Source organism: Pezoporus flaviventris, unplaced genomic scaffold, assembly GCF_033815535.1.
Source record: "Pezoporus flaviventris isolate CSIRO_AGI_PZ_B2104156 unplaced genomic scaffold, CSIRO_AGI_Pfla_v1 ptg000073l, whole genome shotgun sequence".
Classification (NCBI taxonomy): Eukaryota; Metazoa; Chordata; class Aves; order Psittaciformes; family Psittacidae; genus Pezoporus; species Pezoporus flaviventris.
The window spans coordinates 253,071-397,249 of NW_026892621.1; the positions used below are offsets into that span (position 1 = coordinate 253,071).

Sequence of the window (144,179 nt, forward strand, 5' to 3'; positions counted from 1 at the left end):
TGGCCGCTTCATATGCCTTTATAACTTTAGGCTCTTCAGCCTGAATCTCAGCTTTTAACTGGAATGTCTTACTTCCTCAAGCCTTGGCATAACTCCTGCCACAAGGAATTTGGACTTTTACACATAACTCTGTATCTATAGTTTCAAGATAAGATCACGTGAAACCACATATAATGAACTGTATGTAGTTTCTGTTGGCTACAGAACTCCCCAATAGCTTTTTAACCTTTCTTTTGCTATCATCATCTCTCTTTTGTCCTTGTTCTATTAACTGTTGTTATTTAATCACCTGTAGCTCAGTTTTAGTATTATTGTTTTCCTTATTTCCAGCACCTCAGAACTCCAATCGGTGTAATCCAGTGCATGATAGAGCCACACTGGCTGTGATTTCTTTGAAGATCCCAAGGTAAAATGAGAAAGCCAAATACATCTTATAATTGATTTAACCCATTCCCTTCCTCGGCAAAAGCAAGGTACCTTTTGGGAGCAAAAGCAAGGAAGTTGAACAGGGTGATGGTGGGCTGGGACACTGCAGAACCCATCAGTGGCTCTGCACTTTCAGTTCATGTATTTCATCATGCTCTGATGGGCTCTCTGTGGAAACATTAGCATGGACTTTGAGGAAGAAAAAGGTATTCCATTACTCTTTTTTTGTGAAAAAGCTATAAAGTTTCACAAAGAAATGCTATGATCAAAAAAGCAGTCGCTTCAAGGAAAGATCTTCTTTGACTGGTATCTCATTATAAGGACCAGGATTAAACTGGTTCCCCACGACCTTCTTCCCAAAGTTTTTTGAAGCTATCAGGAGGTGTTTGCTTGCTCTTGACAGTGATGTTAAACTAATGGGGCTGTCCTTCTCATTTCCTTCTCTGAAAGAAGAAAGCCAGACCTGCAAGTCCATTCTAATTCCTTAAAAACCAGCGACTCGGACGTGGCTCTCTGGCTCACAGCTTCCTACTGAAACCAAACCAAACCCACTTCACACAATGAGGATGAAATGTCAGACTCTCCTCAGGAGTTGAGTTCTCTCTGACTCTGCACAGGCCTGGGTGCCACAGCGCCATTTCACACAGCCATCCTCTTCCTTGGGTGCCCTGAGGGAGACCCTGTCGGGGGCCAGCGCTGCCTCCTGTGCCAGCTGTGGCCAGGTTTTATTCACTTAGCGCTGGACAGGGAGGGCCGCGGGTGCCACAGCCAGGAGACCGTCGCCCCTCCGCAGAGCCGCCGCTGAAAGAACAGGAATTAACGGGCGAGGCCGCGGCCACACACAGGTACCGGCCGCCCGCCATGATTGATCGGTCGAGCCACGCCCCCGGCATCGCCATTTTAACCGGTTCCCACCGCCCACCTGGCCTCCTCCTCGCCCTACGCCGAGCCCCGGGCCCGCCCGCTCCGCAGGTGAGACCCGGCCGGGGGGGTCTCTTCGGGCTGCGCAGCCCTGGTCTGCGCTGTGTCCGCGGGAGAGCTCCGGTGGCGGAGGGGCGGGGAGCCGGTCCGGCTCTGGGTGCCGGTGCCGTGGCGCTCGGAAACGGGTCTGTGGGGACGCCAGGGCTTGAATCGTGGGTTTTGTGTCAAAACGTTTTGCGGTCGGCGTTTTATGGAAGAGAAGACCTGGGGTTTTGTTATTGTCTTCTTAATTCTGCGAGTTGTGTGTACGGGCTGGTGTCGCGTTAAAAGGCAAGACAGTTTGGCAGAAAATAACCCCCTCGCGTTCCAGCTGGTTTTCAAACGTTAGCGGGGCTGGGTGCCGCTAGGCTTAGATTCTGAGTGATACCCGATTTACCGCTCTCAGTCCGGTCACGTTCGATATACTGAACAATCACGATTCTGGGTGCACTAATAGTGGACTGCACCTTCAGTCTCATCGTGCTCATGAACCAACACGGCCACACTGAAGGATTTGGTCGCGTTCAATGAGAAAACTCTTACAATTAGCTACTTAAACAGTGCCGTTTGTTAAAGCAACAGATACAGGTTCTTATGGATTGCTAGTGATAAATACACTGTGCAAAAGCATGTGCAAATAATAAGTTAGACAAACGCACAACAAAGTTCTGAATAACACAGCCTGGCTTTAAAATATAAAAGTAAAAGGTGGAAAGTAATCTCTGTTACATAGAGATTCCTGATTTTCCTGGGGAGCCACTTAGTACAGTGCAAGTCTTACTCAAAGGTGTCCCGTGGGGGGGGGGGAAGGGAAGCTCTACCCCGTTGACCTGTTCCAGGAGTCAAGGGTGATCTCTGATTGAATTTTCCTTGACTGGTCCACAGTAGTGTCTTCCACAATATTCCCTCTTTGTTGGTCCATTTTATACTATTTTTCACCTTCAGGGTGGAGCTTGAGTGACTGTAGGCATACATACCTTTATTATTATTGGTGTAAAGCTCTCTTGCTTTGCTTTTAAAGGTATATACCACAAAGAATTCAAAGAGCATGCTCAAAGAGGGGTGATCTCACTTTGGAGGCAAGTAGGATTAGAGATAAGAGGTGTGTTTTTGTATTGTAGTGTATTAAAATCACTGTAATGAAGCAAAGTTTGCACAAAGGACAGCAGTTTGTCAGAAGATGACAGGCTGTAGGCTCAGGGTAACAATTATGCAGCTTATCAGTTTCTAGTACCCTCTAGTTCCCATCTCTGCTGGTGTTAGGACGGAGTGTGGCCGCAGAATCTTCGCTCTGCTCCATTCTCTGTCCGTGTTGCCATGGGAACCACTGTGGAGTGCACATTCCTGGCATACCAGGTGTAGCTGCACCTTCCCCTTAAAGTCTCTTTTTCCTTTATGTGTGAACAGTGCTACATTTTAAATATGTTTGATTTCTAATTATTCTAAAGCTGGCTGTGCTGCTTGTCACATAGGAACGCCAGTAACATCAGTATAACTTATTAATGGTCTTTCTGCCCATTTGTTATGTTAACTTGTATTTTGAGAAAATATATAGTGGTGTTACAGACCCAGCTTTAAATATTCCATATGTAGAATTCATTTGTCTGGAAGATACTAAAACCCTTCATGAGTGATAAAGTGCTTTCTCTGGTGTGTCCCGGCCTACCATAAATCAGCACTGGCTTTGGGCCCATCATGGTGAGTTACATGTATTAACAGTCCTGGATCTAAGCGTATGTTCCCTGCCAAAAAAAAAGGTGTGTTTGTGTCATTTTCAGTGCAAATCAGTAGGAGGTGCAAATTCACTTTATGTTGCTTCACACTTTTGACTTTGGAATAGAAAATCTTAAATAAACACAGCTTCTTCAACACTGGGATGTTGACGATAAAAATGTATTCATATACTTATGTAAGGTATCTCTTGCCTTAAAATGGACTATGATTGTGAAGGTTTGTAGGACTGTATGAATCTGTCCATCCCTCCCTCCCTCCCTTGGGGTTAGAGTAGTGCTTAGTGTTAGATAATTTAAAGATGCATGAAGGTCTGTCTCTACTATTTGTGAAGTGGTCTTTTGCTTGTAACTATTTGAATCCTGGGCCTACATAAACACAAAATATTTAAATACTTGAATGAAACATTCTAGTTTAAAGCAACAAAATACACATAAGAAGTCATAGAGTGGAGATTTTTTTGCAGGGTCTTATGTATTTTGTGTGAATGGAAAGATCAGAGGGCTCTTTGGACTGGTGCCACTTTATTTTTGCTGCAGAAAACATTGTGAAACTAATGATTAGAGTTATCGAACCAATAAAGACCTTACAAGATAAATCCTGACAGGAATCTCTTTTTCCAAAGATAAATAGTTTTGTTGTCACTTAGCTTTAGAACCTACGTTTTTGGTTTGTCATTGACTGGCGCTTAAAGCTTGTATTTCCAGTTGGAGGATGTACTAAAGTACGTGGTTCAATAAGAAAATAAATTTGATCTGTGATTGAAAAATGAGTGAACTGCTACTTCATGGCATTCTATAAATATGTCATGTCTATTTATTTGACAAATATGCAAAATATTGAGGGCTTGGATTTCAAGATGCTGTTGACTTTTCTAAAATAGTCCCACTGGATTTTAAGCACGGTTGATTTTTAGAATTTCTGGAGGAGGAAAGATGAAAAATACTGCAACTATCAATTTTTGAGGCTGTTCTCTTTTGGTTTTAATTACAGGTTACTATAAAGACAGTAATACTTCATACATAATGAAAGCACTTCTTAATATTATCTTAGTACTTATATGACAAATGTCATTCACTTAATGCTTTTAGCAGCTACCAATCTTAAAAACAAAGGTAATTTGTAGTCTTCATTTGTAGTAACTTAATGGAAATTACAAAGTTACAAGTAAACAATATATAAGCAAATATGTATTGCAGTGTCACTTGCAATACTTCTTGTCTTTATGAAGGACAAACTGACAAAGTTTACAGTAATCAGCCTAGTATGAATGAATTGTCCCAACACAGTTTACAAACCTTGGGTCTAGCTTCCCTTTCACTAAAATGAGCCAGCTTGTTATGAACTAAAACGTTACAAGGGTCATCAGTTTCCTGAGTCTGTATAAAATATGTTTTGCAAATTAGTAAATAAATTAGCTTCCTGTATGTCAGTTTAAAAACCAACTACGTTGGTGACAAATATCAAGCCATTTTGTAAGAATGAACTTTAGCTGACAATTTGAGGACTCCTTGTGATGGTGTGAGGTTCATGGTCCTTCATTTGCACAGTTTTATATTTTTCTTCTATCATATACTTTCTAGATCTTACTTCTTCATACATATTCAACCTTTTCTGTGATCTGTTATGGAAATTGTAATTATTTGATCATCTTTACTGTCTTAAACATCATTCAAATGAGAACTTATCAGTTCAGACACCTGCTTCTTCCACTTAAAAAGAATTAACTAGTAGCAGAAGTTTTTTTGTGATGAAGGTGTGTGTCTTCACATTTATGTTCTTTATGCGCTCAGAGCCAACTGAGAACTATCTCCATACAATACAGTGGAGATACGTTAGTGATGTGAAGCCAGAGCTAACAAGCACTGCTGAGAGTCAAAGTGTATTAGCATAGTGTTGAACCCAAGTTAATATATCAAGGTGACTTCCACTCATGCACTGTATGCAGAGCTGTTTGCATCTTCCTTCAGAACCCTGTGTGATTTGCCATTGGTGGACTGGCTCCTATCAAAGCCAGGTATGCCTTATGAGAACACATTGAAGAAAAAGTATTACATGCTATGTCTTATGTGTTATTCTGACTACAGCAGTGTCTACGAATACTGTAGCTGTCCAGCTTGCTAAGTAGCTTTGCCTTTCAATCCTGAAGGATGGTATGGTAATGAAGTGACTTATACATGCTACACATTAAATATGTCAAAATATGTAGTATGATTACAGTCTCTGGAGACTCCTGACCAGAATATTAGTGCTAGTCTATGAAAGAGATGAGTTGCTCTTTTCAGTCTGGGAACTTTATGCTTTTAATGCAGTCACTCTTCCATCAGGATCCCTACATTTATTTAGCTTTAATATTTTTCCCTGAGATGTAATAAAGCATAACATAACTGCAGAATAGGTGAGGGTTGTATGAAATGCATGCTGTTTGGCAAGTCTGGAACTGATTTTTAAAGCAAAAGTGAAAGGGCTTTGCTCCAAGTAAAAGCAGCGTCTTCCTTTCTACCTCCTTCACTTAAAATTAATACATAAAACCTGGGGGATTGTGAAATCATTAGTTATAGAAGTACATCACTGACAGTTACAGCAATACTCATTGTAAGTATATGCTGTTGGAGGGTCTGTCTTCTGCCTCTCTTGCACTGCTGGTCCTTCACATTTAGTTCTGCCCAAGTGAATCAAAGCAGTAGGTCACTCTGAGATTAGCTCCATGGTGCCACTACTTCTAAGACATGAATCATGTAATTTTTCAGTAGTTGTGGCTTGTTTAAAGGCTGTAGATAATAGCAAAGATAAGGCTGCAGACAAAAAAATGAACAAACGGTGCTTTCCAGAATGATTGCTCTGTATGTAAAATGAATATACATATAAATAATGCATGCATTAGAAGTACATTCTTTAAAAGGCATTTCTAAACCATCTAGTTCATAATTTAGAATAGTTCAATATAGCTGTTGATGTAGTCATTCTTAAAAAAACAATTATGCTAATTGAACAAGTGGGAGATTTGTATGGAAACTTGTCTAAAATACAGAATCATGCAACCCGTGTTCGATGTGCAGCAGCAGCATGAAAGTAATAAGATCAACATACTAATTACATTTTCTGATAGGTCTGTTACAAATGCCATGGTTCCTAAATTTCCCTTTCCTTATAATCTAAAAGTTTAAACTGAACTGGTGTTTCAGGAAACAGCCCGGGGTAAATTTCTGATATCTGATTGGGTTTCCATTTTTATTTTATTTACAGGCAACTTTAAGACACTGCTGTCTGAGAAGCTTGAAATTGTTTTTTTTTTTGCCTGTGAAAACTGGAAAATGTTCAAAAATCAGTACCAGGTAAAATAAACAGGTTTTTATTACCCTTTTTCATTTAATCTCTGTGAGAACTCAGTTAAAGTTGGCTTAGTTGGGGGAAGTGGGGTGGGCAAAAAGTCCAGAAACAAAAATGTTTTGGAATTTTTCATTATTCAGTGTTTTTTCTAGCAATGTTATAAAATAGGAGGTAGCTGCTGATGCTGTCAGAGCTAGCATGGACACTAACTTGCTGTTACCCATGGCTTCTTGTCTGTCTGTACTCTCACTGGCCAGGCAAGGCGAACCATCTGCTCCCAAGCGGTCATGGGAGCAAGTCCAGCACTTCAGGTATAGTCAGAAAATGGGGGTTGGTTTATTCTTTTGGTCCAGCACAGGGTTGTAACAACACTCATTGCTTCATTTAATTCACAGATCTTATTGTCCTTTTTACTTTTCCTGGCCTTCCTTTTCACCATGCTTTGCTTCCCTTTCTCTACACCAGTGCCCTCCGAAGAGAGCAGCCCATGTGTAACTGCTCTTTCCCCCACTGGTCCCCGATGTTCTACTCCTATACCTGAAATTGGTATTTCCGGTGCTGTTACCTGGCTATCTGAGCTTTATATAGTATTTTTGGGTTCCATTGCCTTGGTGGTGTCAGCTTTGCAGGATTGTGCTCCCCAAAAGATGCTCCATACTCCCCTCTAGTTGATTGTGGAGTTTGACAGTTACTTGCTTAACTCCTCCTTGGCCACCCATTAGGTCCAGCCATCCTCCATGGCAATAAGGAACTTTTTCTCATGCCATGTCTGGTAGTTTTTTATGTCCTGTTCAGTAAGTTTAACCTCAACTGAGGGCCTACTCAAGGGCTGAGTATTAACAAAAGGTATTTGTAAATATGTTAGAAAAAGCCACTTATTTTTATTGATTCTAAAATTAAAAAACTTTTTATGAGTGCAGTTTCTGGAATGCCATTTTGAATCTCCTTAGAATTTGGTCTGGTCACTAGGGTTAGCCATGTGAGTGGAAGATGCCAGGTGTCGGTGAGCAGAGGAAAATGCCTGATTCATACATGGTGCAGAGTTGATGTTCTATGAAGGCATTTATTTTGCTGGCAAGACTGCTCACCCCTCTTGTTCATTCTGACTTGTGGGCGATTGTTTGGGCAGCTGAGCAGAAACAGTCAGGGAGTGCAGACAACTAAGAATGGGAAGAGAGCAGCAGAGCTGCAATGATTGATTAAGTCAAGCATGCTGCTGACAAAATGCTTAGCCAACTGTAGGCTGAGTACATCAGATGTCACCAAAAATGTGACATCAAATGGGAAAAAATATTGAAGCAAATAATTCCCTATGGAGACGTGATAAAGCTTATGTCCCCCAAGAGCCTGGGGTTAGGCTCTTTGATGTCTAATAGCACACATGCTCTGTGTAAGGAGTTGTCACCTGGCAGGGGCATTCATAATTTTTTTCCACTATTAATGATCTGATGTCTTGTGAAGACTGCAGCGAGTACAGCCCTATTTATGGTAATACTGGTAGGGTCAGATCTACCTTGCGGCCACTTAAGTTGGCCCAGTAAAGATGGTAAATTTTTGTGAGTTTCCCAGACTGGTCAAATCAGGCTGGAAACTGGTAACTGGTAGAGAAGTTACTGGGAAGTGTCTTTAACATACATGTGTAGACAGATTGTATAAAGCTTATTTCCATAGGAAATCAGACAAAACATTCAATCTGCAATAGCTTATTTTTTAGCAGTAAGTTTTAAAACTCCCCTCATTTGATGAATGGTAGAAATTAACCATATGCAAATATAAATTACTAATCTCAAAATATGAAAAATTACTGTAATTTTGCTTTTTGGAGAATGACATTCTAAAATAAAATGTAAAAACATTGCATGGTATTCCTTCAATTTTATGTTCCGCTCCTCCATTAAAGCCAAATATTGACTATTTTAATTGCTACATTGCAGTAGTCAAGAAGCTGTTATTAATGTTCTGCTGTCTGACTGATCAGTAATACTGTCTGTGGTAACAGCCTATATGGAGGGATTGTTGCTATGTACTCATCTTGACTATTGATGATTCAGTGCTGAACGTGTAGTTGGATGGTGTATCCTTAAACCATTTCATCATCATTTCCTAGGGTGGCCCATTTGTTGAAATATTCAGTGCTCAAGGCAAGAACCCAGAAGCAATATGGAAGATTTCTGGCAATTCATCAGCTATATGGAAAGTAAGTGTTTTTTTTTTAAAGAAACTTATGAAATGAGTATAAAACAAAAAAAGTGAATGAAAATTAATTTCGTATTTTAAATATTTAGGAAGTAATTTTGCTATTCTGCTACCTAATGGGTTGAGTTGGGCCCATTGGATCACGAGTCCTGTTTGTCAGCATTATTTGTTCATAAAACATGCAAGTAAAGGACATAATCCATAAAAATAGATTACCATGATATTTGAACTCCTGTCATACTTGCAGTGCCATCTGCCATTTGAGATGAAAAAATTCAGATTTGCATGATAGTGGTGTGGTTGATTGTGAGGAGAAGAATTCTATCATGATGCTTCTGTTTGGTTATTGTTTCTTTCTGTAGGAATATGATAAAGAAGTAAAAGGCTTTGTTTTTGTACTTGAAGGAAACAGTCAAGTCAACAAAATGCAGCTACCAAAGGAAACTAGACAAACATGTAAGTATCAAAGAATTTAATGTCTGTGATGTTGTTCTGATTATTAAATCAGTCTTGTATTGTAATATAAAACTTGCTCTATTCACAGTATCACAGTATCACAGTATCACAGTATGTTAGAGATTGGAAGGGACCTCGAAAGATCATCTAGTCCAATCCCCCTGCCGGAGCAGGAACACCTAGATAATGTTACACAGGAATGCGTCCAGGCGGGTTTTGAATGTCTCCAGGGAAGGAGACTCCACAACCTCCCTGGGCAGCCTGTTCCAGTGTTCCGTCACCCTCACTGAGAAGAAGTTTCTTCTCAAGTTTAAGTGGAACCTCTTGTGTTCCAGTTTGTACCCAAGGTATTCTCCCTTACTTAGGGCATAATTCAGTATTAGCAAAGTGTTTTTTCATTAACTTTTTAGATAGTCAGATACAAAGAAGTAAAAGATACAGAAATTAAAGTAATGGCTGTAGGGAAGATCCTTGTTGATACATGCTGTTCTGGTGCTGCTGGGTTCAGTTCTTGTCATGGTTTAAGCCCAGCCAGCAACTCAGAACCATGCAGCCACTCACTCCCCCTCTTCCTTCCCCTGCTCCCGAAGGGATGAGGAGAATAGGAAGAATGTAACTCCCAAGGGTTGAGATAAGAACAGTTCAGTAACTAAGGTATGACACAAAACCACTGCTGCTACCACCAATAATAAGGGAAATAACAAGGGAAGAGAACACCACCGCTCACCACCTTCCAACCGATACCCAGCCTGACCCAAGCAGCAATCTAACCCGGGTTACTACCCCCAGTTTATATGACATGCTGTGGTATGGAATACCTATTTGGCTAGTTTGGGTCAGGTGTCCTGTCTCTGCTTCCACCTGGCTTCCCCTCCTGCCTGGCAGAGCATGAGGCTCAATACGTCCTTGGTCAGAGTAAACATTACTGAGCAACAACCAAAAACATTGGTGTTGTCAGCCTTGTTCCCAGGCTGAAAGTCAAAACCACAGCACTGCATCAGCTATTAGGAAGGAGAAAAATGACTGCTACTGCTGAGCCCAGGACAGTATCCACTCCTTATTCCATACCATTCATGTCTTTCTCAGATTCCACATTTTTCAATACATACTCTTTGTCTCATATATATATACACACACACACATGCACACACACACAAAGAGATATCATTCCTTAGTGCATGGACCAATCCCTACAAAGCTACTGAGTTCTTCTAGTCCACGATGTTGGGCTCCACCTCTTGTAACAGTCTTTCAGAGCAGGAGAGACGGTGTGTAGTGTTGGATTGGTGCCCACTGATGACACTGCGTAACTCGTCTGGTCCCTGCTGAGCTCATCTGGTTTCATCATTCCTTGTTGGGATGATGGTTGGAGGGAAGTCAGGGCCAGTCACTGGTGATCTGAAGACATCTTAGTTGGTGGTCTATGAAAGTGTTATGTAGCAGGCAACAGCATGTAATTGAGTTCATTGGCTGTTTTCCCCTAAAATCACATCCCCTTGAGGTATGCATCGGACTTCCCCATCTTCCAGCATTACCCACCAAGTATATCCAGGTCCCTGAGCAAAAGCTATCCCACAAGTAGGTTTGCCTTTACCTGAAACAGGAATAACCCAGACTGTCTTCCCCAGCAAATTCTTTATGTGTACCACAGGAACTTTCTTCCCTTCTACAGTATGTAAAAATTCTGACTGGGCTGGGCCAGCCCTGCTGGCAGATCCTCTGGTGTTGACCAACCAGGTGGCTTTTGGTAAATGTGTATCCCAGTGTTTGAAAGTCCCACCACCCATTGCTCTCAGTGTAGTTTTTAACAGCCCATTGTACTGTTTGATTTTCTCGGAGGCTGGTGCATGGTAGGGGATGTGATGAACCCACTCAATGCCATGCTCTTTGGCCCAAGTGTCTGTAAGGTTATTCCGGAAATGAGTCCCATTGTCTGACTCAATTCTCTCTGGGGTGCCGTGTCGCCACAAAATCTGTTTCTCAAGGCCCAGGATAGTGTTCTGGGCAGTGGCGTGGGGCACAGTGTATGTTTCCAGCCACCCGGTGGTTGCTTCCACCGTGGTAAGCACATGGAGCTTACCTTGGCGGGTTAGTGGGAGCGTGATATAGTCAATCTGCCAGGCCTCCCCATATTTATACTTCAACCATCATCCACCATACCAAAGAGGCTTTAACCCCTTGGCTTGTTTAATTGCAGCACATGTTTCACACTCATGAATAACCTGGGCAATAGTGTCCATTGTGAAGTCCACCCCTCTATCACAAGCCAATTTGTATGTTGCATCTCTGCCCTGATGGCCTGAAGTGTCATGGGCCCAGCAGGCCAAAAATAACTTGCCTTTATGTTGCCAATCTAAGTCCATCTGAGCCACTTCAGTCTTAGCAGCTTTATCCACTTGTTAGTTGTTCTGGTGTTCCTCTGTGGCCCGACTCTTGGGTACATGGGCATCTACATGACGTACCTTCACCACCAGGTTCTGCACCCTGGCAGCAATATCTTGCCACAGTGCAGCAACCCAGATGAGTTTGCCTCTGCGTTGCCAGTTGCTCTGCTTCCGTTGCTGCAACCACCCCCACAGGGCATTTGCCACCATCCATAAGTCAGTGTAGAGAGAAAGTACTGGCCACTTTTCTTGTTCAGCAATGTCCAAGACCTGCTGGATGGCTTTCACCTCAGCAAACTGACTCAATTCACCCTCTCCTTCATAGGTTGACCACCCAAGGAAGAAAAAAAAAAAAAGTGTAATTGCTAACCATTTCTGTTATATACCCCCCAAAGTATTGAGGTGATGACCACACTGGGAATGCAAGCAAGATCAGTTTCACTATCAATGAGTCTATTGTATTGCAAGTCATTACCATAAAGTACCGCAAAATAAGAAGCTTAGCCCAGGCCCCCCAGCCAATAAACACTAAGACAGCAAATACCAGCTGTAAGTAAGGTACGATATACTGAAACTCTGAGATCAAGAGCAGCAACTTTGAGAGCCAATAATACAGCATTGTGATGAGTGACTATTAATCCAAAACAATGAATGCTTATCACAGACACGACTAGGCACACTCTGGTCAGATCTGTTATCTCAACCCTTTGTGACTCACGCTGAGTGCCAAAAAGAACTATTGTGGTTTAAGCCCAGCTGGTAACTCAGAACCATGCAGCCACTTGCTCAGTTGTTTGTTGTTGTTTAAGAACATATATGTTGTCACAAACATGGGCACAAGTTTGATATGACTATAATATAATTTTAATAGGAAAGTATTACTTAACTTTATAATGCATATGGGAAGTTTGGTGCTCTTGGAACACAAGAATTGTAAGTAAAAATAAAAAAGTTGCATTTTGTTTTCATGAGAATTCCAGCAAAGCCACAGATGGGACTTGTAAAACAACACTTGTGTTGCAGTTTGAATTGGTTTTCTTCAGGTTTTTGTCATGTTCATATGTTGCGTGAACCTTGGGAAGTAGCGTTGCAGGAGCATAGCTGTAGGGTACAGAATTGAAATGCTTGATGGTGAAATGGGCATCTGCACACACACAGCACATGGATTGATTTTTTTTTGTTTTTTTTTTTCCCCCCGTATTTCTAGTGGGACTGATCCAGAGATTTCTGACACTTCAGATTTTTGTGCCACTGGGACGAGACTTCTCCATTGAGTTACTGTAAGGTTCATAAAATGTCCTTGAATACTTAGTGCCTGTTTGTAGCTGTTAATTGTGGTAGCAGACTTTGCGTTAAAGCACAGGGACTTATCAAGTGAATAAGGAATTCAGCTAATGAGATTTGTTATTTCTTGGATGTTTTCAATACTGACATTCCTTTGAAGACAGAACAAACTGAAAATCATGAATGGGAACTTGGGTTATTGTCAGTCTTGGACAGCATTCTGTCCCCCTAGTGGCACCAGTTGTTAGTAACCAGCACAACTCAGTTTTGTAACCAGCAGAACTGAGATCTGAGTTAACAAAAGAAACACTAGGCCACTGGAAATCCTGTGGTGTTCATTATGATGTGAATAATCTGTTAAGTCAGGATGGTGTGCTATTTTATGTTGCTGGGTAGTTCTGTTATCTTCTGTGCCTTTGTGCAAGTAGAGTTATCTTGGAATGTTTTGTTACTTTAACAAATATGCTAGTGTGAATTGACTCAATTATAAAAATTCCTCATTGGATTTGTAACAATTCATGCAGGGTTTTAAGTCTCAGTGGTTTGTGAGTTAGTGGGCATTTATAACCTACGTCATGTTGGTAAAATCATACATTCCTGTGTGTCATGCTTAATTTTTGACATGAATTTAGAATCCGAACATTGATAAAATCTTTGAAGAATAAATTATTTACCACATATCGTCACCAGAGATACCCATTCTTTCAATACTGGTTAGGAGAGTCTGGCTCAGTCTTTACTCCCTCCCATCAGGGGTGTCCTGGGTTCAGCAGTAGCAGTCATTTTTCTCCTCCTTGGTAGCTGGTGTAGTGCAGTGTTTTGACTTTCAGCTCAGGAACAGAGCTGATAGCGATGTTTTGGTTTGGCCAAGGACTTTGTGAGCCTCATGCTCTGCCAGGGAGGAGGGGAAGCCGGGAGGAAGCAGAGACTGGACACCTGACCCAAACTAACCAAAGAGGTATTCCATACCACAGCACGTCATGCCCAGGATGTAACTGGGAGTTAGCTGGAAGGGCTGGGAGACTGCAGGGTTGGAGGAGGTATCGGTCGGTGCTTGGTCGGGCTGAGGGGGGCGAGTGATCGGTCGGCTGGTGCTGAGGTGTTGTATTCTCTTCCCTTGTTATTTCCTTTATCATTATTATCATTGGTGGTAGCAGTAGTGATTTGTGTTATACCTTAGTTACTAAACTGTTCTTATCTCAACCCGTGGGAGTTGCATTCTTTTCGATTCTCCTCTCCGTCCCTCCGGGAGCAGGGGGAGGGCAAGAAAGGGGGGGAAGCGAGCAAACGAGTTACCTGACTGGGTTTAAACCACAACAAGGGGTTTATACGCATTAGTGAAATCCCCTTGAACCTCCTCAAGGCTAAACTGAACCTCCCTGTTCAGCTCCCTGAACCTCTCCTAAGTCAGATGTTCTAGTCTCTTAATCTTCATTATCCTGCACTGGACTTGCACCAGTATGCCTATGTCTCTTCTGTCTTGGAGCTGAGTACTGGACCCAGTGCTCCTCCTGTGGTCTTATCAGAGCTGAGTAGCGAGGAAGGGTTGCTGCTCTGGGTTTGCTGGCAATGCTTTCCCATGTGCAACACAGGGTGCTCTTGACCTTCTATGCTGGAGATGTGCTTTGCTGACTCAACTTGTTCTCCACCAGTGACCAGGACCCTGAAGTCATTTTGTACAAAGCTGCTTTCCAGGCAATCCACCCTCAGGCTGTTCTGGCACATGGGATTGTTCCTTCCCACATATAGGGTTTAGTCTGTAATTTAAAGGTACTGACTTTGTATTTTAAACCTAATTTAGTTTCGGGATTTTTTTTTCTTTTTGAAATTCATCCTAATTAAGGCAGGTGCTTGTTTTTTTGTTTAATGTATATTTTGCAAGGCAGAAGAATTTTAGAAATCTTGGGAGTAATCAAACACAGTTGGAAGGCATTGTTTTGAAAAACTGGCATTTTCCTAACTCTTTGGAACGACATCTCAGAATTAGCATACCCTGAAACCACAGCTGTAGCTCCTTTTTACTCTGTGAGGAGTGATGGTTTTGATCATACATAGATGCTTAGTGGGTTTATAACACAGAGGTGCTCTTGATTTATTGAATAAACAGGAACTCTGTGGAGTTTCAAGCTCTGGAACATACCTGATAAAGTTTAAGAAGTTTTCTGTGAAAGTTTAGCTAGTTATGTATATACCAATCTGCAGGGGGAAGGGACTTAAAATGTTTATGTTCCTGAAGTAGTTGTTGATAAAAAAATTTATTGCAGGGCTTGTGAACAGTGCTGCAGAATATAGATAGTTGTACTGTATTTCCTTTTTTCCATCGGTTGCTTCTGTAAATACAAGTTTATTACTTTCCAGTTTTTGATAACCAGCACATACTGGATTTTACATGCATAGGTCATTTATTTATAGGCACCATAACAGCTTGAATTTGTGAACTACATGCTATCATAGTCATAGTTTTTGCTTTGCTGACAGAGATATGATAAATTATTCATATTAATCTGAAGACCCTGCATGTTTTCAGATACAGAACAATAAAGTTAATTTTGCAAAACTTAGACCAACTTTTTAAAATCAGAAGTAGGACAGAGCTGCTAATTCTGTCGTACTTCTGACAGTGTTTGAAGATTTTAGATAGCGACTGAAGGTAAACTTTGTTGAACAGATGTAGCTGGAGGAATTATTTGAAATTCTGATGTTTACTAGTATAAGGCTCCTTGAATTCTTTGTGAAGCAGGCGTGAAATACAGAAACATTCTTAAAAGTATTAGGTTATGTTAAATGCCATAACATGCAAAGGCGATTAACATAGATGTTAAAGTAAGCATTTGTTAATAACTCTTTCAGTCAGCGCTTTCATTAGAGTGCTAACAGAGCATGGGTGGTAATTCAGGAAACAGATATCCAAAAAGACATATATCCCACTCTAAGAATTTGTAAACATGACAAATCAGCTGACCATTGCTATTTCTTTGGTTTCCAGTCTTAAACTGGAGATGGTGATGATACTATCTAATGTTTCTGAAGCACATACTACTTACGGAGACAATAGCACTAGAGTTGCTAATTACATTAATATACTAGCATACTAATAATTAAGCATTTGCAGAATATTTTGTCTGGATTTTGACGAGCATACAAGGAGATTTCCATTAATAACAAATTGTGTGGGAGTTGCCCTTTGGTTAATGACATCAATGAAATACCTGCTTTCATGTTTGGTAAACTTCCAGTTTAAGTCATTTATAAAGAGACAGATACTTCCATTTTAAGAACAAGTGAGCCTGATAAATGAAGCATCCCTTTAGCAGTCCAGTGTCATGTTTTCTAAGTTTGTTTTAAGCATTGAATTGAACATTAGCAAATGGTGAACAGAAGCAAAGTGAATAGGTAATCTGAGAAGACGAGTTTGTCTGTACTCTTGGGTAGCTGTCACCATTTTCTTGCAATCTGAGTATAGATACCTTTGTGAGGAGAATAGTCTATCAAAGTTGAAGATATGAAATAAAATTGAAAATTGAATTGGAAGGTAATTTTGCTTTCAAATGGTTTGCAAATGTAGATGTTAAGTGTGAAATGAATGCGGTTAATGACTGTAGCAGGGAGAGTTATGCACCTGCTGATCACAGGAATGTTATTATAAATGAGGTTGATTTTCCTGTTGACTACCTTATTTTTCTCAACATGGTCTCATTACTTTTCTAGCACATCTGACCCTTAGATATAAATACTCAAGCACAGACATAATAAAAATGCTTTAACTTTTATATAGGTTTTTTTTTTAGTACACCTTTGAAAATCAAGACATGTGCTGCAGATGTTTCTTGACTTTGTAGGTTTAGCATAGGTTGTGCTTTTTGATAACAGGAAAAAGTTGAGTTTCACCACAAGTATTCTTGTATCGTTTTACAAGTGAGAGTTCAAATGTTCTAATTTCTGTTGTCTGTATTATTTAAGAAGAGTTTCATCAACCCCTTGGTTTCTTTTCCAAGAAGCAATGTAACTGAAGTCTGAAAGTTACACCAACTCTTCTTCCAGGACGTAAATGATTTTACAGAATTTTAAGACCATCTTTTTCCAATTTTGCCAGTTATTCAGATGTTCCACCTACTTTTTCATGTACTGTATAAATATCTTTATTGTTTTAAATGTAATTATTAACATAAATCTTAAATCTCTTTAGGTTTGATTGTAACTATATATCTAAGGTTTGATGCTTCTTTACAGCACACATACTATCACAAGAACAATCTTATTTTACATTTGCATAACAGAGTCAGATATAAGTGTTTGTATTTTAATCTAAATAGAAGTGCACAGTGCTGCACTGCACTTTGGAATGTAACTGAGCTGTACATTTACTAATGGCCTTTTTATTGCTGAGGTACCTAATATTTTTCAGGAGAGAGAAAAAACTATTAATATAAATAATAAAATACAAACGTACTGAACTAATATTATAAAGTGAATTTAAGTTTTTATTACCAGTTGTTTGGAGATATGCATGACTTCAGTCTAGTCACCTACCTCTCTGTTGTAGCATCATCTAAAGCAACCTTCTACATTGAGAATTACAGAGCTTGAGATTCAGCAGGAATAGTATTTGTGCTTCAGCACTCAGGTTATTGCAACTGTGTGGTTCCTAAGGACAGTTGCTTAGCTCCACACATAGCAAGGAGACTTAGGGATTTCAAGCAACCACTACTTCAGTTCTTTAGAGTTCTTTATTACCTTAATCTCCTATCAAGGTTTAGACAGAGTGGAGATTTCTGATAACTACATCCGTAGATTTTCCATCAAAGGGCATATGAGAAGCAAAGTGATGAATGGAACTAAGTCTTGAAAAGTAGGATTAAGTCCACCATGTAAGACACTTTGAGGTCTTCTGATGAAATAACTTTTCAAGGGCTTGATGTTATTATTCATACATCCATAAATATGTGCAGATGACTCAGAAATCTGCTATGTCAAATGACAGCAGTGGTGAGGATGTAATGTTCTTCCCCTGGCACGCCAGTGAAATTTTTGCCTTCGAAGTGCATGTGACTAGACTAACTGCTAGTCTTGCAAGGTGAAGCAGCTAGTAGACTCCTCCACCGTGTTTTTATTTGCCCACCCATGTTATGAAGATTAATAGGTTAAACATTGGATGGTCTCCAGGGGAGAGGAAAGAATCAAGAAGTTCTGGAAGGCTTAGGGCTTTGTTTGATATGCATAATGATCTTAATGAGTGTGGGGAAACAAGAAGGTGCTGCTGTATCTTTATTACGTGTGCTGGTAGAACTTTTTTGATCTTTACATACTTGCAGTGTATTTTGTACTGCTCTTGGCTGAACTCTCAGATTGCCAGAATAGCTCAAGTATGTAACTTGCTCTGGAGTTAATGCCCTCCTAAACTGACCTAAGGAAACCTAAGAAGATTTTAGGGTGTTTGCAGAGTTTGGGTGGCAACATTTCATTAGCTAAGCTACAAATAGTTGAAAAAGTGTCTTCAGTGATAAAAAAATCTACAGGGCTTTCTCACAATTTCAAAGTAAACCCCAGCATTTAAATATAATGATTATGTCTAAAAACACTAACTAGTGACAGAAAGTTTATTGTAATAATGTGTCATCTTCTCAAAGGGGCTGGTAATTAGAGAGGAGTACCCATCTGTTAGAAATAGTCTTGTTCAAAAATAATAGGTAAATTAATCATTACTTCCCCATACAGATTGCAGCCTCTAAAGTAATGTCTGTTCTCTGGTATAATAAAGTAGAACTGCTGGGGGATATCAAGGTTGTGCTGCTGTTGTGGTTTAACCCCAGTAGGCAGCTAAGCCACGCATAGCAGTGCTCTCACTGTCCGTTCCACTTCTTGTACTCCCAGCCTCCTTGCTGGCAGGGCAGTATAAGAAGCAGAGAAGGCCTCGATGGTGTGTAAGCTCTGCTCAGCAACAATGAAAACATCTCTATGCTACCAACACACTTTTCAATGCAAATCTAAAACACAGGTCTGTATAAGTTACTTTGAAGAAATTTCCCTCTATGCCAGCTGAAATCAGTACATCTGTTCACAAGAGTTGAATGAAACAGGACAGAAAAATGAGCCTCTTTATTGATTTAAAGGAAACCTAATCTTTGTGATCATGGCTGTGGTCTGAATCTGTTAGAAATGTCCTTGGTGGTGTTGTCAGATGACCTGAAGAGTGAGCAATAAACTTCAGGGATATAATTTACATTTGAAGATTGTGTGCTCAGAAAGTAATTCAGACAATGTCTTGTGTCTCTGTCTTTAAGCTGACAAGAGTCTATATGAAATGACGGAGATATTTTTAGGAAAGGAAAGCAAATAATGTTTTTCTAGTTAGTGTGTGACAGTTTGTCCCAAGATAACGCAAGCTTAAGGGGCAGAAACGAGCATGATTATTAAAGGCTACTCGGTTCTCGATTCATACAAATTGATTTCTTTTGTAATCTGAAGGGCTGTGGAAAGCTAGTAAAGGGTGTAGATTGTTGAAATAAAATTAGCATGTAAAGTGGTTTTCTATGTGCAGGAATATAGCCACCAATTTTGAATTGGAGAAAGAAATCTTACTACTCATCTTGTAAAAGCAGTAATTCTCAAATTCTGTATTTGCCATCACTGACACAAAGGTTCTGTGTATGAATAGATGTGTTTATGATAAAAAGATATCTTAGCCAAAGATATTGGATTGAATTGAATTGAATTGAATTGACAAACATCTGTTCCATTCTCTCCTGCTTTTTCTTTTATAGGATAACTGATTTAGGAAGTATTAAAAGAAGATTGTATTTATCAGCAGTCCACAAGGAGTTGTCTATGACCCCTTTTGCATGCAAAAATTCCACTGTTTACAATGAAACGCAGAATAGTAAGTAACTTGGGAATATTTCTTGGACTGGGGTTGAGCACAGGCTTTTCACCAGAAACATTTTATGGAAGTTTATAGATCTGTTGAAATTACTGTTTGGTTTATAATTCAGTTCCTGCTCATTCAAGGCAGATGTGTATGTCCTTTCTGCTGGGTAGTATCAGAACCACTTAATACTGCAACTTTTCTACTCTTCTACATCTGGAGTTCATTCCCATTTTGCAAGATTAATGTTGCTTGTGATGTATTTATTCCTTACTTCCGCTGTCTATTTAGCCTCTGTAATTTCTCTATGTCCCTGATAATTCTTCATTATAGTGCTCCTTTTTGTCTGTACTTTACCATGTAGTGAGCTTTTATTATACTCACTGGAGCTGCAGGTAAACTATAGCTGATGGCTACTTTCCTGTGCTTCAGATTCTTCCAGATTTTGGCACATATAAAGCAATGTGTATGACAAACTAATAAAAACAAGCTCACAGCCATCGTCATCTCCCTGTTCTACTCTTCCACACCCAGCCACAACATAATAGCTGTCAGAATACAAAACCTGATGGTTACCACATAACCTTGTAAAGACTCAAGTCTCAAATACTGATTTAGAAAATAACATGGAGATGAGTATACTTAGAGTTCAAATATTTTACAATGTAAGTGTGCACCAAGAAAACTAGATAGCATCTGGTATACTAAGCAGATCTGGATTTAAGGCTAAGCATGAGAGAATATCTTACAAAAAAACTCTGAAGTTATGACTTCTTTTATAGTAGTTTTGGTGGAGGCAGCTGTGATAATTTGGTTGATTTTTTTTTTTTTTTTCTGGTAGGATTTTTTTTATGAATGAATACATATCAGATCATACCCCTGAAATTCAAGATCCACTACAATTAAATAATTTTTTCTTCCATATTATTTCATTTAGTTGGCCTTGGTGCCAGACTAGCACAGATGTCTCAGGATTAAAGTATGCATTAATGTCCACCACATTAAAGTCAATCAGAATATGAACTTCAGGTTTGTATTTTAATTTAGATAATAACATTAATGAGAGATCCATCTAAATGCTCTGATCAGTTCTAATGACAAAATATTTTAATAACCTTAATGCTTGACCAACCTTGAAGACTAGGTCTTTATTTCTTAGTATGTCTGAATACGTATCTGTCTCTTTTACATGGTTATCTGCCTTTTTATTGTTGCTTTTACTTAAAAGAAGTATGCTGCTTTCAGTGATTAGATAGATAGTGTACACAAGAAGTAGTTTGAAGATATTATGATACACTGATATACATAATATACATTTTCCTGATATTTTTCAGTGTGGAAGGGGTGCAAGCTTTGGAGAGGTCTTTTTTGTTTTATGAATCTCAGAAACAAATCTTCAAAGACTCTCAAACTCTAGCCTCTGGAGTACTTAAGCTGTAGTAACTTTAACTTATGAAGTAATGCTGAGTAACAAATTCTTTTCTGTGGAAAACCCTTAATGAGTATACTTTCTTACAAGTTAGCTGCAAAACATATTGTAGATGTGCTAGTTGGGCTGGCAGTCGCTAGGTTGTATATACTGATTTGTATAAGTAATAGCTGTACGTGCAAATATAGCAATATATTTTCTATTATCAAAATGTGCACTGTTAATTGCAACTTGTGAAAATCTAATACTTAACAGAGATGTTGTTTATAGAGAACTCTACACTAAAACTCTTCTGCAATGATTAGTGTTTGGGTTTTATTAAAGAGTATTGTTTCTCTTCTAGTGGTGCAATATGTGTATTGACTTGGTAGGATTCACCAGTGAAATATTCAGAGGAGCTGCCTTCCAGTCTTTGGATGGAATTAGTATTTCAGCTAGCTGTAAACTGAGAAAGATCTTCACTTTAAAATCCAAGCCTCAAGACGCAGCTGAGAAAGGTGGTGTGTTACAATTACTATGTAGTCTTAATCATAACTGTTCGTATTAAAATCAAAAGCTTCTTAGTCATCAGATTGGCAGTTTGAAAGATTACATGATTTCATGAAAACTGAAGTGGTAGCACAGCATATAGAATCTGCTAGTGTTGGGCTTTAGGCAACTAGTTAAATGTATGTGTACTCCTCTGTTTTAAACGTTGACTTCCTTAGAAGTATTTTGTTAAAGAAATTCTGGCAAGATTTATCAAGTAGGGAGCTTGTTTTAATGAGGGTACATTAAGCTGATAGAAATCTGGTTTTGGCCAAGAGAAGAGTGTCTGAAAGTAAAAAGAAAAACTTAGCAGCATTTGCTGTTTGCTTTCTTAGTTTTGGACATAAGCAGCTGATGAAAGATTGCTTCCTTAAATAATCCAAGGCAAAACTGTAACAAAACAGTATTACAAGAAACAGAACTATGGAACTATCATAAATGCCTCTCTGAGATTTTTTAGTCCCTATATCCTAACATGTCCTTTTGTTCATTGGAACCATAATATTGGTGGTGAACTGAAAAATGAGATATTATATTTGTAATAGAGCAGGATATTGGTCAAAGTTTGACCAGTCTCCAGACTAGCAGCATAATCCTAGATTTCTGTTTTCCAGGGGAGAGTTTCATTCGGCGCTGACAGTTGCAGTAATAGAGGAGGAAATGAAAAAGCACAGCTGGCACTTTCTTGTTTTTAGAGGAGCCCCAGGTATGGCTCAACTTCAATTTCGCTCAAATTTTCATTTTGTGGCTTTGATAGAGTACACCTGAAAAAAGGCTTCTGGCTTCTGAAGGATAGATAGTTAGCAGTATTCTAAGTATAACAAAAAGTATCTTCCACTTGGAACACCTAAATAAAGGAGAGTATGTGATCATTGTGATTTCTCCTCTTTGTTGGTGAGGTTGGAAAAGAAAAATTACTTCAAAAAATGGCTGCAAAGAGAATCTGGTAAATTCTCAGCAGAAATTGCAGTTAGAGACCTCACTGGCTTTCATTTAATTTAATTCTGTTGGTGCATAGTTTTCTCTCTTCCATTCTAAACAGTTTTTGAAATGTGCGTAAATGTTCTAAATGAGTTCCAGAATTGCATAATGTACTTAATGAGTAGGCAGCTTTAATGAACTGTATGCATGGTAAAATAACTGCAGTTTTAATTGCTGGATTATCAATTCTATGATTATTGCACAGCTGGTGAGCATTAGTGTTTTCTGTATGCTTATTTTCTTATCTAGGCAAGTCATAGAATTGTTGGAAAAGACTTTTCAGGTCAAGTCCAGCTGTTAACCCAGCACTGCCAAGTCCACCCCTAAACTATGTCCCTCAGTGCCACAGATACATGTCTTTTAAATACCTGCAGGGGTAGTGAAACCACCGCTTCCCTGGGCAGCCTGTTTCAATGCTTGACAAACCTTTCAGTGACCAGTTTTTTCCTGATATGCTGTCTAAACCTCCCTTGGAACAACTTGAAGCCATTTCCTCTTGTTCTGACACTTCTTACTTGGGAGAAGAGACCAACCCCCACTTCGCTGCAACCTCCTTTCAGGTAGTTGTACAGGGTGAGAAGGTCTCCCCTGGGCCTTCTCTTTTCTAGACTAAACCCACACTGTCATTTAGAAACTTACATACTGTTCCAGGTTTGTAGGATTCCCATGTACGAAGACTGGACACCAAACACAGTGTAGACAATCAAATGCTCCGGTCTATTTATTGAGTTATTAGTGCAAAGCAAATATATATATATATATATATATATGTATATATATATAAATGCAAAGCAGGTTACATACATACCAACCCCTGGTTGCTGAGCAGGAGAAGGAGGTGGAACATGTTGCCTGGTCAGAGTGGTGGTAGGCAGCGAGTCATCAGGGCGTCCCCCAAATCAAGATGCGCATCTGGTCTTTTCACCTGTCCATCCCTGCACCGGTCCTTATATCCCACCTCAGGCTGTAGTGGAAAATTACCAGTTGCAACCTCAGCGCACATGTGGCCAGGATGCGAACAGATGTTTACTGGTATAAGACTCCCTTTTACTAGCAGCAGTGTTAACTCGCCTGTTTTCAAGGTCATGTTCCCACAACCCATGCCAATCAGTACTTTTCTATTTTTGTGTGTTTCATCACGGACCATTATCTGTTGTCACTGACACATGCCACCCTGTGGTCCGTGGTTGGAACACACCAATATTTTTCCATCCATACTACAGTTTTATATAATATACTGTCTATAAGGGCATGGGTTAGCCCTAAAAGACAAGGAGCACAACGTAAAATACATAAAACCCCAATACCTATTACCACTAATAATATAACAGCTTTTCACAGCCAGTCCCATCCCCGTGTCCATCCCTGGAAGGGGTTCCACCTGGTGTTTTCTGCTAGCTGGCTAGTGAGGGTCTTTAACTTTTGTATTTGTGCATGTATTGAACTGGAGTAGTCACTTAAATTCTTGCAAAATAACCCATCAAAGTCTTCACACCCATGCTTACATACTAAAATCAAAGATCAGTTGCTGCTGTATTTTATTTTGCACAATCAAGGCAGTGAGCACTTTGGCTTTGGTTCTTCGCAAATTGGTAACAAATCTCCATATGATATGGAGGAAAAGCAAAGCAAAACAGTGATGTCCAGGCTCCAAAACAAGATTTCACCAATGCATTGGCCAGATACACTGGGAGTCTTGGGAACCTGGAGATAGATGTTGTTACTTCCAAAGACACAGTCCTTGGCTTTCTTTATCCCTTTTTCTGCTTAAGGAATCTTAAATCACGCAAGAGCAGCTTCTTGACATTAGCTTTTGAGAATAGAAGATTCAAATATGATAGTTATTTATTATATTATTATTACTTATAATAGTTAATTATGCTAACGATGAAACCTGCTTTAGATGACCCTGCTTGAGCAGGGGATTTAGACTAGATCATCTCTTGTGCCAACCACTGGCTAGTTGGCCTGCCCATCCCTCCTGGATGGCCCTCTTATAACAGAGGAGGCCATCCCTCACATCAAGTTCTGGCGTGGCATGTATCCCCACTGCTCAACACGTGCTGGGTTGTAGCCAGCAGTGGAGCTAAAGGTTATTCTTGGTGGCAAATGCAGAGGCAACCCAGTCTTGTCCTTGATTATGGTAGGAGGTATTTGGCCAACCTCAGTCCTTGCACCTTGTCAATGAAGGGTTCCACCTGCCTCATCCAGTAACAGGTCGCTACTATGGCAAAACATACACAGATTTACGTTAGCAGCATAACTACCACAGGGTGCACCAGTGTGATGAAGATGCTGGTGGCAGTGGGGGACCAGACAATTTCCCACCAGTGGGGTTCTCCCACCCTCTAAACAGTACCATCGTATTACAATCCTTCTGGCTTCTGCCTTAGCATTTTCTAGCAGCTGCAGTAAATTTGCATACTCTGACATCTCTTTTACAAGTGACAAATCCATATGGTACAAGGAGTAGTTTCTTATTAGCAACTGGCTAGTAAATACAGGTGATTTATACACAAAATCAAAGCCTCTAATCATAGCTACGTTGCAAGCACACATATTCAAGTCATTACTTTTCAGTTGCGCCCAAGTGATGTTTTGCAAATCATCCCTTTTTCTCTTCCTCTGTCTCATTCTGCTCAGGGTCTTCAAGGTCAGCTCCTGCAGCTGAGGCATTGGGTTCTTCAACTTGTCTGTCCAGCTCATGGTATGGCTTGACAGACTTTGCAGGCGGCCACCACGGACCTGTAGGTAGGAGGACACAAACATACCTCTCCCCCAAGTTATCAGTTCCACTGGCCCTTTCCATTTCTGTGGGCCCAAAGGATCACAATACCACAGTCGTCTTTAAGCCATGAGGATTTACACCCATGGCAAATGAGAATTGAGCTGTTGACTGACAGTCAGGGCAAGACCTGACAAAATCTGCTTTGCTTGAGAAGAAAACAGGTTAAACTGTCTCCTTAAAGCAGAAGCATTCTGATGGAAAAAAAAGGAATGTGAAGCAGCTGCAGAAGTAAACTCTGCAGTGTTAACAGTCAGGGAGTCAGCTATGTCATTACCCACACTTAAAGGGCTAGGCAGGTTGGAATGTGACCTAATATGACCAATAAAACAGAATAATTAATGCAGCAGCCAATACAGAAGCCCTACGAACCTCTGCTCTGACATCCTGACACGTCCCAACAAACTCAGCAGTGTCTGTAAATTTTCCTCTGGCTGGGGCTAGCACAGCCCCACAGTCCTCACCAGCACCCTCATATACTAGCCAAAATAAAAGTGTATGAGCAGCCCTGTGGCCATCAATCTGCCTTTTTATAACATTGTCCAGTAGGTCTTTAAAAGAAACATAAGGTTCCTGAGACCACCCAGCTAACACCCATGAAAGTAGTCTCCCCCCTGATCCAAGCGCTCGCCTCCAGGCCTGAACAGCCACACGGCGGCCTGCTGGAACACCAGAGGGTTTAGATCTGAGCTATGAAGCCAAACAGAAACCACATAAATCACAGTGACTGTCTTCAGTCACTATAAATTCCGTTCTATATACAATCACTCCTCAGGCTGTTTCCCAGCCCAACCTTGCACCCATGCACACAAACACTCTCTGGCCTGCTCAAGACTCAGGTGCACTATCAGCAGTTCTTCTTTAATTATCTGCATAGCAGGACACAGGATGGCTAGTGGTTTTTTCTATCTCCTCCTTTCCTACTTTTCCCTTATTGTGAACCGCTTTGTCCAAGCCCAGCCCTAGTAGATCCCCTAATTTGCTTAACTTTTCAAACACCTGTTCAGTGGGGTTTCCTTGTTCTGATAGTAGGATGGGTATAAGATATCCCTTCCATGCTGGTGGACATAGCTCTAAAAGTGTGTTCCATGTTCTGGGAATTAAGGGCTGTTGCATATAAAGCTTGGGCGATCCCACTAAGATGGCTAGTTTCATGCCCTCTGCTTTAAGTAATTGGCAGGCTAGCCACAGAGTGGTCCAACCCCTTGGGTTTCACCATGGACCATTATCTTTTGTTACTGATACACATCTGTCTTAAAAGTGAAAACTGCAACAAAATTTTCAAATTGGTGTAATCTATTAAATAGTTATAACCGTATGAACTGAAACATGTGGAACCTAACAAATAACTTAAGTCGAATTTAATTCTCTTGTGTCATCTGAGTGAAGTTCATGTGTTTGATTCTAGCTATGTGTGGTGCTCCAGTTACGCCATGTGAGCCCACAGATGTTGTTCCTCCAACCTGCCGGCTAAATAAAGATGTGCCGCAAGTTATACAATTGCTGACCCTCACTAAAATTCACAAGTCGAAATAAAATGCAGGACACATCCAGTAAGACTGCAAGAAACAGGTATTCTGTTGTACTAAAATATGGTGTTTCACGAGACAGACTCAAGTTGATGAGGAGATTCGAATTCCCCTTTATTGCAACCAAGCCCTTTTTATCCTCCTGTTTGTTACTTTCCCAACTTGCACATACATACAGTGTTCAATCTTATTGGCCCCTCTCCAGGTAAATAGTCCAATCACAATGCTCTCCCAACCCCCACATGGTCAGCTGAGACTCCAGCTTTTTTTGACCTTCCCTGGCCTTCAGTGCCCCAACTCATCACTGCAGGGCTTGTCAAGCACCAAGGCCTCAGAGCTCATTCCCAAACTTTTTCATGCAAATCTTATTGCCTTCACTCCCCACATTAAAATACTGTGACTATGATCTATACTGTATGTGTACAAATAGTGTGGGGTTTTCTGTGAAACTGTAAGAGTTCCAGTGCCTTACAAACTATGGCAACTCTAGCATAGGTGTACTAACATGAGCAGACACATCTGTCCTATAGTTTGAGATCTGTGGGCAGCCTGAACGCTTCTAATAAGTTCAAAAAATCCCATTTTGAAAAAAATACTGTTGAAAAAAATCCCATCTTTTTCATCATTTCATTGATTAGAATTATAAATATATCAAAAATACCATTTCCTCACTCCCAGGATATTACTTTTTTTGTAGATAAGTTATTCTGTAGATCCATTTGCAACAGTAAATATCCTAAATATGTGCAAGGACTTCTTAAAAAAGTGAGTTATAATGGATTTTAAAATGAGAATATTTTGTATGCGCCATTGATGTGCTTTATGGAGAACTAATAATTTTGCCCCTTTCAAAATACTGAATTGATATTTTCAGCTTAAACTTGAGAAGTGCATAAACAACTCACTGCTAGAGCTTAGAAAAATACACAGGTGAACTCTCTCTTTATAGGCACCCTCTTTCTTCTGTACTTTTGTTACGTTACTATTGGCTTCTGTACAAAACACAAGGCTAAGCCTTTAATTTGGCCCATAGAATAATTGCAATGTCTTACTAAAGTTTTTAATGTACCATCTTTTATGAGTCACAGATTGATCATACAAGGCACTAGAACATCTTTAGAGAAGGAGGTAAGTCTGAAGTAGCTTAGAAGTGGTTCTGAACAAGCAAATTCATTTCGGAATCCACTTCCAATACATCTTAGTTGGTGTAGGCAATGTTAGAAGTGGTGCTGCACGTGAGGAAGACACATTTGTATTCCACTGTGCTCAGTATTTTCTTGGTCTTGAGGATTCTCATCTTCAGTGTTTGAATTCAGTAAATAATAATTTCCACCATTTCTGTTAAAATGCTCTGGAAATACATGTGCAAAGTATTGACCAAAGGAATAACATAAATTACAGGGAACAGTAACTACTGGTGAAGTTTAATACCATAAAAGACCAAAGGAATAACATAAATTACAGGGAACAGTAACTACTGGTGAAGTTTAATACCATAAAAGACAAGACTGTCACAGACAACAATAGTATTTAAGGTGTAGCATCTCATGAAACTCTAAAGAAAAAATAAACTTTGAAAAAGTATTTTTTGAGAACAACCTGGATAATATGAAAAGTTTAAGAAAATGTTTTAAACTCCTTTTCTTCTGCTTTTACCGCAATATGGAAAAAAACAGCAGCATCATAAAGATTTTATCATCCCCACTAAGCTACTGTGCTGATGCTGGTTTAAGTTGTTAACTTTAGGTACTTCATATGTCTGTCTTTATGTACTTCATTAGTAAAGGCATTACAGCAGCTGAAATTAATAGCAGGGGATTTAAATTTTTGCCTAAAGTAAGACCCTTATACGTTTACTTATATAAATTACATTCAGCTTTTTTTAACATGTCCCATTTTTGTAATACTAATGGGGAAATAATATTTTTAGAATATTATTGTCCTGCAAGCAGTAAAGCCAAAGTTCCTTTGTGAATTTTGATTCTAAATTTGCTTTTGAAATAGCAGAAGAAACTCTGGAATTCAGTTTCTCAGTGTCTCTGTTCAAAAATCAATGCTTCTTGTCTGAATTGTCAAAATAGAAGGGACTGTACATCTTAAATGGGTAAAATAGTGTGAATGATAGATCTAAACAGAATAATGAATGTCCATTTAAAAAACAGCTCAGGTTTTATTGTCCAGACTAGAAAGATCTATAGCTTTTAGGTATATGTAGTAAAATAATCAACAATAACATCTTTGGCCTGTATGAGAGGAAATGCCTTCAGTTTAATCTTTATTTCTAATCCAATTTTAAGAACATAGCATGTTCTTCCAGACATGTTTTTCAAATTGCTGAAGTTGGCCTTTTTGAAAATGGAAGCTTTGTTATATTTAAGTAAATTTTAATTGGGAAATGTTCTTTTTATCTACTAAACTTTGTTTCTTTGATAATCAAAAGCCTGAATTATTTTTAGTATCATCAACTTTTAATGACATATTATTTCATTATGCCATCAACACTCTGTTATGGCTAGATGTAGATAATTAATTGCAGTCAGTTAATGTGTTCATAAAGAGAGATTTTCATGCAAATCAGCTTTTATAAGTGGAGGTAACAACATTCCAAGGTAGTCAGCAAATTAAATGAATTGATGTTAAGCCAGTCCTAGTGAAACAGCAGCTGTTAGCTGCAACCAAATGTCACATCAGGAAAAAGGGGAGAAGGTAATGGGAGAAAGTGGCTTCTTTTGTGCTTATTAGTACAGTAAATTATGTTATTTGGTGGCTAATGTATGATACCTTTCTTATGACACTGAAAATAAAGCTGATCTTGAAAGAAGATTAAATAAGTGTATGAGAAATTCTTAGGAGAATCAACAAAAAGTTTTGTTTCTACTCATTGCTTTGTGGAGGTGTCAGATCTCTAAAGTGAGATAGCAATTTAACACTGAAGTTATAGCAAGAAAAAAATCTTCAGACATTATAAATTAATGTGAGGTTACCCTTTTTATCAGCTCTGGAAAGGAGAATTCACTGACAATCTTGGTAGTATTAAAAAATAGGAAACTAGATATTAGATGAAGTTCCACATCACGTGATAAAAGGAATGTGTAATCCTTTCCGTGTTCTTCCTTCTTTTGGAGCATTCACTTGTGTTCCATGTTTACTTCATGTTTGTTGTCCTGAGTGGTTGGAGTTTTCTGTGCTTGAAACTAATTATCAAAATGCACCTGTGTGTTAAACAGTAAAGGAAAAGTGAAAAGTGTAGAAGGTTTTAACAGGAATAGAGTATGTTTGCAATATTAGAGATCAGCCCTGATAACAGAGTAGATTCAGTCATTTCATAAAGCAAGCAACATGTAAATAGTTCTCATCTGAGCTGTGAGTGATATCTTGACAGTCTTGCTTAAGTTTTCCTGTTTTTAAGTTTTCCTGTTATTTATTTATTCTGTTATGTATTAATCAGAGTTGGCTTTTCTTCCTGTCAGAAATGATGGTTTAATTAGTTCTAAAGAAATAATGCAGATAATTTTGTTATAAATAACCCCATTTTAGAGAAAGCTTGTATGTTGAAACATGTCTATAAAATGTGCATTTGCTATTCCTGCATATTTCTAGGGATTGTGCTATAAGGGAGCGTAACTTTTATAGATATTTTGTATTCATAATTATTTCTCTCAGTTGATTTGAAGAAATGAATATTCATTCTCTCTAAGTAGTGCAATTCTTGTAGAACTATTATTTTTCTTAGGTAGCTCAATTAATTGAGGACATCACAATATACGCACAGGTAAAACCCAGGATGTATCATATATTGCATTTGGATCAAAGATCCTTGGGCCACCTCCATCTTCAAACAGAGGAGTTAGTACAAGGGTATCTGGAGAGGTAAGGAGGCTTAAATTACAACAGAACTGCTGACAAGCAGAGTCACACTAAAGGTTTTTTTAAGAGCTGTGGGATTATGTCCAGAGCATTGTGTTTGGTTGTGGACCTCCAGAATAAGAGATACTGTAACATCCAGTGGAGGGCAAGTGAAACTCTTGATCATTTTGCAGACTTCTGCAAGCCTTTTCTTGTAACTGCTGTGGTTTGCCTTTCTTCTATGCCTAGTGTTAAATTTTTACTTCCTTGTGACTGTCATATTCCTGCTGCCCTACAAGATTCGCATTTGGAAGATGTTTGTATCCCAAGATAAATCTGCGTATGCTGTTTCTTCATGCCTCAAGTAAGAAGTAAGGAAAGTACACAATACGCATGTTCACAGGTATTTGGGTTGTATTTCAGACCCTGCAATTCAGACTCGGGATACCTCTGAGAGTGGAAGAGTAGATTTTCAGCTCGACTCATCACAGGGACCATCAGCAGACAAGAACAGTCATAGGAGTTTATCTTTAAAAGATGCATCCAAAACCACGTGGAAGATAACCAGTGGTATGGTGCTCATATTATGTTATTTTATATTAAAGTTGTGTGTGGTGTGGAGGACTGACTCTTATAAATTTCAGAGCACCCAGAAGCAGTTAATAGAAAATATAAATGTATGTGTTGTGGAGGATTGTGGGAATCAAACACCTTGCAAGAGAATTGATTTTAAGCATTGATAAAGATTTGCAGGATTAAGCAGAGTGCCAGGACAGTGGATGAATAAAAAAAGAAAAATTTCATGCTCTCTTGATTAAAGCGAAAGAACTAAAAATAATTTATTCTTTAAATCCCTATTAAATTTAACACTAAAGACTCAAACATCACACGTGTGAGAACTTTTACTTGTCCCAGATAAGAGTTTAGGATATTAATTATGGTGTCTATGTAGTATCAGGGGGATTTGGTTTTGTTTTTAAAGTTCAGTGGTGAAATTACTTTTTTTTTCCCCACAGAAGGCCACATCAGTTTATGGTGTATTTCCCTTTCACACCTATCTGCCAAAAGGTGTGGTTTTTTTTTTGTCATGCAGTGTCAACTTGCTTTGTATATGCCTGGAAAGTACATAATGTGGCAAAAATAATCCTTAATTCTATGAAAAAGTAGTGTTACTTTCTATTGAAAGGTGTAGCCATCATTAACCAAAGAAATTTTCATTCATATTGTGGGTTATTTCCATTTTGTTTAATCATTGGGATGTTTAGAAGGCATTGTGTACAGGGACAATGACAGTAATCCATACTTGCTGTTAGGGGTTTTTTGCTATTTTACTGCATGCGTTTATGAGAATGAAAGCTGTTGTAACCCCATAAACCCCAGGATTGATGTTCTAGTCAGGAAACTCCCAACAACTGATCTTGCCTCATAGTCAACAAGTCACAAACTTTGTTCAGTGGTGATGACTTAGCCAAAAGCATAACTCTGCCACTTAGAATCATAGAACTGACTTGGTTGGAAAAGACCTTTAAGATCATCAAGTCCGACTTCTGATAAAGTGCTAATGCACATACACCTATGACAAGTCAGTGGCATAAAACCACATTCCCCAAGCAAAATCAAGCCTATGTGGTCTCTGGCTCCCCACCTCTACTGGGGTCAAAACAAGTTCTGTCAACAAGAACTGTGAGTAAATATTGATACAAATATCATGGGGATAGTGGAGCTTTCATAAGTGATTACCTTAGAGGTTAGTCACTGCTAACCTCTGATTAAGGTTCTGATTACCTTAGAGGTTAGTCCCTGCTATTCATGATAGTATCTTTTAGATTTATTATAGACCCCAGTTCCGCATGTCTTCTGTAGCAGGTGTGCAGTACCTTTACCAAGGTAAATTGTTTTAAAGCAAGGGATAAAATGAGTGTTGTTTATAGTTTGTCAGTCTTATTTAGGCAATACTGAAGCCCTCATTAGAATGTTTGGCTGTAATTAGAAGCTTTAGCATAAATCTGTGTAGAAGAACTAATTAAATGCTTAGGTGATCATTCTTGCATTTGTCTTGTTTGCTGCAGTATTGTGATTATGTAGTAGTTTGCGTATTTTGCTAAGAAGATACTTCAAATTGTTCATTACAATTAATATGGAAACACTGAGTTAAAAAGAAAATCCAGTATAGTTTGTGGTAGAGAGAAAATAGGATTTGTTTTGTTCCAGAACTCCTCACATCTTTCATTTGGAGGCTATTAACAGAATACTACACTGACTAGAGGCTGTAGAAATTGCTGATCTTCATAGCATAAAATGCCATCTTAAAGCCTTACAGACTTTTCTGTCTTCCCCTGCATAATACTTGCATTTAACTTTCCACTAACACAAGCATGTTTCTTGGAAACATCTCTGGAAGCAAGTGCTCTTTACAGATGTTAGACTGAACAACCTGAATACTCAAGCTAAATGTTATGCAGACACTAAAACTTTTAAAGTACTTCTTTATATTTCTGGAGTGCTTTACATCTGAGTAAAGACATTATTTTTAATCACAATGAGAAGAGATGTGTACAAAGTTTTTGGATGTCTGGGGCAGAACCAGTAGAAGGAGGCAGGAGTTTAGGCGTCTTAACTGCTTCCTGTTCTCTGAACACTTGACAAAAACAGTTACTTAAGATTTTTTCTTTCATATTTTGATACTTCGTTCAAAATTGACTTAAAATCCCAAACCCCAAGTGGTTTGACACCTTTTCTTTTGCTTCAGAATTCATTACAAAATTTTATCTCTAATGACCTCTGCAAATTAAACAGCAACAACTGCATTAGAAGGCATTCTAAAATGAGAATAGAAAGGTGAAGCAGTTGGGGAAGCTGGTTGTTATTAGGTCAGTAGGCCATAATAAATATGAAGCCATTTCTCCCTACTCATTCACTGTCCTTTGTGCATAAAAATTAGCAGGTTCTCATGAAGTGCTTGTGTATAACCATACAGGGCTCTTTGCAGTGGTCTGAACTATTAGTGCGTATTTGAAAACTGCAAATACAGCATGATACATGTCAAACCTAATTTCATGATGGGCGAAAAGGCCTTCTGAATACTAAAGGAGTATATGTTACACATCTTGGTCTTGTTCAAGCCACTGCCATTGAAACCTGGTAAAATGTGTCTAGATTAAGCTGAAAGGGTGGGTGCCAGATTGTTCAGAAGATCACAGAGTGCTAAGATAGGAAAAATATTTTAGCAAAGTAAATTTTGAAGATATTTTTTGTTTTGAAGAATGCAGCAAGGTGAAAATTTTTATATAGTTGTCTTGGGGAAAAAAATAAAAAGAGTTTAAACCACTGTAGATTTAGCATCCAAAACATAATTCCAGTTTGCTGACTAAGCATCTTGAGTGATCAAAGACAGGACAATTCTGCTCTACTATCCTCCTTTGAAAAACTTGTAGCTGTTGATCAGAAGAGAAGGTCATTTGGCTTATACAAATGAAAGTTGGTTCTTAAAAGTTTTGAATGTCTTAAAAGCACTAATGTCTCTGAGGCTCTGGAAAAGTCTAGACCAACACATTTCTAAAATAAATTACATAACTTACATATGTGCCTTTCATGTCTTTATTAATTAAAAGGTGCCATTTCCATATACTTGTGAAATAGACTTTTTTTCTGTACAGTAGACAACGATCTACTAGATTGTTTTTAAGCAGCATGATTATCTAAAATAAAAAGAATTTACTTGAAAAGGCTTGGGGCTTATGCCTATAGATGGTCTTCATCTACACACTGAAGTCTCTTCTGGAACATGTAGGTGTAAGCCATCCATATGTCAAGTCCCCACTTTTTACTGATTCCTAGTACAAACTTGTCCTGGGTTCAGCAGTAGCAGTCATGTTTCTCCTTCGTGGTAGCTGGTGCAGTGCTGTGTTTTGACTTCCAGCCTGGGAACAGTGCTGGTGATACCGATGTTTTCGGTTGTTGCTAAGTGATGTTTACCCTGACCAAGGACGTTGTGAGGCTCACGCTCTGCCGGGGAGGAGGGAAGCCATGAGGAAGCAGAGACGGGGCGCCTGACCCAGGCTAGCCAAAGAGGTATTCCATACCACAGCACGTCATGCCTGGGGTGGGGGGAGCTGGGAGTTACCTGGAAGGACACAGGCTTCCGGGTGGGACTCGTTTCTTGGCCGGTGGTGTCGTATTCTCTTCCCTTGTTATTTTCCCTTATCATTGTTGTCATTGGTGGTAGCGGTGGTGATTTGTGTTGTACATTGTTTGCTGGACTGTTCTTGCCTCAACCCATAGGAATTGCACTCTTTCGATCCTCCTCCCCGTTCCTCCGGGAGCGGGGAAGGGGAGAGCCCCGGTGGGGGGGGGGGGAGGGTCCTCGATTGTTGTCAGCTTGGCACCACTCACTGGGAGTGAGTGAACAAGCTGTCTGGCTGGGTTTAAACCACGACAAAACTGCTGTTTAGAATATTGGAGTTTGGCAGCTTTACTAGCTATCTTTAGTAAACTGGGAAAATCACAGCAACTCAGTGAGAAAACAACTGTTTCTCTTAGCATCTCCCTCATCTTTCTTTTGCCTTCATTTATGGTGGCTGAGACTTCCCCCCCTCCCCAAAGCAGCTCAATCTGCCTGAAGTGATAATTCTCTCTAGCAAAACTAAAAAGAATAGAATTTCATAAAAAACTTACTCTCTTCTGTGGCAGCAAGGATTTTATTAGTAGAGTGCTACTTTATTATTATGGTTTTAGTTTTTTTTTATTGAGGCTTTTTTTTTTTTTTTTAACAATGGTAACTTTGTTCTGTGGAGCCAGAAAGTTTCAAGATCTAGTGAATAATCCACACCACGCTACTTTGAATGAAGATAAGGGAGTATTGCATACTTGAGCAATTCTCCTTTTCTCAGATGCTGTTTGAAATTGGTTTTAATCAATCAAATTGGCATTTTTTTCTATACAATCATTCCAAACAGTAAAATGTAAGTTAACAATAAGAGTATAAAAATGGCCTTTTCATGTTTATTTGGGGCACTCAATCTTTAAATCCATTTCTGTAGGTTATTGTTGGTTTAAAATTGGCATATGATTTCTGCCTGTATTCATGGGAACTTGGTGAAACAGAGATCTTGACTCACTTTTCATATCATACTATTTTTCATCAGAGCTATAGTTTGAAATTAAGATTTAAACCATAGGTTCTGGACATAAAGTGTAGAATTTCAGTAATAAAGAAGCATCAGATTGTAATATCAACTTTCCACCAACTATGCATGATTTCTTTTTTAAATGTCAACCACAAAAAAGTCTGAAGAAAAAGATCAATAGCCAAATTTAATAAAATGATGTTTCCCTAGAATGAAATTCAGTTTAACAGTTTCAAAACAGTTAAATAGTTTCAGATTTGCAAATAGTATGTTTGCACGTCATCTATCAGAGCCTGTGGATTTTTTGAACTGTGATCTGGAAATGTTCTGATTTAACCTTGCCTCACCTGGAAAGCAGCCTGATCTTTTTCATTGCATCCTCCTCACACTTCCAGCTGTATAAATCTGATAAGCAGAATGTTTCTGTATTAGAAAAACTTCTTTTGCTGTACAACCTCCAGAGAAAGTGAGTAATCAGGGTAACGTGCAACTTACATATTTGGCATTAAAATAAGCATTTTACATTTCAGATGAATGGGTATCTCCAGAAAGTCTCACTGAGAGTGTTCAATTGGATAGGAGCGAGCAGTTTGTAGCTGATGAAGATTCAGCCTGCTGTAATGTAACCTTGCCAAAGAATGCCTCAGTTGAACATCACAGCAATGAAACAGGTGATCACCAAGTGAATAATAAAGAGACTTTCACATTTTCATCAAGACCTCGATCAGCTCCTCATGGGAATTCTCCAGATACATCACCAGGATGTGGCATTTTCCATTTGGATTTGAAGCAAGATAGTAACGGAGTACATGGGAAAACCCAGATTGAAAATAATGTTCAAGGAACTGACAGCAGTGAAGAGGTAGGCTACTTTGTACATGTAACTATTGATAAAGTAGTCTTCATTGTAAAACTCCTAAGATGAGATTCTGTCTTCAGGCAATACAGGGGATAAATCATCTTTTCCCTGTATATCTCCAGGTAGATTTGTCTTTGTCAGGGTGCTTTGCCTAACTGGATACAGCTGTGAAAATCATAAAATGGTTTGGGTTGGGAGGGACCATAAAGCTCATCTACCTCCAGCGCCTCACCACAAGCAGGGTTACCTTCCACTAGATCAGGTTGCTCAAAGCCCCCTCCAACCTGACCTTGAACACTGCAATGGATGGGGCAGCCACAACTTCTTGGGGCAACTTGTTCCCTCTGTAACATGTAGACAAAAGAAACCTAAACCTGTCAGCCCTTGTGCCAACAGAGATGTGAGTATTGTGCATGTTTACAACAAAAAAGATTTTAGGAAAACCTGCATCACAGATTTGAGCAAGATGTAAGTCTGTTAGGGTTGAGCAAGAGTGGGGAAAATAAGGCTTTCATGTGCCTTTTAAAACTGCAAGCTGTGACTCTTTTGCCCACCACTATTGTCAAAAGTGAGTTAAGAAATTTCAGCTTTTTAATATCAGTTGATGGTTAGTATTTCTGCTTTATGTCCTGTCTGAGCTGTGTCAGCATCACCAACTTCAGTTCTTTTGCAGTGTGGCAATCATTCAGCAATAAATTTAATGAAAGAAAAGAAATACTTCTTTAGCAAATGTATTATATGTTTATATACATTGATATATATTTATACATCAATATCATCTGATCCTATATAGAAATTCTCCAAGCTGTCAATGCACTCAGTAGTTTTATTGTGTCATTATGGTAATTGCTAAAACAGTTTCTACCTTTATGAACATTCTACTTCATTTTGAATTACAGAATCTGTTCCTTAGCATTCTGCTCTGTTGCATATAGCTGAGAAATAAAATGCAGCCGAGTTTCATAACAGCAAGATGGACTGAACTGCTTTATGTTCTGCATCTCTGAGAACCCAAAATGCTGATGTTAATTATTAGAAACACAAATTTTCTCTTCTTCTGTAGTTGTGGGACGTTTACTATTATCTAGGGCAGTGTAGTATTTATTAACTTAAACCCGTAAGACTTTATCTCAAGCAAAGTTCTAGAATTTCAGAATTAAATCAGTTTTAGTTAAGCTGATAGTTCATGAGCAGTACTATATGGGATACCATTCTAAAAGTGCAGAACTGTTCGGATTTCAAAGGACTTTTTTATTAAATCTGTAGAAAAGTCAGTATTATCTACAAAAATATTTACTTAACTGCAAAATACAAGAGACAAGTTGAATTTCAGGATGAATTTCAAATAAGTAAGCGTTGATTCTCTTTGTTGCATATACTGTGAGCCGTAAGGTACACAGAATGTCTGTGCTAGAACTATATGGTTTGTGTAACTTCAGCCTTTTGGGGAGGGAATGTTTCAGGCTGCAAACTGAAAACAGCATTTATAAATTACCCTTACTGGTTACTAATAAGTAACTGGAATAGTCCAATGCTATTATTCAGTTATCAGAGTCAAATAATCAAGTCAAATTAAGATAAAAATTGCTTCTTCTCCTGGAACCATTCATCATCAAGTGACTTACCTTGTAATTCTAGGCGTGCATGTGCTTTCATCTCGAATTTCTGTCAGGGACTATGTACATGTAAACTTGCCATGGCAGCATTTATGGTTTCTGCCCAACCCAGAGCAAACCCGAGAACTCTTGCTAATAGCAAGGGCTGTGACTGTGGCAGGTGTGACCACATGTCACATAGTGCTATCAAAAATGTGTTCTACGTGTAACTGCCAAGTTCATCAGAGAAGCCTTCAATGAAGAAACTGAGAATTTTTCTGTCCTTCTACAGTTCAAAGAATGAAGAAGTAAGATAATGTGCCCTTACAAAGGCTGATAGATGACTTCACTCTGATACCTCAGGCTTAAAGCTCGGTGTACACAAGGGCTGTATCCCATCTGCTCCTAGTAGGTGGCCCTCTAGAGTCATCAGAATGATCTTAAAATTACAACACAGCAAAAGCAGTCAGTTTTATGTATCCAGAACTGCCATCTGCATCTTTCAAGGAATACATCACATCAATGGAAGTGCTTGTTCCTCAGGAAAATGAGTCTCATCTTCAGTTTACGTATGCTGTGCTACAGTTAATCAAGCAAACTTTATTGATGTTTCTAGCACCATTTCACAATTTAGTATGTAACAAGTTATTCTAGAGCCTAAATAAATATGAATGGTGGAAGAGACATGGAAAGGTTTGAAGGATTTAAGCTTTAGATAAATCAGAGTTGTCCATTTATCTCTAATGTGTGTGGAGAAAAAAATACTGTGTTTTCTTTGGTAATATTCAGTCTTCAATTAACTTAATATGGGTTTCCAGCACAGATTTTAAGATAACTTATGGCAAATAAAAATCCATGGAAAAGAGGGAAATATAGATTGCTGTTTTAAGGCAATTACTAAGTGAGGGACTAAAACTTCCAAAACATTTATCATTTATGACGTTGAGGGATTATTTCCTTGAATGTGCATTTTATTCAGTGGACTCCAGTCTTGGACTCACTGAAATCAGTACCTTGGATATAAATACTTGGATCACTTTCATGAGCAGTAGAACTGCAGCTTGGCTGTGGGAGGCATAATGAAGATGGTATTTCAGCATCTTATTGAATCTTGTAATATATACTGCCTTACATCCAGTGCAGTGGCATATGACAGACGACCAGCATGATGAAATTGAGATGAGGCCTCTGATCCTTTCTTAGAATCATAGAATCATAGAATCATAGAATCGTTAGGGTTGGAAAGGACCTTAAGATCATCTAGTTCCAACCTCCCTGCCATGGGCAGGGACACCTTATGCTACATCGTATCACCCAAGGCCTCTTCCAACCTGGCCTTGAACACTGCCAGGGATGGAGCATTCACAACCTCCCTGGGCAACCCATTCCAGTGCCTCACCACCCTAACAGGAAAGAATTTCCTTCTTATATCCAACCTAACTTCCCCTGTTTAAGTTTTAACCCGTTGCCCCTTGTCCTATCACTACGGTCTCTAATGAAGAGTCCCTCTCCAGCATCCCTATAGGCCCCCTTCAGATACTGGAAGGCTGCTATGAGGTCTCCACGCAGCCTTCCGCAGCCTTCTCTTCTCCAGACTGAACAGCCCCAACTTTCTCAGCCTGTCTTCATACGGGAGGTGCTCCAGTCTCCCGATCATAATCATGGCCCTTCTCTGGACTTGTTCCAACAGTTCCATGTCCTTTTTATGTTGAGGACACCAGAACTGCACACAATGCTCCAGGTGAGGTCTCACAAGAGCAGAGTAGAGGAGCAGGATCACCTCCTTCGACCTGCTGGTCACGCTCCTTTTGATGCAGCCCACGATACGGTTGGCTTTCTGGGCTTCATGTTCATTTTCTCATCGACCAGCATCCCCAAGTCCTTCTCTGCTGGGCTGCTCTGAATCTCTTCTTCTTTGAGAATAAGAATCCTGAGCACATGCTGGATGTGTTTCCCCATTATTTTTCTTTCCATATGTTTGGTCTTGAAGTTTATTGTTGAGATGTGGTGTGAGTGAACATCATACTCTTGATTCATGGCATATTTTGCAGAGACATTGTTTTAAGCATGAATATAAGGTTAATAAATTGATCCCCAAAACTCTTTAATGATACTCAAATGATGCTGAATGTGATATTCCAGTATTGTCACTGGTGAGTGATGTGATCTCAGCATGTTACTCCTTCTACATTTAAGTTGAAAATATGAGATGAAAATATGGAATATTAATAATTCAGTGGAAAGGTTGTAACTGTTGTGGAGTTTCTGCTTTAGGTTTACAGTTGTAATAAATTTTATTGAAATGATGATCGTAGTGTAACACTCAGGTTTGGGAGGTTACCAGCATTCTAAACTTGGGCTGACTCTTTAAAAAGTGTCATCTTGTCTCCCTCTCCTCTTTCTGCTTTTGATTACTCGATGTAAGATGTTTGTACTGTACTCAGTGTAGTTGCCAGGAAGAGCAGCTGGTTTTTAGAATCCTTGCAGACTGAGAATTAAGCAGCAGAGATTAAAGAGCCATTTTCAAATGTTAAGGTTATGTAAAACTGCACTGTGTGATGACGAGAGGGAATCATTCTTGCTTTGTTTCCTAAAATTAGGATGAGAACAGTGAATCCATCCAGAGAACAGAGAACCTTGAGATCAGCCACAGCAGGCCAGGAACATCTGATTCAGCAGTAAAGAGAGCCCGTTAAAGAGGATGTCATGGAGAAATAAATACTGGAAGAACTAGGGACACAGCAAACATGACCTCAAAGAGACTATCTTATCAAAACCACAGAGTTCCACTGTGAGCAAAACAGATTCTGTTAGCTCTCAGAAAAGCTTAAAGCCTACTCTTTCTCTGTCTCCAACCGGAAGTAAATCGGCATTCTTTAAAGAATTTCCAAATGGATCTGAAAAAAATGAAAGCTATGAAAGAGTTTCTGATCAATTAAAAAGATCTGTCAGTAAAAAATCACCAAAGAAGATCTCAAGAGAAAATTCATGTCTGACAACACAGTTTTGTGAGTGATTTTTACTTTGAAATTGAGTTACTAGATTGTATAGAAAGCTATATTAGATAAACTCATTTTCACCAACTGAGAAATAATACGTGTTTCATCCAGATACATTCTGGTTTCATCATAACAGTATTTACTGAGCTCAGTCTATTCAAAGTTGATTTTGTAGTTTTTTGAGGCACACAAAATAGTACTCCAAATAGAAATCACAGAGGTTTACAGATAAAAAGAAGTGTCATTGAGCAGCTCACATTTTGGAAATACGTCAGTTTTGGTGTGAAAGATTACAAAGGAAAATCAACAGACTTTGAATTGATAGATTAATGGGGGACCATAGAAAAAGTGTTAATGTAGATACTTCATAGTCTCTCTGCAACAGCCCTGAAAAATAATAAATTACGTTACTGAGGACCAGCAGTAAGGCTGTGTCATAGGCTAAATTCCCAGGGTACTAAACGAATTGTGGCGTTCATCAGTGTTGTTTTGTTCCTGTTTTCTTCTTCTTTGTGGAGTCTCCTTATGGAAGCGTGCAGTAATTCAAAGAACAAGTACGAAGCTAATTCTTCTCTTTTCAGCTTATAATGAAGTATTTTGAATCAGGAACTGGAGCTTAAGAATCAAGTGTATTCTGTAAATCACAAATGAAATAGTATGTTTATGTTCCATGGTTTTGGATAGAATTCTTTTGGGCTTAGAATTAGTTCAGATTTGTATCTTACAACATGTGACCTCTTCTATAAATGTGTTAGGAGTAGATTAGATTTATTCCTGAGCATCTGAGTGAAACAGGCCACACTTCCTCCTCAGGCTTCAGGAATCTTCTTTTTTCAGACATCAGCTAATACCCTGTGAGACCAAAGATGTATGTAGCTGGCATCTTCTGTCCAGCAGCACTCAGTTGCTGAGGGTTTGGAAAAGAAAAAACAAACAGCAAGGAGAGAGCAAGCACCCAGTGCTACCTCCCCAACATGCCCTGCAGGCTGCCTTCCAGCAGCCCATAGCTAAGCAATTCCTTCAGTGAAAAGCATTGTCTTTGTGGTGAGTAACTGGTGGTGGAATTTTTTTCCATAGATGTGTATAGCTGCTTTTTGTAGCTGTATGGCCTTTGGCTGTGAAAGTGGATTTCAGAGTTTTAACTACTGTGTGTGGGGAAAAAATAATTACCTCCTTTTATTTGTTTTGAATGCACTGGCTCACTCCTGGTGCTTTCTCATTCTTGTCTTTGTTACAAGAAACAATGAATAATCTTTTTTAATTACTGTTCTTACCTGTGCCACTTATTATTTGATGGCTGTGTATCCTATACCCCTGCAACTGTCTCTTCTACAAGTCAAGGAGTTTTAGGGTATTTAGTCCCAGGATTGCTGTTCTTTAAACTTTTTTGTCATTTTACCCAAGGATGTTCAATCTTGCAACTGCATGATCATTGATGTAAGAGTGGGTTTTGGATAGTAATATCTTGAAATGGGTACCACTGCTGGGACCACAAGAATAAATGCCTCATCCCTGGCAGTGTTAAAGGCCAGGCTGGATGGGGCTTGGAGCAACCTGCTGTAGTGGAAGGTGTCCCTGCCTGTGGCAGCGGTTGGAACTGGATAAGCTTTAAGGTCCCTTCCAACTCAAACCATTGTAAGAGTATCTTCTTTGTGGCTCTTTGAAACAGTTACACATGTTCTTGGGAAAATTTAATTAATTTTTATTAAGAATGTTGTCAATTTTAAGATTTATACAATAAGCTGTTTGAATGTGTCTTCTGACCTCATACATATGCCAAGTAGTTTTGCTGGAGCACTTCTGCAGGAAGAAACTAGTATTCTAGGACCTGAATGTTTCAGGAAAAGAAGTGCTGACATATATTAACTACAGTGAGAGAACACTGGAGACTTTTTTTGTTGGCTGTGGGCATGTAATAATTTTATTTCCATTTTGAAACAGTGCTCATTGTTTTAAGAATGATGTATGAAAGGATGGTTTTGTATGAGAGGGTATTGGAGTTTATGGAGAAGTAGACTTTTCTAATCTGCTTATATGGAGGACTGCTAAAGAAAAAAAATGCTTAACCAAGTCTTCCTGGAGTCAATTTGCTAACTACTTAATACACTTTTAAGGACCTGTTTGCTTGCAGTGTTTTATTCATGTTTTAATAGAGTTCTCTATTATTAATTTCAAATATTTTCAATTAAGGAAGAAGTGCAGCCCTCTGGGTAATATTGCAAGCATGCAGATAGCTGGCAATTAAAGTTTTCTGCACATGTAACTACACTCACACAATCCTGAGTAAATTGTTTGAACCTAGAAGAATGCAAATGTCATTATATATAAAAAAAAACTTTCCAAAATGTTTTGTCAATCTAGTGACAGTGTTAAGCATTTAATAAAAATACTTTATCAGAAGGGGAGGATATGCAGAAAGAGAAGATAAGCTTTTAATTACTAAATGAAATATTAATTTTAGGCAAATTTACGAGTATTGCAAAATTAATTCTTACATCAGAAGTTTCTCCTAAATTACAGAGTGAACTTTACTTCAAATTTTATTTTCAAATGTTCTCTTTGAAAATTGCCTGAGACAATACAAGATCTGTGAGGAGGCTGTTCTGTAGTGGGCATCTCAAGCTACAAAATAAGTAGTCCAAACTATTTCTCCTTTCTTACAAAGAGTTTATTGTACGTGATGTTTAGCACAGAAAACTGATAGGACATCTATTCTCCTTTCTGAATGTGGTGTTTCTAGAGTGAGACCGTAACATGTAAAGAAAGCAGGATGGCAACTTGAAATAAGCTTGGGGAGGGAGGAACAAATGTTTTGAATTGTTTTGTAGAACTTCCAAAAATCTATAGAATCATAGAATAGTTAGGGTTGGAAAGGACCTTAGGGTCATTTAGTTCTAACCCCCTTGCCATGGGAGGCATCTTTCTTCATAGCTGTAAAAGAAAAGAGAAGCAGGCTTGGGCAATGTGTTTTTTTAATTGAAATGAGAAGGAGAAAAAATGTTATTTCAATGCTTAGTGATTTTATTTTTCATAGCACTGGCTCATGCTGCCATTTTAATGCTGCATGCCAGTTGCTTCATATATGAGGCAAGAAAGATAAGCTGAAGCTTCTCTTATAATAATCAAATAAATGCAGGGGGCACCTATATAAGAAAATAAATAGGACTTCAGCATCTTCAGTAAGATCAATAAAAGCTATAGCAGCTGTAGATCTGGTAGAATACTAATACAACAAAGCAGTCTTTCCAGTGTAGCATAGCAAGCTTCATATGAGGTGAACAAATAACGAATAGTAACTGAGCTAATAACTTACATTCAGTAAGGGTCTAGGCAAAACATCCTGTATTATTTTAGAATAAAAATGGTAGTAATAATGTATTCAGGAATGAAGCCTGGACCTCAAAAGCCACAGATACAAAAGGGATGGCAGCTGTGCTGACAGCTTCTGTCATCACCTTATACCTTGTACAAAGTGGCAGACTACATATATGGGTGCCAAAAAGTAGCCTCTGAGTTCTTGAGGGTATTTTTCTAGTGAAAGTGAGCACTTTGCATGTGAAATACTAAGCCATGTATGTAAAAATCTAGGACATATGCATGCCTTATTGCACTGGTTCATTAAAATAAGAAGAATCAGTGTCCAGTGTCTTAACATCTTCTGTGGGCCGTATACATCATACCTCTGTGGAGCTGAATCATAGAATCATAGAAACATAGAATCGTTAGGGTTTGAAAGGACCTTAAGATCATCTGGTTCCAACCCCCCTGGCGTGGGCAGGGACACCTTATGCTAAATCATATCACCCAAGGCCTCTTCCAACCTGGCCTTGAACACTGCCAGGGATGGAGCATTCACAACCTCCCTGGGCAACCCATTCCAGTGCCTCACCACCCTAACAGGAAAGAATTTCCTTCTTATATCCAATCTAAACTTCCCCTGTTTAAGTTTTAACCCGTTACCCCTTGTCCTGTCACTACAGTCTTTAATGAAGAGTCCCTCCCCAGCATCCCTATAGGCCCCCTTCAGATATTGGAAGGCTGCTATAAGGTCTCCACGCAGCCTTCTCTTCTCCAGGCTGAACAGCCCCAACTTCCTCAGCCTGTCTTCTACGGGAGGTGCTCCAGTCCCCTGATCATCCTCGTGGCCCTTCTCTGGACTTGTTCCAACAGTTCCATGTCCTTTTTATGTTGAGGACACCAGAACTGCACACAATGCTCCAGGTGAGGTCTCACAAGAGCAGAGTAGAGGGGCAGGATCACCTCCTTCGACCTGCTGGTCACACTCCTTTTAATGCAGCCACGATACGGTTGGCTTTCTGGGCTGCAAGCGCATGCTGCCGGATCATGTTCATTTTCTCACGGACCAGCACTCCCAAGTCCTTCTCCGCAGGGCTGCTTTGAATGTCTTCTTTGCCCAACCTGTAGCTGTGCCTGGGATTGCTCCGACCCAGGTGTAGGACCTTGCACTTGGCATGGTTAAACTTCATGAGGTTGGCATCAGCCCACCTCACAAGCGTGTCATGGTCCCTCTGGATGGCATTCCTTCCCTCCAGGGTATCAACCGAACCACACAGCTTGGTGTCATCGGCAAACTTGCTGAGGGCGCACTCAATCCCACTGTCCATGTCACCGACAAAGATGTGGAACAAGACCGGTCCCAACACCGATCCCTGAGGGACGCCACTCGTTACTGGTCTCCAGCCGGACATTGAGCCATTGACCACAACTCTTTGTGTGCGGCCAGCCAGCCAGTTCTTTATCCACCGAGTGGTCCATCCATCAAATTGATGTCGCTCCAATTTAGAGACAAGGATGTCGTGTGGGACAGTGTCGAACGCTTTGCACAAGTCCAGATAGATGACATCAACTGCTCTACCCTTGTCCATTAATTCTGTAGCCCCACCATAGAAGGCCACCAAATTGGTCAGGCAGGATTTCCCCTTAGTGAAGCCATGCTGGCTGTCCCCAAGCACCTTGTTGTTTTTCATGTGCCTTAGCATGCCATCCAGGAGAATCTGCTCCAAGATTTTGCCAGGCACAGAGGTGAGACTGACTGGTCTGTAATTCCCCGGGTCATCCGTTTTCCCCTTCTTGAAAATGGGGGTTATATTTCCCTTTTTCCAGTCATCGGGAACTTCACCTGACTGCCATGATTTCTCAAATATGATGGCCAGCGGCTTCGCAACTTCATTTGCCAGCTCCTTCAGGACCCGTGGATGGACCTCATCAGGTCCCATGGACTTGTGCACATTCAGATTTTTAAGATGGTCTTGAATCAGTTCCTCTCCTACAGTGGGCGCAAGGTCTTCATTCTCACAGTCCCTGCATCTGCCTTCCAAGACTTGGAATTGAGCCTGTACAATATCTTATTAATCACTCACACATATCCGTGAGTGTTTTGAAAAAAAATGTCCTGTTTGTGTGGTACCGTAATGTTATGGTTTAAACCCAGCCACGCAGCTTGCTCACTCACTCCCCTCTTTCTTGCCCTCCCCCCACTCCCAGAGGGATGGGGAGGAGAATCAAAAGAATGCAACTCACATGGGTTGAGATAAGAACAGTCCAGTAACTAAGGTATAACACAAATCACTATTGCTACCACCAATAATAATAATGATAAAGGAAATCACAAGGGAAGAGAATACAACACCTCAGCACCATCCGACCGATAACTCGCCACCCCAGCCTGACCGAGCACCGACCCGTACCAAGTCCAACCCCACAGTCCACTAGCCCTTCCGGCTAACTCTCAGTTACATCCTCGGCATGACGTGCTGTGGTATGGAATACCTCTTTGGTCAGTTCGGGTCAGGTGTCCTGTCTCTGCTTCCTCCCGGCTTACCCTCCTCCCTGGCAGAGCATGAGGCTCAGAAAGTCCTTGGTCAGTCTAAACATTTGAGCAGCAACTAAAACCATCGGTGTTATCAGCGCTGTTCCCAGGCCAAAAGTCAAAAACATAGCACTGCACCAGCTACTAAGAAGGAGAAAAATGACTGCTACTGCTGAACCCAGGACACATAACCTGAAGGTATTAAATGTTGCTGTACTGTTTATTTTAAAGTTATTTAGTTTAGTTTATACACTAGCAAGTTGCCAAAATAACTTTTAAAATTTAGTGCTGACATGTGTTGCTTTCCAGAGAAATTTTATGCTGTACTGACAAATAACTAAATGTTATGTTGCTGGTGTTTATGGTGCTATGATAACTGTGTGATCGGGTTTATTTCAAGATTTTCATTTGATGCTTAAGCATAGCTGCTGGGTTTTTGAACTTCTGAAATCCTGCTTTTATCTTCTGTTTGTAATTGCAGTAGAACAGCAACTTCACCAAACACCCAGGATCCAGACTGTAGTCCATAACAGTGTTTGTGTTCTTCCTTCTGTAATTACATCTGAATATGTTTGATCTTCATAGCTGAGCAGGAATCTGTTAACTAATCTTTTCTAGTAAACATGTTTTAGTGTTGTAGCTTCTAGAAGATTCCCCACGAGATTCTCCAGTGTATTTCTTTCATTCCCATATTCTGTTCAGTGAGCCTGTCTATATTGTTGACTACTCCATTTTATTTCACAGGAGTATGACTGGGAAAACTACCAGTCAAATGGACTCAGTTCATCTGAACTACAGATGCTGGCTAGCATGAAGAGACAGCAAAGTGAAGAATCAGGGGATACTGGGATCTCCCATGGGCTGAGTGCATCACAGATGAATAACTGCAATGTTAGCCTAAGTACAAGCAGTGAAGATACAGCATCCTGGAACTCTTGTTTCCCACCTGTAAGTCTAACGCCACAGTATTTCCTCTATAGTTTCTGTCAATTCTGAGACTCAAGAATCTTGAATATCAAAATGTGTTTGAGTAGCTTTGAAATTTAAGATACCACTACCAAACGTTTTTAGAATAAGTAAATAAGTAAATAAGTAAAACCTGCAACCAAAACACATGCACTTCCAGCAGGTCCTGTAGTACCACCATGGACAAAGAGCAAATCTAATACATATAATCATAGAATGGTGTGGGTTGGAAGCGACCTTCAAGATCATCTAGTTCCAACCCCCTGTCACGGGCAGGGACACCTTCCACTAGACCAGGTTGCTCAAAGCCCCATCCAACCCAGCCTTGAACACTTTCAGGAATGGGGCATCCACATCTTCTCTGGGCAGCCTGTTCCAGTGTCTCACCACCCTCATTCGGATGAACTTCTTCCTAACACCTAATCTAAATCTTCCCTCTTTTAGTTTAAAGCCATTACCCCTTTTCCTATCACTACATTGGCCTTTTAAAAAGTCAAAGAAACCTCAATTAAATTACTTCTGTAGTCCCACTGAATGCTTACAGGTTAACATTACTTGCTTACTTGTATGTATTTTTTAAATACTAAACCAGATTAAATGATATCACCAGGTTTAAGTAGAAAATCTGCGGAAGAACAAAGAGCAGAAGCCAAATCTTATGACTCTAAAAAACAACCTTTTTAGACATGTTAAAATGATCATGCTGCCCATTCCTATCTTAGATAGTTGTCCTGGTTTTGTCTGAAATATATTAATTTTCTGCATAGCAGCTGGTATGTATTCCTTTCTTGAATCCTGAGTAATCATGTAGGCTGTGCAGCTTGTAAAGTAGTGGCTGGCAACCTGCAAACCTGCAGGTATGTGGTATAGTACCTAAAGATATTTCCAAAATGAGTGAAGCCCAGATATACCAGTCAGCAACTACATTACAGTGTGAGTAATGGAAGATAATTCCTTCTCATGATGATAAAGTCTTATGACTGAAAAGGTAACTGTTGAAAGCACTGAAGGAGAAGAACAGCAGCAAAAAGCTGCAGTAGTTCTGAGCTTTTACTGTCTGATCCTTCTGTATTTCACACCTTGTATCCTTATTTGTCCTGGTACAAGCTGCACTATGTGACAGAGTATTGTTACAAGAAGCAGAATATTTGTTACAGTCCACTGAAGAGTACTGAATGTATGAAATCACAGAACAACATTTCAGCTCCTATATAAAGGTGCTTGCAGGACCTGCTGTAAAACTAGATAACCCCATTCTCCATTTATATCTCAGCAATATAGTTCTTATTCTACTATAGGTGAAACAATAATAAACACTGAATGTGGCTTAAGTAAAGCACACTACACAACTCTCAGAGGACAATCCGATGTTAGAAGAGTAAACACTGCTGTGTTGACCCAATATAAACTGTTGCAGAGTAATTGCTCTAAAGTTTTAGGTGCAAATTACCTTCAGGGATCTGCAGGGACCAAATGGAGGCCTGTATAGCAGCTGTCTTCCATAGTGAATGATCAACACAGCATAGGAACTTTATGGTACACTGGTAAATGAAAGTTTCAAATGAGGTGTATTGCTAAGTAAGTAATTGTACAAATAAGAACTTGCTGTACAGAGTAATGTTTTGCAGGATATTAAGGAAAGATTAGTTGGTTTGAACTATTTGAGATCTGTCAACATTATACATTTAGTTGTAGTTTCATTATTTCCAATATGTTTTCTTAGTACTTACTAATAGACTCCAACATGGTATGAATCTGCAAGACTGGGCCAATGGAACTCAAATAGAGACTAGGACTCTCATCAGGTTTTGGGTGGTTTAATTATAAGGAAATAGATAAGAATATGTAGACATGTCAGGTTTGGTTAATACAAATTAGATTACTAAACCAAAATGGACTTTTAAGATGAAATGTACTGCTGCAGTATTCAGTGAAGCATAATGTGATTGCAAAGACAGTTCTTTGATCTTACTGTCTTGATCATGTTCTGTAGCTTCAGACTAATAGCATCAGTCTAAAAAAGAGCTTAGGTATAATAATTTAGTAATTTAATTTGTAATTTAATATAGCTGTAGTTTTTCATAGTAGTCCTTTGTAGCCATCTCTCTGTAGGTAAATCAAGTGCAAAAGGCAACATATTTGAGAAGTTTTTCAAATTTCATTCAGTTGACTGAAGTGTTGGTATGTCTTATACATGCAGCCTTGTCAGGCTTCTACTCTGTATTTTGCAAGGTGGGCACTGAGGTTTCACAATGTAATGTAGAACCTCCTTTCCAGGAAGAGATCATTTAGAAAGCAAACCTAATCTTTCTCAGATAAGGACTAACCACTTAGTTCCTTGCTACAACAAAGGCTGCTGAAATTCAGCTTCTGCAGTCTTCCCTACCTCGCTTTATGCAAAGGGACTCCCTGTACCAGTGCAGTGTTGGTTAGTCCACAGTACCTGTTGTGATTCACTTCATATTTTCCTTTCTGAGATAGCTGCCATGGCACCAGCTATTCGTAGATGTGGTATAGACACGTGGACATGCTATGGACCTGTGTGCTTAACACTCCTTGTTTTAACTCTGTTCCAGGATTTGGAAAACAGCAGAATATTCACGTGAGGGTGATAATTCATTTTCTAGACCTTTAGTATCTAAGAAGGTTATAAACAGGTTGTTTTTTTTTTAGGGAGGGTGATTATTTAATCACCCCAAGTTGTTCTAACACAGAAGCTTAGAAGAGCAGCTGGGAACATTTTTGGTATGTTGGTGTTAAATTTCAGTATATTTTGTTATGCTTACAACATTTCAGAAGACTTTGAGAATAGTGATGGTGATGCCATGTTCAAATGGATAGCTGAAACATAAATCTTAGAATAGAAAGAGATTAGGTTTTATGTCACTGATCTTTAGTGTAACTGTCACTTGAGTCAAGAGAATTTGCAAATGATCTAGCTTTCCAAATTCAGATGTACAAACTGCAGGAAAGTGTGTATATATAGTATATATCTAGCCATCTTCCAGGTGCACAGGCAAATGAGTTTAGCAGTGCAGTGTATAGAATAGAAATATTCCTGGTATTGTAGTTTGAGAAATTAAGGACAGCTTGAAATTCTTGTCACAATTAAACTTTCATGCTTACATATGTTTCCAGGTTGTGTCTTTCTGATTATTTAAGCCAGTAGTATCTACTGCTTTCTCTTATGTTCTTCAAAGATAAGTAAGGAATATTTTTATTCAAATTTTCATTCATTTTGTACATTTTTGTCTCTTAGTGGAATCTGTGGCAACAGCACCACCAGAAGACAGCTTTTTGTCTATCATCTTGAAATACCTGTGAAGTTCTGAAAGGCAGGGCAGGATATAATCATGTTAGATAGTGACCCTATGTATCAAAGTAATATTTTACATATATAAAGCACATTTTCACTGAGTTTATTTTTTCATCACTTGCCATTGCTACTCTGAGTTCCAGATTTATTGAAAATTCTCATGTTTCTGAGTCTAATGAGTCTAAGAAACCCATCTGAATGTAAAGATCAATCATATTGCTTAGTTGCAGTTAGAACAGATGTCCCTAAACAACTATAAAACAGATACACTGAAACTGGATATTTCATGCTATGAGAACTGAATATAGGCTGCTAGGAGAGCTGAATATAGGCTACCAGGAGAAATATAAGCTGTTTAGCAGCTGGTGTAAACTATGACAGCCAAAAGGAATAAACCAGCTTTCAATATTATACATTACCCAGCAGAGCTGTAAGTTATAAATATGAGAAACTTTTATTTTAAAATGGATTTACTTCAAAGAATAATTGTAAATCCTTGTAAAATGGGGGGAGGAAGGGGGAGAGCACATTTCCAAATCAGTAATATCTCCATGTAGAACTGAGTATTTGTAAAGACTTTGAGTGTGTCTTACCTGAATATTTTCTGAAATCTGAAGGTGTATGAAATTGCATGTTAGCTTTGCAACAATATGCAAGACAGAGGTCTGTATACTGCAGAGTATAATGTGAAGTTTAGACCCACCAATATACACATTAACCAAGAAAATTTGCCAAGCTGATAAAATATTTCTGCTTTGGTGCCTTGTTTTATTCTAGAGATCCAGTAAGACCTTCCTGTGCTGTCAGGGTATTTGCCTATTTAGCTTCTTGGATAGCTGTTTCCATACTTCAGAGACCACTTCAGATGTACAAGAACCATCCTGGAGATCATGTATAAGAGATTTCAGGATATCTTATTACATTTGGTCTCTGATTCTCAGCCAGAAATGCAAAAGAAAAGGAAGGTTCTCATAGATTGCTCATTGAAACATCTTGGAAGCTTGCCGTGGTTTAATGCTGCATTAGCAGACTCCAGCATGCATTCACTACTAAGACCTGTCTTTTGAGTAAGGAGTACTCACAGAAAAGAAAGATTACTTGTTCTTCAAGCAGCTTCCTAAGTATAAATTCAGTCCTGATTTGTGGAAGGTCTTCTGTTTTCCTTTACAATGGTTGAGAAAAGAAAGCCACTTCACATGGCAGTGGTTTGGCAGAACTGAAGTCTGACAGACAAGAGGAGTGATATTTAAACCCAGAATTATTCCAACTGAGAGCTCGGTCTGATGACCCCTGGAGGGGTCTGTTCACATCAAGTCAAGTTGCAAAACTGAGGCAGACTATTCCTTATTATGAAATGAGACTAGAAGTTACTTAGATATTCTGGTTCACAGACTGACTAGTTCACTTTCTGTTTCATTCTCAGTCTTCCGCTAGCCATCATTTGGGAATTGCACTACGCACCACCAGGCAGTGACTCATATTTGGCAGTAATTAGGATGTCATTCATCCTGTACATACATTTTACAACATCCCTCTGCACTTCCTGAAACCGTGAGAAGATACTCATTTTTATATTGATTTCTGTAAAAAAAGGCAATTGCTTTCATAGTGCTTAGTGTTTATTTTTAGCATTTCATGTACTAAGTCGTACAGGTCTTGTTAATGTATGCTTGTATTTTCACTTCTTTTGCACTTGCTTCAGTGATTCAGTTAGAGCTGCTTTTGAGGTGTGTGACAATGGGAGGGGGGTCTCTTCTGGAAGCCCCACAAATATACTGAGAGAAAATACATTTCTGAATGTTAGAATTCTTGAATTTTTGTACCAGTTCATGAATATGAATATGTCTCTAGACATATCAAGGATGAGGGGCTCATTAAGAGCAGCCAACATGGCTTTACCAAGGGGAAGTCATGTTTGACCAACCTTATAGCCTTCTATGAGCAAGTAACTAGGTGGATGGATTATGGTAGAGCAGTAGATGTGGTTTTTCTTGATTTCAGTAAGGCATTTGCTACTGTCTCCCACAGCATCCTCATAGATAAGCTAAGGAATTGTGTGCTTGATGATCAGGTAGTGAGGTGGATCAAGAACTGGTTGGAAGGAAGAAGGCAGAGAGTTGTGGTCAATGGGGCAGAATCTAGCTGGAGGTCTGTGACTAGTGGAGTCCCTCAGGGGTCGGTGCTGGGACCAGTGCTGTTTAATATTTTCATCAACCACCTGGGTGAGGGAACTGAATGTACCCTCAGCAAGTTTGCTGATGATACTGAACTGGGAGGAGTGGCTGACACACCAGAGGGCTGTGTTGCCATTCAGCGAGGCCTGGACAGGTTGGAGAGTTGGGTGGAGAGGAACTTGATGAAATTCAACAAGGGCAAGTGTAGAGTCTTGCATCTGGGGAAGAACAACCCCATGTACCAGTACAGGTTGGGGGCTGACCTGCTGGACAGTAGTGAAGGGGAAAGGGACCTGGGGGTCCTGGTGGACAGGAGGATGACCATAAGCCAGCAATGTGCCCCTGTGGCCAAGGCCAATGGCATCCTGGGGTGTATTAGAAGGGGGGTGGTTAGTAGGTCAAGAGATGTTCTCCTCCCCCTCTACTCTGCCTTGGTGAGGCTGCATCTGGAATACTGTGTGCAGTTCTGGGCCCCACAGTTCAAGAAGGACAGGGAATTGCTTGAAAGAGTCCGGCACAGAGCCACAAAGATGATTATGGGAATGGAACGTCTCTCTTATGAGGAGAGGCTGAGGGAGCTGGGTCTCTTTAGCTTGGAGAAGAGGAGACTGGGGGGTGACCTCATCAATGTTTACAAATATATAAAGGGTGAGTGTCAGGATGATGGAGCTAGCTTTTTTCAGTGATGTCCAGTGACAGGACAAGGCAATGGGTGTGAACTGGAGCATAGGAGGTTCCATGTGAACATCAGGAAAAATGTCTTTATTGTGAGAGTGACAGAGCGCTGGAACAGGTTGCCCAGGGGGGTTGTGGAGTCTCCTACGTTGGAGATATTCAAGGCCCGCCTGGACAAGTTTCTGTGTGATGTACTCTAGGTTACCCTGTTCTTGCAGGGGGGTTGGACTAGGTGATCTTTTGAGGTCCCTTCCAACCCTTGGGGTTCTGTGATTCTGTGAATATTGGTCTTCCAAATAACTTTTTAATGCCACAGACCAAAGGTAGTTTGAGAACTTTGGTGTGGGGAGTGAAGGCAATAAGATCTGCATGAAGAAGAGTTTGGGAATGAGCTCTGAGGCCTTAGTGCTTGACAAGCCCTGGGGCGATGAGTTGGGGCTTTGAAGGCCAGGGAACGTCAAAAAACAAGTCTTGGGGGGGATGGGCCAGGATGTAGTTGTGGTGGAAGTCTCAGTTGATGATGTGGGGGTTGTGAGAGGGTCTGCAGCATTGTGATTGGACTATTTACCTGGAGAATTTTACAGAGGCCAGTGAGATTGAATGTGGCATGCTTGTGCAGGTTCAGAAAGTACCAAACAAGGGGATAAAAAAGGCTTGATTGTAATAAAGCTGGATTTGAGTCTCCTCATCTACTTGAGTCCGTGTCGTGAAACGCCACACTTTGGGGCATATTCTTAACAATGAATAAGTAACATTTGAAGACTAGAAAATTATAATCTTTTGTATGAATGTTCACACAGTCCACATTACCTAGTCATAAATAGCTGAATCCAGGTATCAAGTTGACAGTGCCATAGGGAATCATTTCTGCTTCAGCAAATTTCATTTGGGACTGCTCAGGTTACTCTTACCGGTACTTCTGAGGAGAGATGAGCCAGGCCTGCCAGCCCTATTAGCTCTGCTTCAGTTTTGTCCCATCTTAAGAATGGTTGGTTCTGCACAGATCCTACTAAGAGTTCCTGCACCGTGCTTTCTATACACATACAGTCCAGATTTTCCTATCAGACAAGACTTTGCCACCCTCCCTCTCTGAAGCTTCCTGACTCAGCCCCAACACTCACAGGCAGTAGAGAAATGACCATGTGGTCAAGTCTTTAATTCATGTTTATTTCCAGCCAGGTAAGAATCATCTGTTATGTCGTACTTTTGCACAGTTAGAATCTGAATATCCGTTTTTAATTTCACAGGTAAGGAAAAAGGCCGTAAAATTCTAATATCAGAAGCTGCAAATGTGTATGCTCATAAAAGATCTCTTGCATACTTCTAAACATACTGAAAGGATATTTGCAGAGTCATTTTCTCACTTTTATGTTTTGCTTTCCATAGCCCACCAGTCAGGAGCATCACTATCAGAAAGAAATGAGCCCACTTTCTCACTCCAACCCGCGGTAAGATTCCATTTATAGCCTGGGCAGTAAGGACTTAGTTAGAGTATCCTGAATATTAAGTGTGACATTCTTTGAATTAACCTTAAATCACTTTAAGAGGGCTTTACTATTGCTCGTTTCAGTCATTATCTGCATTATGTCTGTGTTGTCCTGGAATGCAGAACTGAATTCCGCATGTTTTGGATGTACCACTGTGTATTTAATGTAACTGACACAAGCCTTGCTCCTACAGCTGCTTTGATGCATGATTCAGGAAATCTTCCTCATCTGACATACATCCGCTCTCATCTCTTTCTTTCTCCCTCACTCCCTCTCTGCTTTGAAGGCTTAGAAGTAGAATTCTGCACGTGACTGTAGGTGTCAGGGAATCCACTTGTTACAGAAGATTTTAATGTTATTTAGACGGGTTTTTTTTTTTTAATAGATAGCCCAGTCAGAAGAGGGTGTTACAACTCTGTGGAATAGTTCAAATTGATCCTGTGTGCAACATATTTTGGCTGTCAGGTTTTTAGCTTGTTCTGTTTTGTTTGTAATTAGCAAGAAAATCCCTGTGACTTTAATATGAGGCAAAATGAAGACAAGGGGAGAGGATGGCTAGGGAGAAATAATCAGATTGAGATGATCAAAATTAATTGTCCACTTCCAGGTGAAACCCTAACATCACTTTGTCAATTTTTTAACAGCCTGAACAAGAGGTGTACTTATTTTTAAAAGTAGAGTGATTTCACTTGGTGGTGTTAATGCTGATTTTGCTTGTCCACGTTTTGAATGGACAATGTATGTGTGTTGGGAGGGATAGGAGCAGATGACATTTCAGATACTTCTTTAGCTTTTATCAGTGGTATGAAGTGTTTTCTGACAGCACACTGCCAGTTAGTTCTGCAGAATAATACACGTTTTTCCTCGCACAGATGTTTTCAGTCACTTATTTCCCTTGCCATCCGTGTTTTTATGGATTTAAAATGTTCTTGTTAGATTTTATGAAGTGAACACTATGAAACTTGCCATGCAAGTTCTTCCAGATACGTCAGTTACTGCAACGTGCAGCCATAGGCTTCCTAGTACACACAATATATTACTTGAGTTAAAATACAATCCTGGATTCCCACCCCCTTGCACATGTAAATCCAAGTGTTTTATGTTGGTCTAGAAAAGCTCTCTGCCTTGGGTGTTGGTTATCACAACTATAGACACAACTATAGTCCTCAGAGTAAGGTTATGACGTACCTTGAGGCTGACACTTTGGACTCTGATTCCAGAATCAGTTTCATAATTCTGATGGCATTAGAATTGCCTGTATTTTAGTGCAAGGTATGTTGTTTGTCTCTTTCTGCCCATATATTGGTAGAGTCAAGTTTTATTAAGTTATTTTTATGCATGTGCTAAAGCAGTTTGGTACTCAGTGCATTTTATATAGGAAAAGGAGAATAAATATCATTATATGTAGAAATAAAGCTTTCCATCATGTCAAGTTAATGTGATCAACAATGAAAACCTGCATTTCCATGTAATGAAATTTAAAAGAGAATGGTATAAATTACAACTTAGTTCTCATGCTATTTTAGTCCAGCACACATGGTAGACTTTAATTTCTCTAGAAATCATTTGCGAGAAATTCAGGCAAAGTATTCGTAAAATACCTGACCTGCAAGTGCCTCATAAATTCAGTAGCCTTTGTGAACTGCCAGAAAAGCGTTATTGGGCTGTAAATACAGAAGATGACAAAATTATGGGATCAGTTTGCATCATGATATAAAAACTGGAGATGATGTGACTTGAATATCATTATTCACGTCATTACCTTTCATTTATAATGGAAAACTCTGTAATGTTTTTCACAGGGGGTGTGTACCTAAGCGAGAGCGAGATAATTAATTTTAATGATAATTTATAAGTTGGCTCCTAAACTGTTTTCAAAGCCAGTTTTAACAAGTCATGTATGAGCAAGTAGAAAATGTCTAAATCTTTGTAAGCTTACTACAATAGTGTAGAACAACACACAGAATATTTCAAAAACCCCATGTAGATGAGTAGCTATAAATACCATGGAATTAAGACAATTACTTGCTTCTGTGCACTTACTGAAACAACAAATAGTTTGTTGTAAGGAGTGATACAGAATTTGACAGGTCTAAAGTAACTTTAAAAAGTGTAATAGTGATATATTCTGGGAAATGAAAAGAGAGCAGTGTGGAAGCTATTGTCCAGTAAATGTAGCTTCTGTCCATGATAAGATAAAAGAACAAGCCAGGAAAGAAAGCACCTGTGAAGATAATAGAAATGCAGTCGATAAAAAGACCCAGCTAGACTAATTTTCCATTGGTTCTGCTGAGGAACGGTCATAAATCTGCTAAGAATACTGCTACTGCAATACAAATCATCTCCACATCATGCTGCTTTGCAAGGTGTAGAACCAGTTAATGAAAGGAGGCAGGCTGACTGCGGAGGCTACAGAGCCAGATGAGCAAGATGATGTGCAGCGTTTCAGGCCTTAGCTATGTACTTCCCACTGACTGATGAGCTGTATGGTCCTAGCTGAACTTCAGAATTGCTCTCTTCTCTCCAAATAGGAAGCTGTAATTATCTGTGTTACTTCTTCCTCCAGTGCAGGGACTGGAAATTGTGAATTCTTGCTTAGCAAGCATTTGTCCTCCTAAATAATTGTGTGTCATAGAAGGTTTGGAAGCTTCTTCAAAAGAAATGTTAAAAGAAAGTCAATATGCTAGAGGAATTTCAGCTATACTGAACTCTAAAATGTAGAGCTGCTCTCTGAAAAAGATCACTCGAGCCTAATCTCATGAATGATTTTCTCAACTTCTACAGATGCTTTCAAAAAAATGTATTTCTGATAAAAGCTGATTTTTCTGTCTTTGTGGTGTTTGGTTTCTTTTAATACATAGAAACCTGTCTGTGTAATCATTGCCTCACAAGATCCTCTCTTCGCATTCTACTTAACTCTTCCCAAGCTACCAAATAAAATGTATTCCTCTGAAGTTCTATCAGCTGTTCCCCAGTAACTACACAAGAAAGACACAAATATTTCAGCATTTCATTGGCCATCCTTTCACAAGAAGTTTATTTTACTTAAGTAATACTGTACAAAATGTACACAGCCAGATTTTCAGTTAGTTTTTCCCAGATCTTTAACTTTATTGTGGGCACAGAGCTGCATGGAAATGTGATACAATTCAGGATGTCATTTTGCCTAGATTTGTTTTATCTATTAAAAGTGCCACCACTGTGCTGTGGTTTAAGTCATTTGTAGCTCTGCAGTTGTGGATGTAATATAAAATTCCTTCTACCTATAATTAGCTTATATGGGCCCGCAGTCTTTGACAAATGGTTGATAGTCACTGTCCTCACTTCACATGGGCTTAGTACAGGCTGACTAAAGCAAGCTGCTTATCATTGTAACCTACATTTGTTACACTGGACTGATGAGGATGTCATCATTCTTCTTTCCTCTACAATCAAAGGAAAAACCCAACCCCAAAACAAAACCAACCTCAAAAAGAGCTAATTTTTCTTCTTTTTTTCTTTTTCGTAAAGGTCTCTCTCCAGTTATGATAAATGTTAAAGATTTGAGATTTATCATCACTAAAGAAAGGTTTCACTGATGTGGAGATGAAGTCTTTGAGGAGGACAGTAAATATAAACTTTTCAGAAAAAGGTGTTTTATCCTCACAAGAAAAGAGTAGTGCCCATATCCTTAATTACTGCTTTATCAAACAATGAGATTTTCCTTTCTGTTATAATGATACACATGCACAGTAGTTCAGATAATGTATCATGAAATGATAAATATGTTCCTTTAATTCTTTTCAAACGTTATTATTGTTAAACTTCTGGTATATTAGTTAAATATACCAAACACCCCTTTCTATGCATCTGACTGTTCCATTGATTTTTAGGAAGTAACTTGTTTCTTTAACTTTCAGAGTTTCTGCCAGAGAAGTCTTGTTTTAGAACCTATTGTTGCCATGAACAGTGCTATTACCATGGAACCTTAAATTTGGATAATATATCAATGATTTCAGCACAAAACTACATCCACTGCAAAGCCGCAAGTATTAAAAGTATGTTCAGCTTTGATACCACCATACTCTCATCCATCCCCAATGAAAACTAGATATTCCAATAGCTGCCTCATGTGGTGTTATACTGTTAAGAGATTTGGTAAAATTAAACTCCCCTATGGAATAGTGCAGTTAAGAGAAGGATGGGAGTGATAACATTTATTTTCGCTGCTGCAGAACTTCTCCAGCATGCATGCTGTGAAATTCAGAAACAAAAGGTCTTTGTTTCCTGTATTTCCAAGCAAAGGAGTAAATAGCAGAATAACTTAAAAGTTAAGCACATTTGAAGATTAAGTTTTGCAAACAAAGCATAGTTATTTTTATGATTCATTACAGGATCAAAGTCATACAGTTCCATTACTTCTGCAAAACAGAAAATGCTCCATTATGAAGTAGTATGAAATTACACAACTGTTGTGAAAATAAGTGAAGAACAATGTATCACAAAATGTACTTTGGTTTTTCATTGTGTTTGTTCAGTTACTTATCCACAAAATAGGTGCAATAGGTCTCCCAAGTCGTTAATCTGAATTAGTGAAGTTCTGCTGCATTTGTCAGGCTGTAATATGCATGAAAAGGGAACATGACAAAAGAAGCAAATGGCACAGGAAACATCTTGTTGGGAGGTTAATTTTTTTAATCACGATGGTGAAAAGCTTAGCTGCAGGCAGGTTGTTGAGAACCAAGTGGCTAACATATAAAAGCATGTTAAAATAACCCAAAATCTCTTTCCCTTGTATGGGAATCTGAGAACATGGAAACAGGGCAGCATATATGCTATGGGTTTGAATATAAAATGTAGCAAATGCTTTCAAACATTTTGCTGTTGCATCTATGTTAATGTAAGGTAGTTTATCTCCTTTTTTTTTTTTGCAGCTTCAGGATTTACTGAGATTTGCTTTTTTATTGGTTCCACTCTTTTTCTCAGTGTTTCTGGGCCATTCAAACAGAGTTGAATAATAAAAGATTTTAGATTCAGTAAGGCTGAGATGACCTTATAATTGCTAGAGACAGATGTACTGGCAGGACCTGAAATTTTATTTTGACACCATTTCAAATAATATTATTGCATTTTGTACATAACACAAAGACTTCTTACTATTAATAGCCTACATAATTCCTTGCTTCACTACTGAAACTGTTACTGAAGGGTTTATTTCTATGGAAATATTCCTATTAAAAAAAACCCACACTCCCATTATGCATAGATGATTAATATATTACAAAGCAGAATCCAAACAGGTGTATATAGGTAATCTGATTGAAGTTAATGAAGTTACACATATGCATGAAACTCAGCAGATATGTAAATAACTAAAAATTCAGATCTGCTAATCTAGAGGAGCCTAACAAGTTATGTACACTCCAAAAAAGATGTAGCAGGGAATAGGAGAGGGGTCTCACAGAACTAGGTGAATTTTTATTGATCTATCTAAGAAATGAGTTAGCTTCTGATAACCTTAAAAAGATATAATTAAAAATCCAAACAAGTGAGAAAAAGAGATCTTCATCTTAACTGAATTGATTATGTAGGCTGTACTGAACCATACTTTTGATGCCATCTGTCACTTTGCATTCAGTGGATAATGGTAAGGTATTACTTAATTACTCACTTTGAGCATCTGCAGCAGAATTTGCTTTATGTGGGGTTAACTGTTACTAATACAGCAGAAGGATGTGCTGAGATTTTTAAGTTGATAGCTGCATGAGATGTCAAGAATTACTCCTTTTTTCCTTAAAATATTTTTATACTCTTGATTCATACATTGGCATTCTCTGGCCCTCTGCAGAGATGGTCGAATTGTCCATTGTAAAGCATAATTCAGCAAATGTGTTCCTCTTATTGTCACTCAGGCACAAGCCAGTTATATTCATAAAGATTTACTAAGTAGTTTATGCAGTTAAAATCATCAGTTCTTTATTGATTGTATTTTTTAGATGTTTAATAGCTTGTCAATTCAATGTGTTCTTAATGGTACAAAACTGCTGTTGTTTTTTCATTCCCTGTTGTGATATAATGTAGCCCTTGCCCTGCTTTTTTTAAGTATACTGCCAGCCTGACTGAATAACTTGAATATTCCTTTTAATTCCTGTTTAGATTGTTGGGTGAAACCGTACTAAAACGTTGATGCATTTTAATTTTGTTAATAAGGTGGATTAAATGATCCCATTGATTTAAGTAATACAAATTAAATCTGATCCAAAAGAAATGTATTTAAGTATGCTATCTCAATTCAGGGCAATGTTACAAATCTTTATACTAAATGATTTGCCATTTTCTCAGTCCAGCCAGCAGGATAGACTAAAGCACAAAAATATCTGTAAAAAAATCAGAATGTCAAGGGTATTGGTTAAGATTTAAATCAAACCCCTCTAATTCTTTGGATTTCTGTTGATGTCAATACTTTAGATACATTGTCATTGAGAAGTGCTACTTAATAAGGCATCACTAATTTTCTCAACAGATTTTACTGATCAGTGCTGTTTTTTGCAAAATATAACATGCTGTCGTAAGACTGAAAATCATGTTCGTAAGTCCACAAGATTCTTTTGCTTCCCATCACATGCGGTATTTCAATATATGACCATTATTTAACAAGATTATCATAATATTACAAGACTTTATAGTATTTTAAATTCTGGTTTGATATAGAGAAAAGCTTGCCGAATAATGAAGAATTTTAGTGAAAGCATTAAAGGTTCATGGTACTTTGAATGTGTGTGGAAGCTATTCTAAGGCTTCATACAATGCAGCTTACAATGTGAAAAGACAATACCTGGGCATTCCACATTGCTATCAGGAAAGCTGTGGATAGTTTATTGCCCATTGATTATATTGATTACAGCTGGAGGCTTTGATAGCTTAAAGGGAGGGAGTGAGTTTAATGAGTCAGAATATGTGATTAGCTTTGCTGGTTTAAGGAGATAAACAGCTTCTTCAGGAAGTTCTCAAAACCAGTATTCTTTATTCAGTCAGTATAAAACTGCCATAAATGGGAATGCAGGCCACAGTTCTCAGGACATTGCCTGTTGTCCCCGTGCTGGGCTCTACTTTTAGGCAAGGTCTGCTAGATTACACCATCTATCAGAATTATCAATGTAAGACCACTTCTCAGAAGTTTATCAGTCAAGTGCCAGTGTTTACTGTGTACTGCAGTGTGGCCGAGAATATTTCAGCACACATGAGATTAAGTTTTGTTCTGGGGGTTTTTATCTCAAGATTTTAGGAGAAGTTGATTTAGACATTGGTATCCAATTTGTGGAAGTAATAACCTAGTTTTAATGCAAATTGTGTAATATGTTTCCATCTTAAACGTAATGCTAAGTCAACAATGAATCCCTAATACTGTAGTGTTTTGATTGCTTCTCTTGGTGGGAGGGGTTTGAATAGCAAAGCTATTAGATTTTTTTTGACATTTGAGGGAAAAAAACCATGAACTGAATCTAGACTGTCTCATAGATAACACTAAACTAAAAGCTGTAGTGAATTTGGAAGAAAGGGTAGCTTGGGAAGCAGAGATTAGTGCTAGCAGTTCTTCCTTACCTTCTCTAAAATTGCCTCAGTTTCTCCAAGACATTGCCATTGCTGATGTTAATGTTTCGGTGCAATTGTAGAGAATCAGATAAGTGATAATGCTTCGTGCTCTCTGACCACGTGCTATGAGCTTGGTCAGATTCTAGTGTTAGGTTTATGTTTGCTGATTCTGAGGCAGCACAAACCACACATGCCAGTGGAAGAAATGGAAAATATATTCTACCATGCCACTGGATATCAAAGCATGCATTTAACTGTTACTTCTAAAAACTTTGGAAGCTTTGGTGTGAACAAAGAGTCTTTGGCCATATTCCGGGAATGCAGGTATGGCGAGCAGTGCCAGAGAGAGCTAATAATGAGATGTCTAGGCAAGCATATTGCTGTGTGGAGTATTTGTACCAGTTCTCAGGTATTAGCTGAACAGCAGAAGAGAAGGATTGGTTGTGAAGTTGACCATATATGTGAAAAGAATATGCTGGTGTAAAAAAATACTGAAGTATGTTTTTTACCTATTGAAATGATGGAAAATTCAGTATCTCTTCCTTTAAATCTGCTATGCTACTTGCTGTATTTCTACACCAGCAGTTCTGTTTCCTGAGGCAGAAGGTAAGTTTTTTCCATTTTGACTGCAAACAGATTGGTGGTTGTCCCCCTGTTCACTCCAGATTATGCCTGTATGCCAGCAGGAGATAATAACAAGTCCAGAAGTAGCAGAAAAACTAACATAAAAGTTGTCATATTTTAGCAATTATAACACATGGCTGAGCCTTGACAGATTCCTTTGTCAGAAGCAAATCTTACATGAGATCATCAAGGCTTTTCAGAAAGGAGAAGTACGTTACCTCTTTAGTGGGTGTAGGACAGTTGAGTTGAGACAATTACAGTCCACCAATGTAAAGAAACCTGTCAAGCTTTGGAACAACTCATGCCTTCTAGAAGAAGCCATGGATGTTGAAGTTACCTCCTCAGCTGTGGCTGATCTCCTTGGCCTCCAGCTTCGCATGTGTAATCTATTTGTATCAGCTGTTGGAACAGCCATGGCCAGATGTAAGTCAAAGCAGCCCCAATTTAAGTTTAATTTACTCTGTAGAGCTGCACTGTTCCCACCAGCATGAAGCAAACATAAAGGAATTTAAAGAGCCCTTTTCCTTTCCATTCTGCTTGTCTTGTAGTTGAAATAGGTTGGTCAACAAAGAAGGACCTGGTTTGATCAAAATGAGATGATTGATTGAGGTCCCTTGAATTCTATGCTTAAGTATTAATTTGCAAATATTTAGTCTAGTTAATGGTTATATGAAAGCCTGAATGCGTTATAGCTCTTTACTGCTGATGAGGAGAGATGGGAACTTAAGGAAGCATCAGCTATGTACAGTGTACAGAGACTGGTTTCATATATGAAAAGAATTACAAGACGTGGTATGAGTTCCTTCAGTGAAAAAATCTGCAGTTACAGTAATAATAACAATAAAAACTGTTCTGTTTCCCTTTGAGCTGTAGCAAACACAGACTATCATAAAACAGTGTATGTGAAATGAACATTGAACTTTGCATGAATGTGTGATTACGTGAAAATCATTTTTAAAAGCTGTCACAAAATAGTGTTGAGGAGAGACATAAATTGCCTATTAAACTGAACAGGTGAAGAAGGTCCATACTCCCTCATCTATGATAAAGATCTCATAAAGCTTTTTTCTCTACAGAATCAAAATATATGTGTGACAGCTGAGATGAATCCTCTATATGGCCTTGTCAGTAGCTAAAATCATCTTATGCTTGATAACAGCTTTTTTATTTATAGCGTATAGTATTTTATAACAATATAGATATGTTATAAGCACTTTATAGTGTAGTTACCTAGCAAAGCTTTTTTTCCAATATCAAGAATACTGTCAGCAATAACATCCTGACTCAATCCAGTGTTTCCTTCTGAAAAACACTAGCAAACTGGTAATATGTTATTCTTAGCTCTGACCACTAATTCCATGCCTTCATTGAAAAATGTTCAAGTTAAATTAAACTGGAAAGATTAAGTTATTTAATACAAATTGGCTGTCCCACAGTTCATGACCTCTGAGCTCGTAGCGCACTGCTGGTGGCATCCATTTCAAATCTATGCTCTGCTCTAAGTCACCAACCATCCAGACTGTGAATGATCCACCACCTGCCATGTCACCGTGGTACGCAGGTCTCCAAGCAGTGCCAAGTCAGTGGTAACCAAAGACATCTCTTTATGATTGTCTGTGAGTCTTTTTCCTTAGAGAGGGTAAGGGTTTTTAATCAAATTGGCCCCATCAGTCTCTAATCAAGACCAGGTTGTTCATCCCAAATCTTTATTCCTCAGGAAAAACACTCTCATGAGTCCTAGAGTCTTTCACAGTATAGCTCTGTGGATTATGGATCACACCTCATGTACACTTTTTGCTGAGAGAGCAATCCCAGCTCAAATTGGCTAAAGAAGAAAGAAAACCTTAACATTTATAGTATTAACTGTAAAGTTTGTTTTTATAACAGTAAAATCCAGCTTGATTTTGTTCCATCACACTTGACAACCTGCACTTACCTTTGAAAGGGTTTTTTAAGTAATAGTTACACAAACTGTGTTTTTATGGATGATATTTTGATTTGTATTTTTCAGGGACTGGATGGACATGTTCAGTCCCCCCATCATTCCTAGAAGCCAACAGCTGGAAAAGCACACTAGATCTTCAACAAATTGGAGGTAGGAATTTATGAAGACAATGAAAAGGTCCTGGGTAGAAAGACATTTTGAAATGCTCTTTCTGCAGTGCTGGTGCTGCCTTTTCATAGTTTTGTATACTGCAGCATTTTGGTTCCAAGTTATTTTTACTATTCTTAGCTCAAGCTGGTAGAGTTTTCCATGCAGTATTATTTGCAGTTTCCTAATGTTCTGACGTGATACAGATTAACTCAAAAAATGCATCTTTTTTGTTTAAAATAAGTAATTTATGCTAGTGGGGATGGCAAACCTATGGAAGAAAGAATGCAAAGACTAAACATTCTTGTTCAGAAGCACAATTAGGCTTATGTAAGTGATATTTCTCTTACAAAGAAAAATTTCAGATTTAGCTTTAAATGAAATCTCATTATGATTTCCTGTGTAAAGACTTTTGTCGTCACCTAAAATGTTACAGGTTTTTGTTTATTAATGGTATTTGCTTAGTAAATGGCAAAGAACTCAGCTGAAACTGGAAAGTCAACAACAGTAGAATAAAACAAATACCTTGGTTTTTTTCAAATGCCCTTTTTTCTTATCAGTTGTCTTAAGAAACAGGGTAGATACCTACATTTTTCTTCAACTCTGGAGAATTCAGTGTGAACACTCATAAATCTGACCGGTGTATTTGGCTGCCCAAAGGATGATGCCTGAGTGACTTACTGTCTAAAACAAATTATGCCCCTCAAATGGGGGATGTTTTCATAGATGTATATTTGTAATTGTTTATGACAGCAAAATAGAATTTTGCTGTTAGGAAGGGATCAATGTACACCAATGCGCGCAGCACGGGAAATAAGCAGGAGGAGTTGGAAACCTGTGTTAAGTCAGGAGACTGTGTTCTGGTGGCAATTACAGAGACATGGTGGGACAGCTCACATGACTGGAATATAGTCATGGAGGGCTATGTCCTTTTCAGGAAAGACAGGCCAGCCAGGCGGGGTGGTGGGGTTGCTCTTTATGTACGGGAGCAACTACAATGCACCGAGTTCTGTCCAGGGACAGAGGACGAGCGAGTTGAGAGTCTGTGGGTGAGAATTAAGGGGCAGGCTGGCAGGTGCAATACTGTTGTGGGTGTCTGTTACAGACCCCCAGATCAGGGTGAGGAAGCTGACGAGGCCTTCTACAGGCAGCTGAGAGCGGCCTCACAGTCACAGGCCGTGGTCGTCGTGGGGGATTTTAACTTCCCTGATGTTTGCTGGAAGGACCACTCGGCAACCCAGCCACAGTCTGGGAGCAGGGAGCACAGAGCAAGAAAAGAATGATACTGTACTCCTTCCTGGCTTGTTTCAGTCATTTTACCCTTGCTTTTTTTTCACACTAACTTCTTCCTTTGTAGTCTTCTACATGTGTATAGTACATGCAGCCTTTCTCACTCATGCCCACTTTTCCTTCTCTCTTGGTTGGAGGTATTCAGCTAATGAGACAATCAGGGAATACCTCAGAGACAAAGGGTGAAATTCGCTTCATCTGCTAAGCCTGTTAATCACTAAATATCCCATTTCATTAAATCTTATTGGCTGTATTTGAAGAGCAAAGGACTATTCCCTTCCAACCCAAACTACTCTGTGCTTCTAAGATTCCTATCCCCAGGGACCTCTTCACCTCCTTGTAAGGTCTATAGTAGGCATTTACTGCTACTAATGGGGATGGCAGCCTACAAAGGCACATGAAGGTAGACAAATTTGGACTCAGAGTTGTGGGTTTTGTTTGTGAGAGTGTGTTTTCTTAACTCAGGTGGGTAATTACATGCAATTTGTTGGTCAGTTCACTGATTCTTTCATGCTAGAAAAAGTACCAGGTCCCTTCTAGTTTGTGATCTCTCTAAATTAGCAGATTTTTCATGTCTTGTGGATTTTAAAGTCATAGGAATGTACTGTTACATTGTGAAGACCATAACATTTTAACAGGACAGGTGTCTTGGCTGGGATCACTTTGCAAAATTGGGAACAGAACTTGTCTTCTGACTTTCAGCATGATGTTCCATCCATCACTGCCCCTGAAAGACCAGTGAGAGGGAGAGATGAGACTTAAGTCATGATTGTTTAACCCATATTTCAGTGAACCTTCTGCTAATCTAATGGGAATTTTGATACAGTCACATAATTCTTTTCTGCTTTTATAGGAAAAATAATCAGTATCCACTTCATGCAAGAAGTAGGAGAAACAACTATCATACACAGTGCTTTTATTAAAGATCCATTTTGAAAGTGATTGCTTGTTCAGTTTTCAGAGTATAATTTACAAAGGTGCAACTAAACTGCTTTTCTTCTGCAAAACGTTTCATCTGACTGTACTATGTTAATATGGTAAGTCATATGCTATACATCTCCATCTCCTCTTACCTATCATCATCATCATGGCCTGACCTCGCGATCGAAGATTTGGGAAGGGCTTTACCCACGCTTACTACAAGCGCGCTGATGACTAAAAAGGCCAGTGTGAGATAGGCAAATTGGGTTGCAAAAAGGGCAGCGAAAGGTCTCTTTGGGTGGTATAGGTGGGGCGAGATCTTTCTATGCTGTCGTTGCTCCTCGAGACTAGTTCTGCGTGAGGTCTCAAAGGAGTCAACGGCGTTTGAGATCTCAACGGAAAGCAGAGAAACTACTCATCTGTTGGCTGCCTCTTCTAGCTGCGCTCACCGCATGAGTTTAATGGAGTCCTGATGACTGCCACAACCAACAGCAGATTCTCTATGGTTAAACAATACACCAGCCACTAAGTGGGCCTTTGAAGGTCCATCCAACCCAAACTATTCCATCATTCCTTTTCTTCTACTCTGCTTGTGCTCCAGACACAGTCTGGTGTTTGTCCTGGTGTGGCAGGTGAATTATTCAGGAAAGTCATCCTTGGTGGGTTAATTAAAAGGGCTTTCTTCATGACGAAGCGATGACCAAATGGTAAGGAATCGACGACTGAAGGAAAATCACAGCGCAAGCAAATGGTGATAAAGTAATAGTGGAATGGTAATGAGAGTCACAGGAATCATTTAGGTTGGAGAAGGCCGTAAAGGTCATGGAGTCCAACCGTTAAGCTAACCAGGAAACCAAGTCCCTAAGCTGGCGCTTGAGTCTGCACTTGCAGGTGGAGCAGCCGCCCCGGTGACCTGGGTGCCAAGGGCTCGGGTCCCTGCCTGTGCGCTTCCCCGCCAGCCCTGTGATGCAGTGGCCGTGTCACGGTGGGTGGTGTGTGGCCGAGGGTGCCCCTGCCTGTGTTTGGGGCGCACGCGGGCCAGCGGTGCTGATGTCACAGAGGCCACTGGGGGCAGGCCTTTAAAAAAGGGAACGCTGGGCACAGTGCATCGCTGCGACCCGGTGAGGTGCGGGGAGTAGAGGGCAGGGACAGGGCTCCTGGGGGCCTGCCGAGGGAGGAGGGCGCTCCACACCGCAGGGCTCTGGGCCTGTGCTGCAAGCTCACCCGCGTCTCTCTTCTCGCTCAGAGGGAGCAGAGGAGCGTTTGGTGAAGCCCCAGCGCTGCTGGGACAGGGACTCTCCAAACGCCCACCTTTGATGCCTGACACGTCCGCAAGGAGCTGTAGGACACCCGACTCGATGGAGCAGGGTGAGAGCAAAGTCCCCCTCCTGCAGCCTGGCAGAGGGACTCCTGAGGCTGTCGGCGTGGACCGGGGGCGTTGGCAGGGGGAGGCAGGAGCTCCAAAGCCACCCTGCGGGAGGGCGGCTCCTCTGCTCGGCAAGCGGGACCAGGGCTGGGCAGTGCGCACCCTCCGGGACACCCGTGCGCGCAGTGCCCTTTCCTCCCCAAGGCTTCCAGCCCTGCTCAGCAGCCAGCTAGGCAGGGACAGAGCAGCCCTTGGGGGCAGTCCCTCAGGGACGCATCCCTGGCCCCGCAGAGGTGCTCATTCTCAGTGGCATTTGCTCTCTCCCGTCCAGCATGCGTGCTCTGTCACCGGTCAGATGCAGACACGGACATCTGCGGGCTAAAACTGCGTAATGAATGGTTCTGGGTCCATCACTTTTGCGTGGTGAGTTCCTCTGGGGCTGCTTTCATCTTTGCAACGCACCTGCCCTGCCACATGCCCCTCATCTGCTCCTTGTCTCTGCTCTTCTGCAGCTTTTTGCCAATGACATTCATCCAAAAGGGCCCCAACAGGAAGATGAGGTGACATCTGATTCTGCGGATATTGAACGTGCAGTCTATCAGGCAGTCCAGAGGGTGAGGATCAGAGATGATCAGGGCGATTCGTGCCAGGAGAGGTTTGCGGGAGCTTGGCGCAGATGCCAAGAACAGAATAGCAGCCTTTCCACCCAGCTCTGGGACAGAAGTCTTGCTCCCAGCAGCTCCACAGAGGCTCCAGCACAAGAGCCTGCTCTGTCAGTTGGACCTGTGGCCCGCGATCCAGCTGGGGCCCCATCCTGTGCCCTGCCCCGAGGTGTGGGTCTGGCTGTGGAGACCCTGCAGCTGCCGCTGATGGGGGCTGCTCTGCTCTTTCCAGGTCTGCTTTGTGTGTGGCAAGAGGGGGGCCACCATCACCTGCCAGGCAGTAGGCTGCAACCGCAGGTTCCATCTCCCCTGTGCCGTGGAGGGTGAATGCGTCACCTGTTACCTCCTGCCGTACAGGTATCCCCTCTACCCTTCTCCCCATCACCAAGGAAGGACCCACCGCTTCTCATCTCACCCATCCCTTCCCTCTTCCCCTAGTTCCTCCTGCTGGGAGCACCGCCCACAGCAGCAAGAGCTGGCGGCTCCAGAGGACACCAACTGCATCATCTGCAAGGACCCTGTTGAGGGCAGAACCACCTATGGGACCATGGTGTGCCCAGCATGCAAACACGCCTGGTTCCACAGGGCCTGCATCCAGGTAGGAGCCGTTCCCTTGCTCCGGGCACGGCAGGCTCTCAGCAGCACCAGAGCCTCACTCACGCTCTTTCTGTTTCTCCTGTAGGGACAGGCTATGACTGCTGGCACTTTTTCCTTGGCGTGCCCTCTGTGTCAAAATAGGAGACTGTTTCTAACGGAAATGCTCTTCATGGGGATCCGAATCCCAGTGAGGTTGGTGTCCTCCTGGCCAGCACTGCGCCATGCCTGGACCTGCCCCCGCAGTTATGGCCCTCCGCTGACCCCCAAGTCTAGGCTTTAGCTCCATGCAGGAGTTGGAAAGAGGGTGTGGGGGGAAGAGCAGGGAGGCCCTGCATATGCCTTATGCTGTGGCCGCAGGGGTTCATCAAGTTTCCTTTCTCCATCAGAGAAGCGTTATGGGAAGACAACGATGAATACATAGAACTGTACCAGAGGCACGGGAGCTGTGATGCCAGGGAGTGCCTTTGTCCAGGAGGAAGGGAGGAAGAAGAGCCAGACGGGTAAGTTGCCAAAGATGCACCGCGGGGCTCAGCATGGGATCTCTGTCTCAGCAAGGGCTCGAAGCAGAAGGGCTGAGAACAAGAGCTCTGCTGGACAGTCCCGTGCTGTGGGCACTCTATCCTTAGAGACATGAACCCATTTCTTTGCCCAGGCCCTGGCAGCTGTTCCTGTGCAGCTCCTGCGCTGCTGTGGGCACTCACAGAGGCTGCTCCAACCTTGGGAACCGCCATGAGGCCACATGGGAGTGTGACAGCTGTGCTGGCCTGGGCAGCTGTAAGTGTCAAAGCACCCGGGTGCTCCTGGGCTGGGGCTGGGGGCCAGGCAGGGTGGGGCAGTGGGTGCCTGGTGTGGGCTTGGCAGAGCCTGTCTGCTCCAGGAGGGCTGGGGCACCGCTCTGGCCTACACTGCCCCAGGCCTGGGAACCAAGCCCTTACTGTTCCTGCTTTCCCTTGTAGCCTCCAGTGCCAGCTCAGAGCTTGCTGGTCCCAGCACTGCCGGCCCAGCAGCGTTGACGCAGGAGTCACGGACAACGCAGAGACAATCAATGTAATCAAGCAATTGCCAAATTTATTACAAAGCCTTAACTCCTTATATACTGTTTCTTACATGCACTTACAGTGATTTGGCATATTATGATTGGATACATGTCTTGAAGACCCTTAGTGACTAACATATAATTGGTTAAGCACAGACTTAACCAATGTGTGAGAACTTGACCTCGAAAGCTTGCCAACGGTCCACAGTTCTCATTAACTCAGTGAATTCCAGCTTCTTATCTTGCTTGCTTAAGCTTCTTCGGGCCTCAAGGGGTTCATCAAGGGGCTCATCAAGGTTCCTTTCTCCATCAGAGAAGCGTCACAGAAAGACAACAATGCACTGGGGCAGTCTCATGGATCTTTGGAACTGGAGTTCAGCAGCCCCAGCCCCAGCAGTCAGGCAGCATCGGGGAAGACTCTTGGACATGCAGCACAGGAGTCCAGCAGCTCCAGCAGCAGCAGACAGGTGCCATCAGCACCACGCCACAGTTGCCCAGCGTGTGAGGGGAGCAGCCGCTCCAGCTACCCTGGGCCTGTCCGACGGCGACACCAAACCCGGTGCACCCGTCGTACCCAGACACCCTACACGCGACCCAGAAGACTGGAGGAGAGAAGACGACGGCCAGCAACACACACTGCGAGCAATGTCGGCAGTCGGGCCGTGCCACGGCTGTTCCAATGCTCCCCACCTCGTGAGACCCACAGCTGCAGCACCACCAGGCAGCAGCCATCGGCGGCATCCCGTGGCTCTGCACCACTGCAAAAAAGCAGGAGCAACAGAGCCGGTGGGCCCATGCGGGTGCGAGGCCGCTCCCGCATGCAGCGTCGGGCCCAAACTCCCTATTCACGGCCCAGAAGATGCTCCCAGGGCAGCTGCACACCAACAGCATCAGCTGGGAGGAGATAACAAAGCCCATGAAGTAATATTAAACCAGGCAAAACAGGGCACAAGGGAAGAATCTTACTGCCAGAAAAGGCTGATGGGTTCAGGGAGTTAGTAGGGAAAAAAATGCGAATGATATTAATAACAGTTGTTTATGATCTATAACGGGACGCCAACAATCTTAATGAGCAAGTACAGAGGCACAGTGCTCACCCGTGGCCACAGAGCCTGTTTTTCAGAAGCCCTTCCCTTTATTTTAAAGCAGCTGCAGTTCAGCTTAACTCAGTGCTGGATTTGCTCAGGGACCCAAGGGTTACTGCCAGGAGAAAACACCTCTAGATGCCCCATCCTTGGGAGTGTTCAAGGCTAGGCTGGATGGGGCTCTCGCAGGGCCAGGTTGCTGCTTGCTGTCACCTAAACCTGTCATCCTCCTGTGGAGGCAGAGCCAGGAACACTGTGGCCCTTTCCTGTAATTCTCCTGCAGCACCACATTATGAGACAGCTCTTCCAGGAACTCCGGGGCTCTTCACGTTCAAGCTTTACAGCAGAAGCGTACTAGAAGCTCACCAACCGCTTCTTAGATGTGGGCTTGCTTTACTCAGCCCTGTCCAAAAGCAGAGTCTTTCCTGAATGACCAGGTGTTCCTGCTGAGAGGGGCTTAAACCAGAGCTGGGAGAGTTACTCAAAGGACAAAGGTGCTGCTGAGCCCCAGGGAAATGGTTTGGGCTGAACCTGGTGCACTGCACGGCAGCATCGGTGCAAACAGCTGCTCCCCGACATACATCATTAATGTGCTGGGACATCAGATTCACCAGCAGGTTGACAGTGTCTTAAAAGGTGCGTTACTTGGGAAAGAACGGTTCAGGTGTTAAGAGCAGCAGCTCACCACAGCGCATGCAGCGTAAGGGGCTTGGATTCCGTGACCTAAAGAAATATGTGTCTTTAATCAGGATTAGCACTTTCCCCTCCCGAGGCTGACAGAGCTGTGGTGAGGGACTCCTGACAGACCCCAGAAGCCTTGATTCTCACCCAACAGGGACAGTTTGCCTCAGGACCTGCACCACCTCTCAGTGCAGTTCCATAGATATTCTGACTGTTAGTGGCGGGAAGAAAAAAGGGAGATCTAAATCAGATTTTTCTTGTGGAGCAGCCTTTAATTATATATATATTAATTATAAAGTTTTTCAGGCAATTAGCCAGCGGTGCCAGATGGCACATAGAATCATTCCTAAAAACGAACCGGTCGTGCTGCTCCCCTACATGAAAGTTAATGGATGTTAAAGGCATGTAGTTTTCAAGTGCAGGCAATCTGCAGCCTGCTTGGTACAGCTATACACTCTGTGTGTGTTTGCTCGTTCAGGGGAGCCATAAGCTTTGGCACCAGAGTCAAATACAGGAGACCAGCTATAAGGAGAGCTCAGTGATGAGCTTTTGCATGCGCCATTAACTGATGGGAGAACAGCATCTTGCAATGCCTCATTCGTAAGGGAATTTCTTATTCATGTTTGGCCAGTCTGGCCTGAAAATCTCTGGAGTAACTTGCGCCTTTGCTAATTTTATCGTTTCCTTTAGTTTCATCAGCCATTCCCCTCGGGACCAAAGTGCTGCTGTGATGGGTTTGAGCTGCACCGCTGATGAATATCCTCTTGTGTACAAGAAACCTATTGGGAAAATAGGAACTATTGAGATGCAGCAAGCAGACAAAAGATTTTTTTCACTCTCTAAGACCATAATGCTTGAGCTGTCGGTGCTTTTCCATTGCACGGGTGCTTCATGCTCTTTCAGGCACCTCGTTTGGAAAGTGAGGAAGGCAACTCCAGCCTCTTACTCATCAAATCCTTCAGTGCACTTGTCTTAACCAAAAGTAAAGGCTAAATAAACACATCTAAACAACTGAAAAGCGTGTCAACCTCCAATTGCAAAAGAAAATGCAGTGAATGTGAAATTATATCTGTTATTCCATAAATCTCCAGCAATCAGCACATTTTTAAACAAGTTAAAACAAGTGTTTCTGCACGTAACTTTCAGATACAGTCAGGTCTATTGCAGTAACGTGGATATACAACTTTCTATAATAAAAATTGTAATTTCACAAGTAGTGAAATTTAACCCTTATTCAGGGTTAAAACAGACAGCTGTCTGGACTCACAGAAGAATTTCTTCATCTCTCCATCACACAGCTTGTACAATGAAGAAGGATGCCACTGTATATTTCCTTGGAAGTATCGTGAAGTATTAGAAGGCAAAATATTGGTTGTAATGGGTGAAAGTGGTCTCTATTCTGACATTTCTTATGCTCTTTGTACTGAGGTAGGATAAACAGAGCCTTTGTTCTGATTACTGTGGGGTGTTTTTTTTTGCTTTCCACTTTTTATTTTACTGACAAGTTAGGGAAATAAGACAATATATAGTTTGATGTTGTTCATCTAACTTGTCAGGTTTTTGTTTAGTGTTTTGATACTCTGTCATTTGTCTATTTTTCACATTAAGGTTTAAGTTTTCTCACAGTCTGTAGCACATATAAATGCCCCTGTTGTGATATCTCTTAATCTTTTTTGATTAATGTTGGGTTTTGCAGAAATACAAGTACTTTCAAATAAAACTCTTTGCACGTTTGGAATACAGATAAACCTTCAAACCCAAATACAGATTCTGAGATACAAAGAGCATCTGCAGTTTTCAATTATTTCCATGGGCTGAGGCACTGGATTCCATACAGCTTTCTCCATTTTGGCTTTATGAAATGATTCTGAGAACAAAAGTCATCACAAAGACAGATTTCGTGCAGATTCATGCCCTAAGTTTTTCTAGTCTCATAACCTCAATTTCCTCTGCTTCTTGTGACTCCCTTAAAACAACTACCCCTCTTGTCTTTCCTTTTTCTTTTATTATATTTTCACATTCCTGTATCTCTTGTCACTTATCCTGTATCTTGGTCAGTTTCTGTTTTCCTGAGATTCTTCTTCCCCCTGTGCAGAGCTCACAGATGTCCTAAGTCCTGTATGTGCTTTTTCTGCTCAGAAAAGAAAAGATGTGCTGTGGTTTGTCCAAGACAGCAGTTGTGCTAAGTGGACAGCCAGTAAGCGTGTATTAGACTGGCTGCTGCCACAGGAAATGAATAGTGGGTTAATTTCTTCCTGCCTTTCACTAATGGCAGCATTAATAACATCTGTTCTCCACCCTGGTGGTGATTTTCATAAGAATTGCAGGAATGTCATATCTTAAGATATTTCATATGAAATACAGCTAAAAAATGTCACAGACGTTGAGATTTCGCATACTTGCAGGCAGTACTTGACCTAATGGCTTATATTTCTATGTTATACAGTATATTCTTGAAATAGAATTTTGTTCATATCTTTGACTTGAAATGTAGATGAGTATTTACAGTGTTATGACTGAGTAGTTGGTTATCTGAAACCCCAACATGGGTAAGATTAAGGTTATGTTCCTCTTTCAGATACAATCAGCTCTATTTTCTGTTGTAAGTAGGGTGGAAAGGGGGACATGGCTTAGATAATTTTCTACTGGTTTTGTTTTAAACAAGTTAAAACAAATGCTTCTGCACATTTCTAAGAGGGAGCTGACAAATGCTTTTGTCATGAGGAGAGCATGAGCAAGCCCAAACCTACCAAAATTAATGTGACCTGCCTTTTATAAGTTTATATGCTCACTTGCAGAGACACTGTAGTAGGCAATGGGATGTAAATACACTGCTCCCTTCCAAAGCATGAATTCAGTATGACTTTGATTCCTCTTAAAGACAAAAAAGCAACATAACTTGCATTACTCTAACTTTGATTTTAAATTAATGAACTAAGTGCTGTGTGGTACCTGTGGAGGAGCAGCCATACTCAGAGGATAATTTATGGAGTGGTACCTTTGTTTACTTCTTACTAGTATGCATTGCTGAGGAGAAAGCACATGATGCTTTTTGTGTGCACTGGTGACCTGAGCTTTCATGGAGTTTTAGCTAATATGGTTTCTATACTTTCCTCAGTAGGTGTTACAAGCAAAGCCAAACACATGGTAACTGTAAGCAAACAGGCTCTAGACAATTACTAAAATAAATAGAAAAAGTTTTTCAGTCTCTTCAACTTCTTTTGTATTACCCCTGGCTTCTGTAGAAACTTCTGTAGAATACAGACCAAAGTAATTTTAGAGGTTTCATCTCAACTCAAGGGATTGTACCACAGAGCAGATGAATTTGAGATGCCAATCACTGTATACAGCCATACTACATTTCATTATCACCTTTTCCCTCTGTATTTCCAAATTTTTCCCAATAAGATTTATCCCAGAGAAACAACTGTACATAGGACAAATCAAAGTGGCATTGTTCAGGATTTTACTGTTCACAGGAGTCCTGCACACCAGTGAAATCATTTTGAAGTGGAACTCTGTGTTTCTAGGCTAAATTCTTCATGGGTATCATTGTGAACCTTGGAAACAAGATCACATTTTTACCTTGCCTTTCCTTGAGTGAGCTTTTTCTTTTCAAAGTTTATTGCTAAAGATGTAATTTTCTGACTGCTACAGAATATGCTGCACCTTGATGCAGTGTGAATCTAAAGACAGAGAGGATGGCAAGGTTCTCTGCCCCTGAGTAGCTGCAGCCTGAGATATATAGGATTACTTGGGTCCAAGTGATGATGGAATTTGGTTTAGCTCAGCAGTGGCAGACACTGGCACTGATGTTACATTTGCCACTAATAGAGGTTTGAATTATGAGCATTGAAGGTGAACTGGGCTGGATAAAAAAAACACAGCACCTGGCATTTTCACAAACAATCTTTCAGCAACTTGTCTTTTTGGCCACTGCTCAGCACTAATTTGATGGAATACATTGTGGATAAATCCATGGGGACATCTTTGATAAGATAACTCATTTTCTATATAACAAAATGCAATTGGACTCCTCTAGCTGGACTGTAGTTTTGTATGTGATTTGGCATCTCCTAGGGAAATTAGAGATAATGCTTATCAGAAAGTTGCAAAGTTTGTAAATAATGACTTAAAGCTCTGAGAACTACAGGAGGCACTGGAAAGTTTAATTGAAGCTGCAGGTTACAGTTCAATTTTTAAGGACTGGTCTTCTGACTAAGTTTTCTTGGCATTTTCTCACTGCCCCAAAGAGATGTGTACTCATAAAATACACAGATGACAGAACTCTGAATAGGAGCAGCCTGTCAGATAGGAAGAACTGGATGAACTTAGGACCTGGAGTAGTCATAATCAGATTACATTCACTGCTGTGTGGTGCACGGTCATGCATTTGGAGACTAATAAGTTGCAAGCTCATGTATGGGAAATGACTGAGGAAAGAAAAGAAATGCTGAAGCTAAGGAGCAATGTTGGCAAAAGGACAAATGAGTATAAAGCAATCATGAATACAATTAAATTTGAAACTAGAAGGACATTTTTAGTTGTTGGTGAAGGAAGATTCTGGAATAGCGTTCCCCTGAGACACGTGGAGGCAAAAATAGTTCAAATACTTTTAAAACAAAACCATGTAAAGGTGTTACTATGACATGGTGGCTTGAACAAGGAGCAGACCAGACTGCAAGATGTTCTGTCTTTTTCTTAAGAGTAAAGTTATATATCAAGGCAATTTCTTGCATATTTGTCTTTTCATTTCTTGAAAATCAAGATCTCAAGACCTGTTCAGTACCTGATCTTGGTTAGATGTAAAAAATGAGAAAATATTAAACCATATAGATATAATCTTTTAAAATTAAAGATATTAAAGATGCCTGGTAAATTGTTTTTACTTAAAAATATAAAAACTTGCTTGGTATCATGTTTCTTCAGTTCTTATGTGTAGCTTCTACTGCCAATTCTTTATTTCATATAACTAAAAGCAACTAACCAACTTTCTTTCCAAAGACATCCAGCCACATGCAGTGCCAAGTTTGTGGGACATCTTTTTGCTCTGAGGAGGAGTTGGATATTTGAGAGTAATTGATTAATACATTAGTAGTGTGTGCCAGCACTGCAAAATGAGAGTGATGGAACAAAAATTGCTTTGCATCTGTCCAGGCCGACATGCCAGTGTGTGGGAATGACAGCAGGGAGAAAAGGACAAACCGGTAAAAAATGCTTCTTTGCTCTTGTATCCTTTCAAAACATTCTTTTTATGTTGCAGTCCATACAAAGAGCCAGACCCTTGTTTGTGGTTGCACATGAAGGTGGCATAAAGCCTGTCTGCCTTTTCGGCCACAAGTACCCCAACTTGTACACAAGTACATCCAACTTCTGCTGCCGTTCCTAGGGAAAGCTCACCTCCCATGACTTGTCTGCCAGTGTCTATAGAGGCTGTGCTGACAGCTCAGGGCTGCAGGCATTCAGGGTGCACTGGGAATTTCCACTTTCCTGGGGCAATGTGAGATCTGCCAAGAAGGCTGCTTGCCAGCCACTGGCTAACAGGCTTTAGGGCTGCATATAGCCATTAGAGCAGTGAAGGGCAGCTGGGTGCAAAGCAGGATCAGGCTCAATGGCATGAGAAGGGGTTTTCTGGTTATAGCCTTAGGTGACTGAGAGGAGAATGAGGCCTCTGTCTCTTGTGGCTTTTGTGCAGAATATTGCAAATTGTGTCAGCATTTTCCCCTAAGGATGGGTAGGAATTCTTTAAGGGAGTGCTCTGAAGGTCAGTCAGCAAAGTCAATTGCTATTCAGGCCATATTTTGAATGGTTATGTGAGGCCACTGGCACTGAGCTCAAATGTGAAAGAGATCTCTGTAGAGAGCTAGAAAAGCAAGAGGCATTTTGCACTGGCTTTTCCTGCTTTTCTTGCTGTGATGACTATACACTGGCACTCCAGCCATGGCAGATACAAGGCATTTTCCTTCATTTTCAGTCAGTGCCTCTGATATCCACTCTATCAGACACTGAGCACCTATTACACAAATCCACTCAGTTCCTTCTCCAAGTAAATGTGTTTGTGGCTTGTTTATATTGTTGATTTATTCTCCTGTGGGATTAGTCTCAAAGCCCAGCTCCAGTTCTACTTCCAGCTTCCCAGCTCCTAGAGTTGTGGATGGATATCATTCAGTCTCACTGCAGAGTGAATCGCTTGCCATGAATAACAAGATCTTGAGGAGACCTTAACAATACTCTGAGGATAAGGAGGCTTTTACATATCTAAATAAATCATTAGAAAAAAGTTGGAGGGGATGAGTGCAAATGACTTAAATATATGGGAATTGCATATTCTACCAGAAGAAATATTTGAGTATCTAGGATGAAGTTCTGTGAAAACCTAGAAAGAAAGGTTGCAATACTGAGAAGTCTTAACCAACAAGTGGGATTCAGCAAGGATCTTTTGTTGGCACTTCCTTGGAACAATAGCATTCCTTAGCATCAGCAGCCCCTGGGATATCTAATCAAGGTTCTTTTTTTGTTTAAAAATATTTTCTTTTTATCTTACAACTCTTCACGATGCATAATTAAGTATTTCTGGTACAGAACAAGAACTGAAATAATGAATGATTAGATTAAATTCTACAGTACAATCGTGTACTGTAAATGCATGGGGCTGACCCAAATAAATACATTTTAGCAATGTTACTCAAGTTTCTATCTAGCAGGCACCCACACCACAGTAGCCCTCATCCTATGTGACACTAAAAGAAGCATCCTTCAGCAGTTGTAGAAAAGAAGGTAAGGATCTAAGCTGGAAGCAAATGTGAAGGGCTCCCCCCAGTTTACCCTTGAAATTACTTTAAAAGAGTGTAATGCTAATATTGCTGCTCCTGCTGGTGCTTTGTATCTGTCCAACAAATCACTCTTCTCCCACCCCTGCTATCTGCCTTTGGTGACCCTGTCTATGATCCATAACCTCCCTAATGTGCGGGGGAAAGATCCTTCGTACTGTGGTCCACAACAAAGAAGGACTCAAAATGCCAATATGAGGGTCTGCCTATGTTGTGTCTTACCAGCTCCTGATGTACTCACTATAGATTTCCCAAATTCTGCTTTCAGCTACACCATTGTTTCAGTATATGCCCCTACTATTCTCTAAGTGATAGTACTGTAATTATATCCACGATATACATGGATATACAATTATATCCATGATATACAGCTGTCCCATGATATACTCTGTCCCAGAGTCTGCAACAACTCATTTGCTTCCTATTTATAATCATAATAATTTTGTTGGTTGTTTTATATCTTATTTTCCAAGTATTATCTCCATTTTAAAATCTTACCTTGCAAAGGTAACAGGCAGATATAGTGGAAATTTTTTACTTAAAACCCCACCGTATTCCACCTTTATGGTATTGTTGACATCACTTGTTTTCCAGATGTATGCTGATGATTGCAGATGCCTCAGTTTTTGTGGCTGCTACATCTGACTGGTTATCAGTTAATGAATTACACATTTTATATAGTGGTGGTGTATTAATTTCACACTAGAATATGTAAATGTATTATAAGCACAGGTAAAGCATAATTTCACACACTTCCTGAAATGAACATTAATTCTTTTCACCTCAGAAGTAATCTGAAAGGACTCGCTGCATTTCATAAAAACGAATATAAATCTGGCACCTATTTGGAAGATGAAGTCCATTAACATACCAGTCAAGTTTTACAATTTTATGATGATTTTATATTGATGCAGAGCTCTGAAATGTGAAGTACTTTTCCACAGAAATATGGGATGTGTTCACTTAAAAGAAACCCTGTCCTAGAGCCCTCCACTTCTTCACACCATCATTTCAGACTGGATTCTTCTAGGTAAAAATAGTTGCGTAACTGTAAAACATATAGTGGAGAATGAACTGTAATTCATCTTGTTTGATGAGAAGTTTCATGAGAAGGATGCATTTACATGTGGCATATGCAAATATGCCATTGCTATTTTACCACATCACACTAGGTTTATTTTCCTTTTCTTAGACAATGAGCTCTGAGGTAACCAAAGTGATATACATGTTAAATAGCATTCCATGATAACACCTGACACACTTCTGACTGTTGAATTATTCCTCATAGAATCTGAGTGTAGGAATGAGTGCTTGTCAGATGTTTGTCAAAGAGAAAAGTTCATGCTCCTGGCCAAAATTATTTGCAAAAATACCTTATTTGCAAACAGGTAAATTATAATTAATCTCTGTCCTTGCTAGTTGGAATACTTGAAAGCATCCATCATATTTTTGCTGCAACTGGAAATGCGACATTTTTTGAATGATAAACAAAGCCCATTAGACCGTTATACTTTTTATTTGGCTAATTTCACTAGCAGATTTCATTATCAAATATACATTGCAGTAATACCTCTTAAAAATTTTTTCCTCCCTGTCTCTGGTTGACACATTTATAAGTACCTAAAGACCTTTCAGTAAATCTGAATGTTTTCAGGGAAATAGAATTTACTTAATGTGATGGTTATAGAACTATGGAGATAGATAGAAAGTGCCATGTATTAATCACTTCATTGCTGCTGTTGCTTCAAAAATAATTAATCTGTCAGATTAATGTTTTCTTCTCATATAATCAAATGCTCCTTTTTTTTCTGAGAGGTATCTGTCCCTGATATAAACGCAGCTATTATTTTGTACAGTACTTGACAAGGAAACCCTCTCTCTTATCCTTCTGCTGTATCACTTACTTGATATTTGCAGTTGCCTTCTGGTTTAAAGAAATCATACTTCATAATCTTCCTTTCAGCAAAAGCTTTAAGATAAAAGGCTGTTCTAGGTCCAGCTCTTGCAAAGATACTGAAGTTCATGCAGAAAACTGTTCCAAGCACGTAACAATCCTCTTGGCCCTGTTAATATTGGTGTAATAGTACATGTTTTTCCACACCAGTAAAGCTGTCCATACAGGTTTCTGGAAGCAGTAGTGCTGATTTTATAGTTAGGGTCTGCACTTGAGTTTAAATGAAAAATGGAACCTTTACCTCATAGAGAAAATGCAGTAAATCTTTGAGTCTGATAATTTACCTGGAAACCCATTCAAATAAATCCATTATTATTTTAGGAATTAACATGAAATGAAAATGGATTTTGAATAAAATTTAGTGTCCAGCTTTAGACCTTTTGCCAGACAGAACACTATAACACTCTGAACTTCTCAAGCTGCATAAATTTAGCATATTCTTACTTCTTGGGTACATTTGAATTACAGTTGAGAATAAATTATGATTTTTCACGTTGTTTCTTGTGCTTGTTGAAGTTGGTTGAGGATATTGTCCTGTGCTGTGAAGAAGGTTCATCTTTGCTCATGGCTGCTGACTTCTGCTCTTACTGGCACTGAAGCAGGAGGTGGTCCTCAGTTGGTCTTTTGGAGAAGCAAGAATCTATGTGACAGTTGTAATTGGGAGAGCAGGTGAAGAAGGCACGGCTGTCCCTTAAAAATGAGGGGTAAAAAAATCCAGATAGAAACGGCCTGTCTTTTGTTGACATGTGGTCTGGAGGCACCGGAAGAGTGGCATACAGCTTCTCCACGGAAGATGGGTACAGCTGGAAAAGAACACAACAATCTGTTAATTGAGTAGGTATTAAATACAGGGCAGAACAGATGGTTCTGTCTTATTCTCCTGTTCTTATTGTGGTTTGATGTTTCTGATGACACAGAGATAGAGTGATCTGCTGGAGGTCTCTGCCACAGTAGTTAAAAACATCATCTCTAACAGAAAAGGCAGTGGCTGAGCAGAGAGACATGGAGGTGCATAGGTAGGTTAAAGAAATGGAACTTAATGACTATTGTTAAGGATTTTGCTTTTCACTTTAGGGGATTTAACAACATGGTATGTTGTAAATCATTCTCTGCATATGTATTTAAGCATGTGGAAATAAAAAGTTACATGAAATGAAGCAGAAAGTTTTGGTTTTTTTTACTGGTCATATGATTTTAAAACACCTATGACCTACATCAAATTTAGTATTTAAAGGTATTTGGTACAGTTCTAATGCTCACTGGTTTTAATTATTCTGTCGCTACTCTGTGTAAAATAAATGGTAGCGTTCTCATGTAATTTATATCAATAATACTAATTATACCATAAGTCCATGTTGGGATGAGTAGGTATTTTGTTAATTAGGTTAAACAGGGGTATAGAATTAGTTTCATTGGAGTCAGGTCATGGCACCAGTCATCATGAAGCTGCTTAAGAAAACTAATTCATGGGTGATGATAGGTGAAGTATTGAAGAGTTCTAATGAAAATAGTGTCCTGGAAATTTCACTGAAGGTCCAGGATATTCAGAGAAGATAAGCCCTGGAAATACAGTGCCTCTGATGGTAGCCAAAGCATTGCTCACTTTTAAGACTGATGAATTACATGTGCATGAATCCAGTTTCCCAGCTCAGAAATGCTGCTACATGCAGTGCACACACAGTTGTCTGTGGACCGTACATTCTTCAATGCTTGAAACACCATCCCTTTTGGTGGTGCTTGCCTCTATACATCCTGACTTTGATACATGACAGCTGAGATCTTTTATTCAACTGCCTTGGCTTACCAGCCTGTTTTCCCTTCCTCAGTATTTAAGAAGACTTTTTTCCTTTTGAGGGTAAGAGGAGGGAGTCTGAAATAACTGGCATTTTTGTTATCTGTGTCTTGCAGTAATGGTAAACATGTATGAGTGTGCCAGTCTTCCCTGGCATCAGTTCTGTTTTGGCATTTTTACTCAACATGTTTTTACCTATAGTTTTAAAAATCTAAAGCAAGTACATAAATTAATACATAAATTAATCAGATCCTGTAATCCATGCATGTGCAGGTGCTAACATCAGTGAAGACTCTGTGGCAGAACTGAATCACATCCTTAAGCTTTCAATCCTACCTTAGATGCCAGCAATTCAAGAATGTTTTACTGTCTTATTTTGTCCCTTAGTAGGGTGTGCTCACCATTCTCACTCTTTCTTACTGTGACCAAAGCGTGCAGATCTATGGTCCTGTATATGATAACAGTGGCTGACATAAAATATATAAAGGATTGGTATTCTCAGTCATTACTTTTGCAGACTGCCTGCAATGGTTTGCGAAAGAACTTTGTGATTTGTCTCCTAAAATTCTGCTCTTTGAGCAATCCAGCATAGAATCTCCTTTTTTCTGAGATACGTGGCTTGCAGACTGCTTTATGAGCCATCTTCTGGTCTGCTCCATTGCCTCCGAACTGATCCTCATGTTGTTCCAAACCTTTCTTTCTGAAAGATGGGAAGCTGAACTGAGCACAGGCAGGTTTAGCAGGAAGTCATATCACATTGTGCCAGGGTAGGGCAAGCATTTTGTGTTTTCCATGTTGGAAAATTGACATATAGTACACCTGCAGGGTTATGGAGCTGTGCTGTTATGGAGAGGAAGAGTAGAGCAGCTGACATCTCCAGAGCTTTATTCAAACTGCCCACATATGCTGACAGCTAACTGTAATACATGTATGCTGCTGCCTAAACTCAAGCTTAGCTCTACAGTCATAATACTAAAAAACTACGTATTTTGCATTCACATGCTGGATGCCAGTTCTGTGATCCGATGTGGTGAATGTGAGGTGAAGATCAATCAGAGTTTGACTTTTGTTTACTATTGCTTCTACAGCGGAAAATGATTTATTTACATGTCATAAGCTCAAATTCTGTGTCCACAGATAATTTACCCATGTCTTTAGGGATGAAAAATGGAACCAAGTTACACATCCTTTTTGCTCCACTAGAAACTGATGAAATGAAATTACAAAATAGCCTCTCAGCAGCAGCAGAGAAATTATTAATAACTGGTTAGGCTGAGAGCAGAGTTGTGATTGGATGGCAAAGAATTAAAACTTTGTTCTCAAATATTCATTCATTTGGGTTGTATATTTTTACTAAAATTTGAGAGTTCTGACACTGCTAAAGGTTTAAATAGTTTTTTACTCATTACTACCGTAATGTTAATATTCTTTTATTAATTGGATTGATAAATACAATGGTATTAATTCCTCATGACACCTGTTCTGCAGAACCTGAAATTAAAGTTAGCATCAGTAAAGTGTAAGTAGGTTTGATTCTTATTAAAGTGCCAGCCATAGAAATAGGGAAGAACAAGGGTGTAATAAGAAGATATGAAGCTGAAACTGAAGGACAGTAACACAAGATGACATTCCCAGCTGCTGTGGGGAAGCAGGCGGTTCTGGCTGAAGCCTTACAAAAACAGCATGAAGTTATTCCTTGTGGAGCCCAAAACAGTGTGCAGGGAGCCTGCCTGCCACCCAGAGACCTCTGGGCTGCATCCCAAGCTGCTAAGGAAACCCTACTGCCCGGACACCTTTCCCAAGTGGGACAAAGGAAGGTAAAATACTTGTATTGTAAGGCTATGTTTTGTTTATAAAATGTTTTCAAACCACTTTGCCCTCTTTGATTATAAGCACTGAGGACATTTGGTATCTCCCATGAGTATGAGGTCTTAAAAACTCAGTGCATACTGAAGTCGGCAGCTCTTACCTGCCACACTGGCGCATTTACAAATCCTGCTCGACTCTCTCTGTAAGCTTTACTTGCATATAACAACAGAAGAGGGGTTTATCTATTTGCAGTAAAAGTAACAGCTTGTTTCATGGCATAAATAAGGATTGTACAGTTTCATTACCTGCACATCATGGTTCAGAGCTTGTAATGTCATACATATGGACATTTATTTAGTTATAAATTATAATCATGGCCTTCAGCTATGCTAGCAGAGGGAACATCCTGTATATCCTTGTTTTAGAAAGCATTGCTTTGATTTCATTTAAATGCTTTCTCCTGAAGCTTTGCTAAAAGGTGTGCGCGATAAAAGAGCAAATATTGCACTAAACAAGAGCAGGTAATGAACAAAGGCAAAGTCTATTACAAACTGTGCTGCAAGTAGCCAAATTGAGATAGCTACTTATCAAGGCTATTTCTGTGTGTATCATTGTAGTCTGCAAATCAGATATGCTTACCTCAAATCTGCCTGTGCCACTTCAGTGAGTCAGTTCTAATTTGAAGTGGTCATAGATTGTAATAAATACTTCAGCAACATGGTTCTGTATTTTTATGGCAGTGCAAGAATGAATTCAGAAAGGAAATCAAGTGCGGAAAGAAGAGGTGGCCCTAGGCCATATTTGCACTGCTTTTTATTGAAAAAGCTCAATACTTATGAGACTTGCAATGAGCCAGAGAGATTTCAGGACTGCTTTGGCTTGCATTCAGGATTCCAGTAACTTCCATGAGATTTTCCGATGGTAAAAGATACAGTAAGCAGTGTACATCAGTCTTTTCCTCCCTGTCACTAGCAAGCCTTTTAGCTATTGACCTGTGCTAGAACTTGAAAGGGAGCTAGAAAAAGGACAGGCAATGTAACAGTTATTTCCTTTGCTAAGCAGAAGAAGTTCCTTGCAACGAAAACATGTCTCAGAGGCATGTGAGTCAGCAAAGCATCTACCTTCCAGAGCTAAAAGATGTATATCTTTGTTAGCATAGAGCTATACCTAAGCTAACTAAAGCGAGAATGTGCTATGAAGTTGCTATGGGGTAAGGATGCTGGGCAAAACAGTCTGGGAATGGCAGTGAAAAGTCAGTTTCTAAGAAGTTAGCCCTAGGATCCAAATTTCCAGGATCAAGGTTTTGTGAGCTCAGACTTGCCCTCTTAACAGGCATCAATTAATACAGTTTACAAAAGCAAAATGCATACAAAGCATATACAGCTTAACTAAAGAATTAACATTTCTCTTTCCCAACCAATGTACCGCAAATAAATCTCTCACTTTTCTGACAGAGGTACACAAATCTTGACTGTTTTCATTATTAACTTAATTGCTTTTTACTTACAGGTACACGACCTTTTCCTGTTGAAGGCTAATGCACGTTTCCTTGACAGCTAGAATAACCAGAAAGATTTGAAAAATGATGGAATAGCCAATGCAATGTGAAATGTGAAACCAAGGTAATGCAGGCAAAGGACAAACCTTGAAAGATACAGAATTCTGGTGCAATGCTTACAAATGTGTACAGAGCCTAGCAGAGCACAGCTCTGTTTGACTGTAGCCTGTAAATATTACCATGGCATCAGAATTTAGTAGTGATAGGCACTGCTTGCCTATCATAGGGAGAGGGTAAGACATGTTTTCTGTTACGCAGTACGTTTGATTGCTAGGGTTACCTTAAAGCCGATTGAAACATTCTTGCATAATCACAGAAGTACAGCTGAGCTCCCCATTTTAGATTAATTAAAATTTGTGGATTTGAGACACAAAATGTGTGTAAAATATTTTGTGGTTTCCTTAGAGCTAGTGTGCAGCCCAGAACTGTACTTTGTCAGATGGAAAGACAACTGATGGGGAGAATCTCAGAAACATCCTGGCTAATGAAAGCCAGTGGTGAGACTGCTGTCTGTGAGGTTTCTCTCCTTTCATCTCAAGATGCTGTATTTATCTTTGAGATACTGTGGAGTGATCCCTGCATCCAGAATCTGAAAAAAAAACAAGATGGTGCAATCATTTAGGCAAAGCGTAGCAGCTCACACTCAAGAAGTGATGTTGTTTGCCATCTTGCATTGATGCTATTGTGTTGCTAATGTGGCTATAACTGGTGGCTCAAGCCTCCTCAAAAGTGAGTCCAACACATTCCTACTGGTGGTTGTGCTTTTGCTAAACAAATATTGAAAAGTGTTGGGCCCTTATGTCTTGGCAGTGTGTGACCAATACATTGTTTTCCCTGGTTATGATCAGCATTGCCATGTTCTGTCTTGGTCCATAAACCCCCTTGAGTCCATCATAAAACAAGCACATATGGTGCTTGTCAGCATTTGCCTGTCATTCATCAGTGTTGGCTTTCTACCACTGACCCTTCATCTGACATAACTGATTTGGACTTCATGGTGAATCTTCCTGGAAGCCAGCTTGTCTCTAATTGAATCTGGGTGAGCCAGCACAATCTGACAAGTGCTCTGAGCAGAAGCTGAATTGCAGTATGATAGCCATGCATCCTGGTTTGTTGTTTTCCACACAGAGAGTCAACAGTTTGCTTACAATCCAGCATGCCCTGTATGGTCTACCATACCTTCTATAGAGGGTTTCTGCAGAAGAGAGAGCAGCAGTCGGTTCATGCACAGTTTTTCACATTTGGCCTTTCCATTTTGTTTTTTTACATTAACCTGAATAGCTGCCATGGTACAACATCTAGGAGGCTCTTTGTGGAGTAGTTTTGTACTATGCGGTTGGCCATCACCCAGAAGCATATATTGATTCAAGCCCTTCCAGTTCTCGGTGATGTACCAGCCAGTCGTTCATGGACAGAACTGTAGATGCATGCAAGAGAGCTTGAACTTAGTTCTTGAGACATGGCTCTGATGATTTTTAATTTCATGGCTGATGCACAGAGTAAAAAGTGAACTCTTTTGGCTGAAAACCACTCCTTCTATGTCTGCTGTCCACACAGGGTCAAAAAGCGCTGTTCCACCTCAGGTGTGCCTTTACACCTTTAAGATGTGGAATGTGAGAATTGGGGAATGTATAGGGAGTGCTGGCTGACATTGGGTCAGATTGCTGTATGATTCTAGCAACAAACTAGTCCTTCTGTTTGCTGCAGACCCTTCCATCCGTGCAGTATAAAAGAAAAGGTGGACTTGAAATAAAACTCAAATGGAGAACAGCTAAAAGAGTGTAAGATAGAAAATGCAAGCAATTGTCTTTTGTGCTTTAAAGTGCTGTGCTTACTACAGTTAAACAAGTACACACATAATATATATGTGTGTATACGTATGTACATGTATGTGTGTATACTATACATAGTACAGTAATAGAAGGAGAAAGATAATGTGGAGCTTGCAAGTGAGTAAATAGATGGATGCATGGACTTCAGTTTGGGTCTTACAAACAGAGAACATTAATAGAGAACTGGGAAAATCAAGATGGAGAGATCCTAGAAGATACAGAATCATAGAATAGTTAGGGCTGGAAAGGATCTTAAGATCATCTAGTTTCAACCTCCCTGCCATGGGCAGGGACACCTCATACTAAACCATCTCACCCAAGGCTTCATCCAACCTGGTCTTGAACACTGCCAGGGATGGAGCATTCACAACCTCCCTGGGCAACCCATTCCAGTGACTCACCACCCTAACAGGAAAGAATTTCCTCCTTATATCCAGTATAAACTTCCAGTGTTTAAGTTTTAATCCATTACCCCATCACTACAGTCCCAAAGGAAGAGTCCCTCCCCAGCATCCCTATAGGCCCCCTTCAGATACTGGAAGGCTGCTAGGAGGTCTCCACGCAGCCTTCTCTTCTCCAGGCTGAACAGCCCCAACTTTCTCAGCCTATCTTCATACAGGAGGTGCTCCAGTTCCCTGATCATCCTTGTGGCCCTCCTCTGGACTTGTTCCAACAGTTCCATGTCCTTTTTATGTTGAGGACACCAGAACTGCACACAATACTCCAGGTGAGGTCTCACAAGAGCAGAGTAGTGGGGCAGGATCACCTTCGACCTGCTGGTCACGTTCCTTTTGATGCAGCCCAAGATATGGTTGGCTTTCTGGGCTGCAAGTGCACACTGAAGCCGGCTCATGTTCATCTTCTCGTGGACCAGCACTCCCAAGTCCTCCACTGGACTGCTCTGAATCTCTTCTCTGCCCAACCTGTAGCTGTGCCTGGGATTGCTTTGACCCAGGTGTAGGACCTTGCACTTGTTGTCATGGTTAAACTTCATGAGGTTGGCATCAGCCCACCTGACAAGCTTGTCAAAGTCCCTCTGGATGGCATTCCTTCCCTCCCGGGTATCAACCGAACCACACAGCTTGGTGTCATCGGCAAACTTGCTGAGGGCGCACTCAATCCCACTGTCCATGTCAGCGACAAAGATGTTAAACAAGACCGGTCCCAACACCAATCCCTGAGGGATGCCACTCATTACTGGTCTCCAGCTGGGCAAAGACCCATTGACCACAACTCTTTGTGTGCAGCCATCCAGCCAGTTCTTTATCCACTGAGTAGTCCATCCATCAAATTGATGTCTCTCCAATTTAGAGACAAGGATGTCGTGTGGGACAGTGTCGAACGCTTTACACAAGTTCAGGTAGATGACATCAACTGCTCTACCCCTGTCCATCAGTTCTGTAGCCCCATCATAGAAGGCCACCAAATTGGTCAGGCAGGATTTCCCCTTAGTGAAGCCATGCTGGCTGTCCCCAAGCACCTTGTTGTTTTTCATGTGCCTTAGCATGCCTTCCAGGAGAATGTGCTCCAAGATTTTGCCAGGCACAGAGGTGAGACTGACTGGTCTGTAATTCCCCAGGTCATCCGCTTTCCTCTTCTTGAAAATGGGGGTTATATTTCCCTTTTTCCAGTCGTCGGGAACTTCATCTGACTGCCATGATTTTTCAAATATGATGGACAGTGGCTTAGCAACTTCATTTGCCAGCTCCTTCAGGACCCACAGATGGATTTCATCAGGTCCCATGGACTTGTGCACGTTCAGATTTTTAAGATGGTCTCGAACCAGATCCTCTCCTACAGTGGGCGCAAGGTCTTCATTCTCACAGTCCCTGCATCTGCCTTCCAAGACTTGGGTGGTTTGGTCAGAGCCTTTGCCAGTGAAGACCGAGGCAAAGAAGTCATTCAGAACCTCAGCCTTCTCCAAATCCAGGGTAGCCAGTTCTCCTGAGAGCTTCCTGAGGGGGCCTACATTGTCCCTAGTCTGTTTTTTATTTGCTATGTACCTGTAGAATCCCTCCCTGTTATCCTTAACATCCCTAGCCAAGTTTAATTCTAACTGGGCCTTAGCTTTCCTAACCTGGTCCCTAGCTTCCCGGAAAACATCCCTGTACTCTTCCCATGCCACCTGTCCTTGCTTCCACTTTTTATAAGCCTCTTTTTTCATTTGAATTTTCCTCAGCAGCTCCTTATCCATCCAAGGAGGTCTCCTGGCCCTCCTGCTGCACTTCCTTCGGGTGGGGATGCAACACTCCTGAGCTTGTAGCAGGTGATCCTTGAATACCAGCCAAGAGTCTTGGGCCCCCCTGCCCTCTAGGGCTATATCCCATGGAACCTTACTAAGCAGGTTCCTGAAGAGGCCAAAGTCTGCTCTTTTGAAGTCCAGGCCAGTGAGCTTGCTGCACGCTCTTCTCACTGTCCTGAGGATCTCAAATTTGAGCATCTCATGATCGCTGCATCCAAGGCTGCCCTGGAACATCAGAATTCCAGCGAGCCCTTCCCTGTTGGTGAGCACGAGGTCAAGCATGGCACTTCTCCTTGTTGGCTCCTCTATTACTTGCAGACGGAAGTTGTCTTCTACACAATCAGGGAAGCTCCTGGATTGCTTGTGCTGGGCCGTACCGTCCTTCCAACAGATGTCAGGGTGGTTGAAGTCTCCCATGAGAACAGGGGCTTGTGAGCGTGAGGCTTTTCCTACCTGTCTATAGAGTGCTTCATCTGCAGCTTCTCCTTGATCTGGCAGTCTGTAACAGATCCCCACAGCAATGTCTCCCGTAGATGTTTTCCCTTTAACCGTGACCCGTCTCTGTTAACTGCTCGCCTGTCCCCAGACACAGTTCCATACTCTCCCGCCTATTTCTAACATGAAGTTCAACTCCCCCTTCCCGCCTGCTGGGCCTGTCTTTTCTAAAGAGCCTATAACCTTCCATCCCAACACTCCAGTCATAGGAGCCATCCCACCATGTTTCTGTGATGCCTGTTATATCATACCCCCACAGATGTGCACACATCTCTAATTACAGACAACATTCTACTGTCTTGATACAAATTTCTTTCTGGCCAGTATTACTGTGCCCCCACATAATTGATCTTTTACTTCAAATAACTGTAATTTTTTTTCCTGGGTTATTTTCCCTTCTCTTTGCCCTTTGGCATTTGGCAGAATCAGTGCACTAATATTTCCCGTGATATCATTGTCTCCCCATGGAGTCAGAGGGTGCATGTGCATGAAATAGTCATCTGTGTCGCTGAAGACTGTCCATTTCAGTCAAACCCCCTTGTTCTGCAAAGCCAGCTTTAGCAAGAGGGTGCTCCCCAGCCAAGCCCTTTTGAGTTTAGCAGGTTAACCGTATAAAAGGATCACACAACCAGCTGATTTTCGCTCAGTGGTGCTACACTGAATCCCTACAGAGTCACTTCCCTGCTCCTAGCACTACTCCTTGTTCTGGGCAGCTGGTGTTTGGGTATTTGCAAGTAGCAGTGAACATTGAACAGGAGTAAAAGCAGCAACCCTGATCAACTCTAAAGCCTCCTTTTGCTGTCATTACACAGTAACTATGGTAACTTCTTGATACAGTGACTTTGTCTTGGTGGTGAAGATAGACAATTTCTGGGCACCTCATCCCTTCCATTTTAGGGATGATTTGCAGAGGCCAATGCAGGACCAGTGAGTCATTAAAAAATCATTGAGGGGGTGTTCTGGTTTTGCATCAGCAGCTCCCTTTCAGGCTGCACACCTTCAAGCTTGTCCCTCTAGCTCCTAGTGCTCTTACTGATTGCTCCCTGTGTTATTTCTCACTGTAGTTTGTGATTCACTCTTTAGTTACAGAGGAGATTTTATTAGAGGCTGTTTTTCTTGCTGAGGAGTTTTTATTAAAGGTTGTTTTTCTTGTCCCCTCTAAAGGAAAGTCTTTCCAAGACAGAATTGTCCCCTTCACAATAACTGCGTCGGCACATGAGAATTGTCTAATCCTGAACTGATAGACAAGCAGTCATCAGGGTGCAAACCTGTGACTGTTAGAACAAAGGCTGGCAAATTCAGATGGGAAATTGTCCTGGGCTCAGCAGTAGCAGTCATTTTTCTCCTTCTTGGTAGCTGGTGCAGTGCAGTGTTTTGACTTTTGGCTCGGGAACAGAGCTGATAACAGTGATGTTTTGGTTTGGCCAAGGCCTTTGTGAGCCTCATGCTCTGCCAGGGAGGAGGGAAAGCCGGGAGGAAGCAGAGACAGGACACCTGACCCATACTGACCAAAGAGGTATTCCATAGCACAGCACGTCATGCCCAGGATGTGACTGAGAGTTACCTGGAAGGGCTAGGACTGCAGGGTTGGAGGAGGTATCAGTCAGTGCTTGGTCAGGCTGGGAGGGGGGGGAAGTTATCAGTCGGCTGCTGGTGAGGTGTTGTATTCTCTTCCCTTGTTATTTCCTTTATCATTATTATTACTGGTGGTAGCAGTAGTGGTTTGTGTTATACCTTAGTTACTAAACTGTTCTTATCTCAACCTGTGGGAGTTGCATTCTTTTCAATTCTCCTCTCTGTCCCTCTGGGAGTAGGGGGAGGGCAAGAAGGGGGGGGCCCTCAATTGCTCTCAGCCCAGCACCACTCACTGGGAGTGAGTGAACAAGCTGTCTGGCTAGGGTTTAAACCACGACAGAAATAAAGTGCAAATTTTTTAAGCCAAGGGAAATTAGTAGTTGACACAACTCACCTATAGATCTGGTCAGGATCAGATGTCTTCTAAAGACGTGCCCCACATCAACAAGAAGTTATTGAACTCCATGCAGGGATCTACTGGTGAAATTCTCTGGGCTGCGTTTGGCAGAAGTCCAGAGCAGAGGATCCAATGGTATGGGCTGAACCACTAAAGCAAAGCCAAACTGCCTCTGAGGGAACAGCAGCTTTCCTCTGTAGATCAGACAGCAAAACAGGGAAATGTAGCATTTGACAAGGATACGGTAATTAAATTGCTTCTATGCTCATTTACAACTCTCTCTTTCCTCCTGTCAACTGCATTTTTCATCCTATAATTGTCCCCCTCCCCCTTTTTTTTCTCTGCTATTTTATCACTTTCTACTCCAAAGCATTCAAATTGTAGCTGAACTTTTGAACCACACGTGAAGTTTGTGTATCTTTAATCACCAGCATTCACTGTAGTATTCCACCACATGACAGTTTAAGGGTAGGCACTCCAAAACTGTAATATAAGGAGGAAATGAACAAGTTTTAGGATTAAAACTGTTTTAAAAATGTATCAGAAAAAGAAAGAATGGAAACAAACCACAATGACCTAACTCCCTGGCAGCAGCCAAGGGCATGTGCTAGCAATTGCAGCATACCTATCAAAGGAAGGTGGGCTGATTTTGAACTGCTGGTGGCAGTCCAGTTGAGTTTCAGCTTATGAATGATGTCCTCTCCTCCTGCAGGGAATGGGAACTGTTAGCTTCTGCTGGAGCCTTGGCTTCTCCCGACCAACACGTAGCTATGCAGCCTGCAGGAGTGCAGACTAATACAGCATCTCAACCAGTATGACCTCACATTTTGCTACTGTTGTGCTAATACACCTGAGCACCAGGGCTCATTTACTAGAGGTCCTGGGTACATGAACAGAGCTGTGCTGCTGGTAGATGTGTCATCTGTTGCTGACAAAGTCTTGGCTGAAATATTGGGAGTGTAATGTTTATGTGACATTTTTGGGCATATGGAAGCACTGTCCCAGTCAGAGCATGGGATATACCGTGCAAGTACACTTTGGAAGTGCAAAGAATGTGCAGTGAATTAATATAGTTAAGTTGCTGCCTTCCCGTATGTGTGGTACCCAGTACACACATACTGCAGGCATCTGTGGGAACACGTGGGTTTGGAAGGAGCCTAGGCCAGGAGTTGGGCTCACTTTCTTGTGTGAACTTACCAACAACCTTGGGGATCTCTGTGGAGCATTCTGTTACAAGTTCTACCCATTTCCAATGTGTTTTTCCCTACTTATTTGTACCCATTTTCCTGTTGTCTCATACAATAAACTAGGCTGTAAGCTTTTCACAGTAGATACTAGCTTTTTGTTCTGTCTTTCTAGTATCTAATAGCAAGAACTTGTAATGCCTGCCCACGAGTCCTAAGTGTTATGATGATAATTTTAAGAACATCTCAGTTACTTTGTGTCCTGGGTTCAGCAGTAGCAGTTGTTTTTCTCCTTCTTAGTAGCTGGTGCAGTGCTGTGGTTTTGACTTTCAGTCTGGGAACAACGCTGATAAACACCGATGGTTTTAGTTGTTGCTAAGTGATGTTTACTCTGACCAAGGACTTTCTGTGTCTCATGCTTTGCTAGGGAGGAGGGGAAAAGCCGGGAGGAAGCAGAGACAGGATACCTGACCCAAACTAGCCAAAGAGGTATTCCACACCACAGCACGTCATGCCCAGCATATAAACTGGGGGCAGTTACCTGGAAGGGCTAGATCACTGCTTGGATTGGGCTGGGTATTGGGTGGCGGGTGGTGAGCAGTTTTATTCTCTTTCCGTGTTATTTCCCTTATCATTATTATTATTGGTGGCAGCAGCAGTGGTTTGTGTTATACCTTAGTTACTGAACTGTTCTTATCTCAGCCCGTGGGAGTTACATTCTTTCGATTCTCCTCCTCACCCATCCGGGAGCCGGGGGGGAGTGAGCGTGCGGCTGCGTGGTTCTAGGTTGCCGGCTGGGCTTAAACCATGACACCTTGACAGTGATTAACTGTGTCAAGTTATTGGTGGTTGATACCAAGTTAAGCATATTTGCATCCTGAATTTTTCAAACAGCAAGTTGCAGCATAATGACTTGAAATTTCCGTGTCTAAAAATCATTTCTTAGCGTTTAATGTATTGTTCCGTTCAATGTTAGCAGCAAACTTCTTGTCTTGATTGTTACGCCAGTGGAGAATCTGGCTGATTGTCTTTCTCATTGGACTTTTTTATGATACTGTGGCAACACAGGAAGTTCCCCTTCAGCTATTACATGACAGAGAAATTATTTCTAAACCGTATTTTAGATAAAAATCGTCTGGAGGAGAACTTCGTGCCCTATGAACTTTCAGGGTGTACAAGGGGTGCACGGCTACCAGATCTCCATACAGGTCATTGTCAACTACATAGTGGCCTCAGGAGACACTTGAATAAAGCAGCCAACACAGCGATAATACATGGCGTGTTTGCTTTTATCCGTAGAGAAATCTTCCCTTAAATTATACCTTAACTTGTAATGAAAGCTCAACGTAATTTATTGGTTTTGTTTTTCCAGGCATAGCAAGAGGCTCATATGACAGTCACTCAGGTTAGAAGAACAAAAGAAGAGGATCTTGTCACTCATGTGGCCGTAGACTCAGGTTATATAGTGGAGTGTTGAATTCCTACCATCAGCTGTAGGTTTAGATTAGTGGGTGTAAGTGCTTTCTAAAGGAACTGTTCTTTGTATGGATGAACAAGAGTCTTATAATTTGGCCAACGGCCAGCACCCAGAAACCCGGGAGCCAGAAGAGTTTGCCTCCAACATCTGCTTCCAGTGTGTCTATCTAACTCTCAATTTATCAACCCTTCACATTGTCCAGAAAAAAAAATGCATAAAGGAATTGGATTATATATTAAGACTCTTGAGAGAGTTGCTTATTGACCTTCTTCTACTCCATTGAACTTAGCTGTGAAAAACTGGGTGAGAAGCACAGTCTTGCTGAAAGCAAGATATTACATCTGAGCAGTGCACTCTTGGATAAACAGAAATTACTGAGCAAATAACAAAATGCGAAGAAATAAGATCCAAATTGAAGTGTGGAAATTGTGGACTGTAGAATTGATTGCTTTTATAAATACTTTTAAATGTGTATTCGCTATCTGAGTTTCACTCTAAATTGTAATGAAGTGCCTCTCAGTTCAGGTGTGAATAGGGGCAAACCTCAGAGTTATTTGGGGAAAAGAACTCTGAAAAAACAATCTTGCAACTGAAAACAACTAAAGAGAGCAGGACTGGGTCTGAATATCATAGTATTTTACTGTCTGTTTATTGTGCTAAGCATTTGCTACAACCTTTTGGGCCTTCCTTGTCATTCATGCTTTATATAAACAAAAACTGCATGGAAAAACAGTCGATTTCAAAAATCTCATGCATTCTGTCTGTAATTATCCTGGTGGCATGCTGCAACCTGCTGATCCAATTCTTATTGAGATGAATGTGAGCTGTTAGTAGACTGAGGTTGACTGAATACATTAAATCTTGAGGCCTCAATCAATTACCTGTTGTGTGTCTAGGATATCAGTAAAATAAGAAGTATCAAAGGTGATTAAAAGAGACCTCCTTGGACGCAAAAAGTCTCCAAAAAGTTGAATATCAATTTTGGATTCACTTCTCCTGGTCACTTAGTAAATTAGCCTTTTGTTTTTTTTCCTAGTACAGAGACAGAAGAGAAAGCAGAGTGTTTCACTGACTGTTTTCCATTAAGCCAATGTGCTAAGCAAGGACTGGATAGGATTTGACACTTCACTACAGCCTGCTTTGGCTGCTGTAAGGGGTTACTAACACACAGCAGCCTTGTCCAAATAGGAGCTGAGCACTGTTCCTGCCTGAATAGACTTTGAGAGTGGGAGCCAGGATGAGGGTGAGGAAGCCGTCACTTCTCATAAGCAGCTTTGGAAGAGAGAGACAGAAAAGGAGGAGCAGTCACTCTGGACTAGATTTTAAAGGCAATTCTTTTACCCTTCTCAGGGAATTGGTCGAGTGGCTCTCTCAGGTGTCTGACCCAATGGTAGAAAGGGTTTTCTTAATATGTAAAGATACTGTTTCCACCACGTACACCCCAGTGACCATCAGTATTGATGCTATTAGGGAGCAGGGAGCACAGAGCAAGAAATGAATGATACTGTACTCCTTCTTGGCTTGTTTCAGTCATTTTACCCTTGTGTTTTTTTTTCACACTAACTTCTTCCTTTGTAGTCTTCTGCATGTGTATAGTACATGCAGCCTTTCTCACTCATGCCCACTTTTCCTTCTCTCTTGGTTGGAGGTATTCAGCTAATGAGACAATCAGGGAATACCTCAGAGACAAAGGGTGAAATTCGCTTCATCTGCTAAGCCTGTTAATCACTAAATATCCCATTTCATTAAATCTTATTGGCTGTATTTGAAGAGCAAAGGACTATTCCCTTCCAATCCAAACTACTCTGTGCTTCTAAGATTCCTATCCCCAGGGACCTCTTCACCTCCTTGTAAGGTCTATAGTAGGCATTTACTACTACTAATGGGGATGGCAGCCTACAAAGGCACATGAAGGTAGACAAATTTGGACTCAGAGTTGTGGGTTTTGTTTGTGAGAGTGTGTTTTCTTAACTCAGGTGGGTAATTACATGCAATTTGTTGGTCAGTTCACTGATTCTTTCATGCTAGAAAAAGTACCAGGTCCCTTCTAGTTTGTGATCTCTCTAAATTAGCAGATTTTTCATGTCTTGTGGATTTTAAAGTCATAGGAATGTACTGTTACATTGTGAAGACCATAACATTTTAACAGAACAGGTGTCTTGGCTGGGATCACTTGGCAAAATTGGGAACAGAACTTGTCTTCTGACTTTCAGCATGATGCTCCATCCATCACTGCCCCTGAAAGACCAGTGAGAGGGAGAGATGAGACTTAAGTCATGATTGTTTAACCCATATTTCAGTGAACCTTCTGCTAATCTAATGGGAATTTTGATAAACAGTCACATAATTCTTTTCTGCTTTTATAGGAAAAATAATCAGTATCCACTTCATGCAAGAAGTAGGAGAAACAACTATCATACACAGTGCTTTTATTAAAGATCCATTTTGAAAGTGATTGCTTGTTCAGTTTTCAGAGTATAATTTACAAAGGTGCAACTAAACTGCCTTTCTTCTGCAAAACGTTTCATCTGACTGTACTATGTTAATATGGTAAGTCATATGCTGTACATCTCCATCTCCTCTTACCTATCATCATCATCATCATGGCCTGACCTCGCGATCGAAGATTTGGGAAGGACTTTACCCACGCTTACTACAAGCGCGCTGATGACTAAAAAGGCCAGTGTGAGATAGGCAAATTGGGTTGCAAAAAGGGCAGCGAAAGGTCTCTTTGGGTGGTATAGGTGGGGCGAGATTCTTTCTATGCTGTCGTTTCTCCTCGAGACTAGTTCTGCGTGAGGTCTCAAAGGAGTCAACGGCGTTTGAGATCTCAAAGGAAAGCAGAGAAACTACTCATCTGTTGGCTGCCTCTTCTAGCTGCGCTCACCGCATGAGTTTAATGGAGTCCTGATGACTGCCACAACCAACAGCAGATTCTCTATGGTTAAACAATACACCAGCCACTAAGTGGGCCTTTGAAGGTCCATCCAACCCAAACTATTCCATCATTCCTTTTCTTCTACTCTGCTTGTGCTCCAGACACAGTCTGGTGTTTGTCCTGGTGTGGCAGGTGAATTATTCAGGAAAGTCATCCTTGGTGGGTTAATTAAAAGGGCTTTCTTCATGACGAAGCGATGACCAAATGGTAAGGAATCGACGACTGAAGGAAAATCACAGCGCAAGCAAATGGTGATAAAGTAATAGTGGAATGGTAATGAGAGTCACAGGAATCATTTAGGTTGGAGAAGGCCGTAAAGGTCATGGAGTCCAACCGTTAAGCTAACCAGGAAACCATGTCCCTAAGCTGGCGCTTGAGTCTGCACTTGCAGGTGGAGCAGCCGCCCCGGTGACCTGGGTGCCAAGGGCTCGGGTCCCTGCCTGTGCGCTTCCCCGCCAGCCCTGTGATGCAGTGGCCGTGTCACGGTGGGTGGTGTGTGGCCGAGGGTGCCCCTGCCTGTGTTTGGGGCGCACGCGGGGCAGCGGTGCTGATGTCACAGAGGCCACTGGGGGCAGGGGCGGGGGCAGGCCTTTAAAAAAGGGAACGCTGGGCACAGTGCATCGCTGCGACCCGGTGAGGTGCGGGGAGTAGAGGGCAGGGACAGGGCTCCTTGGAAAGTGCTGAGATTGGTGTTTATTTGTGAAACCAATATTAGTTTGTGAGGAAAATAATTATAGATGCAGGCTCTCTAAAAAAAAACAGCACAACAGTTCTGAGCCTTTATTAATAGTCAAATATATATATATATTGATAGTTAAAATCAAGGTGCTGCTGTGAAGCGCCACATCAGCACATCATGTGTGGGTCAGCTTGGAGGGACCTCCGTGTGTCCACATGCCATATAGAGCTCTACCCCCTATTTCTCTGGTGCATTGCAATGCCTTCCAAGTTTAAGGTCTTCTAGGAGATAACTAAGCCCATGAAGTAATATTAAACCAGGTGAAACAGGGCACAAGGGAGCAATCTTACTGCCAGAAAAGGCTGGTGAGCTCGGGTCCCTGCCTGTGCGCTTCCCCGCCAGCCCTGTGATGCAGTGGCCGTGTCACGGTGGGTGGTGTGTGGCCGAGGGTGCCCCTGCCTGTGTTTGGGGCGCACGCGGGGCAGCGGTGCTGATGTCACAGAGGCCACTGGGGGCAGGCCTTTAAAAAAGGGAACGCCGGGCACAGTGCATCGCTGCGACCCGGTGAGGTGCGGGGAGTAGAGGGCAGGGACAGGGCTCCTGGGGGCCTGCCGAGGGAGGAGGGCGCTCCACACCGCAGGGCTCTGGGCCTGTGCTGCAAGCTCACCCGCGTCTCTCTTCTCGCTCAGAGGGAGCAGAGGAGCGTTTGGTGAAGCCCCAGCGCTGCTGGGACAGGGACTCTCCAAACGCCCACCTTTGATGCCTGACACGTCCGCGAGGAGCTGTAGGACACCCGACTCGATGGAGCAGGGTGAGAGCAAAGTCCCCCTCCTGCAGCCTGGCAGAGGGACTCCTGAGGCTGTCGGCGTGGACCGGGGGCGTTGGCAGGGGGAGGCAGGAGCTCCAAAGCCACCCTGCGGGAGGGCGGCTCCTCTGCTCGGCAAGCGGGACCAGGGCTGAGCAGTGCGCACCCTCCGGGACACCCGTGCGCGCAGTGCCCTTTCCTCCCCAAGGCACCTCAGCAGCCAGCTAGGCAGGGACAGAGCAGCCCTTGGGGGCAGTCCCTCAGGGACGCATCCCTGGCCCCGCAGAGGTGCTCATTCTCAGTGGCATTTGCTCTCTCCCGTCCAGCATGCGTGCTCTGTCACCGGTCAGATGCAGACACGGACATCTGCGGGCTAAAACTGGGTAATGAATGGTTCTGGGTCCATCACTTTTGCATGGTGAGTTCCTCTGGGGCTGCTTTCATCTTTGCAACGCACCTGCCCTGCCACACGCCCCTCATCTGCTCCTTGTCTCTGCTCTTCTGCAGCTTTTTGCCAATGACATTCATCCAAAAGGGCCCCAACAGGAAGATGAGGTGACATCTAATTCTGCGGATATTAAACGTGCAGTCTATCAGGCAGTCCAGAGGGTGAGGATCAGAGATGATCAGGGCGATTCGTGCCAGGAGAGGTTTGCGGGAGCTTGGCGCAGATGCCAAGAACAGAATAGCAGCCTTTCCACCCAGCTCTGGGACAGAAGTCTTGCTCCCAGCAGCTCCACAGAGGCTCCAGCACAAGAGCCTGCTCTGTCAGTTGGACCTGTGGCCCGTGATCCAGCTGGGGCCCCATCCTGTGCCCTGCCCCGAGGTGTGGGTCTGGCTGTGGAGACCCTGCAGCTGCCGCTGATGGGGGCTGCTCTGCTCTTTCCAGGTCTGCTTTGTGTGTGGCAAGAGGGGGGCCACCATCACCTGCCAGGCAACAGACTGCAACCGCAGGTTCCATCTCCCCTGTGCCGTGAAGGGTGAATGCGTCACCTGTTACCTCCTGCCGTACAGGTATCCCCTCTACCCTTCTCCCCATCACCAGGGAAGGACCCACCGCTTCTCATCTCACCCATCCCTTCCCTCTTCCCCTAGTTCCTCCTGCTGGGAGCACCGCCCACAGCAGCAAGAGCTGGCGGCTCCAGAGGACACCAACTGCATCATCTGCAAGGACCCTGTTGAGGGCAGAACCACCTATGGGACCATGGTGTGCCCAGCATGCAAACACGCCTGGTTCCACAGGGCCTGCATCCAGGTAGGAGCCGTTCCCTTGCTCCGGGCACGGCAGGCTCTCAGCAGCACCAGAGCCTCACTCACGCTCTTTCTGTTTCTCCTGTAGGGACAGGCTATGACTGCTGGCGCTTTTTCCTTGGCGTGCCCTCTGTGTCAAAATAGGAGACTGTTTCTAACGGAAATGCTCTTCATGGGGATCCGAATCCCAGTGAGGTTGGTGTCCTCCTGGCCAGCACTGCGCCATGCCTGGACCTGCCCCCGCAGTTATGGCCCTCCGCTGACCCCCAAGTCTAGGCTTTAGCTCCATGCAGGAGTTGGAAAGAGGGTGTGGGGGGAAGAGCAGGGAGGCCCTGCATATGCCTTATGCTGTGGCCGCAGGGGTTCATCAAGTTTCCTTTCTCCATCAGAGAAGCGTTATGGGAAGACAACGATGAATACATAGAACTGTACCAGAGGCACGGGAGCTGTGATGCCAGGGAGTGCCTTTGTCCAGGAGGAAGGGAGGAAGAAGAGCCAGACGGGTAAGTTGCCAAAGATGCACCGCGGGGCTCAGCATGGGATCTCTGTCTCAGCAAGGGCTCGAAGCAGAAGGGCTGAGAACAAGAGCTCTGCTGGACAGTCCCGTGCTGTGGGCACTCTATCCTTAGAGACATGAACCCATTTCTTTGCCCAGGCCCTGGCAGCTGTTCCTGTGCAGCTCCTGCGCTGCTGTGGGCACTCACAGAGGCTGCTCCAACCTGGGGAACAGCCAGGAGGCCACATGGGAGTGTGACAGCTGTGCTGGCCTGGGCAGCTGTAAGTGTCAAAGCACCCGGGTGCTCCTGGGCTGGGGCTGGGGGCCAGGCAGGGTGGGGCAGTGGGTGCCTGGTGTGGGCTTGGCAGAGCCTGTCTGCTCCAGGAGGGCTGGGGCACCGCTCTGGCCTACACTGCCCCAGGCCTGGGAACCAAGCCCTTACTGTTCCTGCTTTCCCTTGTAGCCTCCAGTGCCAGGTCAAAGCTTGCTGGTCCCAGCACTGCCGGCCCAGCAGCGTTGACGCAGGAGTCACGGACAACGCAGAGACAATCAATGTAATCAAGCAATTGCCAAATTTATTACAAAGCCTTAACTCCTTATATACTGTTTCTTACATGCACTTACAGTGATTTGGCATATTATGATTGGATACATGTCTTGAAGACCCTTAGTGACTAACATATAATTGGTTAAGCACAGACTTAACCAATGTGTGAGAACTTGACCTCGAAAGCTTGCCAACGGTCCACAGTTCTCATTAACTCAGTGAATTCCAGCTTCTTATCTTGCTTGCTTAAGCTTCTTCGAGCCTCAAGGGGTTCATCAAGGGGCTCATCAAGGTTCCTTTCTCCATCAGAGAAGCGTCACAGAAAGACAACAATGCACTGGGGCAGTCTCATGGATCTTTGGAACTGAAGTTCAGCAGCCCCAGCACCAGCAGTCAGGCAGCATCGGGGAAGACTCTTGGACATGCAGCACAGGAGTCCAGCAGCTCCAGCAGCAGCAGACAGGTGCCATCAGCACCACGCCACAGTTGCCCAGCGTGTGAGGGGAGCAGCCACTCCAGCTACCCTGGGCCTGTCCGACGGCGACACCAAACCCGGTGCACCCGTCGTGCCCAGACACCCTACACGCGACCCAAAAGACTGCAGGAGAGAAGACGACGGCCAGCAACACACACTGCGAGCAATGTCGGCAGTCGGGCCGTGCCACGGCTGTTCCAATGCTCTCCACCTCGTGAGACCCACAGCTGCAGCACCACCAGGCAGCAGCCATCGGCAGCATCCTGTGGCTCTGCACCACTGCAAGGAAGCAGGAGCAACAGAGCCGGTGGGCCCATGCGGGTGCGAGGCCGCTCCCGCATGCAGCGTCGGGCCCAAACTCCCTATTCACGGCCCAGAAGATGCTCCCAGGGCAGCTGCACACCAACAGCATCAGCTGGGAGGAGATAACAAAGCCCATGAAGTAATATTAAACCAGGCAAAACATGGCACAAGGGAAGAATCTTACTGCCAGAAAAGGCTGATGGGTTCAGGGAGTTAGTAGGGAAAAAAATGCAAACGATATTAATAACAGTTGTTTATGATCTGTAACGGGACGCCAACAATCTTAATGAGCAAGTACAGAGGCACAGTGTTCACCCGTGGCCACAGAGCCTGTTTTTCAGAAGCCCTTCCCTTTATTTTAAAGCAGCTGCAGTTCAGCTTAACTCAGTGCTGGATTTGCTCAGGGACCCAAGGGTTACTGCCAGGAGAAAACACCTCTAGATGCCCCATCCTTGGGAGTGTTCAAGGCTAGGCTGGATGGGGCTCTTGCAGGGCCAGGTTGCTGCTTGCTGTCACCTAAACCTGTCATCCTCCTGTGGAGGCAGAGCCAGGAACACTGTGGCCCTTTCCTGTAATTCTCCTGCAGCACCACATTATGAGACAGCTCTTCCAGGAACTCCGGGGCTCTTCACGTTCAAGCTTTACAGCAGAAGCGTACTAGAAGCTCACCAACCGCTTCTTAGATGTGGGCTTGCTTTACTCAGCCCTGTCCAAAAGCAGAGTCTTTCCTGAATGACCAGGTGTTCCTGCTGAGAGGGGCTTAAACCAGAGCTGGGAGAGTTACTCAAAGGACAAAGGTGCTGCTGAGCCCCAGGGAAATGGTTTGGGCTGAACCTGGTGCACTGCACGGCAGCATCGGTGCAAACAGCTGCTCCCCGACATACATCATTAATGTGCTGGGACATCAGATTCACCAGCAGGTTGACAGTGTCTTAAAAGGTGCGTTACTTGGGAAAGAACGGTTCAGGTGTTAAGAGCAGCAGCTCACCACAACGCATGCAGCGTAAGGGGCTTGGATTCCGTGACCTAAAGAAATATGTGTCTTTAATCAGGATTAGCACTTTCCCCTCCCGAGGCTGACAGAGCTGTGGTGAGGGACTCCTGACAGACCCCAGAAGCCTTGATTCTCACCCAACAGGGACAGTTTGCCTCAGGACCTGCACCACCTCTCAGTGCAGTTCCATAGATATTCTGACTGTTAGTGGCGGGAAGAAAAAAGGGAGATCTAAATCAGATTTTTCTTGTGGAGCAGCCTTTAATTATATATATATTAATTATAAAGTTTTTCAGGCAATTAGCCAGCGGTGCCAGATGGCACATAGAATCATTCCTAAAAACGAACCAGTCGTGCTGCTCCCCTACATGAAAGTTAATGGATGTTAAAGGCATGTAGTTTTCAAGTGCAGGCAATCTGCAGCCTGCTTGGTGCAGCTATACACTCTGTGTGTGTTTGCTCGTTCAGGGGAGCCATAAGCTTTGGCACCAGAGTCAAATACAGGAGACCAGCTATAAGGAGAGCTCAGTGATGAGCTTTTGCATGCGCCATTAACTGATGGGAGAACAGCATCTTGCAATGCCTCATTCATAAGGGAATTTCTTATTCATGTTTGGCCAGTGTCGTGGTTTAAACCCAGTCAGGTAATTCGTTCGCTCACTTCCCCCCCTTTCTTGCCCTCCCCCTGCTCTCGGAGGGACGGAGAGGAGAATCAAAAGAATGCAACTCCCACGGGTTGAGATAAGAACAGTTTAGTAACTAAGGTATAACACAAATCACTACTGCTACCACCAATGATAATAATGATAAAGGAAATAACAAGGGAAGAGAATACAACACCTCACCACCCGCTGACCGATAACTCGCCCCCCAAGCCCGACCAAGCTCCGACCGATACCTCCTCCAACCCTGCAGTCTCCCAGCCCTTCCAGCTCACTCCCAGTAACATCCTGGGCATGATGTGCTGTGGTATGGAATACCTCTTTGGTCAGTTTGGGTCAGGTGTCCTGTCTCTGCTTCCTCCCAGCTTCCCCTCCTCCCTGGCAGAGCATGAGGCTCACAAAGTCCTTGGCCAAACCAAAACATCTCTATCAGCTCTGTTCCCGAGCCGAAAGTCAAAACACTGCACTGCACCAGCTACCAAGGAGGAGAAACATGACTGCTACTGCTGAACCCAGGACAGCCAGTCTGGCCTGAAAATCTCTGGAGTAACTTGCGCCTTTGCTAATTTTATCGTTTCCTTTAGTTTCATCAGCCATTCCCCTCGGGACCAAAGTGCTGCTGTGATGGGTTTGAGCTGCACCGCTGATGAATATCCTCTTGTGTACAAGAAACCTATTGGGAAAATAGGAACTATTGAGATGCAGCAAGCAGACAAAAGATTTTTTTCACTCTCTAAGACCATAATGCTTGAGCTGTCGGTGCTTTTCCATTGCACGGGGGCTTCATGCTCTCTCAGGCACCTCGTTTGGAAAGTGAGGAAGGCAATTCCAGGCTCTTACTCATCAAATCAGTCAGCTGATCGGAGCTAGCCTAGCTAGAGCCACAGCCGGCACGCTTCAGCGACCGCGAGGGTCAACGGAGATGAGGAAAATCCGAGGGGACAGCGCAGATATATCGCGATTCCCGACATGTCCCGATCCCCGAAGCCCCAGCAGCCCTTGCGAGAGAGCGGCTGACGTGGCGGGGGGCGTTCCCACGGTGACGGTGACCACCCCCCTGCGCCTTGCCTTGAAAGAGCCTCGGAGAGGACAGCGACGTCGCTGCCCAGCAGGCGCAGGGACGAACAAGCGGGTCGTGTTGCTGACCCTGTTGTTGGTGTCCCAGACTGCTGACCAATACGGTTGCCTCCAGAAAGAGAGCTTGTAGTAAGGTGACTGCAGCAACTCAGACAGAGACCCCGTCCCAAACCGTGGCTGTTCAGGTCTCTGGGTGCAGGGAGTGCCAGAGCCTGCTGCTGCTGGGGGAGGGAGGACAGCACTCCACCTGTGTGAGGTGTGAGCAGGTAGAAGATCTGCTTAGCCTGGTGGCAAGACTTAAGGAGGAGGTTGAGACGCTGAGGACCATCAGGGAGTGTGAAAGGGAGATCGACTGGTGGAGTAACTCCCTGGTGGGCCAGTCGGAACGGTTCCAGGGAGATGCCCCCCAAAAGGGGAAGGACCCCCTGCCCCCTCACACAGAGGGGGATGGCCCGAGACAGCCCCTGCCCTGTAGCTGTTGCGCAGAGGTAGGGGACCAAAAAGACGACGAGGGTTGGAAGCGAGTTCCAGTTCGGCGTCGTGGGAAACCCTCCCCCCTTCCTGCCCTGCTTCCCCAGGTGTCCCTCCGTAATAGGTTCGAGGCCCTGGATCTTGAAGGAGAGGTAGGTGAGAATGTGGGGCAAGGCCAGCCTACAAGGCCACATAGGAAAAGGGGGCCGACTTTGCACCTCAAGACTGCCTCTGATAAGAAAGAAAGAAGGGTCCTTGTAGTAGGCGATTCCCTTCTGAGAGGAACAGAAGGCCCGATATGCAGAGTTGACCCTCATCATAGGGAAGTGTGTAGTCTGCCTGGAGCCCGGATCAGGGATATCACCAGGGCGCTCCCCAGCCTGGTGCACCCGACAGACTACTACCCGCTGCTGGTCTTCCAGACAGGTGGGGAGGAAGCTGCTTCCCGCAGTCTGAGGGGGATGAAGAAAGACTACAGGGCCTTGGGGCGGATGGTGAAAGAGTCTGGGGCTCAAGTGATCTTCTCCTCACTCCTTCCATCTTCCACTGATGATGTGGGAAGGAATGGGAAGATTCAGTGCATAAATGATTGGCTTCGAGACTGGTGCTACAGGCAGGGCTTTGGATTCTTTGATAACAGCTGGTTTTATAGGGCACCAGTCTGGACAATGACAAGTGAGAAAGGTTTATCTCACAGAGGCAAAATCGGTGTGCTCAGCTCGCTCCCTGGAATGTCTGTACACCAATGGGAAATAAGCAGGAGGAGTTGGAAACCTGTGTTAAGTCAGGAGACTATGATCTGGTGGCAATTACAGAGACGTGGTGGGACAGCTCACATGACTGGAATATAGTCATGGAGGGCTATGTCCTTTTCAGGAAAGACAGGCCAGCCAGGCGGGGTGGTGGGGTTGCTCTTTATGTACGGGAGCAACTACAATGCACCGAGTTCTGTCCAGGGACAGAGGACGAGCGAGTTGAGAGTCTGTGGGTGAGAATTAAGGGGCAGGCTGGCAGGTGCGATACTGTTGTGGGTGTCTGTTACAGACCACCAGATCAGGGTGAGGAAGTTGACGAGGCCTTCTACAGGCAGCTGAGAGCGGCCTCACAGTCACAGGCCGTGGTCGTCGTGGGGGATTTTAACTTCCCTGATGTTTGCTGGAAGGACCACTCGGCAACCCAGCCGCAGTCCAGGAGGTTCCTCCAGTGTATGGATGATAACTTCCTCCTGCAGATGGTGGATGAGCTGACCAGGAGAGGAGCGCTGCTGGATCTCATCCTCACTAACAAGGAGGGTCTGGTCGAAGCGGTAAGGGTTGAGTCTGCCTTGGTTGCAGCGACCACGAGATGGTGGAGTTCAGGATCTTGTGTGGTAGGACCAGTAGAATAGGAAGTAGAATTGCAACCCTGGACTTTAGCAGGGCAAACTTTGGCCTTTTCAAGCAATTGCTGGGGGAAATCCCATGGGCAAGGCTGTTTGAAGGTAAAGGGGCCCAAGATAGTTGGTTGACATTCAAGGATTGCTTTTTCCGAGCTCAAGATCGGAGCATCCCGACACGTAGGAAGTCAAGGAAGAGGGCCAGGAGACCTGCGTGGCTAAATAGGGAATTGCTGGGTATGCTCAAGTGGAAGAGGAGAGTTTACAGGTCATGGAAGGAGGGGCTGGCCACTTGGGAGGAATATAAGGCTGCTGCTAGAGGATGTAGGAAGGCAGCTAGGAGGACTAAGGCCTCCTTAGAATTAAACCTGGCGAGAAGGGTCAAGGACAGCAAAAAGAGCTTTTTCAAATACATGGCAGACAAAACTAACACCAGAGGCAATGTAGGCCCACTGATGAACGGGATGGGTGCCCTGGTGACAGAAGATATAGAGATGGCAGAGTTACTGAATGCCTTCTTTGTCTCTGTCTACTCTGCTGCAGGCAGTCCTGAAGAGCCCTGTACCCCGGAGACCTTAGATGAAGTCAGGTCGATGGAGCGGTTTGCCTTAGTCGATGAGGAATGGGTTAGAGACCAGTTGAGCAATCTGGACATCCATAAATCCATGGGTCCAGATGGGATGCACCCGCGGGTGCTGAGGGAACTGGCGGAAGTCATTGCTAGACCACTCTCCATCATCTTTACCAAGTCTTGGGAAACGGGAGAGGTGCCTGAGGACTGCAGGAAAGCAAATGTCACTCCAGTCTTCAGAAAGGGCAAGAAGGAGGACCTGGGTAACTATAGACAGCTCAGCCTCACCTCCATCCCTGGGAAAGTGATGGAACACCTTATCCTTGGTGCCATCTTAAGGCATATCAAGGATAAGAGGGTTATGAGGGGCAGTCAACATGGCTTCACCAGGGGGAAATCATGCTTGACCAATCTCTTAGCCTTTTATGAGGAAATAACACGGTGGATGGATGATGGCAGAGCGGTGGATGTGGTCTACCTTGACTTCAGCAAAGCATTTGACACAGTGTCCCACAGCATCCTCACAGCTAAATTGAGGAAGTGTGGTCTGGATGATCAGGTAGTGAGGTGGACTGTGAACTGGCTGAAGGAGAGAAGCCAGAGAGTTGTAGTCTATGGGGCGGAGTCTAGTTGGAGGCCTGTAACTAGTGGAGTGCCTCAAGGGTCAGTACTGGGACCAGTATTATTTAATATATTCATCAATGATTTAGATGAGGGAATTGAGTGTACTATCAGCAAGTTTGCTGATGACACTAAGCTGGGAGGAGTGGCTGACACGCCAGAAGGCTGTGCTGCCATCCAGTGAGACCTGGACAGGCTGGAGAGTTGGGCAGGGAATAACTTGATGAAATATAACAAGGGAAAGTGTAGAGTCCTGCATCTGGGCAGGAACAACCCCAGCTTCCAGTATAGGTTGGGAAACGACCTGATAGAGAGCAGTGTAGGGGAGAGGGACCTGGGGGTCCTAGTGGACGACAGGATGACCATGAGCCAACACTGTGCCCTTGTGGCCAAGAAGGCCAATGGCATCCTGGGGTGTATTAGAAGGGGGGTTGTTAGTAGGTCGAGAGAGGTCCTCCTTCCCCTCTACTCTGCCCTGGTGAGACCGCATCTGGAATATTGTGTCCAGTTCTGGGCCCCTCAGTTCAAGAAGGACAGGGACCTGCTGGAGAGAGTCCAGTGCAGGGCAACGAAGATGGTTAAGGGAGTGGAGCATCTCCCTTATGAGGAAAGACTGAGGGAGCTGGGTCTCTATAGTTTGGAGGAGGCTGAGGGGTGACCTTATTAGTGTCTATAAATATATAAAGGGGGAGTGTCACAAGGATGGAGCCAGGCTCTACTCAGTGGCAAACAATGATAGAACAAGGGGTAGTGGGTACAAACTGGAACACAAGAGGTTCCACTTAAACTTGAGAAGAAACTTCTTCTCAGTGAGGGTGACGGAACACTGGAACAGGCTGCCCAGGGAGGTTGTGGAGTCTCCTTCCCTGGAGACATTCAAAACCCGCCTGGACACATTCCTGTGTAACATTATCTAGGTGTTCCTTCTCCGGCAGGGGGATTGATGATCTTTTGAGGTCCCTTCCAATCTCTAGCATACTGTGATACTGTGATACTGTGTGAAATCCTTCAGTGCACTTGTCTTAACCAAGAGTAAAGGCTAAATAAACACATCTAAACAACTGAAAAGCGTGTCAACATCCAATTGCAAAAGAAAATGCAGTGAATGTGAAATTATACCTGTTATTTCATAAATTTCCAGCAACCAGCACAGCTTTAAACATGTTAAAACAAATGTTTCTGCACGTATCTTGAAGACTCTTGGACATGCAGCGCAGGAGACCAGCAGCCCCAGCACTGCCAGCCAAGCAGCATCGGGGCAGACTCTGGAACCTCAGGCACAGGAGTCCAGCAGCCCCAGCAGCAGCAGACAGGTGCCATCAGCACCATGCCACAGTTGCCCAGCGTGTGAGGGCAGCAGCTGCTCCAGCCACCCTGGAGTGGTGCCAAGGCTGTCCCAAAGCTCCCCATCATGTGAGACCCAGAGGTGCAGCAGGAGCACCAGGCAGCAGCCATCGGCGGCATCCTGTGGCTCTGCACCACTGCAAAGAAGCAGACGCAACAGACCCGGTGGGCCTGTGCGGGTGCGAGACTGCTCCCGCGTGCAGCGTCGGGCCCAAATTCCCTATGCACGGCCCAGAAGATGCTCCCAGGCCACCCGCACACCAACAGCATGAGCTGGGAGGAGCCCTCGCTGACAGGCTGCGTCCAGGCTGTCCCAGGGCTCACCAGCGCGTGCGAGCCACAGCCGCAGCACCACAAGACAGCGGCCATCAGCATCATCCCGTGGCTCCAGAGCACGACAAAGAGGCAGCGCCTCAAGGTCCACCGGGCCCATGCGGGTGCGAGACCGCTCCCGCTCGCAACGCCTGGCCCAAACTCCCAACTCGCGGCGCAAAAGAGGCCGTTAGAGCACCCACACGCCAGCACCACGTGCAAAGAGGAGCACACGCGGATAGGCTGCGTTGCGGCTATCCCAGCGCTCCCCAGCACGTGCTAGCAGCTGCTGCAGCAGTGACAGTCAGGAGTCGTCAGGGAGCAGCAGCTCCAGCACTGACCACCAGGAGGCTTTACAGCCATGCCACAGTTCCCTGGCACCAGACACTGGCACTGCAACAATCGGGCCATGCCACGGCTCCCCAGCGTGCTCCCAGTTGAACTGTCACCCCCAAACTGCCTACACGTGGCCCAGAAGACAGCAGGAGAGAAGCCAAGGGCCAGCGCCACGTGGTGAAAGGAGCACCCACAGCCAGGCAATGAGGGGTTTTCCCAGTGCTCGCCAATACCTGAGAACAGGAGCCCCAGTACGAGCAGGAATCAGCCATGGGAAGCATCCTCGGACTCTGCAGCATTGGAAAGCGGCAGCAGCTCCATCCCCGCTAGCCCCACGTGGGTGCGAGACATCTCCCACTTGCAACATCGGGCCCAAGCTCCCAGTGTCCGGCCTGGACACCTCAGTGGGACCAACCATGTTTCATCTCTGAGCGACCACTGCGATCCCCCTCTATCGGCACAATAAAAGTGGCCCTTCATCTCTGGACTGGGAGATTCCAGGCTCCTTGGTTGGCTTCCTCCTCCTCTGCCTTTCTCAAGGGGCAGCATCAGTGGTGGACTTCGCAGTCCTAGGGTAAAGGTTGGACTTGATGATCTTAAAGGTCTAGTTGATTCTAGTGATTCTAGTTGATTCTGTGATTCTATGTACTGTTGGCAGTCATGGGTGCTCAGATCCCACCACATCTAGGTGCTACTGCACCTCACTTTCATCATCATAACACTAGTTCCCATAGAGAATCAAACTGAGCACTTCAGAAAGGCACATTTCTCAAATTAGCCATTAAAATTGGCTTTTATCATATTATTGATGCCATCTTAGCCATTCAAGGAAGAGATCTTTTACTCTTCAATTTTTGTCTCAAAAATTCTATTAGCAATGAAAACACATAGTTTTATTAACTCATTGGGTAACAAGGCAGGGAACAGTCACATCATTCCTCTCCCCAGAAATTAGCAATGGAGAAAAGTCAGAGCTCTGATGGTTTCTTGGCTTCATTGGGAAATGGTACAGATACCTCTTGCAGTACAGCTTCCTCAGGTAATCCTATATATAAATACAGCATACTTTTTTTTCTCCATAAATTCTGTCCAGTCCTGCTGAAGAGGCTGGATAGAGTAAAAGAGGAGAAATAGCCAAAATTTAGATCGGAAAGAGAGGTAATTTCCAATTATAAGTTTGTAAGTCTGATTGCTCCACGTATAGTAATTCTTCTAATATGTGTCATTGCAACTTCAAATTTATGAGACTTTCACCATATTCTGTAGGAAATACCTTCACAGTTCAATGGATCTTACTGACAAGGCTCCTCGTCAGCCTAAATGCTCCCATCCTCGTCCCGTAACTCTTAGTTATAGCCTATATTCTAGCCTCAAACTAATTCTACTCCCACATGGTGTTGATATCCTTGTAACATTTCAAGCCTCCACTAGCCTCTGGCACAGGAAGACATTAGAAAAATATACTAGACTAAATTAAAATTGGTGCTCGACAGGACCTGCGTAGGGGCCGGCAGCTCAGCTGACGCGAGCAGCTGACTCACAGGGGGCGGAGCCAGGAGGGGCGGCACCAGCCCTGACTGGGTAAAAACGTGCCCCAGGGAGCGCGAGCGATGGGGCAGCGCGGCGAGCAGAGCGGGTCGAGGCAGTTTGCGAGGGCAGGCGCGCGGGATGCTGAGCCCTCGTCGTACGAGCAGGGCCCGGTCCGGGAGCTCTGCTCTGGCTGCCCCGGCGGTGGCCAGCGTAGGCACCCAGAGAGAGCCGATGAGAGGGGAGGCTGCAGTGCGGAGCTCGGGGTGTAGAGACTGCCTGCACCGGTCTTGTGAGGGAAAGGTGCACAATGGGCAGGGCTGCACTCGGTGCTCCCTGGTGGAGGACCTGCACAAAAAAAAAAAGGATGAAAAGGGACAATAAAAGCAAGGGGCTTCCTCCTAAATCTGTTGTCCCAACCCAGAACCACTTTGCTGTCCTGCAGGAGGTGAATGAGGAAACGCACTAGCACCAGAAACAGCCGGCTGATGTGTTGGTAAAGGAGATCTCTACTGGTGGTGCCAGGAAAAAGCGGTGGGTCATAGTAGTAGGGGACTACTTTGAAAGGGACAGAAGCACTCGTCTGTCGGCCTGACCCGGTCTCACAGGAGCTCTGTCGCCTACCAGGGGCACGGATCAGGGATGTTGCAGAGAGGCTGCCTGCTCTAGTAAGTCCCGTGGACTATTACCCCCTTCTAGTGATACATATGGGTCCTAGGGATATAGACAGTAGTAGCCTGGGGAACATAAAGAAAGGCTACAGAGCCCTGGGAGAGGTGGTTAGGGGCTCTAGAGCTCAGATAGTCTTTTCGTCAATTCTCCAGGATACAGGGGAGGACCTAAAAAAAGCTAGGAGGATTAGCCAGGTTAATAACTGGTTAAAAGGGTGGTGTCATAGTCAGGGGTTCGGGTGTCTTGAACACAGGACCCAAGTTTGTAGGCCAGGTCTGCTGGGGGCTGGTGGAGCTGGTCTGATGATAAAGAAGGGGAAGAGCAGTTTTGGTAGGAGGCTTGCCAGACTGGTCAAGGAGGCTTTAAACTAGATGCGTTGGGGGAGGGGGGCATCATTCCATCCCAACACACCCAGTCAGTTGCCAGCACCTATAATAAATGCTCGGAGCAATGAAGATACATACCAGCTGCTCCAGCCAATGAGCCGGCTTCATTTGGAGCTTGGCTAAGATGCCTCTATACAAACACCCATAGCATGAGGAAGAAACAAGAGGAAGTAGAGATGTGTGCACATCTATGGGGGTTTGATATAACAGGCATCTCAGAAACATGGTGGGATGGCTCCTATGACTTGAGTGTTGGAATGGAAAGTTACAGGCTTTTTAGAAAAGACAGGCCTGGCAGGCAGGGAGGGGGAGTTGCCCTTTATGTTAGGGATAGGCTGGAGAGTATGGAACTGTGTCTGGGGACAGGTGAGCAGTTAACAGAGAGTTTGTGGGTCACGGTTAAAGGGAAAACATCTACGGGAGACATTGCTGTGGGGATCTGTTACAGACTGCCAGATCAAGGAGAAGCTGCAGATGAAGCACTCTATAGACAGGTAGGAAAAGCCTCACGCTCACAGGCCCTTGTTCTCATGGGTGGCTTCAACCACCCTGACATCTGTTGGAATGATGGTACGGCCCAGCACAACCAATCCAGGAGCTTCCCCGATTGTGTGGAAGACAACTTCCGTCTGCAAGTAATAGAGGAGCTGAGAAGGAGAAGTGCCATGCTTGACCTCATGCTCACCAACAGGGAAGGGCTCGTTGGAAATGTGATGCTCCAGGGCAGCCTTGGATGCAGTGATCACGAGATGGTCGAGTTCGAGATCCTCAGGACAGTGAGAAGAGCGTACAGCAAGCTCATTGGCCTGGACTTCAAAAGAGCAGACTTTGGCCTCTTCAGGAACCTGCTTAGTAAGGTTCCATGGGATATAGCCCTAGAGGGCAGGGGGGCCCAAGACTCTTGGCTGGTATTCAAGGATCACCTGCTACAAGCTCAGGAGTGTTGCATCCCCACCCGAAGGAAGTGCAGCAGGAGGGCCAGGAGACCTCCTTGGATGGATAAGGAGCTGCTGAGGAAAATTCAAATGAAAAAAGAGGCTTATAAAAAGTGGAAGCAAGGACAGGTGGCCTGGGAAGAGTACAGGGATGTTTTCCGGGAAGCTAGGGACCAGGTTAGGAAAGCTAAAGCCCAGTTAGAATTGAACTTGGCTAGGGATGTTAAGGATAACAGGGAGGGATTCTACAGGTACATAGCAAATAAAAAACAGACTAGGGACAATGTAGGCCCCCTCAGGAAGCTCTCGGGAGAACTGGCTACCCTGGATTTGGAGAAGACTGAGGTTCTGAATGACTTCTTTGCCTCTGTCTTCACTGGCAAAAGTTCTGACCGCACCACCCAAGCCTTGGAAGGCAGATGCAGAGACTGTGGGAACGAAGACCTTGCGCCCACTGTAGGAGAGGATCTGGTTCGAGACCATCTTAAAAATCTGAATGTGCACAAGTCCATGGGACCTGTTGAAATCCATCAGTAGGTCCTGCAGGAGCTGGCAAATGAAGTTGCTAAGCCACTGTCCATCATATTTGAAAAATCATGGCAGTCAGGTGAAGTTCCCGATGACTGGAAAAAGGGAAATAAACCCTCCATTTTCAAGAAGGGGAAAGCGGATGACCCGGGGCATTACAAACCAGTCAGTCTCACCTCTGTGCCTGGCAAAATCTTGGAGCAGATTCTCCTGGATGGCATGCTAAGGCACATGAAAAACAACAAGGTGCTTGGGGACAGCCAGCATGGCTTCACTAAGGGGAAATCCTGCCTGACCAATTTGGTGGCCTTCTATGATGGGGCTACAGGACTGAAGGACAAAGGTAGAGCAGTTGATGTAATCTACCTGAACTTGTGTAAAGCGTTCGACACTGTCCCGCACGACATCCTTGTCTCTAAATTGGAGAGACATCAATTTGATGGATGGACCACTCGGTGGATAAAGAACTGGCTGGCTGGCTGCACACAAAGAGTTGTGGTCAATGGCTCAATGTCTGGCTGGAGACCAGTAACGAGTGGTGTCCCTCAGGGATCGGTGTTGGGAGTGGTCTTGTTTAACATCTTCGTCGCTGACATGGACAATGGGATTGAGTGCGCCCTCAGCAAGTTTGCCGATGACACCAAGCTGTGTGGTTCGGTTGATACGCTGGACGGAAGGAATGCCATCCAGAGGGACCTCGGCACGCTTGTGAGGTGGGCTAATGCCAACCCCATGAAGTTTAACCATGACAACAAGTGCAAGGTCCTACACCTGGGTTGGAGCAATCCCAGACACAGCTATAGGTTTGGCAGAGAAGAGATTCAGAGCAGCCCTTCAGAGACGGACTTGGAGTGCTGGTCCATGAGAAAATGAACATGAGCCGGCTTCAGTGTGCGCTCGCAGCCCAGAAAGCCAACCGTATCCTGGGCTGCATCAAAAGGAACGTGACCAGCAGGTCGAAGGAGGTGATCCTGCCCCACTACTCTGCTCTCATGAGACCTCACCTGGAGTATTGTGTGCAGTTCTGGTGTCCTCAACATAAAAAGGACATGGAACTGTTGGAACAAGTCCAGAGGAGGCCACGCGGATGATCAGGGGACTGGAGCACCTCCTGTATGAAGATAGGCTGAGAAAGTTGGGGCTGTTCAGCGTGGAGAAGACAAGGCTGCATGTAGACCTCATAGCAGCCTTCCAGTATCTGAAGGGGGCTTATAGGGATGCTGGGGAGGGACTCTTCATTAGGGACTGTAGTGACAGGACAAGGCGTAACGGGTCAAATCTTAAACAGGGGAAGTTTAGATTGCTTATAAGGAGGAAATTCTTTCCTGTTAGGGTGGTGAGGCACTGGAATAGGTCGCCGAGGGAGGTTGTGAATGCTCCATCCCTGGCAGTGTTCAAGACCAGGTTGGATGAAGCCTTGGGTGAGATGGTTTAGTGTGAGGTGATCCCGGCCCGTGGCAGGGGGATTTGGAACTAGATCTTAAGATCCTTTCCAGCCCTGACTATTCTATGATTCTGTTATGTATGGTGTGTCTCCAAGTCTCTCGATTGGAGGCCAAGGTGGGCTCCTGATGGTAGTCAGTATGGCCAAGGCTAAGGTAGTGTTTCAGGGAGTCCTTATATCTCTTCTTTGGGGCACTTCTGTTGCGGCAGCCGGTGGCAAGTTCACCTAAAGCACGATCTTATGGAGGCGGTGACCCTTCATCCTGGAGACGTGCCCTGCCCAGCGCAGCTGCAGTTTCAGCAATATGGCCTCGATACTGGTGACCCCTGCCTGTTCAAGGACAGTAACATTTGACACATAGTCAGTCCAATGGATGTTTAGAATTGTATGGAGGCAGCGCTGATGAAAGCGTTCAAGGAGTCGCAGGTGATGGCGGTACATAACCCATGATTCAGACCCATATAAAAGCGTAGACAGTACAATGGCTCTATAGACACTGATCTTTGTTCTTTTCTTCAGGTGTTTATTGAACCAGACTCTTTTATGGCGTTTTCCTAAGGCTCTATATGCCTTTGCTATTCTGTTGTCTATCTCTTTGTCGATCGTGGCATCCGAGGAAATAATGCTTCCCAGGTAGCTGAACTGCTGAATTGATTTAAGCGCTGACTCGCCAATGGTAATGTGGGGATGATGGTAATCTTCTTGTGGTGCAGGTTGGTAGAGAACTACTGTCTTCTTCAAGCTGACTTCCAGCCCAAAAAGCTCAGCCGCGTCCGCTAAGCAAGATGTTAAACGCCCCAGAGCTGCTTCTGTGTGGGCAACAAAGGCGGCATCGTCAGCAAAAAGCAGTTCATGGACAAGATGATTTAGGGTCTTAGTGTGGGCCTTCAGTCGCCTTAGATTGAATAGGCTACCATTAGTACGATATTGAATATAATTGCCGTTTTGTTTTGTGAGCAGAAAAGGCCTGTGGCTGATCTTGGAACGATTAGGTTGTCCCCCCAAGTTCCTCAAATGATTATTCTGTTACATGAGGATCAGTAAGGTCAAGTCAGATATGGCGATGCACTCTCTGAGCCCTTCCCAATAACCAGTGGTGTGAAACAAGGTTGCGTTCTCGCAACAACTTTATTCACAATCTTCTTCAGCATGATGCTCCAAATGGCTGCGGTAGACCTCTTACCTATAAATTATTCAGAACTATTATAGCTCAAACTGTGAGCAGATTATCTTATTTCTGTCTTCTGAAATGCTAGAAAGGATTTGGTTTTGAATGAAAAGGATGACATCCTTGTGAGGCTCTGGGAAATCAGGAATCAATTGTGACTGGCAGCCTTGCTCCTAGAGAAATGGGAAACATGGTCAAAAACATCTCTTTTAGTTAGAAATATTAGAAGACTTAATATAAAATGTTAAGCCTAGAGTTTTGTCTGTAGAATTTTGTATCAAATATAGCAATAAGCACATCAAAGTTTATGGAACTATTTGCAAAGATAACTCTATCTCAACTCCCTTACCTGAGCTGAGGTTAATTTAGCTGTGTAGGAGAAGATAAACCTCTTACTAAGATTCAAGTATTTCATCTGAAACCACTTGACTTAATCTTCTATAACAAAAGCCATCAAGTAATTCAAGACTTACATACAAATAAACAGTCCTGCAATTTACAGGATTGTATCAAATCACATGGACAAACCACATCATTTAGTTTACTCTGAGCCACAGACCCTGTTGTTGAACTACCTGGGACTACACTTCCCAGGAGCACATGGGCTGAGGGTCAGAAGTTAAACCCTCTTTATCGACTCAGTGCCTTCACTAAACCAATCTGTGATTCTAAGTGCTGGTGATAGAGTCAGAGAGAAATGGGATGGCGATGCTGTTTTGCAGTGCTGATTGGATTGACTCAGAGTTGGCATTTGTCAAGCCAGCAAAGAGCAGCCTATGAACTTTAGGAAGAGTATCCAATAAAATCTGATAGCTCAAGCTGATGGTCTGTGGTTCTGTACAATGACTATCCTAACTAGTGATGGTCCTGGTCATAAAACTTGTGTTTGGATTCAGTGCCACCCTCCTTCAGAGACGCTTCATTTCTGTGTGAATCCATATCTTTGTGGCGACAGGGAACACTGGTAGAGTTATATATAGGTGTGAATTTCAATTTCTTTTTGTTCTTCAGAGTCTGAACCCATTTGAATCCAAATCTTCTAGTCATTGCCTTTGCCCTGTTTTCTATGCTTTTAGGCTGAACCAAAGTGCTGAAAACAGAAGTGCTGCTTCTAGCAAAAATTACAAGTTTTTACAAATTTGTATCTGCAAGAAGTTTTCTTCCTGTTTTGTTTGGCACAAAGGAAGAAATTAATCCTGTGATGACATATAATTTTTCCTCATTAGCAGGAAACAATTTATATAAGCTCAAAAGCTATTTGTTTGTCTAACAGACCAGCCTAAAATTTTAGCCACTGCTGATTGTGCATTGTTGACTTGACAGCAGAAGTAACCATAACTTAGACTTAACGAATGCTTTCATGCAGTATGTGCAGTCCTCCAAGAGTCTTTATTTCATTCTATTTAATGCTGTGCTGAACAGTTGAGTTTGATAAAGGCTGAAACAGTCAGAATTATACATTCATTTGAATTATAATTTTTAAAGGGGGAAGGCAGACAGTATTGTTTTACAGAGAAAACAGCCCAGCATGTCCTGCCATACTAAAAGTGTCTTTCAGACCATCTGACACTCATCTCTGAGTTTTCTCTTCTGGTTTCCTTAGCTTAAATACTGCCTTCAAATTGCATATATTGTTTCTTGTCAGAATATCCCACAGGTATGAAAGTCAGCCGTGTCCTGTGAAGGTCATTGGAATCTTGGCAATGGGAATTCATTCCCAAATACGCAGTTTCTGTGTAGCATTGATGCTTTTCTTGGTGTCGAAGACGTAGCTTTACAAATGGACATGAGTTCAAAAGGCAGGTGCTTACTCAAAGCGGTAGGCATGTCTTTGGAAGTACAGTCTCCGTGTCTAGTGTCCAGGAACAAATTGTATTTAAATTGTTCCCCCTGTAGGTTAATAGCTTGTCTCTACAGCTCATATACAGACGAATGAGCTCCTCTCGGTACCATTTACTGTTACATGAAGGTTAATAAGAATAGAATAAACTATTTCAGTTGGAAGGGATTTACAATGATCATCTAGTCCAACTGCCTGACCGCTTCACGGCTGACCATAAGCTAAAGCATGCTGTTAAGGGCATTGTCTAAATGCCTTTAAGAGACACTGACAGGCTTGGGGCACCAACCAACTCTCCAGGAATCCTGTTCCGGTGTTTGACCACCCTCTTGGTAAAGAAATAAGCATGCACCCAAGTAAAAGAGAACAATCCAATAATTCCTTTTTTATTCCCCAAATTTTCCCACATGGCATCTGCCAAGGAGACCCCTTGCTTCAGTGTCTGCAGTGGATACCAGTCTGCCTTCTAGAGATCTGCTCTCCTGATTTACTTCTACCTTTAGAGGAGGATGTCATCTGACTCTTCCCACCTTTGGTTTCCTGGTTCAAACATCTGTTTTAAAAGCTGGTTTAATCTCATCATAATTTGCCTCAAAATAGATGAAATTATTCTCTCTCATTAATCTTTCTCGATTCCATGTCCTTGCCTTTCGCCAAAAGCTTAGGCAGTGGTATCTGCTATCATACGCTCAACTCAACCTCCTAGATAGAAGTTCAAAGCTTTTGATTCTGGCACAATTCAGTTTGAACATCTAGATATGATTCAAGTGCTGGCTACCATAATTGGCTGTGCAGCAAAACTGTACAGACTCAAAATCCCGTTCCTTGCAATGCTAGCAACAGTGCTAAAGAATCAGCTCTGTGAAACTGAAGTCACATGTTAAAGATTATTGGAAAGAGTTGATGGGCAGTCAGTAGTGGAACCAGCTATGCTGTGGAAAGTGGATTGGGAACAGGCCAGTAACTAATTCTGTCATGACTGACAGTGGAAGTGAGTGAGAGATCTAGGAAGAAAAGGCTGGAGCCTAGAAACCAGCTTTCTGCCTTTAGTTCAAATACCGTATCTGGGAGCTGCTTGGTGGTCTTAAAGAATAGACTTGAGAGTGATGGATATGCCAAAAGAGTAGTCAAATTGTTTTCCTTTCTGTTAGAAGGCTTCTCCTAGTGCTTAACCCCTAACTTCCTTGTTGAGGAATTGCAGATCCGTGCATGTCCTCTTACATCTAGTGATGGGAGTAGTTCTGATAGAGGGCAGCAAGCCAAGGAACGGCAATAGTGAAAGGAAATAACTTTTAGATTTCTATTGGACTTGGACTGCAGTTAACCCAGAAAATATACAAGGGTAGGAGGAAAGGGTAGAGTTCAAGTAGTATACCCAAATTTCTTACATTGTTAACTGCAGCTCACATAGAGGAGCACACCAATTTTAGTGCAATAAAGTGACCTTCAGTGTAAGAAACAGTATGAGGTACTCAGCATTTTTTTCTTTAACTGCTACTGAATATTGTGAGCATCATTGATGTGAAGATTTTGTCTCTTAGGAATTTTTGTGAATTGACTCCAATTGAAAGCTGAATAACAGAGATTTTGGCTGTATTCAAAGCGGTGAGATTTATTTAAATGTAGACCTTGTTCCTGAAACAGAAATGGCCTTAAATATATCATGTCTCCCAGTGTTTCCACTGTACACCTCAACTTCAGCTTCAGCTGGTGACTCCTGTGAGAGAGAACCTCCTACATTTTGGAGGTGGGTTCTCTCTTTCCTGCTCTCCAGAAAGAAACTACACTGGAAAAACTAACAAAGGCATAACCCATCTCCAAATGAAAAGGTATACCTATCTCATCAAAAAATGTTAAATTATGTGTAACAGTGCCACCTGCTGAATCCCGTTCCAACACCTTTCTTCTCAAAGGGAATGTGTGTCTTAATGAAATGGAGTTGGTCTTGATTAAGGCTCAGACATCCACCCTGGCTATTTCTCATGTAGAACACAGGGTACAGCATGGCTTAAAGTGCTAGATTAAATACTCATCTTTGGACCATAAGATTGAGTGTATCATCATGCAGATGCAAAATCACACACACACAAAATTGTCTGCTGTTAAATAGATCTGATGCGCTTTCCACTATTATCAGTACTGAGATGTACAAAAATAAATGTGAATTGCACTTCTAGTATTAACTTGTCTGGAAGGTGCTGATGTTCTAAAGTTGCAGACAAAGCGAGGTTCCCTGCTGAATTTCTGACTTTAGAAATGTTTGATTCTGCCAAGAACACCATCAAATAAATCTAAAGTGACCGAGACAGGCAGTCATTTTGCGGAAATGAGTGAATGCCTTTACTGCACTCATCAGTTTGCTACAACAGCCCCCATGCTGACTAAAAATACTTCATGATTTTGAAGCCATTATGGGCTGAATTCCACCTGCATTATTGATATTTATTTCTGTCTTTAAACGGTCCTGTTCATTTTAATGTAATGCTGAGGCAGGACAGTGCTGTTGAGAGTCCATGTAGCTAAACTGGGCTCCTGTCCTGAAGGAACAGCCTATGTAGTGGTAGATACTGGTGAACCAACAGGTGCTGGTTTGAGTAACCTCAGTGACGGCAGCAGGGTTAGGCTGGTATACAGAGTCTTGCCTCACTTGTGTATTATCAGACTGTTTTCTGCATCATATCGTAGATTCAAAGACCTTTCTCTTGTGTTTAAACCCTATATGTGCCCTTGCCTTTCCCACTTTCTAGTTGCAATGTGCCCAAAATGGTTTGCTTGATTTTGGTGGCCATCCTCTGCTAGGTGCACAGTTTTGCAAATACCAAGACCATTGTCCACTCTGATCACAGGTATAGCTCTGACATCTTTAGGAACTAAATCCAAAGTGTAGAACTAATATACTCTGTATTTCTGACATTAGTTGGCAGGAAACTATGCCAAAGAGCTTGCTGTGAAACTGTCTTAATTAGGAAAGTAGAATAGAGCAGAACATAGTGGGCAGGACTCAGGTAATAGATCCAGCAGTTAAATGTGGGATGCATACATCCCGTTTTCCATACCTCCATCACTCTGAAGAACAACAACAAAAAAGCTCTTAGTGCATGGCAAAGACTGCTTTGTTTATTTAGAAACCTAAATCTGCATGGTTTTGGCACCAAAGTCAGAAAAGCTGGTTCTTAAGTGTCTGTCATAGCTGAAATGCATGGGTATTTTCCTTATGGCTGCGCCCTGGCATTGACATTAGGGCTGTGAGTGTATAAATATAGAGATGCGTTTTTCCATTTCCAGTGAGAGCTCAGTGGTATAGGCCTCTGTTTCTAAGCAAGGAGAAAGGGATGTTAACAGACACGTAAATGAAGCTGGACATACGCTTAACAAAAAGTGACAGCAAAGTAGAACTAGTGGCTTTTTCCATCCAAAGATACAAATTTCCCATCCTCCAGCATAACATTCAAAGCACCAGCATCCTCTGAGCTGCTTTCACAGGGGATGTGCTCTAATGGTCAGGTTTTTAAAGGAGAAAGGGGTGGCATTGCAAATGCAGCAAATAATTCCAGCAATGCTGCAGCATGAAATTCTAGCAGATATCCGACTGCTGGAGTCAGGCTTCCAAAAACCAGCCATTCGTACTGGCTCTGGATGGCAGCAGTGGCACAGAACAGAGAACCTGTTTTCTTCCATCAAGGAGTGCAGTCGGAGATGGATGCACTCCTGTATTTTGGCACCTGTGCTCACTACCTCTGTGCTGAAATATCTGATAAAATGATGCTTCAGAGGCATCTTAAGAACTCTGTACCATGAAAAAGATACTATTGGCTTCAGCTTGGGCTTACCTCAAAACCCTATATAAACACAAAGGGTTTTCATATCTTTGTTATAATAAAGATGGTCTCTAGCAGATCTGCATTCACAACTGCAATGAAGCCATAAGCTTCTGTGCATTTAATGGTCACATTAGCATGTTAAACTGTTCTCTAAACCCCAACCAGCGGTTTCCTCAGACAAACCTTTAATCTACATGCCTCTCTAAAGGACTTCTGAAGTCTGAACTGAGCAGTAACCATGTTAATCAAACTGCTGATAGCAATACAAGTCATTACTTACCTAGAGAATACAGCAACACAGTTTCTATACTCTTTTTGTCAGCCTGAGTGAGAATTGGAGAGTAGGAACAAGTAGCAGAATAGCATGACATCCTCTAGATTTAATTCACAGGAGAATTGTCTAAGGGTTTATTGAGGATGTGGAGGGGATTTTACTGCTCTGTGAGAGACCTGTTTGATTTCTTGCCCAGTAGTTCCCTGGGACATTAAGACAGGGTATTCTGTAAGAGAGAAGGAAGGGTCCTCTAATTCTGTGCGGAACATGATGACTATAAGAATGCCAGGGCTTGGGCAAACCAGAACTGAGAGGAATGGGAGATAACAACTTAGCCTGCACCTTCCCATTAAGGAGATCCCCAGAACCTGCCTGTTGAGCTGCAGAGTACCACTGACCTGTGGTTAACCTTGGCAGCTTCTGCCTATTTGCTGTGAGTGAGGATGAGGAATGGAGGGATTAGTTCCCTTGGCAGGAGAAACAAGTGCTGAGAAGACCTGAGGTGAAGCCTGGGGAAGAACCAACTGAAGGCTGAGACATGTGCTCTTGTTACTGCAACGCTAACAAAATCACACCCTGAGAAGGGATGTGACACTCATTTTTATTGATAGATCAATGACCTGAGGTAGTAGAGCTGAAGAAACTATTAATAATGCTAAGGCCTGTTCTCATCCTCGGTAAGCTGAGACATTTCTTGCTGCTGCTTTGCAATCTCCACTGGAAGCAGGAAGAGCAAACCACTCCTGTCTGATGAATTTGAAATATGCATGGTGAAGAAGGAATGGCTGGAATCCACTGTAATCCTTCGGTAGTGCTGGCAGAAGTCCACAGGCATGAGACTCAGCAGGAGCATAAAACCCTTTAAAAAATGTCGTCGGATTTCTTTTCTAAACACACTTTTCATGGGAGTGCTTATGGAAGAAGCGAATGCTTCTCAAAAGAAGAAGTTGGAATTCTTCCTTTTCTGCTGCTGAACAGCTCCTTCTTCTGACTCTGCTAAGTCAGTAGGTGTTGGGTCTTAAATCTACCCCATCTCCTGAGGGGGAAAAATTCCATCTCCTGCAGGGAGAGGGACTTCTTTCTTTGACAGATTTACTTTAAAAAGGGATGAGGGAGAGACTTACAACAGATTTGAGGTGTTAAAAATAGCCATGGATAGGATGTAGGTGATGTCAGGTATGTAGCTTTTATTAATGAAGGTATTGAGCGAAGAGGTATGAGGTGGGTCAGGAGCAAGATGCTGTGGGGAGGATCATGAGGCTAAGAGTGTTTTCAACCCTCACCATTTGTTGTGCTATTTAACCTCTGGCTTGATCATTTGTTGTACTATTTAACCTCTGGCTTGACCTCGAGTACTTTGTCTGCAAAGCTGGTATCATGTTTTGAACTGGACAGTATTTCATGCACTTGGTAGGTGCACTTGGTGAAAATGGAACTTATGAAGGGCAAATAATATTTGCAAATACATTACTTTTCATTTAAAGGATTTTCTTTTTTTTTTTTGAGGGGAAAATGAAATGCTGGGTGTTTGGAGTATTTCTCTTATAATTAACAAAATCTAATCTTTACGCAAACTGCCAAGAAAATAAGTGGAAAATTACTACTATCACAGTGTAGAGAAAATGCCTCTATTCTGTGAAAAGCAATTGCTGCTCATCTTGATTTTGTTTGGATTCACTGCATGAGAACAGGGAGCAGAGGTCCCAGCTGAGTCCATGACACTGAGGTGGAGTACAGGGGATGTGTACTGGGAGACTTCCTTCCTGGAAGAATTCTTGCTAAAGCCAAGAGATGGAGAAAGGAAGGGCCTTGGTTAGGGAAGTTGCTGGCCATGTATCACAGAGCTCATAGGTGTAAGGTTAGAAGAAATATATGTTCTTGTTTTTAAAGGCTGTTGGCTCAACCCTCTGTGTATAAGGCCAAACTCTATTTTCAGTTCTCCTCTTCTGGCTAGGGGAAAAGCCTTCTTTGTAGCTTTTGTTCTCTGGACCAGTCTTACATAGTTGCTCCCTGGGACTTCCCAGATCTCCTTGTATTTCCCTTCATCAGTCTCTGCTCTGTATTTATAAACTGCACTTTGGTAAAGTGCTTGGAGGGCTGGTGCCCTATGAACTAAGCCTAGATCCCAGGCGTGCTCTTGTGGGAACGCTGCTGAAGTTGGAGGCTGTTAAATGCACACAAGATGCATAGGTCTGGTGCGCAGGGCTACGTTCTGGGTTCTCATCTACTGGAAGAACAGTTTTGTCCCTAATGCTGGAACAGTTACTTATGTCAATTATTTGGGGCTACTTGGGCAGACCCCTCTTGCCCACCATTAAGAAGGGAGGAACAAATTCTGCCTTGTGGTGTTCTTGTTTTCAGCTATGAACTGTTGAGGTGCAGAGACTGGTCCTTTCAGGCTGTGGAGACCCAGAGGGAGGGGGACAGAGTTATTGAACTGGCAAGACAAATGCTTCACAGGAATGGCTAGGCATGTTGTTACTGCCTTGGGGAAGAGAATGGTTTTGATGACCGTGACACCTTTTACCTGCCCTTTCTTACGCGATTTTTAGGCTGGGGCTTCTGGGGCTGTAACACAGACTTTGATAACAGTCACTGTAGCTTGGAGCTGGAATTTACAGTTGGTTTGTTGTTCTCTTATGTTGTCTAGAAGTATCCAGGATTTTCATTATTGTGTGAAAAGCTTTCTAAAGGCACCAGCAGTGCTGCCTGTGAGTTATTCTTGGCTTTTGTGCATAGACTGTGATTTGTATTTGTTCGCTTTGGCAGCTCTGAGCATAACCCACAGTAGCCATGGGGATGTGCTGGTCATTCACCTTTCTGATCTTTTGTCAAAATGTATTTAGTGAGAACAGTGGGGTGGTAGGAGGACATTAGGCTTCTTCCAGCAGGTTAGTGTCAAAGGGGAGAGAGACCCTTGCTGAAGTCCTCTATCATAGTCAGTGTAAAAGAGGGAAAGAACAGCCTACCAAGAAATGGTTGTGTTAGACCTCAGCTCTGAGACACCGCAAAATTCTCTTACTGAATTGCTAAAATAGTAAATGAAAAGGGAAGCAAAATTGTATTGAAATCAGATGAAGTCCCTTTAATCATCAAGCTTAATCCTCAGTAGAGAAAGACTCCAAAATTGATTTAAAATCTGAGTATAACCACCCTCTCTAATGTGAAACAGGGATACAAGTAAATGAATGATTTGCTTAAAAAATTCTGACTAATCTTGAGAGCACTGAAATTAATATAAATGTGTGATCTCAAGTTCTATCCACTTTTGGATCCCATTTCAGTAAGTACATACACTTTGAAATGGGTCCTAAACCATTTTGTCTCTACAGGGAATGCATTCCAGTATCTTTAATCAGAGTGTAAAAGGGAGATCAGCTTCACTGTTTCACCTAAGGTATGGAAATATCATCCTAGATGAACTGGAATCAGAACAAAACATACAGTGCAAAGTGCAGTGACTTTCTTTAAGGATATGGAATCATTTAAGCAGCTATTTTCATGGGGAGAAAACACAAGCTTAGAAGAGGGTTTGGCCACATGTGTTAGTGTTGTGCCACTTTAAAAACTGATCTGTCTGAAGTTTCATCAAGGAACCGTGCTATGGATTCTAGGATCTGTTGGGATAAGAGAGGTCACCTGGCTTTGTGGAGGAACATTTTCTGCCTTCCTCCAATGAGGGGCTTTGTGGACAATTCATCGCTTCTGCTGAAGAATTTTGAGGGCCGGGAATCAGCCACAGTCTCAGCACTCAGAAGTCTAATGTATTTTGTATCCCACAGGAAAAAATGAGTTAACCACTCAGTTTAGTGATGCCATGGTATTTCTTGCTGAACCTCCACTTTAATCTGCCATGCATACTTGTTAGGATACTGTCATCATAGGGTTAAAGATGATATGAAGGCACTGTATCATCTTAAATACTGAGTATATTCTCTGCCAACAGAGATCATTACCTTTCACTGATGTGTCTGTGCTTTCAGCCCAGTGATTTAAGTTAGACTGAAGTGTTTAGGGTTTGGGAAAAGCAGATGTGTGTCACAGGCAGAGAATGAGCTATGTGCCTCCCACCTCTGCCTGCAGCACCCAGAAACACTTGGGTGCCTAAGGAATAGAACTCTCTTCACCACATCCTACGTATTACAGCTGATCTCTCACGCTTCAGTGCTGGAGGTAGAGGAATCTTAAGAGCTCAAGTATATCTGCTCTATTGGGAGCAGAATAAATTCTTCGTAAGGGTAAGGCCCTGAAATGAAAGAGCTGATTACAGTAATTTTTCAGATATTGAGCTAAGTACTGAGGAAAATAAAGTGCTGTTCTTGCTTTGCCTTGTGGATAAAGGGATGCCCAGAACCACTCACAGATTTGCTCCTTCTCTTCCTTTCCATTTCCAGCCTGAGTAGTCGGTTCAAGCCATGTTCTTTAGTAAGACCTCTGGTGTTTTATGATGGATGCTGGTCCTGCCATGGCTTCTCCCCTCTGCATGCAGCTTGCAAGTCTTCCAAGACCAGAACCGCTATATTACCTGGGAACTCGTGTTACACTACACAGATTTTCTGTAACTGAGATTCTCTTGTGTATTACTCTGCTCCTGGAGGTAGATGAGAAGCACAGTAAATAAAGCAGAATGTCCTTTTTTGACAGAATCAACTCTTTCACTTTGCACAGGTACTTTTTGTAGAGCAACGTACATACTGACATAGGCTGCTGTCACCTGAAGTAAGAGCGCTTACTGAAGTTTGTAGGGGATTTTGCACATCCCTCTGCAAGCCTGAGAATTAAATAGCTGCTAGGATGAGGGTTAGAGAGACAGCAATACTGAACACTGGGCAATCTTGTGGCATTTAGGGAAGCCTGGAAGATCAGGCAGGGGGCCTCAGGGTCCTGAGGTAGCTCAGAATCAGAGACAGCGTTTAAAATTGTTGTGTTTGTCTGCCCAGGCTGGAAGCTGTGGACAGCTTCCATCAAAGAGTATCAATGACAGCGTCTATTGCAAACTCTTTGGGTGAATCATGGAGGTTGTGGCAAGTGAATATGCCACACTCAGAAAAGATGCTAGACCAACAGTCTGGGGGGATAGAATGTCCTTTCTTTGTAGGATACAGCAGAGCTTTTGCAATGCGTGCTTCCCCGTAATACCCCGTGACCAATTATATTGCTGCTAAACCAAGCTAAAATAAAATCTCTGTCACGCTTAAATTGTTGTAACAAAAATGTGTGGTCAACTGTGTCAGTAACCTTTGCTAGATCAATAAATATGGCTCCATAAATGTGGCTGATAACCAGAGAAATCATAGTATTATTCCCAATGCATGCAGCTATACGGCAGTAGTTAGTCTGAACCCTGCATCCAGAATGAACAGCAGTTGCTTAACTGGTGCGTAAATCTGCTGTGCGCACATGGCTGTGTGGGTGGCTCTTAAATGAAGAGCAGCCAGGGTTTATTTGAGCTTCTGTGCAGTTTTGTGAACCTGGAGGATAACTGCTTGTCGTGTATCTTGTACCTGACTCAGAGGATAGCATGCGTGCTTTCATGACTGTTATGATGGAGGGTTCTGGCTCAGCAGCTGCCTGTTTGTGTTACAGCACCAACTTGCCCATGCCAGACCAGCAGCATATTCCCAGTACGGATTCTTTTCTGAAAGGTTACTTCCTGCCCCGTAAATTAATTACACTAATCTTCAGATGGCTTTGACTGACTCTAATGTAGAGATTGAATTGATGTTTTACGAATTCATATCGATGGAATTCAGGCTGAATTGTTTATCAGATGCATTTGCAATCCTGTTTTCATGACATCTTTTCATTACTGGGTAACTTTTGAGGGAGGGAGAGTTTAGTTATTAATCATTGTTATGAAGTCATTAGAAGTGATGCGTACCAGTTGCCATTCTAACATTGTAAAATCAGTTAAGATTGTACGAGACCAGTTAAGCCAGACTAAGATGGATTCCTGATGTAGTTAATGACAGTTGCAGATCTCCCACTGATTTTGTGAAGTTTGGGCTCTGCTGAAGAGGTATCTTCCAGTATTTTCTATATCTATGAACTTGCAGCAGTAAGTTCTCTCCCTGTGACGTGCCTGTTCTTAATTCACATTGTGTGGGCATTGGTCTTGTATTTTGTTTAGGGTGTGCAAGGATAAGTTCTTGGTCATCCCTGGTGTAAGCTGCAGCTGTCTGAGCATTGTGAAACAAGGGAGGTAGGTAAATTTACAAAAACATAAATTTGACATAATGTACATTTTATACCATCTGGCTTCCTAATGATGATACTCTCCACCTAATAAAATGTATTCAGAGCTGGGAAGAACAGTATCTCACCTAGCATGTTCTCGCCCCAGAACACAGGTGAAGGGCAGGCAGAGTCTGAGATCAGCAGCTGGAGCTAAGTTTGTAGAAGTGATATTTAACCTTCAAATGAGTGGCAAGGGCTGGGGTGTATAGTGACAGAAAATGGGTGAGTGGTAAATCCAGTAAATGGATTTAGTAAGTGGACTTAGTATATAGGTGGAAAATGCTTGCATGGGTCATTTAACACTGGAGTTACCCAAATTTGTGCTGGCCAGGGGCTTGCCACTGAAGCAATTAATTGAATGAGATGGGCACGGTAGCATGGATTCTTGCTGTTCTTAGCTAGGGCTGTGTATGTACATGTGACACACAAATTGCTAGTGACTGGCAGGGATTGCAGTAGAAGGTGGCATGCCCCCTAGCCAGAGGCATGCTTTGGAGGCAATTAAGAAAATGAGCTGGGCAAAGCTATGTGACACCTGTCTCAGATTGCACTGCAAGCACACATGCAGGTAATGATCTTGGTGAAAGGGAGAAGAGAAGATTTAAAGGAAGGGCAAGGAGCTTGGAGTAGAGAATTTCTGCCCTGGCTACAAAGGAGTCCCAGCACTTTCAAAGGTATGGTGCCGTGTTTTTTCCAAGTAGTGTATTGTATGCATGTATGAACAAGGAAAAGAGAAAGAACTTTGTGTCCTAAAATCCCTTCAGCCAGAAAGCCCTTTGCACAAACAATGTGCATGCGCATGTTCAAGCATTGTAGCCCATCTGCCAAATATGATATATACCAGAAGTTCCCTAACAGATTGCATTTCTGAGCAGCTTTGATATCAGGTACTAGATAAGGTAGTCTAAGAGTCTGCAAATGGACGTTCCTTTATTGACAGCAGTTGTAGTTTTAGAGCTTTCTAGGCCATGACACCTTTTTACTATCTAAGTGAATATTGATCTGACTATAGTCTTCATCAAATTTATGCTGGATTTCACCTTTGCATGGGAAGCATGTGTTTCTAATGGTGATCTTGAGATTTAAAAAACATAAATTGTATCAATAACTTCTTTTTCTGCACGGATATCTACCTCCTCAGTTGCCTTTTCTGTTGTTCCCTATCCTTCCTGCCCCTTTTCTGCAGAAAATAACACTGTTCCACCCTGAAACTTTTTCTCCTTCATAAGCATCTCCTTGAACCACTGTTGAGTCTTGCCTGCATATCCTAATGCAAGATCAGGTCTCTGTTGTTTTATGAGTTCCACCTAAAGATGAGAGTCCTCCCACAGAATATTGATAGTCTTGATTTGCAGTATTTATCTGCTGCTTTTTCACTGGAGAGCTAGTCAGTTCCTCTCTGCTTTCTGCAGTGGAGGCATCATTAGTTTGGGTGTTTTGTCTTACCCATCAAAATGAGTTGTTTGGGAATGTTGTCCTTATTTCTGTCTTCTACTGCAGTTAACACTGCAGGTATTGCTCACTGATGGGAGTAGCCCTGATACAAGGTTCTGAGGACTTCCTGAGCTGTTCTTTTGTAGCTGGATTTGGTCTGAATTCTACAGCGCTCTTTTCTCAAGTGCCCATACCTTGCTGACTTGAGGTGGACAGGAATTGGCACTTGGCTTTTATGGACCCAAGTTGCACATGTCGTCCATTATCTTCCTCCAGATGAAGCAGTTAAATATTTTTTCCAGACTTGTCATGGCAATTCACTGACTTTTAAGTTAAAGCAAAAAGATAACGTTAGCTTAAGTGATTGGCAAACTGTTTGACAAGCACAATGGGAGATGAACTTTGGTATGTATGTTAACAGCTTGCCATTTCAGAGAACTCCTTTTAGTTGAATTGAGTGGCACTTTTGCTCTCTTTGCTGAGTTTCATTCCCACAGCAGGGAGAGTACAAGAAAAGGAAGTGCAGGACCCTACAGATGACAGAGTCTAATCAGTTAATTTCAACAGCAGCTTAAAAGAGATCTTTTAATCTCCTCAAAATCCTCTGTCCATCACTTGCAGGGTCCCAAAGAAAGGAAGACGGCATGAGAGCATGGTGCCCTGAGGCTCCCACCACTCCCCCAAGGTCAAACACATTATCTGCTCTATTGCCACTTCTGAACTGTGGCTATAGAGAAAAAAGATGAACAGCAATGTGTTAATTTTTAATTCCCACCCTAAGTGAAACATAAAAGCAGCAGTAGGAGTCTTAGAAACAGGATGATAATACAGAGATTCTTTAGCACAGAACAGAAATACCCTGTTTTCACAGGCATATAAATAGTTTCCAGGCTGGTTATCAGTCCATCCAGTAGTCTGCTGGAACCGGGAGATATGAGGTAGCTGCTTGAGCTGTGTCAGTGCTTTGAGTGGAAAAAGAATGAATACATTGCTGTCAAATGAACATTATTTTTTTTTTAACCTTGCCTTATTATTAACGTGCAAACAGAAAAAGAAGACAGCTGGATGTGAATGAGAGAGTAACTCCATAATGAAATAAAATTATCATGTCGAAACACAATCTACTTGCAAACTATGAAGAAAGGTGGGGAGATGACACCCTAAATGCATGGAACTGAAGCAGTGTCACATGAGAAAGGAAAGTGTCACATGAGATGATGGTGGCTTGAGAACTCTGCTTTCTGCTATAATTTCTATTAGGATCTTTGTATGGCTTTTCTTGGGCTCTGCAGCTCTTACAGGGTTCAGGTTCCTGTAACTTTGGATGCAAAATAGGACAATAGAATTTTGTCGTATCTGCTTGTTTCTATTATAAATCCATAAAGACTCAAAACCCAATTTCTTCGAACAATGACTTTACTCCACAGAGCCTGGGCAGTGGTCAATAGACCAAACTGTGCCAAGGCTGTGTGCTGTCAACTGAGACTGATCTGACTGGTTGTGTTTCCATATTACTTCTCTGCCCCTTGGAATTGTCAGGGCACAGCAAAGGGGCACTTCCTCATGGTCAGACCTCTGTAAAGCCTCCCAGGCTGCCCTGGTCGTGAGCAAAATAATGTGACGGAGACTGAAGTCAGGAGAGCAGCCTTGTCCTCTTCTAGGGAACAGCTTGAAGGAAAGGTTCAGATTGGGATCACATTTCTTGTAGATTTATGGCCAGGTCTGTTCCGTATGTCTTTTAATATGCAGGTGTTAATTAAATCAGTTTAATTGTTTTTGTTAAATTCCTATCAGAATTGGTCCGATATACTCTAATAACACTCAACTCGCTAGTTGTTTTCCAGTGAAAATAGAGATGGGTCAGTCTGAACCTGTAGGACTTTGTTATTGATTACCTGGAAGCTAGATTGATGGTCTTTGCTTGGTTCCTAATGAATTAATCTGCATTAGTGATGAGGAAAAGTAGAAATAGTTTTGATTTTCAGTCTTGCTGAAGCTGGGCACATGTCTTTCTTAAATTTTGCAAACCAGGAATGGATAAATGAGCAGTCTTTGGCTCAGTAGAGTTCACCACAGGCTTCAGAATGCTAATTTTGTTCTTCAGTTTGCTTTTGTTTAAAATCAAACCTTAGTCCACAGACACGTTGCTTCTTTCATCTCCAACCCCAGAATGGTTCACTTTCCCTTTTACCGTATGGGACAAATCAAAGCTGGAATTTGGGCTTCCCACTTGTAATCCATATTTGAGTTTGCTGTAAATCATCGTGACTACTGGTCGGCAACAAGGTAGGATTTTGTACCAGCTAATGTGCCCTTATAGAAAATGCCATGAATAAACTGCAGTTCTCAGAGGAGTACATTTAGGGCCACAAATATCACAAAAATTTGGAAATCTCTTAATTCCACAGTGCTGCTATTTTCTAGTGAAAAGCAACAATTCTCAACCTGTGTTCTCTACCAGTAATGATAAGCACTCATCTTAAAAGACATTTCATTGGGTGCTCATGTATGTGCATAAGCACACAGATGTACACCTGTGTGCACAAAGAGCTAGATTTTGAATTTAGGTTGTAGAGGCTTTTTAAAGTGACATGTGGCGGTGCCTACTGCTTTATAGGAGCCCTTGGTTAAAAAGTTATGAGAACACTGATTCTAAACCCATCATGTTACAATGCTCCTGTCAGTCAGTTCTCTCTGGTGTGCAGTAGTCTCGCATCAGAAGGCATTAATCTTACACTGGCCGCTACACAGAAATGCAGCATTGCTCTTGCGTCAAAGTGCTCAGTCCTCTGCAGAAATGCATCCCAGCCATGGCAAGAAGCAGCTCTGGTTTTTGGCGTCGTGTTGCCTTCTTACGAAAGATTTTGACTTGCTTTGTGTTTTACTAATGTACATAAAGCTCTGTCTTTCAATACTGGAAAACAGCACAGGTCACTCAAGCACCTATCCAGACAAAAATCACCTTTAACAGTCCCCAAACCAAAAAGGCTTGAGGGAACCTAGCTGTATGAAACAACAGAAAGCAACAGTAAAAGCCATAGTTGTGCTGAAAGTCCAGTTCTGCTCTTGCTTCCCTAGATGACTGCATTGTAAAGCTGAATTACATTATTAGTAAAATATATTTAAGAAATGCTAGATAATCGTTCAGGTGTGCAGATTATCGCAAGGTGCTTATTTGGGAATTTGAACATTCATTTAACATCACAATAGCAACAGTCACATGAGGACTTGCTTACTGCATCTCCTTTATTTTCACCAGGGAGTCCTTCGTACTGCATTTCTGTCTTGTAGCTCAGAGTTGAGCATGGGGCAAGGGACACAAAACTGCCATCAGCCATCTGCTTTGTGCCCTGAATCCAGCTGCAAACCTCAAGCCCATCTTGTTTCTGTAGGTAGCTCACAGGATCTTTCTAATATTTCTCTAGGAAGAGGTGGCAGCTTTATATGAAAGGTCAAGCTGTGTAAGTGTACAGGTGTCCACTGCAGTTAAAGTAAACCCTCCATGACAGAATTGAAGCTGGTGCCGTGCTCTGTGCCTTGCAATCTTAATGAATACCAGACAAAGGTAAGTAGCACTGCAGGGTGCTGCCAACAGGTAATTCAGAATAAGGACATGATTGGTTCTACTGGATGTGCCATCAGTCCCTCTGCATCCACTCTCCTTGGGTCATTACAACCAGTTTAAAAAACCCCAAGCCAAATAGATTTCCAGTGAGTGAACAAAACTGCTAAACCCTCTTTTGGGGGAGAATCCAGAACTGACCCCAAAGAGGCAAGACTCTTCACATTGCAGTTTCAGTTTTATTAAAATTAGCATATTTTATTCTGTGTCGTTGTGGATTATTTTATGGATCATTGTTAAAGAATTAAATTTGATACTTTTTTGGTGAAAATGATCAGGGTTTGACCTGAGGCATGTTGCATTTGTGTTTCCTCTATGGTGCCTGCTGCACAAGTTGTTGTCTGCTTTCCCACTAGATCAGATGTGTGCTGACGAAAAAGACAAACAATATGTATATGAGGAAAGGGAGAGAGAGCTGGTGGGAGGGTGGGAGCTACGGACAGGCCACAGCCTTTGGCGTGTTCTTGCGCAGAACAACTTTGTAGGAGTCAGCTAAAGGACCGCATGTAGAACACTGTTCTTCACAGTCTTACCCCACAGCCTCTGTGAGCTCGCGAGACTGCTTCAGCCTCCAGGAAAGTGTAATCCCTTGTATCTGTTTATGCATGTCCACATACAAGTCTGCACGTGGATGCCTGTCTCTGTCTACCTGCATCTATGTTTCTTTTTGCTGTTCTAGCTCCTGTCTTTAGAACCTTTTTTTACTCCTTTCTGCAGGAGCCATTTGAGGAGGTTTCCTTGGCTTGCTCGCATGCAGTTATGCTTTGATCTCAACCTTGACCAATCACATAACTTCCAACTGCCAGACACTTGTTTGGTCTTCAGTTTCTGTTTGCCTTTGTTCTCTGGACCACTTTCACTCTGGTATCTTTAGCATATTTGCTGTTGAGCTTTTCTCTTTTTGAAATGTCAGTCATGCTGTATCATGTATTTTCCATTTGTCTCACAGTTGTAAGGCCTTTAGAGCAGAGGATGAGATTTATTCTGTTTACGTGTACCATGTAAATGGTTCTAACTTGATTAGCCTCAAAGAACTATTCTCTGTGATACTTTAAGTTGAATTATTGTGTTTAAGTCATTGGCTTGCCAGGTACTTTTGATTTGTAAATATAGAGCTGCTTTGCTGGTGTTTTTCCAGGACTGATAAATGTTTCAGAAACTGTGAATGAATAGGCAGGAAGGAAACTTGTCGCCTGAACAGTGCTGTTGTGCCCTATATATTAATTGGGCCCTGCACAAAGCCCAGTTGCAACGCAAGAAGCTTCTATCTCTATTCTTTGCAAACCTATCTATTTCTAATCACTGACCTTAGATGTAGAACTGAGCTCATTTTCCTGTCTATGAATTGTGCCATCATTGCCATAGCTCTTCATCTTTATATAGTAGTGTTATATAAGACTATATTAAAAGCATTTGCGGAGTCAAGTACCCTGTATTTCTAGCTTCAGTCCTGATAGCTTTTCATTGTTGTGCTCACAAAAGCTCTGCTGAGCATGACCCCCTCTTTAGAAATCCTCTCGGACCATTCACCACGTAGCCTGTCTGAATAGCCCTCTGTTCTTTGCCTTATCACCGAGTTTAGGATCTTTGCCTGTGCTACAGCTCTGTAGTTTTCTAGTCTGGCCCTTAATTCCTTTTTAAGTGTGGATGCCATGTAAACTTTCCTCAAATGCTTAGCCCCGTTGAAAAATAACGGCAGTTTTGTTGGGTGGTGTACAAACCATTGCTGTCTAACAACAGGGATGCTACAAAGGCTTGGAGCTATACAATGCTATGGATTATTATTTTTTTTTTTAGAGAAGCTCCTTTCACTGAGGATCCCACCCCAAGCTGGGTTTTCTGCAATTTGGTATAAGGGGAAAGCTGACAATTCTGTGAAATTCAGAGGGATTGGAGCTACTGACACTTTTGAAAAAGAAAATGCCCAAAAGGGGTGCAATAGAAACCCTAAAACATGTAAAACACTTCTCATGCTATTATGTTTTACTATCTCATTGCTGTATAGTTCTAGATGCAGAATGTCCTCTGTGACTTCTCATTGGCTGAATTCTTCCCCTTGTGCTGCTGTGACATTAACCTCAGTTGCAGAAATCTGATGTGTAGCTCCACTGGTAGATGAACATTTTGTTCCTGTGTGCTATTCTTTCCCGCTATCCAAGAGCATATCAGAATAACTTTATACTCTGGCAGTATTAATGCTTTCTCCTGAAAAGCTATCTTTCAAAACCTGTATTTCTAAAACCTTACAACCCTTCTCAAGGACAGTCAGTCCTGCCCCTTGGCAGCCTCATATATTGATGCCTCTATGCTGGGGCTCAGTTTTCATCTGCTTATGCTCTTCAGATGCACTTGAGCCTTGTTTTGTTATTGGGGGGGCTATCCACAACAACCACAAACCATTTGCGTTGCTCTTGCACACTTGGCACGTGCCTTGTTGCTTTAGTTCTTCTGGATATCTAAGTGTCCCACTAGTTGAAAGCTATGGAAAAGCAGTACTTTGGGCCTTCCTTGGAAGGGTGGCATAGGAATGTAGGACAGGACAATCCTGAGAAAATACTTTAAGTTCCAAGCAAGTGTTAACTGTCTGTCTTACCAATTTGGTGCTGCTGTTGCTCCCTTTCCCTGCTGTGCTCTCTTGCTACTTGTCCTCTGAGAGGTAGAATTTATCCCCTCATAGGCAGATAGGGCGTTTGGCAGAAGTGGGATCCAGATGTGAAGCTTTGTAAAGTTCCCAGTAGCAGCATCTGGGCTTGGCTCTAGTTCATTGTCTGAATTCTTTGTGAACTTGGAACAGCTGGCCCTGGAACTGCCTCAGGGAGTTACCTCAGGGGTGGCTGCTGCAGATCTGGCTGTGAATTCATATTCTCCTGACATACCTCTCCGCTAAGAGGAAATGTACTCATACGTTTACGTGCGGGAATCTCATTGTAGCTCAGGCTTCAAATGTACTGTGTAAAACATGAGCGTGTATCTTTTTGTACCCACAAGACGAGTAATCTGGAAGCTGTGTGAGGAATAAGCTTGTGTGTGTGTGCACTAGTATCCATGTCAGTTTATGTCTATGTGCCTGAATATTGTTAATTGTTAGCAGATTCTGTACTGCTATGACTGACTCCAAGTCAATGGGCACGTGCCAGCAGAATATTTGGCTAAATATCTCCTGTTTCATGTAGCAGCAAAGCACTGTAGGTTTTGGGCACGTTGCCTTCTGTCCGTTTTACTTAAAACACAGCCTTGCAAAGCTGAATCATGTTGCCTTCATTATCTGGAAGTTACTCCTGTGCACAGGCTTAGTAAAGATTAAGTTTTTAGGCTTAAATGGCTCCTGATCCAGTGTCAGCCTGTCTTTGTAGTGGAGCTAATCACCACTACACAGATTTCAGGGCAGTCAAAAGAAAACAAATGTATACTGAGTCAGTATTTCATATTGTTCACCACATCTGTCTCTATCATGACTGCAAAATAGTCTGTCCTCTAGTTGTAATGAATAATTTATTAGAATACACTTGAAATATTAGAAAATAAAAATATTTCCTGTATGCATATATATTTTTCAAATATTGATCCATCTCTGTGTGCATATTATGGTATATATGTCTATATAGTTAGACGACTAGTGATGTGAATTTCGGTGATTCATGGTACAAAAACCCTACTTCATTGACATACATGATCTTAGTGATTTTAATTGCCACGACCCGGATTTGGACAGACTTCTATTGGAATAGCTACTTGTTAATATGTACCTAAAGGCACATGCTTTTGCATTGTATTGACTTGAGGATAGCATTTTCTGAAGAGAAAAACTAACTGTACTATCAGAGTTTCTAAAGCTGAGAATAACCCTTCATCTGTAGGTGCTTCTGAATGTAATTCAGCGTAAGACTGGTCTGAGGACGGCTGGTATAGGTGCATTTTGAAGCACAGGTTGTGTTTACTGTACCTAACATTAAAAAAGCCTCTTAAAAACAAGCATTTTGTGAAAACGGCAAATGAGGCTTTGGGTGAATGTTCCTCCTGGAATACTTCAGCACAGTCAGCGTGTAACTCGCTGGCAAGCCTGATTTACAGAAGTATCAGCCTCCATGTAGGGAACAACCCACTGTACCACATGCATGACTTGGTGTGGGTAATGTGTGGGAGTTTAGAAGAGACTAACTGTAGTGTTTCAGGCCAGCAAAGCGAGAAGCTTTAGGATTTGTGCTGTTGCGGAACTCCTCTTTTCCCATGGGTGCTGTGAAAGGACACAGAAGAAAGGCTGAATGTCAAACTTGACTACTCTAACACATACCTTCAGGTGCATCCATGCTGGTTTTATACATAGATGGAAAACTAGAAGAATGGGGTAACTGTTTAGAGTGAGAAGTGTTTGAAAATGGTAGACTTCTTACCACTAACTTTCAAGTCATTGGTAGGTGTTTTCGATTGATGTCTCTATTGGAAGTTTACTTGAATCAAGACTGGGTGAGTCTTACGAGGTGAACAGATCCACCTGACTTCATCTGTACTCATAAGCCACCAAGAATTTTCTTGTGATTGTTTTTCTTTATGATAAATTGAAACATACAAATGCTAAAGGCAAGATAAAGTTTTTCTTTTTGGAATGCTCCTCTTATTTCTTTAGATCAAAGGTAATTTTGAATATGAGAATGGGAAGCAGTTAGATTTCTTGAGTATCTCTGTTGAAGCACATCTCAATGTTTTAGTACTGCATATACTGGATAAGTGCTGTCCCCTGAGATGTTCTGTCTTTGACATCATAGGAGTAAGTAGTCTGTACAGTTGTTTGTAGTGCAGTTTCCCTTCCATCATCTCCTTTTGACAGCTCAGCTGTTATCAGAGATTTTTCTCAGTCAGGAGAACACATCTGTTTTTCTCTCTCCTTTTAACATTGAAGATGCTGTTCTGCCTATCTCTGTTATCTGGGGGAGTTTAGGGCTTAAAGCCAGAGCACCAGGCATCACCAGAGTCATACCTTCTATATAACCTCTGCCAGTCAGGTCAGGTTAGCAATTGCTGCATCACACACGGCGAGCGCTGATTCTCTTGTTGTGGCTTCTCTCTACTTGTAATTACTGAGATCTATCTCCATTTCATTACCTGGTGTAGAAAGTGCAACATGCATGGAAAAGAAGGGTATTTACACCATTTGAAGCGGAGATAATGGGGGAATCGTGAAGAAGAAGTGTATTTTCTCTATTTCAGAATATTTTTCTGCAATTTTTATATGTCTTCAGGTATTAAAAAGAAGTAATAGGAGTTATTTTTTTTTTAATTTTAGAACTGTGGCAGGTGGTGGGCCATTTCAGGATGATATAAAAGCATTTTACTTCTCATGTAGTTTGGAGTCATACTCTATTCACTGCTCTCAAATCTGCATGACATGATTTACGTGCACAGAACCAGTGTCCCTGAAAGAGTGATTTTTGCACTGATAGACCTAAATCTATGCAAAACAAATGGCTGGTATAGTTTAGGGCAGCTGCTCAGTAGGGCTGATGTGCTCATCACCAATAACTTCCTCAAATCACTTGGTAGTTGGAACAACACGTTAAAGGCGGCTTTTAGCTGAGTACATGCATATATAAGTAGTCTTCTCTCATTGGATACAAGGTCTAAAAAGCACACAACAGAAATCTTCTGTATGCCTTTAAAACCCACAGCACTGTCAGGGCCTACTTGGATTCTCACTATCACAGGAAAGGGTTTTCTTGCAGCCTTGTGTGATGTTTCCTAGGGAAAGTCTTATCAGTGACAGCAAACCCCTGTGCTGCTTAAGCTCAAGCAGTAAGTCTGTTAGCAGGCATGATGTCTGAGCTACTGTTAGACCTGCAGCTACAACTGAATATAAGCCAAAAAGTGTAATTTTTGCATTATAATGCCATTTAGTCTGTCACTTGCAATCTGCTTTTTAAGAGCAGTTCTAGGTCACTGACTTAAAACTTCAGAACCACCATGGAATTTTACACAAAAGTCTCTTGAAGAAGCAAAGATCAGTCTGTCCACTTGCCTGGGTGCAGCAGGAACATGGGACTTTTTTTCCCTGTCATTTTCTAAATACCTTTTTAACACCGCCTGCTTTCTCTCATAGAGTGCAGTAGTACCTTTATAAGGAACTTTTTCCCTTTAACAGCCATTGTGGCTTTAACAGTACTTGGAAAACTAGAAATTCTCATTTCCACTGTCCCCAGTAACAGGGCAAACCGTTCCATTGGTGAGATCTCTTCAAAACTGGATTTAACAAATAAAAGCATGGTGGACCTTAAATAAAAATAAGCTGCATCCCTTGGATCTTCTTTAAACTGCAAACCTTCAAAGAAATTATAGTTTTACTCTCGGCAAATTACCTAGGAGAAAAAAAAATGACAAGAATAATCTATTTTTTCACAGCTGGTCGGTCGGCCAGAGTTTCTCATCAAAGAGTACATGCTGTTTGCTCCCCAGATGGACAGGCTGGATGAGTAACAAATCCACAGAGCCTGACACGCAAGGTAGAAATTATACTGCCTGTGCTTTTCATCTTGCACAGCTCTGCTGATTGGTAATTGCAGGTGGCCTATGTCCAAATGGGAGTCTATTGGGACAATATCCTATATCTTGTCAGAATGAGTCCCATTAAAGCCTTCACTGGAATTATGCCAAAACCATTGAAATAATTATGGGAAAGTTATTTATAAGAAGTTGAAGCCATATAATGGTGACAATTAGACATTTAAGCAACATCAGCTATAACTGCAATTTTAGCTGCTTCTGCTTGGTCCCTGTTTTGTCTGGCTCGGCTACTGTAAGAGCTATGGAGCAAAAAGCTGTGACTATGATATTGTCTGTCTCTCTTGTTCTGGGGCCTCTGTGTAGTGCTGGAGCTGCGGTGCATGTTTGAACAGTGCCTGGTGAATTCCCTGAGGCTTGGACAAGAAATGCTGCCTGTACACTGCCATTTGCCATTTGGATCGCATCTTGCTGGGCTTGCTTCCCCTTTAATTTAAAGCATGTTTGCTGCTGTCCAAATTCTGCCGAGGGATGCTCCTACTTTATCACTCAAAAGGCATAGAGATTTAGGAGCCTTTATTGCGTGTGTCTTATCAGAAAGTCTGAACTATGAAGTGATTCTGTACATTAGCTCTAAACCGTTTCCTTGGGGACACCAGCCTTCCTCCTTCCTCCTACAGTCTAGATGTTGAAGACCTGCATTTTCCTCTTCCTGTGCTTTTGAAATGTTTTGAGCAGAAACATCTCAAAGGTACACTAAAATGCTAGTGGGCATGTTTAGAAGTAATATGTCTAATTTCTAAAGAAAGCCTTGAGGCAAAATGCTTCTCTCTTACTTTGAGATGTAATTTTGCTGATTCCTAAATCGTTATACTTGTACACTAAGTACGTAAACATCAGACTCCCAATTTGTTAGTGGAAGGCTTGGAGGGCTGCTGTCAGATGTGCTATGGTAGCTGGAGTGCTCTGCTTTGCTCCATCACTTGCATGGGAGGCGCAGAGCTGGAGCAGAGCCGGTTCAATCTGGTGCGATCTCCTTCAGGGATAGTGCTGGAGAGGTCTGGTCTCCCGGCAAAGCTCAGCGCACCTATTGAAAGACCTGCTCTTTCTCTCTCCCTGTTTTTAAATCTCTGTATGGATTATATGTGAGATGCTTGTAATTGCCTCCTCCCTGTGCACTTCTCACCTTCTTGTGTGATGCAGTGTTGGCCGTGTCCCCTTCTCCTCCACTGCTGGCTGTGCTGCTCAACAGTAGGTTGGCTGGGGACAGGCTGTGTGTTGAGATTCAGCATTCTGCGGATGGATGGTACTGCTGAGGGCTGGTCACGACATCTACTTTAAGGGTGGATGAAACCTCCTCGGAGCTCTTTGTGATTCTCTTCCTCTCTGGCTGGTCTGGCCCTGAGCTATGTGTGGGAGAGGGTGTGTGGACATGGGAAGGAAAAGGTCAGATTACGAAAAATGCGATCAATCTCCTACTGCATGGTGATATTGCAGTGCATCCCTCTTACCTGCTGTCTGGAAACCCCCTGATACGGGTACCTGGTGCAGTGTCCTTGAGACACAATTTGGACCAGCAGGAATCTCTCTACGCTGCTCTCTATTTCTCCTTCTAAAGAGCACAGCTGAATTTCTGCTGTATGGCATTACTTCAGGATCCCATGACCACTCCTGTCCTCTTTGCTCTTTCTGGCATTTAGAGGAGTAATGTAAGCTGCAT

The 144,179-nt window shown here is 42.4% G+C and overlaps 1 protein-coding gene across 1 annotated transcript; it reads left to right on the forward strand.

Annotated features, from left to right (window-relative positions):
• Window positions 1-1,333: 1,333 nt before the first annotated feature.
• Window positions 1,334-66,214, forward strand: CFAP20DC (CFAP20 domain containing). The gene is given in 18 exon segments (XM_061472839.1): window positions 1,334-1,398; window positions 6,364-6,452; window positions 8,555-8,644; window positions 9,006-9,099; window positions 12,691-12,763; window positions 19,529-19,601; window positions 19,603-19,644; window positions 21,402-21,558; window positions 26,761-26,871; window positions 26,874-26,924; window positions 30,615-30,751; window positions 30,816-30,941; window positions 31,027-31,067; window positions 31,131-31,297; window positions 36,384-36,715; window positions 47,881-48,084; window positions 55,654-55,715; window positions 65,962-66,214. Coding segments are annotated over 17 exon segments (1,869 nt in total). The 5' UTR covers window positions 1,334-1,398; window positions 6,364-6,431; the 3' UTR covers window positions 66,050-66,214.
• Window positions 66,215-144,179: the final 77,965 nt, after the last annotated feature.